Source organism: Juglans regia, chromosome 12 (assembly GCF_001411555.2).
Source record: "Juglans regia cultivar Chandler chromosome 12, Walnut 2.0, whole genome shotgun sequence".
Taxonomy (NCBI): Eukaryota; Viridiplantae; Streptophyta; class Magnoliopsida; order Fagales; family Juglandaceae; genus Juglans; species Juglans regia.
The window spans coordinates 26,256,968-26,394,758 of NC_049912.1; the positions used below are offsets into that span (position 1 = coordinate 26,256,968).

At 35.4% G+C, this 137,791-nt stretch overlaps 19 protein-coding genes across 37 annotated transcripts in view; 10 read left to right on the forward strand and 9 right to left on the reverse strand.

Moving 5' to 3' along the window:
* The first annotated feature begins 783 nt into the window (after positions 1-783).
* On the forward strand, positions 784-7,282 carry LOC109011719 (probable phospholipid-transporting ATPase 4). Its single transcript, XM_018993019.2, has 11 exons — positions 784-1,053; positions 1,553-3,466; positions 3,553-3,663; positions 3,872-4,148; positions 4,241-4,329; positions 4,461-4,548; positions 4,629-4,838; positions 4,931-5,056; positions 5,830-5,928; positions 6,058-6,249; positions 6,339-7,282. The coding sequence occupies exons 2-11, from the start codon at positions 1,662-1,664 to the stop codon at positions 6,990-6,992; spliced, it is 3,651 nt and encodes a 1,216-aa protein (XP_018848564.1). The 5' UTR covers positions 784-1,053; positions 1,553-1,661; the 3' UTR covers positions 6,993-7,282.
* Positions 7,283-7,919: 637 nt separating this feature from the next.
* Positions 7,920-19,207, forward strand: LOC109011720 (casein kinase 1-like protein 2). Its single transcript, XM_018993020.2, has 14 exons — positions 7,920-8,296; positions 8,384-8,424; positions 8,755-8,824; positions 8,934-9,082; positions 9,179-9,274; positions 9,367-9,437; positions 9,621-9,682; positions 9,821-9,884; positions 9,967-10,051; positions 10,145-10,271; positions 10,400-10,482; positions 10,573-10,636; positions 11,470-11,573; positions 18,571-19,207. Exons 1-14 carry the CDS (start codon positions 8,221-8,223, stop codon positions 18,862-18,864), a joined length of 1,386 nt encoding a protein of 461 aa, XP_018848565.2. The 5' UTR covers positions 7,920-8,220; the 3' UTR covers positions 18,865-19,207.
* A 1,748-nt stretch (positions 19,208-20,955) lies between these two features.
* LOC109011721 lies at positions 20,956-21,689 on the reverse strand. The gene has a single exon (XM_018993021.2). The coding sequence runs from the start codon at positions 21,552-21,554 to the stop codon at positions 21,201-21,203; it is 354 nt and encodes a 117-aa protein (XP_018848566.1). The 5' UTR covers positions 21,555-21,689; the 3' UTR covers positions 20,956-21,200.
* Positions 21,690-29,633: 7,944 nt separating this feature from the next.
* Positions 29,634-32,425, forward strand: LOC109011722 (glycylpeptide N-tetradecanoyltransferase 1-like). Of its 4 annotated transcripts, XM_035683636.1 has the most exons (4): positions 29,658-29,722; positions 29,891-30,089; positions 30,417-30,550; positions 30,896-32,425. In XM_035683636.1, the coding sequence occupies exon 4, from the start codon at positions 30,904-30,906 to the stop codon at positions 32,206-32,208; it is 1,305 nt and encodes a 434-aa protein (XP_035539529.1). In that variant the 5' UTR covers positions 29,658-29,722; positions 29,891-30,089; positions 30,417-30,550; positions 30,896-30,903; the 3' UTR covers positions 32,209-32,425. The 4 variants fall into 4 exon arrangements, with proteins under 4 accessions (XP_035539527.1, XP_018848568.2, XP_035539529.1 ...); XM_018993023.2 differs by lacking the exon at positions 29,891-30,089 and having other exon boundaries at positions 29,656-29,722; XM_035683634.1 differs by lacking the exons at positions 29,891-30,089; positions 30,417-30,550 and having other exon boundaries at positions 29,634-29,722.
* A 624-nt stretch (positions 32,426-33,049) lies between these two features.
* Positions 33,050-35,143, reverse strand: LOC109011745 (telomere repeat-binding factor 4-like). Of its 2 annotated transcripts, XM_035683854.1 has the most exons (4): positions 34,933-35,143; positions 34,536-34,741; positions 34,287-34,422; positions 33,050-33,320 (listed from the first exon to the last, which is right to left on the reverse strand). In XM_035683854.1, the coding sequence occupies exons 1-4, from the start codon at positions 35,080-35,082 to the stop codon at positions 33,051-33,053; spliced, it is 762 nt and encodes a 253-aa protein (XP_035539747.1). In that variant the 5' UTR covers positions 35,083-35,143; the 3' UTR covers position 33,050. The 2 variants fall into 2 exon arrangements, with proteins under 2 accessions (XP_035539747.1, XP_035539748.1); XM_035683855.1 differs by lacking the exon at positions 34,287-34,422 and having other exon boundaries at positions 33,216-33,320.
* Positions 35,144-38,215: 3,072 nt separating this feature from the next.
* On the forward strand, positions 38,216-47,586 carry LOC109011725 (dihydrolipoyllysine-residue acetyltransferase component 2 of pyruvate dehydrogenase complex, mitochondrial-like). Its single transcript, XM_018993026.2, has 19 exons — positions 38,216-38,406; positions 39,599-39,692; positions 41,674-41,750; positions 41,966-42,063; positions 42,195-42,241; positions 43,711-43,766; positions 43,849-43,923; positions 44,034-44,126; positions 44,640-44,885; positions 44,991-45,063; positions 45,198-45,298; positions 45,762-45,847; positions 45,929-46,004; positions 46,348-46,415; positions 46,506-46,572; positions 46,668-46,763; positions 46,839-46,941; positions 47,043-47,138; positions 47,242-47,586. Exons 1-19 carry the CDS (start codon positions 38,368-38,370, stop codon positions 47,310-47,312), a joined length of 1,662 nt encoding a protein of 553 aa, XP_018848571.1. The 5' UTR covers positions 38,216-38,367; the 3' UTR covers positions 47,313-47,586.
* A 653-nt stretch (positions 47,587-48,239) lies between these two features.
* Positions 48,240-50,366, reverse strand: LOC109011726 (mitochondrial import inner membrane translocase subunit TIM23-1-like). 4 transcript variants are annotated; one of them, XR_004797807.1, is made up of 3 exons: positions 49,657-50,366; positions 49,524-49,591; positions 48,240-48,478 (listed from the first exon to the last, which is right to left on the reverse strand). XR_004797807.1 is itself a non-coding variant. In XM_035683697.1 (2 exons), exon 1 carries the CDS (start codon positions 50,235-50,237, stop codon positions 49,665-49,667), a length of 573 nt encoding a protein of 190 aa, XP_035539590.1. In that variant the 5' UTR covers positions 50,238-50,366; the 3' UTR covers positions 48,241-48,478; positions 49,657-49,664. The 4 variants fall into 4 exon arrangements, 2 of the variants coding, with proteins under 2 accessions (XP_035539590.1, XP_035539589.1); XR_001999371.2 differs by having other exon boundaries at positions 48,241-48,478; positions 49,524-49,574; XM_035683697.1 differs by lacking the exon at positions 49,524-49,591 and having other exon boundaries at positions 48,241-48,478.
* Positions 50,367-51,646: 1,280 nt separating this feature from the next.
* On the reverse strand, positions 51,647-57,616 carry LOC109011724 (U-box domain-containing protein 35-like). The gene is made up of 9 exons (XM_018993025.2): positions 57,395-57,616; positions 56,957-57,054; positions 56,530-56,651; positions 55,900-56,121; positions 55,051-55,378; positions 54,186-54,284; positions 53,660-54,073; positions 52,211-52,981; positions 51,647-52,033 (listed from the first exon to the last, which is right to left on the reverse strand). Exons 1-9 carry the CDS (start codon positions 57,579-57,581, stop codon positions 51,980-51,982), a joined length of 2,295 nt encoding a protein of 764 aa, XP_018848570.1. The 5' UTR covers positions 57,582-57,616; the 3' UTR covers positions 51,647-51,979.
* A 1,257-nt stretch (positions 57,617-58,873) lies between these two features.
* On the forward strand, positions 58,874-62,834 carry LOC109011728 (protein phosphatase 2C 16-like). Of its 2 annotated transcripts, none has more exons than XM_018993029.2 (5): positions 58,874-59,108; positions 59,289-60,690; positions 61,110-61,457; positions 61,558-61,663; positions 62,176-62,767. In XM_018993029.2, the coding sequence occupies exons 2-5, from the start codon at positions 59,842-59,844 to the stop codon at positions 62,508-62,510; spliced, it is 1,638 nt and encodes a 545-aa protein (XP_018848574.2). In that variant the 5' UTR covers positions 58,874-59,108; positions 59,289-59,841; the 3' UTR covers positions 62,511-62,767. The 2 variants fall into 2 exon arrangements, with proteins under 2 accessions (XP_018848574.2, XP_018848575.2); XM_018993030.2 differs by having other exon boundaries at positions 58,922-59,108; positions 59,292-60,690; positions 62,176-62,834.
* Positions 62,835-62,934: 100 nt separating this feature from the next.
* LOC109011729 (EPIDERMAL PATTERNING FACTOR-like protein 6) lies at positions 62,935-64,385 on the reverse strand. Its single transcript, XM_018993032.2, has 3 exons — positions 64,049-64,385; positions 63,656-63,705; positions 62,935-63,580 (listed from the first exon to the last, which is right to left on the reverse strand). The coding sequence occupies exons 1-3, from the start codon at positions 64,155-64,157 to the stop codon at positions 63,353-63,355; spliced, it is 387 nt and encodes a 128-aa protein (XP_018848577.2). The 5' UTR covers positions 64,158-64,385; the 3' UTR covers positions 62,935-63,352.
* Positions 64,386-66,401: 2,016 nt separating this feature from the next.
* LOC109011730 lies at positions 66,402-67,903 on the reverse strand. Of its 2 annotated transcripts, none has more exons than XM_018993033.2 (2): positions 67,764-67,903; positions 66,402-66,971 (listed from the first exon to the last, which is right to left on the reverse strand). In XM_018993033.2, exons 1-2 carry the CDS (start codon positions 67,777-67,779, stop codon positions 66,742-66,744), a joined length of 246 nt encoding a protein of 81 aa, XP_018848578.1. In that variant the 5' UTR covers positions 67,780-67,903; the 3' UTR covers positions 66,402-66,741. The 2 variants fall into 2 exon arrangements, with proteins under 2 accessions (XP_018848578.1, XP_018848579.1); XM_018993034.2 differs by having other exon boundaries at positions 66,402-66,968; positions 67,764-67,899.
* Positions 67,904-72,971: 5,068 nt separating this feature from the next.
* LOC109011750 (transcription factor MYB24-like) lies at positions 72,972-74,798 on the forward strand. The gene is made up of 3 exons (XM_018993061.2): positions 72,972-73,353; positions 73,571-73,700; positions 73,793-74,798. The coding sequence occupies exons 1-3, from the start codon at positions 73,221-73,223 to the stop codon at positions 74,619-74,621; spliced, it is 1,092 nt and encodes a 363-aa protein (XP_018848606.2). The 5' UTR covers positions 72,972-73,220; the 3' UTR covers positions 74,622-74,798.
* Positions 74,799-78,198: 3,400 nt separating this feature from the next.
* LOC109011732 lies at positions 78,199-80,691 on the reverse strand. Of its 2 annotated transcripts, XM_018993036.2 has the most exons (4): positions 80,328-80,683; positions 79,213-79,312; positions 78,594-78,701; positions 78,199-78,411 (listed from the first exon to the last, which is right to left on the reverse strand). In XM_018993036.2, the coding sequence occupies exons 1-3, from the start codon at positions 80,593-80,595 to the stop codon at positions 78,629-78,631; spliced, it is 441 nt and encodes a 146-aa protein (XP_018848581.1). In that variant the 5' UTR covers positions 80,596-80,683; the 3' UTR covers positions 78,199-78,411; positions 78,594-78,628. The 2 variants fall into 2 exon arrangements, with proteins under 2 accessions (XP_018848581.1, XP_018848580.1); XM_018993035.2 differs by lacking the exon at positions 78,199-78,411 and having other exon boundaries at positions 78,440-78,701; positions 80,328-80,691.
* A 1,040-nt stretch (positions 80,692-81,731) lies between these two features.
* On the reverse strand, positions 81,732-86,955 carry LOC109011733 (5'-nucleotidase SurE-like). Its single transcript, XM_018993037.2, has 10 exons — positions 86,365-86,955; positions 85,791-85,885; positions 85,488-85,555; positions 85,363-85,406; positions 85,058-85,135; positions 84,814-84,967; positions 83,831-83,980; positions 83,515-83,622; positions 83,145-83,210; positions 81,732-82,195 (listed from the first exon to the last, which is right to left on the reverse strand). Exons 1-10 carry the CDS (start codon positions 86,658-86,660, stop codon positions 82,106-82,108), a joined length of 1,149 nt encoding a protein of 382 aa, XP_018848582.2. The 5' UTR covers positions 86,661-86,955; the 3' UTR covers positions 81,732-82,105.
* Positions 86,956-89,334: 2,379 nt separating this feature from the next.
* On the forward strand, positions 89,335-96,227 carry LOC109011734 (serine/threonine-protein phosphatase 7-like). 4 transcript variants are annotated; one of them, XM_018993039.2, is made up of 11 exons: positions 89,335-89,504; positions 89,887-90,316; positions 90,398-90,448; positions 90,529-91,356; positions 91,635-92,102; positions 92,860-93,000; positions 93,976-94,080; positions 94,394-94,516; positions 95,531-95,737; positions 95,815-95,886; positions 95,958-96,227. In XM_018993039.2, the coding sequence occupies exons 2-11, from the start codon at positions 90,164-90,166 to the stop codon at positions 95,997-95,999; spliced, it is 2,190 nt and encodes a 729-aa protein (XP_018848584.1). In that variant the 5' UTR covers positions 89,335-89,504; positions 89,887-90,163; the 3' UTR covers positions 96,000-96,227. The 4 variants fall into 4 exon arrangements, with proteins under 4 accessions (XP_018848584.1, XP_035539707.1, XP_018848585.1 ...); XM_035683814.1 differs by having other exon boundaries at positions 95,531-95,886; positions 95,958-96,214; XM_018993040.2 differs by lacking the exon at positions 95,815-95,886 and having other exon boundaries at positions 95,958-96,214.
* A 724-nt stretch (positions 96,228-96,951) lies between these two features.
* LOC109011735 lies at positions 96,952-99,265 on the forward strand. The gene is made up of 2 exons (XM_018993041.2): positions 96,952-97,482; positions 98,571-99,265. Exons 1-2 carry the CDS (start codon positions 97,032-97,034, stop codon positions 99,059-99,061), a joined length of 942 nt encoding a protein of 313 aa, XP_018848586.2. The 5' UTR covers positions 96,952-97,031; the 3' UTR covers positions 99,062-99,265.
* A 1,075-nt stretch (positions 99,266-100,340) lies between these two features.
* Positions 100,341-106,770, forward strand: LOC109011736 (nucleosome assembly protein 1;2). The gene is given in 14 exon segments (XM_035683132.1): positions 100,341-101,342; positions 101,828-101,923; positions 102,381-102,576; positions 103,554-103,638; positions 103,720-103,781; positions 103,849-104,033; positions 104,115-104,292; positions 104,380-104,423; positions 105,128-105,178; positions 105,180-105,256; positions 105,259-105,305; positions 105,420-105,439; positions 105,551-105,581; positions 106,568-106,770. Coding segments are annotated over 12 exon segments (960 nt in total). The 5' UTR covers positions 100,341-101,342; positions 101,828-101,923; positions 102,381-102,459; the 3' UTR covers positions 106,631-106,770.
* Positions 106,771-107,170: 400 nt separating this feature from the next.
* Positions 107,171-110,948, reverse strand: LOC109011737 (beta-fructofuranosidase, insoluble isoenzyme CWINV1-like). Its single transcript, XM_018993044.2, has 7 exons — positions 110,752-110,948; positions 110,590-110,598; positions 109,562-110,424; positions 109,238-109,396; positions 108,880-109,121; positions 108,635-108,728; positions 107,171-107,600 (listed from the first exon to the last, which is right to left on the reverse strand). Exons 1-7 carry the CDS (start codon positions 110,924-110,926, stop codon positions 107,421-107,423), a joined length of 1,722 nt encoding a protein of 573 aa, XP_018848589.1. The 5' UTR covers positions 110,927-110,948; the 3' UTR covers positions 107,171-107,420.
* Positions 110,949-134,028: 23,080 nt separating this feature from the next.
* LOC109011738 (protein indeterminate-domain 7-like) overlaps positions 134,029-137,791 on the forward strand; it is a 6,349-nt gene continuing 2,586 nt past the window's right edge. For 3 of the 6 annotated variants that reach the window (XM_018993045.2, XM_018993048.2, XM_018993047.2), the window contains exons 1-4: positions 134,109-134,242; positions 134,331-134,594; positions 134,680-135,076; positions 135,545-136,581. In XM_018993045.2, coding sequence (XP_018848590.1) covers positions 134,387-134,594; positions 134,680-135,076; positions 135,545-136,581 — 1,642 coding nt within the window. In that variant the 5' untranslated portion in view covers positions 134,109-134,242; positions 134,331-134,386. The other 3 variants (XM_035683355.1, XM_018993049.2, XM_018993046.2) reach the window with 3 other exon arrangements.

Here is a 137,791-nt window from a genome sequence, read left to right on the forward strand (position 1 = left end):
TATAGCATTTTACTAGAATTTAGTTTTTAGTAATGATTAATATTTGAATAAGATGTATGAGTCTTGTGTAATTTTTGTATAAAATAATAGACCTTATTTTTAAAAAAATATAAGAAAAATTATTTTTTTAGTAATTTTAGATACAGTCGTAGAGTGTGTAAATATTACGTAATTTTTTTGAAAAAGGTACGGTCTATTATTAAAAAATTAATTTTTTTTCATATAAATATTTTATTTACTCACTCTTTTTTAAAAAAATTGTACAACATTTGCATATGTTACATTATAAATATTATTTTTTTCGTATGAAATCTATTATTTTACAATGAGTTTTATTATATATAATTATTTCTATATATTATTTATATACTTTACTAATATGATTGATTAAAATAATTATTTTATATTAAAAAAATACACAATCAATCATATTAATAAAATGAATAAAAAATACACAAAAAAGACATCACAAGATTTTTATTTTACAAAAGTCTCCGCAACAAACGTGTTATCAACGTTTTTTTTGTGTGATTTGTGGGGAAAACAAGTGGTGGGATGCCACGTGGAAAGAGATGGGACCCATAATGTGGGTTTCATGGACTGCTTCTCGAATCAGCTGTTTTTTTAGGGTTCTAGGTTGCGAGACAATTTTAGGCGAGCAAGAATTTAATCACATAATAATTATAATAATAATTATTATGTGATTAAATTATTATTATTACATAATAATTATTATTATTAAAAATGAATATTTACAATAATGTAGAGAGTTGTGTGGAAAATAATGTTAAAAATGAATCGGGGAGACTGGAAATATATAAACAGAGGAGAGGAGGGACGAGAGATTCCCGGCATTAGTTCGGACTTGCTTTCTTGGACGAGGAGAGAACCTTCACTTTGGTCTAAAACCCTGTCCCCCTCTCTCTCTCTCTCAAGCTCTATCTTGATTCTTGACTTCTGTTGTCTTCTTCTTTGATCTGCAACTGTGAAGCTCTTTCGCTAGATGTGTTTTTGCTAATTTGTCTTCAACATTATTGAGGCTCATGTTTCCAGGTGCGCTTTCCTGTTTTCTTGTATATAACATCTTGTATGCATATGTATATATATAAAGCTTTTTCTGGTCCTTCCCCCCCCCCCCCAAGAATTCTCGGGATGTTTTTGGGTTCTTTGTGAATTTATAGCATCGGGTACGAGGAATCTGCACTTTTATTAGTGATTGTTTCATGAATTTTTAGCTGGGTACTGTCAGATATGGATTTGTTGCCAAATTCGTTTATAAACCTTTTCTGTTCCTTAAATTTCAAAAGGCGAAAGATTAATTCGATCTGTGCTCACCGCGCGGCTGCTTTATTACTCAAATGTGACGTTTCAGATAATTTGCAAACATGGATGTGCGAAGCATTTGTATGCAAATTTGAATAGGAGCTCCTTATGGAATGTGGTGCTCTTGATCCTTGAAGTTCGTTTCTTTGTGTTGTTCTAAGAATATTGTTTGCTGCCTATGGTCAAATTTATGTGCTTCTCAACTAATTCCCTTCTGCTTTGTAATCAGGCGTTAGAAGAAGAAATTGGACATAAGGGAAAAATCATTTGCAGGAGATTCAGGTTTCCTCTCATTGATATGTGCCAATTGTACTTGTTTTGAGCTGAAATTTGGAGAAATGACAAGGGGAAGGATAAGGGCAAAACTCCGGCAGAGCCATCTTTACACATTCTCATGCCTCCATCCAACTAACACGGAGGCCGAGAGACCCAATTCAGTTCAGGGCTCGCGAATTATACACTGCAACCAACCACATCTCCATCAGAAGAAACCTCTGAAGTACTGCTCAAATTATATATCAACTACCAAGTATAATGTTGTTACGTTCTTGCCCAAGGCAATCTTTGAGCAATTCCGGAGGGTTGCTAATTTGTACTTTCTTTTGGCTGCGGCTCTTTCCCTCACAGCAATTTCGCCATTTAGTGCTGTAAGCATGATTGCTCCTCTTGCATTTGTTGTTGGGCTCAGTATGGCAAAGGAAGCCCTGGAAGATTCGCGTAGGTTCGTTCAGGATATGAAGGTTAATCGCCGGAAAACTAGTGTTCATAAAGGGAATGGTCTTTTTGGTGATAGACCATGGCATAAGATTCGGGTGGGAGATGTGTTGAAAGTGGAAAAGGATCAATTTTTTCCAGCAGACTTGCTTCTCTTGTCATCGAATTATGAGGATGGGATTTGCTATGTGGAAACTATGAATTTAGATGGTGAGACAAACTTGAAAGTAAAGAGATGTCTGGAGGCGACCTTGCCTTTGGACGATGATGAGGCTTTCAAGGATTTTACTGGGATAATCCGATGTGAAGACCCAAACCCCAGTCTTTACACCTTTGTGGGTAATTTGGAGTATGATCGGCAGGTTTTTTCTCTTGATCCTGGCCAGATTCTCCTTAGAGATTCAAAGCTGAGGAATACAAATTATGTATATGGTGTTGTGATCTTCACTGGCCATGATAGCAAAGTCATGCAGAATGCAACGGAGTCCCCTTCAAAAAGGAGCACAATAGAAAAAAAGATGGACTACATCATATATGTCCTTTTCACTCTCCTTGTGGTGATCTCATTGATCAGCTCAATTGGCTTTGCCGTGAAGACCAAGTACCAAGTGCCAGATTGGTGGTACTTAGAACCCCAGAATACTGACAGTTTATTTAATCCTGGCAAGCCAGCCTTGTCGGGATTTTACCATCTGATTACTGCTCTCATCCTTTATGGATATTTAATACCCATCTCGCTCTATGTATCAATTGAGGTTGTAAAGGTTTTGCAAGCAACCTTCATTAACCAAGACATACATATGTATGATGAAGAGACTGGAAATCCTGCTCAAGCACGAACATCAAACTTAAACGAGGAATTGGGCCAGGTTGACACAATCCTCTCTGACAAAACAGGCACTTTGACCTGCAATCAGATGGATTTTCTGAAGTGCTCCATTGCTGGTACCGCATATGGTGTGCGTTCTAGTGAAGTTGAACTTGCTGCTGCAAAACAGATGGCTATTGAGGAGGAAGTAGACATTTCCAGTTTTCCCATGCGTAGAGATAATCAACAAAGTTCCAGGAAGAATGTCGGAAGAGCTTCGGAAATTGAACTGGAAACTGTCATTTCTTATAGCAATGGAACTGGTCAGAAACCTGTAATAAAAGGGTTTAGCTTTGACGATGGCCGCCTCATGAATGGAAATTGGTTGAAAGAACCCAATACTGATGTTCATTTACTTTTTTTCCGGATATTAGCAATATGTCAAACTGCAATTCCTGAGCCGAATCAAGAGACTGGAAGTTTTACTTATGAAGCAGAGTCACCCGATGAAGGGGCTTTTCTTGTTGCAGCGAGGGAATTTGGTTTTGAGTTTTGTAAAAGAACACAATCAAGTGTGTTTATCCACGAACGATATCCTAATTCAAAACAACCAGCTGAAAGGTAAAAATATGACCGAGCTAGATAATAGAGGCTTTTTGTTAAGCTTTTTCAGAGTTTTGTTGTCTTAGGGTGATTTATCTTTACAGAGAGTACAAACTTCTGAACATACTGGAGTTCACCAGCAAAAGAAAGCGAATGTCTGTAATTGTTCAGGACGAGGAGGGGCAGATTCTGCTTCTGTGCAAAGGTGCTGACAGGTAAGGCTCACAAATATACTTCAAATTGTTGAATTTCCTTAAGAAGTATGATAACCATTTAAAGGTGTAAATGACCCGTGTAGAATCTTCAATCTGCCTCTTCTAGTCTTTCATCTAAACTTCTTTGAAATCTTTAATTGATTGGGAGACCAAAGCATATTGCTTTTTGACACACTGACACCCATCCATTGCTTCTTGTTCTATGCAGCATCATTTTTGATCGCCTTTCAAAGAATGGAAGAACGTATGAGGAAGCTACTACTAAGCACTTGACTGAATATGGAGAAGCTGGGTTGCGTACATTGGCACTTGCTTATAGAAAGCTTGAGGAGTCTGAGTATGCCACTTGGAACAATGAGTTTCAGAAAGCCAAAACATGTATTGGGGCTGATAGAGAAGCAATGCTTGAGCGTGTAGCAGAAATGATGGAAAGAGAGTTAATACTTGTCGGTGCTACTGCTGTGGAGGACAAATTGCAAAAAGGGGTAGAAATACCCATTCTTTATATCCACATTAATACTAATGCATTTCTTTTTTGGTTTGCTTTGACTTAGTTTTCCTATTGTCTCCTTTTTAGGTGCCCCAGTGCATTGATAAACTTGCACAAGCTGGTCTCAAGATCTGGGTATTGACGGGGGATAAGATGGAAACGGCAATCAACATAGGGTCTGTCTCTTTTGAATTGATGAAAGCACCATCCATTATACACCCTTATTTTCTTAATGGGTTTACAGAAACAGGACTTCTTACTTAGAGATACCTCGTGAAACTAAGGTAATCTTGTTTGCATGATGCAGATTTGCATGCAGTTTGCTCCGACAGGGGATGAAGCAGATCATTATAACAACAACAAATTCAGACACATTAGCCAAAGATGGCAAAGAGGTATATCTCTTGAGAATGATTACAGGATTCACTTTCAGAAATTTGCCATTATTAGATTTTATAAATCAATCATTGATCAGGCTGTGAAAGAGAACATTTTGAATCAACTCACCAATGCCTCACAAATGATCAAGCTGGAGAAGGATCCCCATGCTGCCTTTGCATTAATTATTGATGGAAAAACTCTAACTCATGCTTTAGAGGATGATATGAAGCATCAGTTTTTAGGGTTAGCAGTTGATTGTGCATCTGTCATATGTTGTCGTGTCTCCCCCAAGCAGAAAGCAATGGTAGGATCGTCTTCTCTTGTTTGTTAATATGCAACTGTCTTCAACTATTTTCCTTATTTCTTTTGTATTCATTTGTTTAATTTTGGCACCAGGTAACAAGGTTAGTAAAAGAAGGAACTGGGAAAACCACCCTAGCGATTGGTGATGGTGCAAATGATGTGGGAATGATTCAAGAAGCTGACATTGGTGTTGGCATCAGTGGGGTCGAAGGTATGCAGGTTGGTAACAAGTCTGAGTGGCTTTTCTGCACAATGTCTCTCAAAATGAGTATGTACATTCGTTTTTTAAGTTCTGGAATTCTTACAGATATCAGATGTTTCAGACCTTTTCGCAAAATTTCTTAAAGCTCTTACTGCCCGTGATTCCCAAATCTGGTCTAGGTTACCAAAAGAGGGGTAGGGGCATTCTTGTTTCCTATATTTGGTCTCATATTTGACTCTAGCAGACAGGAACAGGAACGTTGAGCAGAAAGGAATAATGTGAAGGAAATTGGGGGACTAGTTTCTGTCTAGTCTTACACTTCCTGATTGAAGGGAAAAAATCCACTCCCAGAGAATTTTCCTGGGATTTGCTTATTTGCCATATGACTACTAGAACTTGTACTATCCAATTGCATTTTGATTATTTCTCTTAATCGAAGGTGGGGGAGGGGGCGGTTTCAAGATTATATTCCAGTTGCACATTATCTGCCAGCTGATCATTATTGATGTATACATGATCTTTTTACTTATAAAAAAAATTGCATACAATCTTTTATGTGGAGGCAAAGAGATGTTGTCGGGCAGGTTCTATTCAATCCATCTCCACGGATGTTGATCACCGATCTGAATTGCTTTCGTTGGATATAGGACCATTTATCTAGTTATTTTGTAATTATTAGTGTTCGTTCTTGTATGGATAAGTCAAGAAAATGTGCATGAGGTTTTTCCTTTAGAAGCATGTATTTTCCTGCTTATTTCATGGACGATCATAACGGGCAACTTTTTTACAGGCTGTAATGGCTAGTGACTTCTCCATTGCCCAGTTTCGATTTCTGGAGAGACTTCTGGTAGTCCATGGACACTGGTGTTACAAGAGGATTGCTCAGATGGTAACAGTTAGCTCTCATGTCAATGTTTGCTTATCATTTGTCTTTGATTTATTGACAACTGTGTGTATTTGCATATGCTTGTTTCATCACTAATTCATCCTCGGTTAATCTGGAATCTTTTGCATTCAGGTTTGCTATTTCTTCTACAAAAATATAGCATTTGGTCTTACCCTCTTCTACTTTGAGGCATTTGCGGCCTTTTCTGGGCAGTCAGTTTACGATGATTGGTACATGCTGTTGTTTAATGTTTTGCTTACCTCATTGCCTGTCATTTCACTTGGAGTTTTTGAACAAGATGTCTCTTCAGAAGTCTGCCTACAGGTAAGTTCTGTTGATAATGCCCACAGCATTTTTCATCTATGTTCCTCTCAGCCCGTCGATATACTCACACATCTACCATGCCTTTTCAGTTCCCTGCACTATATCAGCAAGGGCCAAGAAATTTGTTCTTCGACTGGTACAGGATACTGGGTTGGATGGGCAACGGTCTATATTCCTCCCTCATTATTTTCTTCCTCAACATTATCATCTTCTATGATCAGGCATTTCGTGATGGAGGCCAGACAGCTGATATGGCCACTGTAGGTACAACAATGTTCACTTGCATCATCTGGGCTGTCAATTGCCAGATTGCACTTACAATGAGCCACTTCACATGGATCCAACACCTCCTGGTTTGGGGCAGCATTGTCACTTGGTATCTGTTTCTCTTGCTATATGGCATGATATCACCGCTTATTTCTGGGAACGCCTACAAACTTCTAGTTGAAGCTCTTGGTCCTGCTCCTATATATTGGGCAGCCACCCTTCTAGTGACAATCGCCTGTAATCTTCCTTACTTGGCGCACATATCTTTCCAAAGATGTTTTAATCCAATGGATCATCATGTCATCCAAGAAATCAAGTACTACAAAAGAGATGTTGAGGATCAACATATGTGGACTAGGGAGAGTTCCAAAGCAAGACATGATACCAAGATTGGGTTCACAGCAAGGGTGGAGGCAAAGATCAGGCAGTTGAGAGGGAGGCTGCAGAAGAAACACTCGAGCTCGGTTGCATCATGACCATATCCATGACTTTTTCATTTTTGATATATATTTTTTTTCCTTGGGGTTTTTGGCCGATTGTAGTTTTATGTTGTGGCCCCCCCTTTTCTAATTCATTTATTTGCTTTCTTTTTATCTGTTATATTGAAGTTGGTTGGAGTTTGTCCATTCATTACAGAAACGTGTTAGAGCCTGTTGTATGTACAATATTTTATTGAGGTGAAGAATGAATAGCTTGTGAAAATTGTTGATTTTTATATAAAAAAGTTGCTCTGGTTAGCGTTGACTAATGAGAGCTGTCATACAAATCAACTGTGGCTGTTTATAGTTTCTTTCAAGTCTAATTTGTTTTCACAATTATTTTATCTAATAATTATAATTTTTTTAAATTTTCACGTAAAATAAAATAAATAATTAATTTTTTTTTAAATTTTAAATAAAAATAATATTAAAAAATATATTTTAACAATATTTTATTCAATTTTTAATTTTTATTTTAATTCATCTTATTTGTGAAAATAAATTGTCTATGCACATCGTTGCAGTGTTGAGGGACAAATTCTTGGAAAAACCTAACCCCAAAAGCTAGACTTCAAAAATCATATGAATCTCTCTCTCTCTCAACTGATGTTTGATCAAGCATGTTGATCTTATGATTTTTTATATTTTTTTTCTGACTTTTTTTTTTTTGTTAATTTTAATATTATAATAATTGGTATTGTTGTTGTTGGTGTAACTGCTGTTGTTGATGCAATAAGTTTTAGGTTTGCTACCCACTCCCCAAAAGTCTAGTATTTATATATGGTAAAGGATATTACCAAACTACGTCGTTTGGGAATTAACCACCTTAAGGAAGTAAAACAACGTCGTTTTCAGACACGTTACACAACCAAAATAAAAGGAAAGAGAGCATTTTTCATTTCATTTATAAAAGGCCTTTGGAAATTTCGCTTCGATTCAATCAAAGCGTTGTGAGAGAGTGAGCGATATCACACTATCACAATGCCTTCACTTTCTTCTTCTTCTTCACTCTAATCCCAATTTCGATTGATGTTTTTGCCACCCACTTTTTTCCGTTATTTGCTTCCCTGTCCCATGCCATCCTGACAGCTTCTTCGTCGTTGATTTTTATTGTTTGCCGAGACTTGGACTCGGTCAAGGCTCTGGAGGTCCCTATCTCTCCAATTTTCGTGGAAGGGCTTTGAGTTGGAGCTGGGGTTCGGTCTGATCGTGGATTTTGGGAATTATGGAACCTCGCGTTGGGAACAAGTTTCGGCTCGGCCGGAAGATCGGTAGCGGATCGTTCGGAGAGATCTATCTCGGTCTGTAAATTTAATTTCTGTTTTTTTTTTTTTTGAGTACTATTAATTTTTTTGTGGAATTTCTTAGTTTTGTAAAACTGGTTTCAGGTACTAATATTCAGACGAATGAGGAGGTTGCGATTAAGCTTGTGAGTATTTTATTTTCCTTTTACTTTTTAGCCTTGGACTACGTTTGATTCTGTTCGTGGAGTTTTATAATTCTGTACTCCTCTCGATCAATTTGTTTCTAATTCTTAGAATTTAATTTTTTTTTTAGGTTTCTTTGTTTGCTTGTAGATTTCTGAAGGTTAATGCTGATAACTTAACTATTTTTTGAGTCTCGTTTTGTGGGTTTTCATGCTGTTGAAACTTATTGGTTATTTCGAGTCAATGTTTCTGTGGGTTTAGTTAGTTTAACACCTAAACATTTTATATTCCTATATGAGTGGTTACTGAAACTCCTTTTATTTTTAACTCAGGAAAATATCAAGACAAAGCATCCCCAGCTGCTTTATGAATCAAAGTTGTATAAAATACTACAGGGAGGAAGTAATAACCTTTATCGCTGTCCTTTTTTCCCCTTGAAAAATCTGAAATTATGATGGTACTCATCCATCTGAATTGTACATCGGTTGGAAATTCTTTCGTATTTTGGCAGCTGGAATTCCAAATGTGAGATGGTTTGGCGTTGAAGGAGACTATAATGTTCTCGTTTTGGATTTACTGGGACCAAGTCTTGAAGATTTATTCAACTTTTGCAGTAGGAAATTGTCCCTTAAGAGTGTTCTTATGCTAGCAGATCAGATGGTAGAGTTTTTCCTATCGCATGCATGTTCTTCTAGAATTTCACCTGCATTACAGTTTTGGTTATCCATGCCAACCTAATCTTGATATTCCTGTCAGATAAATCGAGTGGAGTTTGTTCATTCCAAATCATTTCTGCATCGGGATATTAAGCCTGACAACTTTCTTATGGGTTTAGGGAGGCGTGCAAATCAGGTTTTACCGCTGAGCCCTCTCCTTTCTTCAATTATCAATTTATGCTTTCATGTTAAATAATGATGCATTACCTGATATCTACTATCATATAGGTCTACATCATTGACTTTGGTCTTGCTAAGAAGTACAGAGACACTTCAACTCATCAACATATCCCTTATAGGTTAGTTGGTTTGCACTAGTTATTGATGACCTTAGTTGCTTCACCTGTAATGTTGTTTATTTTATTTTTCCGGTTGTCCTTTTTCTGCGTCTCTTTTGTTTGATTTCCCCAACTCTCATCCAAAAATGCCTTGTAGTATATTCACCATCTTTATATCAATTGACATGCTCATAAACTCTGCAGAGAAAATAAGAATTTGACAGGAACTGCAAGATATGCAAGCATGAATACTCACCTTGGCATCGGTATACATTTTAATTGCATTTTCTTGCAGTTTTTTTCCTGATAAATATGTGTTGATCTTTATAGCTAGCTTCCACCCCCTGCTTTTTCTGAGCCTTATGGTTCTGACCATTGACTCTGTTTGCTTTTGTGTTACATAGAACAGAGCCGCAGGGATGATTTAGAATCACTTGGATATGTTCTTATATACTTCTTAAGGGGAAGGTGAAGATTTCTGAGTGCCAATGTTATCTTATATTCTTGTTTCATTTTGTTGGCTGTTTTGTTATGACCGTCTTCTTTATAGTCTTCCTTGGCAGGGACTGAAAGCAGGAACTAAGAAGCAAAAGTATGAGAAGATCAGTGAGAAGAAAGTATCTACTTCTACTGAGGTATAGTCACGCCATAGGATATTTTTAGAATTTATGATGTTTTTGTGTATGTAATTTATGTGTAATTGACTGGAAAGGTTGTTTCTTTTTTAGGCCTTGTGTCGCAGTTATCCCACAGAATTTGCTTCATACTTCCATTACTGCCGGTCCCTACGGTTTGATGATAAGCCAGATTATGCTTATCTCAAAAGACTATTCCGTGACCTTTTCATACGTGAAGGTTTGGACTTTCTGTCTTCTATGGTGTCTTAGATATTTCATCTGTTCACATTATATGACAATAATACTCCCAATTTTGCTGTCAACTCTTAACAAATTTTCTCAAATAAAATTTTTCTATGGCTGAAGGCTTCCAGTTTGATTATGTGTTTGATTGGACTATTTTGAAATATCAACAATCGCAAATGGCCACTCCACCTACCCGTGCTCTTGTGAGTGACCCTTCTCAATGGCCTTTGGTTTTTTGCACATACACAAAGAAGTAGTATGTTTTTATCTCTTTTTCATTTGTCATCTCACAGGGTCCTGGTGCTGGACCCAGCTCTGGCATGCCGCCTACTGCCACAATTGCTGATAAACAATCAGGTAATTCTTGTGTTTCTTCCTCCCACCTCCCTTTCTGATGGATTGTGTCATTTAGCAATCCACTGTATTTCTCAATTTTATTGGTTTCGCATATGCTTCCTTTAGTTGCAATATACTGGCTATTCCAGTGGATATTATAGCTACTCACATTGGTTATTCATTGAAACAATTATTTCTTCAATCTCCCTCCCTCCCCTCTCTCTCATGAATCCTCAAGGAATGTGAGGAATAATGGTAAAAAAACTCCTTGAGAAATATCATTCAAGACGGCTGAATGATCTTATGAGTGCATAACATGTTTTTATTTATTTAGTTAAGCACTGAAAACCCCAATAGTAATAAGGTAAGATTACAAAGAACCCTTGAAAGGTAACTAAATGTTCAAAAATAAGCAAAAGAACCTTAGCTTCCATAAATCTACGACTATGTTCGAATTGGCATTCAAACAGTGCTTCCAGTGGCACAATCTGGCTGTCTATTGTCCTAACGGTGTTTCCCTTTGATGCATTCTATTTTAAAACTGATCAGATCAAATACCGCTCAATTGGTCCTCTTACAGGCCCCAATCTGAGCCTTGTTTCTCTTAAACTAGTCCATAAAAGCTTGTGCAGCTTGTTCAACATCACTTCAGTCCTTTGAGTGAGTTCAAACAGATATGCACTTAAATTTTTCTTCAGTGAACCTTTTTTGGTGGCCTATATATACCTTCAAATTTTATTTCTGTATTTTAAGTATCTTTTCATGCTATCTACTTGAGTTGAGATATTTCATATGCTAAATTAACGCTGTTGTAAGTAGGGAAGAAGGTAGGCTGACTGGTTGGTCTTCTGTAGATCCCACTCGTAGGAGACACTCTGGACCAGTTGTAAATGCCGGAAGCCTCTCTAAACAGAAAAGTCCAATTGCAAATGATCCAACTGCAGCTAAAGATGCTCTGGTATGTACTCTCTGACTGAAGCTAGATTTGGAGGAGTTTTTCTGCCTCCGTGCATGTGCTTACAGTTGGCCAGTATGAGGGTTTAGGTTCACTATTGCAGAAACTTACATTTCATCCCATTACTCATTATGGCCTTGTAAACCATTTCAGATGCCTCTAGCCCCGTGAGATGGATGGGTTTTTCTAGAATTTTGACTGGTGTAATTTTGTGACTGATTATCTAGGATAAACGATGATGTTTAAGACAAAGGTTATTTAGGCTGGTTAAGTGGGTAAACTTTCTTTGTGATAAATTGATTCTTTTAATGCGGAGTAGACTTCTTCTAAAAGAAAATTATAGACAGTGGTTGGTGGCTGCTAGCAAGTACATCTGAGGGATGCAAAAGACTTCAATCAACAGTTAAAGAAAATCAAAGAGGACGACATCTTAAAGAAGTATAAGAAAAAGTAGTTTCCACCCTGCCTCTATGGCTCTACCTACCATTTGAACAAAGCTTGCTGAAAAGTTCCTTCAGGCACTTACTTATCAAAACAGTTCCTTCAGGCACCATAATACTTCACCCTCTTCTTTGTTTTGGCTATTGCATTCCAAAAAGTGCACCACTACCAACACAAACAATCTCTGTTTGTTGGCTGCAGAGTTGCCCCTCCTGCCAAACTCCATGAAATTTGAGAAGAGTCTCGAGGACTGATTACGAACAACCCACTAAACCTCAAATAATGAGATTTTTTAACCTTCACATCGATTAAGCTACTGGAAGATGAGATCTGCAACCAATTATTTTTAAAATTTTTGGGAAGCATAAAGGGGAGGTATTCTAATGTAAGCTTCTATATGTTTTATTAAAACATTTTTTTTTTTGATAAGTAAGATATAAACTTTATTGATATGAATGAAATAGGCATATACCTAGTACACCGGAAGTATACAGTTGAACACCTAGATACATTCTACGAGTGTTAAACTAAAGATAGGAATTCATGTATATCATCCCCATTTAATACAATAGCTGAAAACCAAAGCAATAAAGTGTGCATAAAATAATTCTTCAGCTCCAACATTGTTCGTTCCTTGTCTTCGAAGCAGCGCATATTCCGTTCCGTCCAAATACACCACATGATACACAACGGAATCATTCTCCAAATTGCTGCCACATGATGACTGCCCTGCAATTTTCTCCAACAACCCATTAGCTCCACCACTCTCCTAGGCATTACCCAAGCCACCCCGACCCGTCGAAAAATCTCATCCCATAGCCCTCTTGCTACATCACAATGTAGTAAAAGATGATCTACCGATTCTCCATTCTTTCTACACATGTAGCACCAATCCAATACAACACATCCTCTTTTCCTCAAGTTATCCGTGGTTAAGATCTTCCCAAGGGCGGCATTCCAAACAAAGAAAGCAACTCTAGAAGGCACTCGAAACCTCCAAATGTTCCTCCATGGGAATGAGGTGTGATCCTGAGAAATCAGAATTTTATAATACGCTTTTACTGAGAATTTCTTATGATCCTGGAGCCTCCATTTCAAGCTGTCTTGTTGTGCCATAGTAGACCCAAAAGAATGTAACAAGCTGAAAAAATCTGAAACCATAGATAATTCCCAATCATGAATATCTCTATTAAACAGAATATTCCACTGATGCGAGCCATGTGCAAATAATCGCACTTCCGCCACAGACACGTCCTTGTTAACTGCAATACGATATCAAGTTGGAAACACCCTTTCCAATGCGTGATCTCCATACCACACATCTCGCCAAAAACTGATTCGGTTACCCTCGCCTGCGACAAAACGGATATAATTTACGAAAATAATCCACCCCTTCCTTATAAACTTCCATAGCCCCACTCCATGCCCCCCTCTCACTTCTTTAGAACACCAACCACCCCAATCAACTCCATGTTTAGCATCTATTATTTCCCTCCACAAAGAACTCTCTTCCATATGATATCTCCAAAGCCATTTCCCCAACAACACTTTATTAAAAGTTATCAAATTACACACACCCAACCCCCCATACTCAACTGGAGAACATACTGACTTCCAATTAACCAAATGAACTTTCTTCTCCTCCCCTAAGCCTCCCCATAAAAATGCCTTGAAGAGTTTCTCGATTCTATTCACCACCCCTACAGGCATAGGAAAAAGGGATAAAAAATAAGTGGGAAGATTTGTAAGGGTACTCTTGATAAGAGTGAGACGACCCCCTTTCGAAAGATACACCCTTTTCCATCCAGCCAACCTTTTTTCTATCTTTTCTACCACCCCATCCCATATAGCTCTACTCTTGAAAGTAGCACCTAGCGGAAGGCCCAGGTATTTCATTGGGAATGAGGACACCCTGCAACCCAGAAGACTTGCTAAATTGCGTATATTAGGGACCACCCCCACCGATACCATCTCAGACTTGTCAAGATTCACCTTGAGTCCTGATATTGCTTCAAAACAAAGTAATAATGCACGCAAAGTTTGGACCTGACTCCTGTCCGCTTCACAAAACAACAGTGTCGTTTGCAAAAAGAAGATGTGAAATGATACAAGAGCTACCAGAGCCATTTCCCACCTGAAAACCAGATAAGAAACCCCCACTAACAGTAGCCTGCAACATCTTGCTCAGCGCCTCCATAACTATTACAAAAAGAAAGAGAGATAATGGATCACCCTGTCGCAAACCCCTCGAACTATAAAAAAAAACCTGCAGGAGTGCCATTAACTAGCACTGAAAACCGGGCCGTTGAAATGCAAAAACGCATCCAGGAAATCCACCTATCTCCAAAGCCACACCTATTCAATAAATACAAAAGGAAATCCCAGTTCACATGGTCATAAGCCTTCTCCATGTCTAGCTTGCAAAGAATACCTGGACTTCCCTCCCTCAACCTAGCATCCAAACACTCATTTGCAATGAGCACCGAATCAAGTATATATCTCCCATGAATAAAAGCATTCTGGGGCTTGGAGATAATATTTTCCAGCACTAGACTGAGCCGATTAGCAAGGACCTTTGAAATAATCTTATAGACACTGCCAATCAAACTTATTGGACGAAAATCCTCAATATTCGACGCCCCATATTTCTTTGGAATGAGTGCGATAAAAGTCGCATTTAGTGATTTTTCAAACTTTTGATAAGCATGAAATTCACTGAACACCCGCAAGACATCACCTTTCACCACATCCCAACAAGTTTGAAAGAAACCCATTGAAAAACCATCCGGGCCTGGCGCTTTGTCCTTAACCATACCAGATATGACCTTGAAGATCTCATCTTCCACAAAAGGTCTCTCCAATACACTCACCAGCTGTGAATCAATTGTCTCAAACGGTAAGTCATCAAGCTTCGGCCTCCAAGTTGCTGATTCGGTAAGCAGAGTCTCATAATAATGTGCAATGTGACTTTCTAGATCAGCCGAAGAAGATAGCACCTGTGTACCTGAATGTAACAACTCAATCGCATTATTGCGTCGATGAGAATTAGCCATTTTGTGAAAAAACTTCGTACACCTATCACCCTCTTTCAACCAGAGGGCTCTGGATTTTTGACGCCATGAAGTCTCTTCTAACAGCAAAACCCTTTCCAATTCTGCCACAACCGTCACTTTTCTCAATAACTCCTCCTCCGAGGCCCTTCCCAATAATTCCTTACCCTCCAACTCCTGCAACTCCTCCAACAAAATAGACTTCTGATTGTCAATATGACCAAAAACTTCCAAGTTCCATTTCTTCAGGTCTTGCTTTAGAGCCTTCATCTTACCTGCAAGAATAAAACTCGGAGTGCCGCTAAACTGGTATGAAGTCCACCAATTTCTCACCATCTCTACAAACCCGTTCACCTTAAGCCACATATTCTCAAACTTGAAGTACCGGCGACCCCCTTGAATGCCACCACAATCTAAAAGGATGGGAAAATGGTCTGAGCTGACTCTAGCTAACCTTTTCTGGCTAACTTCTGGGTAGTGTGCTTCCCATAACGGCGAGACAAGAAATCTATCCAATTTCGACCAAACACGTCCATTAGACCAAGTATACTCACCACCCACCAAGGGGAGGTCCATAAGATCCATATCAAAGATGAACTCAGAGAATTCCGCCATGGCCAAAGTGTGTCGATGATGCCCCGATCGTTCACTAGGAAAGCGAATAATGTTAAAATCACCCCCCATACACCACGGCACATCCCATAAAGAGTGTATTCCCGCCAACTCCTCCCACAACCGTCGTCTATCACTATCTATGTTAGGACCATAAGACCCTGCAAAAGCCCAAATCCACCCATCGCTCACATTTTTGAACAACATCTAAACCGAAAACTCTCAAACACATTCCTCAATCACCTCAACCACTCTTTTATCCCACATTAATAATACTCCACCTGATGCTCCCTGAGAGGCTAAATAAGACCAACCCAAATAAGAGCATCCCCAAATACTACGCACAATACTTCTATCTATAAGACCCAACTTTGTTTCTTGCAAGCATATCACATCTCCCTTCCATAGTCTCAATAGAGCTTTGATCCGAAGGCGTTTTTCCCTATTATTGAGACCCCTTACATTCCAAGAAACGAGCTTAGGCTTCATTAAAACTTAACTTACCCCTCCCTTTTGATCTAACCCTTCCACTACTCCCCTCCTTCATGATGGAGCATGTTAGGCGTTTAAGTTCCCTGTCTTGCTTTGAAGCTGGTTTCGAACGGCTAGCTTCAATAGCCACTAGAAGGGCCATAAATTGTTCCTCATAACCTCCAAAAGAGACCCCGAATATTTTCTGTAACTCCTCTACCTTTTTAAAAATCCAATTCGTCGAATAACTCCCATAATCACTGGGAGGGAGTGTACATAAAGGAGTAAGAGTCCCCTCTTCCCCAATACTGTTCTTGGGAATCACCGAAACCATCAGTTTATTTGTTTCACCATTTACAACCATATTATTAATAGGAGAATCATCCCCAGCAACTAACTCATCAGATCTGCTCCTCACCAAAAGTGGAAGACCACTCTGAATCACATTATTGTCCCGCGAAAGCATCTCACCGCAACGAGGCAGCTCTCTATCCCTCAAACCAGACTGCTCATGCCCTTCTTCTGGAACTTTGTCCACCACACAAAATTCCGAGAATTCATTTCCCATCAATATCTCTGAAGACAAGGACGCAGACGCACTCTCTAACGCCAGAAACTCCCCCTCCTCTGTCTCTTCCCGTCGGACCTCCTTCGCCGCCTCACCTGAATGGTCGTCCGAGTGTGTCGACAGCTTCTGTGCCGGCAGGGTTGCCGATAATCCATTTATCGGCGCCACAGAAGCACCCTGGCTCTGGTCCGAAATCTAGGATCCGAGGCGGACCTCGTTTCCCATCTCACCAGAGGGGTCGACCGAGGTTGTCGGCCACTTCTGTGCCGGCAGGGTTGCCGGTAATGAGGTTGTCGGCGGCACTCTCTTTCCCTGGTCCGATATCACGGATCCGAGACCCTTCCCCAACCCGGCTATCTCCACTGCCCTCCAGACCTTCACAGGGCCTGATGCCTGACCCTTGCCCAAGCCCATTGTTCTGCTCAGCCCCATACCAGGCCCACCAATTCGGCCCATCACCTCCTTGCCTTTAACGCAGCGTTTTAGATGATTTATTTCATCTAGCACAATGCCGATCTTCTCCTCCAATCCCGTTAACATCTTCAAAATGCTTTCCTCATTTAGCCCCGCCAAACTGCTTTCTGCTACACCATGCCGCTGCACGTCCTTAGGTATGGTTACACCTGACACCACTAACGCATCCTGATACGGTAACTTCTTCAACACTTCACTGTACGTCCTTGCCCCACCTGCCAACGATGATGGAACACCTCCCTCACCATTGTTCTTCTTTGCAGCAACTATCTGAAAATCAGCCATCTCCATTAAAATGTCAGCAAGCTTTTTCCATCCCTCCCCCTTCCTTCCTTCCGGAATCACTAGCAAACCTCTTCTCTTATCACGACCAAATTCTGAGATGGAAATGAAACTACCATTAAAGTTACGTCCCTTCCTCACTATTATCACAGTGTCTCCTTTTCTACGAGTTTGCAGAAACTCCTGAGTACCCACTGTTACTGCACAATCCTTCACCATAGAACCCAGCCAACCCAGAGTTTCCCAGTCCACTGAAATGTACTTCACACCACGATGACTACTTTTTATAATCCTCCACCACTTTGCATTCTCCTTTTTGAGCTTGAACAACTTCTGATCAATGAAAACCTCCTTGCACAACCCCATCTAAAACCAACCCACAGCCAATGCAAACCTAATGATTCAGAGGAATACACTAATCCCCTCAAGAGGGAAAGCCATTGATGAATCACTACCAACTGAAGTAAAAAGACTAAAACTGTACGGAGAGAAAATGTAGAAGGAAAAGGATGTATCTTGAGTAATCATGAGAGCAGTCATTTCTTGAGAGCAGTCATTTCCTGCAAAAATGCTCAAGGTTGGCACCACAACAAGATTTGCTTTTCTGGTTCCTACTTTGGTGGGACCAACATTTGGTGAGAGTTTGTGTTTTTGTATTTCACTCAGTTGCGATCTAAACCAGTAAAAAAAAAAATCTTTTAAAATTGGTGTCTAATGGAATAGTTTATGAAGTTTTCACCCTTCACGCTTGTAAATGTGTATCCTCTCTCGTTCATCAAGAATTTGTTTTTGATAATTTGGACCCTCACAAAGACAAGGCCCTTCAGAACTGCCAGAACCGTGTATTAGGATGTTTGAAGTGTCCTATTGTAGAATTGAACCTAGGACGTTTCAGTCTGCAGCTCATCAAGAATAATTGAATTTTTTGAACCCTTTAGTATGCTTAATATGTTTACTGTGTCATGGCATACCATTAGTACAAATGACTGCAAGCCTCTTTGGATCATCATAATGAATTGTGTTTTCTTTTGCATTAATTAAGTTGCAGTTTGGTTCTACTTTTTTACTTTTGTCCTTGCACTTGGTACTTGGGTTCATGCAGTTACCAAGTTCTAATTTTTTACGGTCAAGTGGATCGTCACGGCGAGCTGCTGCCTCTAGCAATCGCGATGCAGCAATTATTAGCAGTGAAGCTGATCTTTCTCACCTTAACACCAAAAATGTAAGCCCAGGAGCTCTTCGTAAAATTTCCAGTGGGCAAAGAAGTTCACCTGTTGTATCATCAGAGCACCGTACACCTTCTGTTAGAAATGCCTCAACCATAAAGAACCTCGAGACCACTCTCAGGGGTATCGAGAGCCTGCATTTTAACAATGACGAGAGGGCCCAGTTTTAGCAGTGCCAGTTCTCAATTCCTTTCCCATAGAATGAACCAGGTTGAGTGGACGGTCTCGGACGATCACCCTCCCTTGCATGAGAGGGAGGGAAAAAAAAGGGAGACAAAAGAGAACTTTCTGCATTATTCTTTCTTAACTTTCTGTTGTTGTCTCTCTTCTTTTTTTTTTTTTTTTGGTTTTCCATCGTTTTTTCTTTTATTTGGTTATTTGGTTGCAGTTCTCCTCAAGCCAAATACGAACCCTCTAAATACAAAAAAGCTGATGTCTTTTTGTGTGTAAATAATTGTAGACAGTAACGTTTAAGATTATGAATCACAGGCAACGCTTTGGTGTTGTTCCACACTTGGGGTTCTTTTGTAGCATCTTCCAGATTTAGTGCCCATTTCACCTGAAAAATGGACGTATTAAACTGGAAACAGAAACACATTTGCCATCATGACAAGAAGTTCCGAATATTGCCTCTGCTGCTCCGAGATATAATGCCACTTCAAATCAATTTTCACTTTTCAGGAACAGTAAGTATGCAGCAGCATCCAACTCTATGCTGCATTGCATACCAATAAAACCAAGCTATTTTGAGTTTCTTGAGCATCATATGCATGCACAAAACTATACAGAGTCACACACGCATCTGAATCTGAGAACACCCGACCTCGAATTTTAAAGTAGTTGGTAGTCCCGACCTGATGCCTTGAGGACACATGATATGTTTTTTGTTTTTCAATCACGTTGAAGTAGGGAATATGTTAATACTTTATAAGGGATGATACCCTTTTTCGTCGTCTGTCAGTATTTATAATGTTGTTGATGTTACAACAATCAAGATAATTTTTTTATAAAAAATTTATATGCAGTCATTTTTACGTACTCTTTATGCATTCTATTAATGTGATTAGCTGCGTCATTTTTTTTTAAAAATAAAATAACTACTTTCGTCAATCACATCAGTAAAATGTATAAAAAGTATACAAAAGTGACTAATAAAATTCATTTTTTTATGGTTAATATGATAGATATATCAATATTTATCGTATCGATAACGTTATGCGAGTGTCGTGATTGTGATGCTATCAAAGGAAGTAGGAGAGGTTTCTTCCCATGATTTTTTTTGAAAATTGTTGTTGTTTATTTAGGCTCCATTAACGTTAATGATCATTTCACGTTGAACTTTGACAGAACCTTATGTCTTATGTTGGAATAGTACGCGATAAACAGCTTTTAACACCCGATTTCTTTTTCCACAGTGGGAAAACATTCCCATGATGTCAAATTCGATCTTGACAAATGAAAACGTTTAGTCAAAAGAAGCAGTGGAACCTCCAAGAAAAATTCCTTTGTTCCGCCGTCTCCTGTCTTTTTTATCCTTCATCTTTCAAAGATATCTAAATCACTTTCCTTTCTTCCCTCTGTATCCTTCCTCGAATCTAGAAATCATGAGCTTTTTTATAAGAGATGTTGGTCGTTGTGCTTCTGAATGAAGTTGCAGAGTTCGTACGGACCTTTATCTGAACCTTTTGTTATTGCTATATATCATAGATGATGATTTAGGCTTCGTTTGGTTACAGTTCAGATGAGATGAGAGAGGAAAATTATAATGAATTACCTTCTGATTTTACTTCATTCATAATGAAAGATAATCAAATTTTGAAGTACTTGGCTTCAATACCAATCCAATTTTGTGAATGAGAATCAGTCTGGGGAAGTTGTTGACATTTGTAGCAGTTCAATAAACAGGGAGAGAGAACATCCTAAAAGGATCCAGAAAGAAAATCTTCTCAATTCTTCTGATCTTTGATGAAGAACAACAAAAGGGTTGATTATCTTATATGTAGAGCAAAATTCAATCCAATTCAGTGCCCAGTGCTCAAGTTACGAAAACATGCAGCCCAGAACCGATTGAAGAATAATTTACAGGTTTCCCAAGATAAATTATGCAGAAAGCCATGGCCAAACAGAGTTCAGTGCGAAACTAACACTCGACGATTGCCCACATCCAGATTGAAGTCAGATCATAGTATGGAAACTGTGATGCCTAAAAATCAAAGCTTTTTGTTCATCTTTATGATATTAACTTGAGAATTTCAAGAATAGCAAAGAATTTTTAGAGTTAGCTTCTTAGAACCCAAAGAAAAACAAGACAAGACTCTCACAAACATGTAGTTTTATGGTACTGCTATAAATAGTTATAGAGGACTATAGTCCTATGAGATCTAAGATTTTTCAGACACATAATCCAACTTCAAATCCGTAACAGAATTTGTTGACCGCAAACCAAAATAAAACCTTCAAATTTCCCAAAAAAAAAAATTAATGAAGAAACATATACCCCCATCTGTCACCACCATCCATCCACCACTTGGGTGTATGATTTCTTGATCCACCTAAAGCTCTTCCTCAGAGACCCTTTCATCTTGCCCTCCACAGAGTAGACCTTGTATCCAGCAACCCTCTTCTTCCTCTGCAATTCTGGGTCACCGAAGCTCCAGCTTTTAGAAATAGACCCAAGACTGCTTTTCTCTTTCTTGATCTTCCCTTCCTTTGCTATCTCGTTCGGCTGTGCAGATGAACCAGCATAACTAACACTGAAAGACCTTAGATCTTGCATGCTAGTTGGGGCAGCCCGGCCACCGTAGTAGCTCTCTAGCTGCATCCTCCCATCCCTGCATGACTTGGATCTGAAGTCCTCCATAGGGAACAGGCAAACAGATGTTGAAAGGTTCAAGGAGCAATACTGAGACCTGAGAGACAGAGGAGGAGGAGGAGAGGAGAGAATAACAAAGAGAGACTCCTTGGAGGATTTGGTTTTCTCTGCGGTGTTTTAATAATTATTATTTAATTCTTTATTTATTTTCTATTTAGTAACTCGGAATAGTTTTAGATTCGTTTTTAATGATACACTGTTACAATTATAATTACGTCATTTTATTATAAATAATTTTTAATTTTATAAAAGTAATTTAACTTTAGTTAAAAAAAATTATAAAATGATCAACTTGAAATTATCTGACGTAGCTTTCTACTTTTTCTTGAATGGACTTTTTGGTTTCGGCTTCACACGGTGGGGTAATTGCATGGGGCTGCTGCTAGCAAAGTTTGACTGATTGGGCAGGCTTACACGAGTGAAGCGGATAACTTTGACTATTCAAAACGAATGAAACTATCTCGATATTTTATAAAAATTAATATATAAATTAATATAATTTTATAATTTAATATATCGTATCAAATTATATTAATTTATAATTTTAATTTTATAAAATTATTTTATAAACAAAATATTTTTCACAAAAAAAAAAAATAATAATGAGTGAAATGTGACGATGCTAAATCTTTGATCTTGATAAAGAATATGATACGATCTCCTAATTAATGAAAATAAGTGAGTAGAGGGAGTCGTTGGGGTCTGGTTTTTTTTTTTCAGAACAAATAATTAAAAAAATGTTCAAATTAAATTATAATGGAGGTGTTAATAGAAAGAAAAAGCGTAAGTAATCGTTAGTTAAAGGTAGATTAACGATAGGTTGGCACATTGTCGACATCAAAGGAATCCCAAAATCAGATGGGACTTGAAAATGAAATCACGTATTATTTAGTTCCCCATTACCACTCGCATTGTTCTCTTTAAAATTGATAAATCTTCAAAATTTGAATGGTTTGTGATTAAAAACGTTGCATTGAATTCGGTAAACAATCAAAAATTTAATTTTGAGCTATAGTATATTTATTTTCATCTTCATATTTCAAGATATACTGTTCATGGTCTATTTCTATTATTTTATTACAAAATCACTTTCTCTAACTTTCTGATTAATGACACCACGATTTAAGTATTAATCATAATTAATTAAGTTCAGAAAAAAAAATTAGTTGAGAAATAATAATTCAAGTATCAAATTAAATTATTAATTAATATATGGTTAGTGTAATTGTAAAATATGAGAAAAATAAATTAAAATTATTATTATTAAAAAAATAATGTTATATTATTATTATTTTAACTAATCTAATGACTAATCTAATATAAAGTTATGGTTAGGAAAGTTTTGGATTTATAGAAAATATATATTTTTTATCAAATTTTAGAAATGGCTTTGATGAAATCAATGTCAATACTCTTAAAAAGTGAAATGCAAGTACTCTCCATCATTATCTCATCAATAGATCATTGTATAGATTGTATCTTCAAGTTTTGGATCTAATAAAATCAATCATTTATAATTTAACGTATCGTATTAATTTACGTCAGTTTATAAACTTATTTTTTTACAAATTTAATAATAGATAAAATATTTGTTTTTCTCAATTATTGGGATGTTTATTATAAGAAATATTGTTTACTAAGCTGATTCCTTCATATAGATAATGGTGTGAAATAGCATTTTTGGTGATTTAATAAGTGGTAGTTGAAGCTCCCAAAGATACAATGGTAGTTGAGAGTTTAGGGGCTATATATATTTATTAAGGTGTAATCATAAATGAAGTAGCGTGTTTTAAGCATGAGTTAGAAGATAAAGTATAGCAGAGATGAAGGGCCACACTCCTAGCCTCCACCCCTCCCTAGCCATCCATTTAGACAGGATTTAAGTTCCTTGCATGAAGTTTATTATCTTTTTTCAATCAGCATTTCATCCCTTTTTTTTTTTTTGTATATAATTCAAACTAAGACCGGAGCTATTTGGACGATGAGATGATTTTAGATAAAAGTTGAACAAAATATTGTTAGAATATTATTTTTTAATATTATAATTATTTTGAGATTTGAAAATTTTGAATTATTTATTATATTTTGTGTAAAAATTTGAAAAAATTATAATGATGAAATGATTGGATGGCTTCTTTCGCTATAAAGATTGAGGAAAGATCAGTATCATTTGTTTCATTTATCAGTTAGTTATATTAGACAGAATCCCACAGTATCTCAAGTGAAATAGAGAAGATCTTATTCCCTCAAATAAAAATATAACAACCCGGTAACAAGCCATGCATCCAATCAATTGTTGTATTGAGGAAAATAAGAAAAGAATTGAGTCTAAAAGCTTAGATGTAAAATCAACAAGTAGAAAACTACGAGTACTTCATGTTGATGAAGGATCGCATATTGAGAGTGAGTTTGGAGTGGAAATCATTTGGCATTGAAAATAGGGAAGAACCACATGTGTTGCTACCCCTTTGCTCTACACTCCATGTTCTTGCTGCCTGCCCTCACAGTCCCAGAGATCATTCTATTCAGCCATTTCTACAATCACACACACACACACACATCTTCTATATATAAAAGCGTCTATCTAAAAAGCAATAGTATTTTTTGGTCTAACATTTTGCTTTCTAATCTTATCCCTTTATGTTTCTCATTTTACGGTTTTGTCCCTCAGTACAGCTTTCTTTCCCCGCCATAGTATTTGTCTGCAGATTTGAGATTGGACATCCATTCAAACAGCAAATCTTTATTTTTTGTTTAGCGTGTTCTGGATTTGGAGATTCTCGACATTTTCGAGGGATAGTAGAGCCAATCATCCGTTTCAAGAGCAATTTATGGGTTGAGGATATAATCCAAAAAAAAAAAAAAAAACTTGGTCTCAGATCCCTTACTACACCCAGTTTGTGGTCTTCGATGGTTTGCACTTGCCCCGACAAGTGTTTTGTTGGTAATTATTTCTCTCTCGTCAACAGCCCTTCTTAGGAGGAGGATTGGGCTAGACTGCAACAAAATGGAAAATGTAAGGTAACAGTTATGGGTAGTGAAGCCAATAAGGAGAAGTTCAGGTCTTGGAGTTTAGTATTTTCAACAAGTGTTAAAAATATGTAAACTTAGGTTAATTTGAGACTGGTTAGGCAGAACATCGAATTTCACATGGCTCGCATGTTTGCATCGCTCTCTCTTACATTGTAACGGCTTCTTCTATGTTCCATTGGATAATCACTTAATTATTTTCCTTTGCAGTAGTTAATCTTAATTTTGAAGAAATTCTACTTCTTTTATCTATCTGTTGGTTCGAGGTTCAAGTTTTGTTGTGCGTTTGTGTGTTGAATAGTAAAATGGAAAGTAACAATTTGTTTGGTCCAAGCGAAATTGTATGCTCAGGAGGTTAAATATTTGAAATTTTAGCTTTTGCTCGATGTGGTACAAAAAAAGAGGGATTGTCACATGGTACATTTTCTCATTGACCTAGTGGAGCAAAATGGAATTGGAAACTGCCTATAACCATTTAAATTTGATTCTTCCAGCTGTAGAAACTTTGTAGGTTCTTTTTTCACAGATATAAAGATTGCATATTTATGCCCAATACGTATTTGAGTTATGTAGTAAAATGTTACACAATTGTGGATAAGCTCTTGATATTAGGTTCTATTAATTTGGTAAATTTATACTTTTTACTTTTATAAATTTGGTAAATTTTGATAAACGATCTACCCATCAAGGTATATCGATTTTTTACTTTTAACTTTTGGATCATTTGGTAGGAAAGAGATATATATGGCTGACATCTAGCCTGCTGGGAGAATTCTACTTTACTTGAGCACTGTGGGTTTTGTTACCTTACATAGTGTCTCTCAGAATTTGAAAGCTCCCTAAAATATAGGACTGCTTCCCGTAGTGCCCATCAATTGCATAATTCAAGGGTCCTTCTTCAGATGTCTCCATCAAACAAAGTAGAGTTGCCAAGAAGAGTCCCTCAAAAGATGATACATTGCCTCGTTTGTATTCACAGTCCATCTCAACTCATCTCACTACTATTTAGCAACTTTAACTCACAAATCTCATTACTATTCACAACTCATCTCACTACTATTCACAATTCATCTCTGAATCCAAACGACACCTGAATGGACCATGCAATCCAATTGATCAAAGAACACTTAAAGTTCGAATAAAAGTGGATTCTAATAACTTTGGACAGAATAATGTAGCAATTTATAGTGGTCTTGGACTTAATTACTCTCCATCTTCATCAATGGGGAATAACCTGCATGTTCTGATTCCTTGTACCAACTCTTTTTGGGAATAATAATTTTACGTGATTGATTTATGAGATATGCTTTGTGATAATTTCCTCCCTCGACTTGGATTGGGATATACCTGAACTGGTTTGTCTATATTCTCTATTTATCCTCGTGGAATCAATTTTGAATTTATAATTTTGATAATAGCTCGGCCAGCTCTTTGGTGAAGAACCAGACGTTTAAGTTCATCAATGGAGAATTTGTTGATTCCATTTTAGGTAAAACTTCAACTCTCTATAATATGTCTCGTCAGATTAGTACTACATGTTTTATTATGTTTCCAGATATCATTTCTCCATCCCCTTTCATTTTTTGGGGTAATTTATCTAATCTTAATTACTTCATAAGAATAAACAGAACATCCAAGAAAGCATATATATTTTTGTGCTCGGCATAACAGAGCAATTCAAGAGTTTTAGTAAAATACATTGTACTATAGTGGAGATACATAGATTAGGAAAAAGCCAAGTCATATATATTCTTTTCATGTGCAGTAATTTTTGTTTCTTTTTACAATTAATACATGATAATTTACCATTTTCTCGTCTTACAGTGGCGGAGGCAATGTTAGATAGTCACTTTTTTAACTTTGTTACCATTGAAACAGAAAAAAACGTTTGAGACAATTAATCCAAGAATAGGAGAGGTGATTGTGAATATTGCAGAACGAGACAAAGAAGATGTTGATTTAGCAGTGAAGGTTGTATGTCAGGCTTTCAACCACGATCCATGTTTTTGGGTGCCACAATTTATTTAAAAATTTTATTTATCATTCCCATATATCACACACATAACTCTATTTTTTTATCTTGTCAAATGTGTGGTAGAAAAATTTAATTAGTTTAAGAATAATAAAACTAAAAAAAATAAAATAAAATAAAATAATATGCAGTATGTGGTGTGTGGAGATAATGAGTGACAAAATTCCTGTCTATTATTGTTGTAGGAGACAACTTGTTATATTCCCAATTTTCCAGATATGCAGTTCTAATTGCTTTGTTTTACGTTTACGTTAAAGAAATTATTATTAGTGAAGTTGTATATTTTTAATTTTTTTTAATAATTAAGATGTTAAACAAATATTTAAAATAAAAAAATAAAAATTTCAAATATAGAGAAAATAGTAAGTTTATCATTATCTTATATATATACAAAAATTTTATGTATAATTACTTTTACATATATTTTATATACTCTATTAATATGATTAACTGTATAATTTTTTTTAATATAAAATAATTATTTTAACAGTATTCAAAAGTAAATGTATATAGCAGCACATATATATTCATATTCAGATTCGTCCGTATGCCAGATCATGGTGGGCACGTCATCATCGTACTGAACAATTCCCAATGGAACTCAAAAGTCATAACAACAACCCAATAAAATTCAATCAAAAATTAAAAGATTGTTTATGGAAAGTATTTTGGACTCGGCGCAGATATTTTGATAAGAATAACCAGCCTTATTTTGCTTCCGCATTTTGTTCATAAATTTAATTTTTTTAAAATTGTTTTCCTTCACTTACTAATTAAAGAAGTAATTATTAGTATACTTATATATTTTTAAAAAATATTTAAATATATTATAAAAATGTAAACTAAAAAAAAAATTAAAAAAATATATATACTAATAATCAAAACTGGACGACACACTAACACTACCCTTTTTGATAAATGGACTTCAAAGCCTTTGTGTTTCATCAAGAGAAAATATAAATGCGCTTCAAAGCCTTGTGCTTCAGCAAGAGAAAATATCCAAGAAACTAATAACCAACAAGAGTAAAGATATACAACTTCTTACTATTCACACAACTTCCACACATAGCCTACGTGGCCTTTTTATTTTAAACCTAAAAAACATGTGTTTTGATATAGGGATCCATTTGATTTTATTTTTCCTCCCCGTGTCATTCCATCCCCCCCTTCCCACGTACGTTGTCCTGCCTCCCCCTCCCAGGCGTATGTTGCTGCATTTCCCCCTCCCCCCCCGCCCCCAAATTGAACGTTAGGCATGAATAACCCCAGTATCTCTTGGCCAAGGTTGTGGGCCAATAAGCTATACGAGAGAAATCAATGACAAAGAAGAATAATCTTGCCTGTCGAAAAAGGCAGCATGAATTCGATCTCCAAATGGAGAAAAAAGATAAGGAAACGATGACAAAGAAGCTTAAAGCAAAGAAGAATAAGATGAAAGTCGATAGTGGCGACAGGAAAAAAAAGTGGAAGTGGGTTTCAAGTGGGAAAGAGAAAAGTGAAGACTAAATTGACAGCCTCGTCAAAGTTAAAGCTGCCCAAGCCATGGAGGTTGGCAAGTGAGATCCGATTTGAACAATTTCATACACACACACATATATATATATATCTAACCCCATTATTTATTCTCGTAGAAATTGAAGATAAAAAAACTTGAAAATATAATCTCTAAACAAATAATAGATTGTGATCGATATAAAATTAAAAATAATCTATAAAACTGAAAATACAATCTGTAAAATTGAAAAGATAAGAAATTGAAAAAAAAATAAATCCAAACACAATCAGTAACTAAACACTCAACATATCTCACAAATGCTTACATTCTGTAAAGAAACACTCAGCAGATCCCAAAAATGGTTAGAACCAACTACGACGGTAGCTGTTTTTAATGTGTCTTGAGTTTTCTGGACGATTGCAGTTGGCTGTTGTCGAAACTTGATGGAACAGAGGTTTAGATCGGCAGAGGAAGAGCGTAGTGGTTGTTCTTCATGGAAGCTTGGCAAGATGGCGATGCGAAAAGAGAGGAGGTAGCCTCGTTCAGTAATAGAGAGAAAAATAGAGAGAAAACGATAGAGATCTGGAATATGGGGCCTTAGAAGAGAGTTTTGTGAGAAATGGGTCTGGACTCCAGCAGCTGAGAAGGGGAATGTGGGTGAGGATTGAGGAACGAAGAAGGCTGAGTCTAAGGGAGAAGAGGATGGTTGAGGGACGCTAGGGAGAGTGTTGGGTGAGAGGGAAGAACCGTGACTTGAGGCTATAGACCGGTTCACCACGCAGATGTGTGTGGTATGATAATAGACCGGTAGTTGAATAGATTGTTTCTAACCAAAACAATGCTTTCTTTTTCAACGAATCAACCTTGGGTGCTCACGTGTCATTTTAACAGATTATTATAAAATATTAACAAAAGGGAGCTATTATAACTTATACTCATCGATTTTCACCGAACGTTGTAATTTTTTTTTATAATTTTTTTTCAAAAATTTTCTTAAATATTTTAAACATTTAAAAAATTTTCCTAAATTTATTAAAAAATACTTATTTAACAGCTCCGTTTGGAAGTTAAACTGAATTCAGTTTAGTTTAATTTTAAGCTGAGTCTAACATTCAAATACTCAACTCTCAAATTACTCATATCAACTCAAAATTTCTTTACACGTAGGACTCACAACATTTTTCAACTCAACAGTTCTTTACATGTGGAAACCATAATTTTTTTTAATTTCTCATAAATACATTTAAACTCATCTTAGCATTCAAACACATCTAAACTCATATTAGGTGAGTCTCACAAAATTCATTCTACCATATTAACTAAATATTATTTATAAAAAACTCAATTCAACTTAACATCCAAACGGAATAAAAAAAAAAAAAATAGTAACCAGTCTAGTGGCATTTCCCTTGAAAAATAATAACATAAAGCAATCGATGGGCTATTTACATACAAGACTTGGCCTCAGCCCGGCCCAAGTAAGGAAAATCGCCCACATAACGCCCCGGTCGTTTAGAGGACCTCGCTTTCATTTCCATTTTATCTAGGGTTTTTTCCCCGTTTCCTCCTCTCTGACCAGTGCCGTGTGTCGCCGAGCTGGTAATCTTTCTTCCTCTATCTGTCTCGCACAGATCTATTTCTCTGCCCCGTTAGTTTTGCTTGTTTAATATCGGCTAGGTATTTTTAGCAGTTTTTTTCTTCCTTGTTTTAGATCGTCTCCCAGCGAAATTCTTGTTTGTCTCAGATCCCCCAAATTTCTGTTTTTAGCTAGTATCAGATCGCCCACCGGTGCCGACCGAGATCGCCCGAGTTTTTTCTGAGTAGGTGCCGTCCGGCTTTCAGTTCACAAACAACGCCCCCCCCCCCCGGGTGCGGTCACGGTCGGCACGGCATCTAGTAGACCGAACTCGGTTCCTTCTGCGATTTGACCCTCCCACCGAACCAATTGGGTCGTTATACAGTAAATGTGAATATTTTTTTAGTTCTTTTTAATACTGTATTGTTTTAAAAAATGTGATTATATGATGGCTCAATAACTTGACTTGAGATTGGATGATTAACTTGTTCAGCTATTGAGTGAAGCTTTTCATAAAAATTGTGTCCTTTTCAGTGAGCTTGACTCAAATGGCCTCCCCCATCCAAACAGAACGGGAGAAATTACTTAGAATTAAAATATACTAGGGGCTTGTGTAGCTCACAACATAAATATGAAAAACTGCTCTTATTTTTTTGTAGACGTAAATATTGCTGTTAATTACTTTTTGTTTAATTTATACTGTGGCTATGGAAAAAGCCGAGGGAGAGATTGGATGCTACCTTGAGCCAAAATAAAAGGGGAGCCTCAACTCCGCTGTGCCAAAATGGTTCTATAAAGCACGTTTTGGATGTAATTGAAGGTCAAAAAGAAAGATTTCGCGACTCTCCTTGGTAAACAAGTCTATTGTTCGGGCTGTTTTGTTATTGTTGTTGGGTCCTCACATTCATCACATTGACGTGGATTTCCTTGCAAAATAGCGATAGAACTTCGCCAGCCAATTGTTTTTCAGTGCCTAAATAGAAAACATCTTGCTTTGAACATGGAGCTCATTTTATAACTAAGAATATAGGGCGTACTATAATTATCTCTTGTTTTGCTTTGTTGCTGCAACCATACATATTGTTGTGTTTTTACTTATATAAAATTAATGTTTTGTTTCCACTTATGCTTAGTGACGATTTTCTTAATAATAATGGTTTATCTTGTTCTGTCTTTCCATCTGCCTTATAAAAAAGAAATCAGAATGGTCGATAGCAATGCATCATCTGGATCGCCTGAAGAAACTCAAAACCCTATTCCTGATGGGAATGAACCTTCCGAGAATGACCTCACACTTGATGCTCTAACTCGAAAAGTTCAAGAATCTCTATCGCTTGGAAAGAGACATAAGTTTTGGGAAACCCAACCTGTTGGGCAATTCAAGGATCGGGGGGACAGCAGTTTGCCTGAGGGTCCAATTGAACCCCCAACCCCCTTATCTGAAGTCAAACAAGAACCCTACAACCTACCCAACGCATATGAGTGGATTACTTGTGATCTTGATTCTGATGAGATGTGCAGTGAGGTGTATAACCTTCTCACTAATAACTATGTCGAGGATGATGAGAACATGTTCAGATTTAACTATTCAAAGGAATTTCTTCGTTGGGCTTTACGCCCTCCAGGCTATTTCAGGAGTTGGCACATTGGTGTCCGTGCCAAAATTTCGAAGAAGTTGGTTGCTTTCATTACTGGCATTCCTGCCAGAATTCGGGCCCGTGATGATGTTGTCAACATGGCAGAGATTAATTTCCTTTGTGTGCATAAAAAGCTCAGATCAAAGAGACTTGCTCCTGTCATGATCAAAGAGGTGACCAGGAGGGTTCACTTGGAGAATATATGGCAGGCAGCTTATACTGCTGGAGTGGTTCTTCCAACTCCAGTTTCAACCTGTCAATATTGGCATAGATCTTTGAATCCAAAAAAGCTGATTGACGTTGGGTTTTCCAGACTTGGTGCGAGGATGACAATGAGTCGAACTATTAAGCTTTACAAGCTGCCAGATTCCACAGTCACTGAAGGTTTCAGGAAAATGGAGCTCCATGATGTTCCTTCAGTGACACGGTTACTAAGGACTTATTTGAACCAATTTATTGTTGCACCGGATTTTGATGAAAATGATGTGGAGCATTGGCTTCTTCCAAAGGAGGATGTCGTCGATAGTTACCTGGTTGAGAGTCCTAAAACCCATGAGATAACTGATTTCTGCAGTTTCTACACGCTGCCTTCATCTATCCTTGGCAACCAGAATTATACGACTTTGAAGGCTGCTTATTCCTATTATAATGTTGCCACGAAAACTCCTTTGCTTCAATTAATGAATGACGCTCTTATTGTGGCAAAACGGAAGGATTATGATGTTTTCAATGCATTGGATGTCATGCAGAATGAATCTTTCTTGAAGGAACTTAAATTTGGGCCAGGTGATGGGAAACTGCACTACTATCTTTATAACTATCGTATAAGACAGGCACTGAGGCCACCCGAGCTTGGGCTGGTGCTCTTATAGTTTGATTTCGCAAATTTTGATTGAGGATTAGAACTACTCTGCTAAAGTTTTCTGATAAGTTTGGTTGTAAGTTTGCATCGTTTTTGGGGAATCCGCTTAATTTTATTGTGTCAATGAAAAAAAAAAAAAAAATTGTGGAAATTTGTAGGAATTTGTGGAATGCAATGCCTTCCACATATTGTTCAGAAATTGAAATTTCTCAAAAATATTCTCATTATTGCTGTCTCTTCGTTGTATCCCTACTGAGTCATGTTTCTGCAGGTGGAAATTATCGCTCATAAGCTGCTCTACTCTCAGGCGTTTTACAAAAGAGAAAAAATATCTGCAATCATGAAAAAAGTGAATAAAATATAAGATTTACATAAAAAAATTAATTTTTTTAATAGTAAATTTTATTATTTTTAAAAATGATTATACGGTGTTTATGTATTTTACGGTTATATGTAGAATTATGTTTTACAAAATAATGGTTATTGGGGAAATGTTGAAAATGTTTGTAAATAGTAATAAAAAAATATTCAATAGTAGTAAAAAGTAAATAAATAGTAATGAATATTAAAAAAAAAAGGTAAAAAATAATAATAAAATAAAGAATAATAGTGAGAGTATTTGAGCTTGAGGAAATCTTTGGCTGTCTGTTTTTGGACGAGCCGTGAAAATTTAATCGAAAGAAAGGCTAGAGACGGATGCCAGTTACTTGTGTTAAACGGGGATGTCGTTTTGCTAAGTGGCTTGTTGCCCGATGTGCGAGGCATAGATACAGTTGAGACTACAGAATTCATAAATCATACAATCTCTATGTTTTTTTATCCTAAGAAGAGGATAAATTTACAACCGTTAACCTAAGCCAAGAGGACAATTTCCCCACGCGAACCTGGAATGATAAACCCAAGGAGACGGGTGAATTTTAATGCATCATCATCATCAAGATAACTGGTACATTGAGAATGATTGAGTAGGTATATAGAATCCACAGTCTCACTGGTGATCATTAACCTAGAGCTTATCGACTGCCACGGCTTGACATCCTTTTCTTGTGGGCTTGGAGTTTTCGTTCCTAATACGGTCTGTTTTCTGATCTTAAAGGAATTTTGGACTTCCATTTTTGCAAGCTGAAGAAAGTTGGGGAGCTCACATAAGATAACAAATAAGAAAACAAACTTCGATTCCAGACACTCCATGATAGCGATACTGACAGTAAACTATATGCAATCAGAATATGCTTGAGGTACTCTAATTTTACCTCCTTAGAAGATCAGGAATGGCAGGGTCATTTCACAGTATAAATAAATAAATAAATAAGAGGATAGAATTAAGAATGGAGTAGTCATTGCCATCATGGAACAACAGCAGTGAGGTTGCATAATAACATTCAAATTAGCAACCAAAATGATTTGACTTCAATTTCATGTCAAGCTGATTAGCATTGAATGAGTGCATTCCATTTCTTAGTAAGACAACTTCCGGCAAAGGCAGAAATTGATTCATTCTAATCCTACTTGTAAACGGGGTGATTTTGGAACCACGCCAGATCCATTTTCATCTTTTACCGTTGAAAGCGCTTCCAAAACAATTGCATTATACGTGTGAAGAGACCTCGATAAATAAGAAAGTGACTAAATAAATTTTTCTCATACACAATCTACATAAAGAGAAGACAATAACTGTACAAGAGGAAATATTCTAGCCACCAAAAATTACATAAAAATAATTTTACAAACTGAAGTAACTTGATGTGATTCGTCAGATTGTAAAGTCACTTTTATTATAAAGTAAATCTAATGAAAAATTCTAAACATAAACCCCACACCCTGCACACCCACTTAAAAACATGTGATTTTATTTTTTTATCCTCATATTTCATATTGAATTTATGAAATATGAGGATAAAAAAGTAAAATCACATGTTTTTAAGTAGGTGTGCAGGGTGTGGGGCTTCTGTGTAGCACAACTCAAATCTAATAGATCAAATAAAATCATTTTTATTATAAAGTAAATCTAATAAAAACAATCTAAAGATTTTGAAGGACTGTATATTTTAAAATTTACAATATTTATACAATGTATGAGAGTTATACTGTTTGTTTGTTTGTTTCTTTTTCCAAATCTCTGCTTGTGGTACTCTTGCCGCCCAAAGTAGAGATTGCTAGTTTAAAGAAGACTCCTGGTTTCATTCTCTGACCGGGACCTATCAGGCTGCACCATCCGCCCCTTCTATGTGGGAAACGGAGATAAAATGAATGAACAATTAATCCATGACCAAACATTCACGTACCATAGGTGTCATAAAAAGGATTTTTGAGGAAAGGGGGAAGATAAACGCCTACCGTCGGGCATTCTTTCCCTCCTGCATGCTACTGGAAGGATCATCCACAACAGTGCCAATGGATGCTTTACGACGAAGCGGAGCCGCATGAGAATAATTTTGAACATTGGGGAGTGGAGCAGCTGTCACAGTTTTTACTTTTGAGGTCCTCAATTTCTCTTTAGAGCCTTGCCCAGAAGTACTAACGCTCAGGTTTCGCCATTTGTCCTGGTAGATAGATAAACAGCATGCAGGTTTAAATTGATATGTCCAGAAGGAAATCGTGATATGTACTAATAGAATGGTTGATAGTTTCATTCAGAGTGTCTTGCTTGCCATGTAAAATGTTACAGTCAAGCAAGGTGAGCGGATGAGGGAGTGAATAGTGGCAAAAGGTAAAAAAGAAGAAGAAGGAGAACCTTGAGGCCGATGTTGGAGCGGTGAGTGAGGAAAGGGGCAAAATGGGGATCCTTGAGAATGTTCTTCCATTTACCAGGGCCGTGCTTTGCCACTCCAGCCAGCAGCGCTTCTTCCTCCTCCGCCGTCCATTTCTGCTTCTGATTTCCCATTCAACACTCTATTGGCGAAACCAAACTGACACTCTGACAGTCGAGAGCTTTTTACTTTCGTTTTCCGCATTTGGGTTTGCAAGGTATGACGAAGAAGACACGACACCTTTGCTTCTTTTCAGCTCCCGCTCCTCGCGTACTACATCCGCCTTTTCCCCCCTTTTCCTACGAGGAAAATCTACTTAATTCTTGAGTTATCTTTTTTTTTTTTTTTTACGGTTAAGAAAGTAAATATTAATAATTAATAATTAAAAAATATATATTTAAAAGAAAAAATATATATAGTTTTTATTAATTGTAATTTTGAGGGGACAAATATACGGAGTAGTAACACCATTATTCTAATTTTCACTTGAATTATTTTAGTAATTATTTTAAAACCTTATGAAAAAGAGTAATAATATATTCCATATTCTCATATTATTTTCATTCAATTATATAAAATGTGGCACATTTATTATTTCAATAAAGAATCATCTAACGGTGATAAATATGTCACATTTTACATTTTACATAATATGATGAAAGTGAGATAATAATGTGGTGTATGAAATTTTCCTATAAAAAATATGTATTAGAAAATTAAAACCCAATAAATACTCAAAATAAAAATATACATAATGAGAGAGGAAAACAAACAAACAGGAGATGATTATGACTCAACGAGTGCTACCCGCCCTATACGGGGGTAGCACCCTCCTCCATTCCTGCACTCGAACGGGTGAGGTGGACATTTTCTACCCGCCATGTGCCACTATCCATCCACTCCCGTCTAACAGATAGGTGGATGTTTCAACTCTTTGTTAGTATTTTGCCCTCTAGAGTCAAGATATACAAAGATCAAACTCCAAATTCTTCATACCCATATCCAAATGTGCAAACCCAACCACGAATTAAAAGAGAGAGAGAGAGAGATATATATATATATATATATGTGCGATGAAAATTAAAGAACATCTTACCCATGGCCACATCTTGGGCATGGGTCTTGGGCAGGTCACTGAAATCCTCAATCACAACTTTGTTGTAGGTCTTTATGCAGACGTGGGTTTCTGCTAGGCAATAGGCACGACCATGGCTCTAAAGAGTGAATATCCATAATGCCACTCATGGCCAAGTTGTAATCATGGGTTGTAGTTTGTAGAAACCAATGATTATGGTCGTGGATCTCTTGGTCACGACCATGTACTAGTGAAAAGAAATTAAGTTGAAAAAAGTGAGGAGGAGAAGGATGATAATGAGATGAATAATACGAAGAGACAAAAAGAATGAGAGGAGACAAATATGAAAGGAAAGTGATCGGTGAGAGATAAGGAGGAGAGAAAAAAATGAGGGTACTTAGGATTATATATATATATTTAGTTTATATAGATGCAGACATGTAACCATGCCGACCCCTTGGCCTTGCTGATCCCATGTTAAATGCAGTTGAGTTGAGAAAGTGTCACCACTAAGATGATTTTTAGCACAATTCAAATTGATTGTTGTGACACATTTTTGGTAAAATATTTTCACTAGAGTACCTAATGTTAAAAAATTATGGCTTTGCCATACATTATCTTACACTGTACATTATATATATTTTAATTTTTGTTATTCTTATTAAATTAATTGAGTTATACTCATCATCCATACACTATATATATACTAAAGGAAAACAAAATAAAAAAATAAAAAATTATGTGTGGTTTGTAATATAGAAATGATGAGTATAATTATTAAAAAAAAGATCCAAATAATTGGACGTTAGAGCATAAAACTTCTAGACACGCTGGTCGCAAAAAGACAACAGAGCTGCGTTGGATAGAAAAATAAAAATTAGAAAAAAAAAATTATAAAAATAGAAAGAAGAAATAAAGAGTCTTCCGATCAAGACCACCAAGGGTAACCAACGAGGGTTGGGTGGTCTAACCTCTTTATTTTGTTATTTCTTATTTTTTGGTCATTTTATATTTTTCTTTTTTTACAATTTTTAACAATGGTTTGTTATTTCTCTTTTGTAATATTTTTTTTTTAAAAAAAGGTCTCATTTTGACACCAGCCAATGAGGAAGTGTCACGTAAGAGTTGGGTCGAGAGTCACCCTTTTTATCTTACTAGATGAATTTTTGACACGATTGAGATAATCCAATGGCCGAAGCTCATACGGATACACTACTTCTTGAAAAATCATTTCCTTGCAACTTTTTATAAGAACTTTCTTATATCTATCTTACAATTCTACGTGAAATTGAGGATTATTTTATAAATTTAATTTTTTTTAATAAAATAGTATGATCATATTGGTTGATTATAAAATGAATTGTAAAGTAGTTATAAAAAATAATAATTTTTTTATCAATTACTATTCTCTTTTACACCCAACACTTTATGAAGAAAAAAAAATTATAAAATGTATCACAAATTCATAAATGTATGGATAAATAGTGACTGATGTATCACAAATTCGTATAAAAAAAAATATATTATAGTCATAAAGTGATTATATAAAAATAATCTTACAAATTAATGTAGCTTGATGTAATTTATCAGATTGTAAAATTACTTTTATTATAAAATAGATCTAACGAATCATATGAAACAACGTCAATTTATAAGATTATTTTTATATAATTCTTTTATAGATATAACAGTCTTAAAAAAAAAATTATAAATCTATCATTTCTCATACTTTTTTGTTCTACTAGGCAAGCACATACATGAATACATCCGAGTATGTGCTTAGTTAGTGCAAAGATCGGGTTTTTTTTTTTTTAATAAAAGTAATGACCATAAATAATATTTTTTTATCAAATTTATATAATTTTGTGTAAAATAAGAGATAATTAAGTAAAATTTAATACTCAAATTAGATAAAAAAAAATGCTATTGTTGCGTTGACCTGTAATAGAATTAATGCAAATAAAGAATGCATATTCAAAACAAATTCTGATTGGTCCATAAAAGCGGCCGCCTACCCGCTCGGATAATTACACACTGGGGGAAGGATGGTACGGCCAATTTTTCTTTTTTTCTTTCGTTTTTTTTTTTTTTATAAAAGGGGCCGAAATTAGTTTATTAACCATCTTTGTTCAATCACTTTGAATAAAAAATAAAAAATAAAAAATAAATATAAATTCAGTTCGATTGACGGCAATTGTTCCACCTAACCAAATAGACGGGCAAGTACACCCGTCCCTGTGTGTGTATCTCACTTCGCTCTTCTCCTAGTTGCGAATCCTTTTTTGTTAAACTTTTCTGTTGATTTCTTTTATCTACTGAACAATTTCTCTCCGAGACTAGGAAAATGGCTTACGCATCCCATATTATCAATCATTCCAAAAAGGTATGCCATTTCTTCCTCTTCACCCCTCTATTCTCAATCTTCGTTTTTTTATATAATAGGTATATATTTACGTATATATACACATATTCAGATTTTATTTGTTGGTTGTGATTGCATATGCGTTTGATTTTCATTTTCCCTCGTTTTATAATTTTAATTCGACTTCAATCCGAATCATATACCTGATTACATTCTTTCGGTAATTTGATATTGTTTTGAGAGTTTAGTGATCTAGTTCTATAGATAGCGATGATCTTACTTGAAAGGCTTATTTTGTAAAGGAGGCATTTATGCTGTGTTCAGTTTTAAGTGCTTCGACTTTAAATCGTGGACTCGGTTTTGTTTTCTGGGTAATCCAATTTCGATAGTAGTCGTATTGGCATCTGTTATCTTTCGCAGATTGCGTTTCTTATAGGCTCAATTCGTTTGTGGGTATTAAGGTAATACTACGATTGTAGTGTGCTTGGTGTGGATTTGCCAGGTTTGGAATTGTAGCTACAGCTTTAAAACCAGACATTTAACTGCTTAATTGGCCTGAACCAGTGATTTATCTTGGTATAATTAATAATCAATATGTGGGTTGCTGCTGGGACATCTTATAGTTGAGTTGTTGATGCGAGCTTCAATTTTCAGTGGCTGGTATGAAAATTTACCATGCACAATATCTCGAGAAGTTATACGGATCTGAATGGGTTGATGCACTCTTTAATCAAGACCCATCCACGAATACAGAGGGGTATTATTTAATTTTAAAAATTTCATACAGGTTTCTTTACATGTAAATTGTAAACTCCGACTAAGTTTAATAAGCATGTTGTATCGTGTGAGGAGTCAGGAGTCATTATTTTGGTTATGAAGGTGAGGGAAAGCTTGTAGTCCAGAGTTTTCACAGGTTTAGTGAAAGTATCACTCATCATATGTGGAAATAGTCGTCATTTTTCAAACCAGCTGGATCCTGCGTTATTTTCTTTTACTTGCTTGCATCAATTCTGTCTGTTTTCAACAACACCAAGTGGTACCCTACCCTAAGATCACAATGTGATCGTCATCATTAGTTATGCTGCTTCATGCTCTTGACTTGACCTTGTTTTAGCACAGCAAATGTATAATTCTATGCTTGTTGGTTCTATGCTGTTTTATTTCGCTTGATTTGACGTTACCTGTTCTTGTATTTTTTAATAACCTATTGCAGTTAAGAAATGCTCCAAAATTTCTGCGGCATGAGCATGCAATTTTGGTTCGGTGGTTTTCAAAGGATGCTCGGCCCTCTATTGGTAAAAGAGATGGTAAGTTTCTGTTTCTTTGGATTTTACTCTCTTGTTCGTTGCCTATCAAGTATCAACTATCATTTTATATCGTTTCTTGTTCTTTGCTCATCTTCAAACAGACCATGTCCATGAGTTTTAGATAATGTCTCTTCCTCTGTCTTGCATGCATTTGAGAATTTGCTTGTTCTCAGCTGAAGTTTATAAGCTATGTCCGAAATGGTGGTGGTGTTGTGGTGGGCTTCATGAGGCTGATCCTTATCTTTCTTGTGTTTTTTTTTTTTTTTAAATTATGATGTGTGCCAGACCTATGCAGTTCCGATGCATTGATTGTGTGTATAAAATGTAGGAATGCATTCTTACATTTATCAATGCCAATGGTCCATTGCGTACATGGATGTGTTTGTACATCCAGGAAGTATTACAATGAACGGAGTTCATGACAAATATTTCTTCTCTACCACAAATCTGTTTGCATGAAATGAGGGAGGATTAGATGACTATAGAGGTCCAATGAGCGTCAGGTTTTTGGATGCTTAACGTGAACAAGAGGTTGCTCTAGTTGAATTTGAGCATTTCTATACATGCTCTGTTTTTTTGTAAAACTCCCTTAAAGATTTTAATCTCTCGGAGAGATATCTTTCCTCTGTTGTCTTGTTATCAATCTATTGCTCACAATTTTCTGTGTATTTTGTTGACGAATGGTTGGGTTCTTTAGGTGATAGATAATCATCATTCAAATAATCTACCTAACTTAGGTGCTGTTTGGATGGTGAGTTAAGATGAAAGTTGAATAAAATATTGTTAGAATATTATTTTTTAATATTATTATTGTTTTAGAATTTAAAAAAGTTGAATTGTTTATTATATTTTATGTGAAAATTTGCGTAATGATGAAATGAGATTAGGACTGTTCATCCGACCCGACCCGAAAATGTGATGTTCCGGCCCAGCCCAAAAATGGTTGATTTCGAAAAGGGAACTTCCGAACCGTCTGAATTGACCGATCAACCAAAACGAAATACATTCCGAAAAATCTAATTTTCCGACCTGATTTTTCTCAGCAACCAAACAGAATCTCAAACCAAGCAAAATCTGGTAAAAACTAATTTCAGCTCACCTAGATCGCTCCACGTATTGACGAAGAGATCACGTGGACAAAATCGAACCATATAGCAAGCACAAACCTCCCTATCATCCCAGTTAATCTCCTTGAATCCCTTTCTCTCTTCCTCCGTCAAATTACGAGCTAAAATATTCACCAAAGGCAAAATAAAAAGCATAAAAAATGCAACCAAAGAGCCATTATTTGATTTCCATATTTAAGAAAATCATAATTGAAAAAGAACAAAAGTCAAAACTGTAAATGTACCCAAGATTTTCATACAAGCATAAAGAAAGAGCAAATAGTAAGAAATACTCAAAAAAGCTAGAGGAAACGGGAGTTAGGATTTAATGGAAATACTTGTACCCATAAGTTCATCTAGCAGAGCTTTCTGAGCGTCCATGGCTAAAGGGAGTGTTTTGATGCGAGATTGATGGAATTGCAAATCAAAGAGGGTTTTAGGGCTTTCTTGAGAATTGAGGGCTCTCCTCCTTTGTGTGGTGTTTGGGGATCGGTGTGCGTGAGACTAGAATTGATAGAGAGAGAGAGAGAAGTGTCGTCAAGAGGGAGAGGGAGAGACTGATGGATTAATATATATGTGGGTAAAAAGCAAAACTATTAGACGGCCAGTTAACGGGCAATTACCCAATTACAACCGATTAAAATTGGAAATTGAATAAAAATTCCGAAACCGAAAATCATTGAATCAGGTCGGTTATTTTGGCTTGGGTTGGGTCAACTGCTTTTTTGTACGACTCTAGATGAGATGAGATAAGATGAAATGCTTTCACTATCCAAACAGATCTTTAGTGATTAGGCAGTATCGACTGGAAGATCCATATCTTGGTTTTATGTACAAAGTATAAGGCATAACCTTTTGTAGTTTTTTTTTTTCAGATATTTGGAAGATCCGTCGTCATTGTTATTTGTCTTCAGAAAGAGAAATAGTTTCCAGGTCTACCACCAATGGCACGGTAAGTACAGCCAAATTCTGTTGCATTAAGCTTTTATACATCATGACATCATAGCAGGGCCTACAATCATTGTGTTTTACATTCTATACTTCTTCCTTCAAATTGCTTCTGATATTGCTTCATGATTTCCTGTCAAAATTTATTTATTTATTAAAAGAAAAAAACTTAAAAGAGTCTAATTTCAAATGCTTACGGTTGCTCATAATGTTATGTAGATAGCAATGTTTGGCATACAGAAGAGAAATATCTCAATGATGCCAATGGAAGTTAGAAATCCAACTGTTGGACTGGCTTTCAACCAACGGTTTTCATGGTATGCTAGCCACCCTGTAGTTCCTTTTTTTTTTTTTTTTTTTTTCTTTTTTTCTGAAGAGGGATTCAGGTGATCAGATGTTTTCTTGATGATTAGAGTTTCCTGAATTCCTTTTTTGTTTGATTTTCTAGTATCAGTTCACAGATATACTTGAGAAGAGGTTTTTCATCTGATTCAGGTAAAGTTCAAGATATTATCCTCCTAATTTTCAGTGTACTTTTTTATCTTATTATTTATTGTTAATAATAAGTATTTTTCCCACAGTTTTCCTGCTTTTTTACTGTCTATATATATATATATATATATGTTTGTACACATTGTGCCATTGGAAATCTATTATAAAGATGTCGAGGGAAACCTCCCAAGTACAGAATTTTTTTTTGGGGGGGGGGGGTACCATCTTCTAGTAAAGAAAAAAACTACTGCTATAATCTGGATTCTTAACTAAAGTTCGTGTTGCATGCTATGTCTCTTCACATTTTGTTGAGGGCTTCTTGAACAACGTCATTGCTGTTCTTTGGAGAAACATTGTGCCACTTCATTGTACATCTGGTAGTGCTTTTAAGTTACGCATGTCATGGCTGTGAGTTTGGAACGAGTCTGATATAATTTTTGTTTAATTAGTTTTTCAGATACAAATGTTTTTAGAAAAAATTAACGTAGAAATCTATAGTATTCTTTTGTGTAATGTGTATTTACTCAAATTTAAGTTAAATTTTGTTCACTTAGTTAATGATATATAAATTTCATGAATTCTTTAATACTTGTGGATCTTGGAAATCTCTCTTTTCTTTGGGCTTGAATTTAGATTTTATTTTTAATTCTTGGAAATGTGTTAACGGTGCTTTTCAGAAAAGTTCAAATCCAATAGCTTATTTTACCCACCAAAATCCAGACCCCCAAGATTACAATCCTTGCTTCGGTCACCTAGTTTTCTTAAAAATGCCTATTTCCTTCAAGCTTGAATTTATTTTTATTTTGGGGAAAACACACTTTCCATCAACTAACACATGTTTTACACTTTGCACCTTAAACTATCAAAATTGACACGTTTCACCCTCCCAATACTACCAAATGTAAACTAACACTCTCAGTTAACGTTCAACAATCAACATTGTCTCACTCACTTATTTTTATTCATCTTAATGATGAGACTTGGACTAAAAATGGTAGTTGAACGGTGCGATATGTTAGTTTTAGTGGTTTGGAGTACAAGGTATAAAGCACCTATTAGTTAGGGAGTGAAAAATATATTTCTTTTCCTTTTAATTTTCAATTTTAAGAAAATTCAAATTCAGTACCTTCTCAGAAAATTTGGCATTATGACATATGAAATTATAAATACCCCCATCCTTTGTAATAGAGCTTCATTTTCATATGTCTGACCTTGCTAATAAATTGATGGCATGTTACTTTTTGATGTGGAAAGGAACAACATGTTTAATGAACCGACAATTTATTGTTTTCTTCTGTACATTATAGTTTCTTGACTTCCTTCAAGAAGGATGGTTATTGTGCTTTGCTTCTGTTGAAGTGTGAAGATTAACCTATCATCTACGCACTTTTCTCTACTTTGCTAGTCTTTGTAAACATTATCTAGTTTGTGTGCTCTTCTTACTTAAGGTGGATTTGTGCAACATTTTTCAGGCCTTCCTCCTCACCAAGAGATCGGAATGCCCTCTCTATCACCTACAATGACAGAGGTTTGCACCTTTCTGACATGGAAACAGCTCAACAATCTAGTTCAACGGTTTACTGCTAATTGATTCTTTTAACGGCATGTAGGGTAATATTGCAAGGTGGTTGAAGAAAGAGGGTGATAAAATCTCTACTGGTGAAGTGCTTTGTGAAGTTGAAACAGTAGGGTTCTTGTACTGTTTTTTGGTTGAATTCCCTCAATTGACTAAATGTTGGGTTATATTCTACTTACAATGGTCAATTTTCTTTTTACATACATTTGATATTGAAAGGATAAAGCAACGGTTGAAATGGAATGCATGGAAGAAGGCTATCTTGCTAAGATTATACATGGAGATGGATCAAAAGAAATTAAAGTTGGTGAGGTATCAAGTTTATAACTCAAATGCATCTCTCTCTCTCTCTCTCTCTCTCTCTCTCTCTCTCTCTCTCTCTCTCTCTCTCTGTGCATGACCCAAGGAGAGCCCAAACTACATATGGGCTTATACTCCAAAAAGACTAATCAGTGGTACGGTTAGCGTTAATTGGAATCACTGTAAATTGTAAGAACTTCTCCTTCCCATGCAATGTGGGATCTCATTCACTATCCACCCATAGATATTATGGCGTGTTTCAATGCGTGTGTCTTGCAGTTCTTAGAGTGAAAGTGTAGTAGGATGGGGAAGGGAAATACATCTTGGTCATTTCACCCGACTAGATTTTCTCACGCATTAGTGCAGAACTTATGTGCCAGTGACCTTTGGCCTAGTGACACCGACCTTGTATCTCGGTGGCAAGATCGAGGGGTTGAATCCCCTCTCCCATCGCCTAAAAAAAAGAAGGGAGCTTATGTGGAGTTTTGTATTGAATGTTAGTTGTGTATATTTGCTCTTGTATAGGTGATTGCTATAACTGTTGAAGATGAGGAGGATATTGCAAAATTAAAAGATTACAAGCCTTCAGCATCAGATGCTGGTGATGCTGCTGTTAAAGGGTCGTCTGCCTCAACTCCCCCAAAAGAAGAGGTAGCAGAACAACCTGTCAGTTCATCAGAGCCAAAGACATCCAAGCCTACTGCAGCACCTCCTGTGGAAGATCGCATTTTTTCTAGCCCTCTTGCCAGAAAATTGGCTGAAGAACACAATGTTAGATATGATGAACTCTGTAACCAGAATTTTTGTTCAGTGCTAGGACTCTTTCAATCCTTTTCTAATTGACGTGTTGTTTGAATTCCTTTTTTGCTATTCTAGGTGCCTCTATCAAGCATTAAAGGAACAGGTCCAGATGGACATGTTTTGAAGGCAGATATTGAAGATTATTTGGGTATTATGCTTATAATGTCTATTATGGGGGTCTAGTGCTGCTGTTATGTTGTTTTATATGGTCAGAAAGTTTATGTTGCTTTAGATAGTCCATTGATCTGATGATTAGATTCTCTTTCTCTTCATATGATGCAGCCTCTCATGGGAAGGAAGCTTTGGCGACAGCCCCTAAGGCTAGGACTGCCACACCTGCAGCATTAGATTATACTGACATCCCTCATTCTCAGATCAGGAAGGTAACATGATAACCTTCAGGGCTTTTGATTCGCAAAGTTGATTCTATAGACACTTTGTTTAAGCTCATAATGTAGTTTTCATGTTTTCAAAATATATGTTTGTAATGTTCTCAGCTCATTCCAGCCCAACAAAACGTGGAGTCACCAGTATTGAGATCTATTGCAAGAATTAAATTTGGTCATTCTTTGTAAACATCCTGTGTACTTGGGCTATGCCTATCTTTCTATCAATAATTTGCAATTCATGCGGCCACTTCATCTTGCATTATATATTGTTCAAAATCTTTTTCTTTTGATTTGCCTTGTGGCATCCTTCCCTCACAGTATCAGTTTAAAACGATAGTTTGGTCATTTTGTCTGTCATTGGCATCACTCACTTCCATATCTCTGTTGATATAAATTCTGTTAATTTCAGCATTGAATTTTGGCTTCCCCAAGCTTATACCTGGTGTTATTTTGGCAGATCACAGCTTCACGCTTATTATTCTCTAAGCAAACTATTCCCCATTATTATCTAACGGTAGATGCATGTGTCGACAAACTCGTGGAGTGAGTATTAGTTCCTTCTTCCCTTAAAAAGTGAGCTCTCAGTTTATATTTTTTGATGGTGTAACTGTTACTTTTCTGCAGTTTGCGAGGCCAACTAAATTCATTACAAGAAGCATCTGGTGGAAAGCGGATCTCAATTAATGATCTTGTTATTAAGGTATTGCATCTTGCTTCCAGAATCCACATACTTGATGCAGCATTGGGATCTGCATTGTTATTATTATTTTTCTTCTTTAGGGACCACTAAATTACTTACTATGGAACTTTTGGGCCATTCAAAAAGAATTTCACACATATGCCAACCATCTAGCTTGAAGTACACTTTTTCTGTTCCCTTCACAAGATTAGGGTGGATGTTGGGGGTGTAGATGCAATTGGTTGCAGTAAACATGAGCTCCATTCATGTGCCTCTAGCGTTTCATCGATGGGGCTTTTACCACCTATTCTAGGTGGCAGCTTCCTTTTGCCATTGATTAAATAAATCTTACCTTTTACTGCAGGCTGCTGCTTTGGCTCTTCGTAAGGTTCCTCAGTGCAATAGTTCATGGACAGATGAGTACATCCGCCAGTAAGTACAAAATAATTGACATTGTGACGAGTTCTTGTAAGCAATTTTATTTTTGACTCTATGGCAATGCTTCTTTGGCTTCTCATCCAGGTATCAGAGTGTAAACATAAATGTTGCTGTTCAGACAGATAATGGACTCTTTGTTCCAGTCGTCAGGGTGAGTGGTTTGACTGGTTGCCATAGTCTAGTCTTGTTGATAAGTTTTGCCGCTGGAGTTTCATTTATAGCTATCCATCTATTTAAAATTTTCAGGATGCTGACAAGAAAGGCCTATCCAGGATAGCTGATGAGGTCAAACAATTAGCCCAGAAAGCCAAAGAGAACAGCTTAAAACCCGACGATTATGAGGTCAGAATATTTGTTGTTCTTTAATGGATGACCATCTCATCAGATTGTTGCTGAGTATGTTTACTGTCTTTGCAGGGAGGTACATTTACAGTGTCAAATTTGGGAGGTCCCTTTGGTATCAAGCAATTTTGTGCCATCATTAACCCTCCTCAGTCAGGCATTCTTGCTGTTGGATCTGGTAAGTCAGACACTTACCTTACGTTTTTTTTTTTTTGTTGGGAGTGGTCATCCTTTTCATCTTCGTTATCACCATTGGAACTATTTTCTGTCCTTGAGCAGCTGAGAAAAGGGTTGTACCTAGTTCAGGCCCCGAACAATTCGAGTTTGCTTCCTTCATGTCTGTAACGTTAAGCTGTGATCATCGTGTTATTGATGGTTAGTAGTTTATACAAGCCTTCAGAATATAAGATCAATTTAAACTAGCATTATTTTATCTGACATGTGAAACCCTGATGGCATGACTTGCTCATGTGTTTAGGTGCAATTGGTGCGCAATGGCTGAAAGCATTCAAAGCCTACGTCGAGAATCCCGAGTCCATGTTGCTTTAGAATGACGGCTTGCATTGTCTTTCATATAATTCTCTCCCTCGCCCAAATCAGCCAAGAAGAGGGATTTGACTTCTATTCGGCAATTCCATGTGGACTTGTGATATTGTAACAGTGAGCAGGTTTCTTCCTTTGTACTGTAGTGTTTTAGTCTCTCAAAACAAAATTTGCATACATTTTTTTGGAAATAAGAGTGGTGGATCAGGCATGAGTGATGCACTGAATTTTGTTCAGGTTGTATAATGATTAATGCCCCTTCTGTGCGCAGTTTGTTTGTCATGCGAGATTTGTGCGCATCTTTTGAGAAATTTGTTAGTCTGTCATCCATTTAGATTATATGTCATGGCTTATCAAATGCATTTCTTGTTCTGCCTTTATGCTACTTGAAAGCCGTCGAAGTTACCTCGCAAGCAGAGACATTTTGTTCAAAACTTGATTCTGTTTTTGCATTCCATCATTCTCCATCTCCAATCTCCTTTTGAAGGTTCAAGCTTTTTAGCAGTTGTGAAAGGAGTACGTAAAAGTAACTGTATGTAACAAAACTCTATCTCTAATACCCCGCTCCATCTGAAAGCCTCACTCAATCACATTGCTTCATAAATCAAATAACCATTACTCAATGGGTTCATGCCGACCAAACTTCACAAGAAAAATAAGCATTCTTCTATTCTCCTATCCAGTTATCTTGTAGGCATCCCCCCTACTTTCTTTTCCCTTTTCACCCTAGTTGATGTGGGGATTAGCCCATATACAACAGTGTCTTGCAGCCCCTATCACATAGAATATCTCCCCTCACAGTTGGAGGAGAATCACTCGTGAATTATGTGATGCCAAAATAATTTTTTTTAAGTATCCTTATCGGCATATAGCATAAAAAGAGACTCATATCATTCTCTATCCTATATGCATTATTGCTAACATAAACATGATATTTTTCATCTGCAGAAGTTACTTTGAATGCATGCATGGCTTGTCCCCACGTACAACATATGTTAGCAAGCAATCACGATTCCTCATATACAGAATCAGCCCAACAGGGCATGAAACTCCATCCAAAGTAATACTACAGGTAATGCTTGCAGTAGACCTTAAATAAATTTTGCTAGCCAGCTAAAAATCTGTAATAATGAAATTATTACAAAGGCCTCTAGGATTTAGCACCAAACCACCTGTTAGTGAATGAAGTGAAAAAATCAGACATAATACGCGAATCCACTTTGACAATAAATTTTAAAAAAATATAAACACAATAAGAGCCTAACCCAATCGATGCTGCTTCCACTAATAACTATTTCATCAATCAGAAGTAAAAAGTTACACAATATTATGTTAGATCCAAGTCTATATCAATCCCAATCACTCATGATCCAACAAATCAAGCGTAAGAAAATGAAGACATTGCCATAACCTTTTTCTCCTTGCACTGAATTACTTGTTATTTCAGTTGCTCCAACCAAAGCATAAACTCTTTCACAAAGGCTTTGTCTCAATTCCCAGAATACCATTAGTTTTTCTTTTCAAGGCAAACAAGAGAGAATCACAAAACACGAGCCACAACACCCTACTCATCATGCTTACCCTTCTGCAATAACCACAGTCCACACAGCTTGCTTCAAAGACAGATTCCTCAATAAAGCCCAACTCATGGTTGATTAGTGATTTACTCATAAAAAAAAAATGGTTGATTAGTGATTTAATACCAACATAAATAAGCCTATTCACTGGGACACTAAGAAATTCTACAATAGCAGAAAACCCAATTCATGCATGATGCAACTCCGTTTCAGGAAAAACTAGACAATAATATGGCAAATATTCTTAACATTAAAGCCCTTCCATATAAACAAGAAAAGAAGCAATCTGAATGACCAAATAACAAATGACCTGCGCACATATAACAAAAACCTATCATTATGTACCTGAGTCACTAAAGTATATCAGTATTAAGATTCTGTCTCAGACAACCAGAGCTATCCAATCTATATTCGAAACAGATAAGATACACCACAAGCAACCAAGTCCTACAACTCACTATAAATAAACCTCTCATTAACCAAACCACAAACCTAAAACCAATCATTTCACATAAAACACGAAATTATTGACTTCCACGTTAAGCCAGAGTTTGTATTCATTCCAAATTTTTTCTTTACCCGAAAATTCGACGAATTACAATAGCCAAGGAAATGAAAAATAGCAAGAGAAAAATACTACCAAATCACGTCGTTCCCACGACTCCACTATCGATTACTCCAATCATTCCACCTATTGCCGCATATGAACTGTCAAAATTCCCAATCTTTATATATATATAAGATTCGCTCAAAGCCAAAACAGAGAATCGAACCAGAATTCTCATATGGGCGCGTAACGCTTCATCGCCTGCTTTGCCGTTACGGCGAGACCAACCAATACGCCGCCGAAGGCGCCCGCCACCGCTGCGGACCTCACGCCACGCGCCGCGCGATAAACGGCTCCAGTTCCAAGCCCAGCCGCCACGCTATTCCAGACGTCGTCAGTGTCCCTGAGGGCGACAATCCCGCTCTCCATGCCAGCGAAGATGAGGCCGATGACGCCTATTCGGTTGCCCCAAGCCCGGCCAGCGTGGCCCGAGGAGTTAAGGACCCGGCTGAGGCGGAGCTTCGTGGTGTCCGCAGGTTCAAAGGACCTGACGCCCGACACCAACCCGGAGGCGCCACCCCCGATAGCGCCGGTTAGGTAGCCGCATCCAGTGAGGAAAGTGATGTTGTCGCTCCAGCCGCGGCGGTTGCGGCTAGCCTCCTCATCGAAGAGATATTGGGGTCCGGTTGGGAGCTGATAGACATTGCGGGCCGGGATGGGGACCTGGAGGCCGTGGTAGGGGTCGTAGAACCGAGCCTGTGATGATGGATCGGATCCTTGTTCGCGATCCGGGAGTCTGTGAGCCATCCTATCTCCCTTTTTCCTTCCTTTTTGGGCTCTTTCCGGTTATTAGGGTTTGGTCGTCTCACGGGCAGAGAGAGAGAGAGAGAGGAGGGTTTTGGTTTTAGTTCTGTTGATGGGGTTTGGGGAGATTTTGTTCGGGGTTGGACCGGTTTTTATTTTGAGTAGATACGTAGAATTTTTTTATAATTTTATTTTATAATTATTAATTATATTTTAAAATAAAAATATTTTTATAAAATGATATTATTTTTCTAAATTATTTTATAAAAATATTTTTTATTTAAAATTTAATTATATAAAAATTATAAAAATAATTATATTTCTATCGTTTTTCTTTGAAATAATGATGGACGTCGTAACGGCAGATAGCAATCTGGGCAAAGCCCTTCCAAAAAATCAAGTTTATATATAATTTAAAATTTGTAATTGACACAACTTAATTAATCACAATAAATCACGTACAGATGCTGTTTGGTATTTGCTTTGCCCAGCATGTGTGAGTTCTCATTTCTTCATTATTTCTATCCATCTTTTTTTGTATTTTCTTTTTATTGTCCATCTCTTTCTCTCCTTCTTTCGGCTGATCTCTGCATTTTTCATTGCAATCCTTTCCATCTTCCTCTCAAGTAATGGCTAAAATCCTTTCCATCTTCACCTTAGAAAGAAACTATTTTTCAAAATTGAAAAATCAATTCGAATTTAAAGAGGAAAAAAGGAAAAGAACCTACTTACGCCATTCCCAAGTTTTGTTTTTGTTTTTTTATTTATTTTTTATTTTTTTAAGTTTTAAGTATTCCCAATGAAAGTTTTCACATGGTTTTGTGATTGATTCAGGTTCTTCAGACGGTAGGAAATTTTAAATTAGAAATTTCATCGAACTTGTGGTGTGATAGACTTCTCTTGAAATCCAAACAATTTTACCAGACATGTCGGCTCGACAACCACATGGACGTATAGCAGAGAGAAGCTAAGTTGGACAAACGGTTGTAATAGTCCTGAATCTATCGTAGAGTTAAGGTTTTCAAGAAACCAACGATAAACGTGTCTCTCTCTCACAGTCGAAGTAGTTACTTTAGTGGAGGATATGATGGACAGGGGGGGCTTGGAGAGAGAGAGAGTGGGAAAAGAGATGGAAAAATAACATGAAATCATGTACATGTGGGGTGTAAATTTTAGGCTGTACACATCCTATGTGGTGGATTTTTATTGGTTGGTGTCAAAATTAAATTTACAACAAACCGGTCTGGAGCTTTTTGCAAAGGGTCTATGTTAAAGAGAAATGATATTTGTAGTTATAGAATGTATAAATATAGCATATTTATTTTGAAAAAAAATGAATAAATATGATATCTACATAAAATAATTAATTTTTTAATAATAAATTTCATTCTTTTTTAAAATAAGTGCAAAAGTATCTAACATTATTCAATTTAAAAAGTTTAGAGAACGAAAGCTCTTTACTTTTGCAAAGGTATCCACATTCTACAGCGGATTCAGCTCCACCATAGCAAGAACATGATGTTCTTAGTTCATGAAAACAACACCACTTTGTTTAGTTGAGTGCTAGTTGCAGATCAAACAACTTACAAATGTCCAACAACCCTCACTGTATGCTCCTTGTTTAGTTTTCCAACTTGTTTCCGGCCAAGTGTAAATAGAATCTGACTCTTTCAAAGCTACTCCATATTTTTGGTGCTTTCAGCTCTACATTTTGGTCAAGGACTTCAAACGCAACCACCCTTTTCTTATATGGATCTCCACTGCAAATCCACTTCTAGATAAGGGTCGATCTCTCCGCCCTGCTTTTGCATAGTCGAAGAATGTTATTGGAAAGGCATTTCATGGTGATTTTACACATTTTATAGACAATGCCAAGGCATATTTCGATTGTATGACTTTAAGATTCCGCATTCATGATTCTTGAATTGAGAGCAAAGTTGACTGCAAGCTTAAATGTATATGTTAATGTAACTAACCTGATTCACGGTTGGTCGAACCTCTGGAACTGAGTCATAAGGGCGTCTTCCATCATCAATAGCCATATTTTTAAGGGACGAGTACATAATCCCAAGATCCCTTAACCGTTCAAGCTCTGGCAACAAATCAGAATCAAGGTCAGGTCTATCCCTCTTCCTCATCTCGCAACATTTGAGAGCAAGTTTAGCAAGTGATAGAGCATCTTCAATAGGCCAATCTGTCACTGATGGATCGAGCATCTCTGGAAATTTGTCTTTCTCAATGGCCTTCTCGATCTGGTGAGCTAATCCAATTGGAGGCTTTGCTGTAAGGAGTTGTAACAGCATTACACCCAGTGAATATACATCTGATTTCACACCCAACAATCCTGTTTGTTGATACTCGGGGTCAATGTAACAAAATGTACCAGCTGCTGAAGTCACATGATATTGAGTGATACTATCAGCAACAGATGGTGGAATTAGTCGGGCTAAACCCACATCACCGATCTTGCTGCGGTAATTTAGGTCTAGGAGAATGTTCCCAGGCTTGAGGTCTCGATGAACTGTGGGTTCTGGTTTTGTTTGGTGAAGAAAAAGAAGACCCGAGGCAATTTCAGCAGCTATTCTGAAACGGGTTGGCCATGATATTGGGGGAGTGCTGTCCTTCTGGAAGAGGCGATCTTCTAAGCTGCCATTGTCCATGTACTCATACACAAGGCAACCATACTCTGGACAGGCACCTAGAAGCAGAACCATATGGGGATGTCTGATACAACTTAGAACTTCAACCTATACATGGAGAAGATTGGCAGCAGAAATTGTTCATATTAAGTTCGTTCCATATCAGTCTTAACCTACTTCAAAAGAAATTTTTTTGATCATGCCATTCTTCTCGTTAAGTTCTTTTACTTCTTTTTTTATCCTTATTTTGGCAGAGAAAGGTGATGGTAAATCATGTGAAAGGGGCTGCTAACTTCAGAGGTAACTTTCACTTCACTTTTGGCATAGAAACAATCAAACGAATTTAGATCCAGCTATTTCAGCATATTTATAAAGCCCAAAAAAGGATGAAATCATTTGAATTTTGCACTTTTTCAGTAGTAGTAGTACAATTTACAAGTTACAATGGGAAGTATGGACATGAAGACAGCATTTCTGTATGACTGTCAAGATGACAACTGCCAAGAACTGTGAGAAACAAGATTGTTTCATCGCTAGCAGTCTTTTCACTTGCGTCTATTCATTTGAGGTTCATTGGCGATCATGCGTTTGTGTGAGACTGGAAAATGTTATGTCTATTCTTCCAACAAAGGTTTGTATTAAAGAGGTTCAAGCATATCCAAGTACTAATTCTTATGACCAAGAATTCTATTCAGCAAGAAACAAACCCACACAAAGTGAACAACATAAAATCTAATTGATTGCTACACCAAATTTTCTCCCAAAACAACAAAAGAATGTAATTACCTCTTGTTGGAACTGCTTCTGCCCCTGTGATAAGTCTGGCCTCAAGATCTTGATGGCAACAGCAGTGTGATCAAGCAAGCCTTTATAAACAGGTCCATATCCGCCTTCACCGATCTTTAGTGAACTGTTAAAATAGTCAGTTGCCTTTTCAATCTCATCGATAGAATATCTTCTATATATGACATTGTTTTGGGGCAATGCATCCACTGCTCTCTTCTGCTTGGCCTGCATTTCTATATTCTTTCTATTCTGTGTTTGCATTTCTGCTAGCCTTTGTTGCATCTTGGCTGCTTCCAAGGCAGCCATTGTCTTTTGCCTCTCGACTTTTGCCAAAGCTAATGCGGCCTCTTCAGCAAACTGGGCCTCCTCTAATTTACGTTCTTCTACTAATTGCCATTGCTGAAAATCTCTTGCCTGGATAGAGAAATAGCGGCTTTCCAGGTTTGCATTACAGTGGACTACTAATAGGATCAACGATAGATCAAAGATATCAGATCTAGGTGATCAAGCTATAACATTATCTTACCTTCTGTCTGGCTACAAGAATTTCTTTGCAAGCCAAGTTATACATTTCCATGGCTTTTGTCAGTTCAAGCCTAATTCTCCTCTTCTCGGCCTCCAGGCCCTGTTAAGTAACTCATAAATCAGAACATACGTTTCAATTATCAATTGTTTAACCGTTAAAACAGAGATTTCTAAGATATCTCTAAGCCAAAGGCATACATGCACAACCTAATGCTGAAGTTAAAGTTCTGTATGGATGTACGAGTACAAACTACAATGATAGCATTAGTCATGATTATTATTGGAACACTTGCTTTCATGCTTGAATGTTAAATGTATGCAATATATCTAGCAGTTCTGAATTCTCGAGCGAAAAACAAGCAGAAAATTGAATTTTCAAATACCTTTAGATGTATTAGTAGTAGTAAGTTGTAAGAATTTTGAGAACATAGTTAACAACTAGAAGTCAGAACAAGATACAAACAAACCCTTCGTCACAAAAACAAGATGGGTCCAGTCATTGGTCAAGGGGTACACATAATTCCATTGCTTGGGCACACTTGCACGAAACCATTGCTTAAGAGCAACTTAATCTCAGTAGATAGTACCCTAATATTAACTTCTAAATTTTGTTTCTTTTGGTCATTGTATTGTTTCTATACTATATATCTGGCCTGCCGACCACGGTGTTCATTTGCAATATACACAACAATGCTTACACTATCAGAATCAAGATTTCTTGTCTTTGGATTCTTAAAGGAGAGAAAAAAAAGAGAGACGAAAATAAAGGAACGCGATTGTAAATAATCATGATTGTTCAATTAGTCTAGTAGTCATCAATATCTCTGTCGACGATAAAAGTGTGATCCAGCAATTTTTTCACTTACTGGGGTTTGTGACAATGAAGGGCTCCTGGGACTCTCCGAGGCCACTGAAGATTCTAAGTTGTCAGAGGACGCGTTGTTTGAGGAAAAGAAGTTAAATGGGGTGTCAATTGATGATAGGAAGCTAAACGCATCTGAAGAATCACTATTTCCATGGGACGAATTTCCTGATGTGAAACTGTCTGCTGCTGCTTTCGTTGGCGAATCAGTCCTGATGCTATAGTACCCTAAGTTGCCTTGTGGTGTCATCTGCAAGGACTCACTGCTTCTTTCGAAAGATAATTTGTCAGAGGCTGTAATTTTCCGTACTCTCCCAGTACCATAAGACGTTCTGCACTAGCAAGCAATTGACAAATTCCAAGCAACACTTAACTTGTAAGTTCATGGGAGTGGTAATATTATCAGGCAATTAATGGACAAACATTTTCTTTGATTGACATCAATGCATGCACGTAGGAACTAGGAAACTAAGTATGCCTCATGCATTTTCTAAAATTTCATACTAATGCCATGATCCTCTATTAACCTTAAAGGGAGAGAAATATGAAAAAAAAAAATCTCTGGCAAGATTTTGAATGTCTCAAGTGGAAGAGAGAGAGACGTGTCAAGAAGAATGTTCTTGGTGAGCTAAGAGCAGTCATGAAAGTACTCTCTTATTGGTTTATAACGTAAAGCCACAATGAAACTCTCCCCTCCCCTTCTTTTGCCTTGGGCTATTATTTCATTAGTTGAATTGGGTAAAAACTTGTGATTAAACCATCCCTGGGAGTTTTAATCACAGAAGAAATGGTAACCTTTACGACCCACCGAGAAATTATGTATAGCTATGTCGTTTCCAGTTTCTAGGAGTACCTGTAAGTATCATCGGGGTCTTCGGTATCAGGAGGAAGATTATCATGTATAACTTCCTTTAGAGAACGACTCCCTAGATTAGATGATGTACGAGCAAGTGTTCGAGGTTGATGAACTGCTAGACGAACTGCCTGAACTTTTCCTTTTGATATGACGTATACCGCACAGGATACTGGTGCAGCTTTGAGTAAGGTAGATGGTACATCTGCATCTTTAAATTTCCTGCATAGAGACAATCACCAAGAACTTGATCTGTTCAGAAGGGCGGGGGGGAAAAATACAAACTTTACAATCGTACCTACAAATTAACCACTGGGAACCAAGCCACTGAATTACTTTGTCATTTATAGTTATTTCATAGAAACTAACGAAACAAATGCTTGCAACTACCGAACTGCGATGTCATCAGTTTTCTCTGATGGCATCCAAAAGATCCCGCTCTATATATGCCAGTTGTTTTCTCTGATGCTCCCAGTCTAATGCAAAACTTTATCCCAACCAAGAGCCACCGGACCACATGAAGGTTGTGGCTTTGCTTATCTGTTTCTCTGGCTAATTAAAAGCTTTTTGTGGGAATTAAAGTCCGACATAGTGGGATTTTTGGAGAGAGAGAGAGAGAGAGAGAGAGACCTCGTGAGAACATTCCGATTGGAAGCACCAACGACAACATTGCTGATGGAGTTGCGAACAATATAATCGATAAGTGCGCTTGGAACGTCGATGTCATGGAGGATCACCTCCTTTGCTTCTATCTGAGATACTCGATTCATGAAAATATATCAGACCCACTTGAAGATGCATGTGAAGGTTTGAAAAGGTTAATTATCATGATCTATCTATAGCCTTCTGGCTTCTCGAGAATTATATTTATATTCATGCATGTAGTTTCATGGTTCTAGAGTGAAATGATCATTGCCTCTTATTGAGGATCTTTTCTGCTGCACGTACGTGTTGCTGCCTCTCCATCTAAATAACCAATGTGAGAGATCATCGATTTTCAATTTAACCTCGGAGATTCATTTACATCTATTCAGATTCATGGTTGGCTATAACTCACCCCTTTTCGAGCGCAATATCCACGATAAGGAAGGAATAATTGTCGCAACTCCAGTTCAGTTGGCGGACGACCTTCTCTGTGGTCGGTTTCATGATTGTCTACAAAAAATAAAATAGAAAACCTTAAACACAACGAAAAAGTCATGAAGCTAAATGCCCATGCACGATATTGCATGCCAATCATGATGATCATGCATTTGAATTCTTGATCATGACTAGGCCAGGGCAATCAATGCATCTTGCAGGAGGCAAAACGATGACCGGTGAATAATATGGCCGTTAAAGAATGTCAACGAACAACACGTACGTACATCGATCGAACATGAAATTCTAAGCGATTAATTAGTTTCCCATATTGGAATCAAATCCTTAGTGAATTTATAAGATGATGCAGATCATCGATGATGATCATGTATATATGAAAGAGAAGGGTACCTACGAGGATCCAAAAAACTCTGATTGCAAACGTGGACGAGAATGCAATGATGAGAAGAACAGCTCAAAATGGTGTCGACTGCCCATTTAACGGCAAAATGGCTATTCTTAGTTTTGTCAATGGCAATGACCGTGGAAGAACCCTCCTCTGCTGGATCCATTGAAGATAATGTTCTTGACAAAGCTGCCATATATATATATAATAATAATATTGCCGGAACCACCCCCCGGCGGCCAACCCAAGGCCAGTGGTCAGGGGCGGCCAACCAATATTGAGATGAGGAGACGGGAAAAGAGAAGGACAAGCCTGATGCTAATTGCAACGGTTACTCTTTTCACCAATTTTGGAGAATCAGAATGCATGGTATTAATGTTCAATTTTCTCATGATGACCTGGATCGAAGACTGACAATAGAAGACTTTGACTAACTAAAACATATCTCCTCCTCTCTTTAATTTTTTAATTTGACTTTTCTCCCATATGAATGAATGAATAAAAAAAAAAAAAACCAATTATGAAAATTGACTTTTTCATTATCTTTCACGGCGTGAGTCGTGAGTCATGGACTCATTTTCCTGATAAAAGTGAGTTTTTTTTTTTTTTGTAAATTTTTTATGATAAGATTTATTTTTTGAAAAAGATTGTGCATAATTTGTAGTTGTTATTGTTTAAAATAAATAACTATATTTGAAAATATTTACACCATATATTATTATAATTTAATTTAAAACTTTTAAAATTATATTCTATCATAGATGGTCGTCCAAAAACGGAATATGAAAATGAGCTCACCGTGAAGATGCCACGTCATGCTTGTATCGTAGAACATCCAAAGTCCAAGCCATTGTACCACGTGGGTACACAGATATTATTGGTGGTCTGCTGTCACTCATACGTCCACTAACACGTGTCCTTCCCCAGAGTTTGCATAGTGAGAAATCCATGAGAAGAGAGTAGTTGTGCTTAGGTAAGCGAGGTCCTAACCGTTGTCTTAAAACTTAACGCTCGGTTTGGAAGCCACGATTTCAGGAAAACCATTTTTAAAAATAGATAATACAAAATTAATTTAAAAATTTATCAGATATTTAATATTATTTAAATATTTTATATAAATAATTATTATTATAAAATTCATCTTAAGAGTTTTTTTTTTTTTGCCTCTAAAAATAAAAACCCTTAAATCTTGGATTGAAAAGTTTGATATTATGAAGAATTTTGGTTTCTAAAAGAAAATATTATTTTCAGAATTAAGTTAATTTATTTTCTCAATGGAAATAAAAACTTTTCTATTTTTTGTATATTTTTTATAATTTTTAATTGAAACTTTATGATGTATTTTGCACCCAAATTTTTACCTATAATATTCAGTATGTATAGAAAATAAAAACTATAATTTGATGTAACTTACCATAATTATTTTATAATTAAAAAGTTTTAAAATCAAACAATCTTATAAATAAATTATTATAATTCTTTTTATAAACCTCAATTTCTCATTTCCGCTTCCCAAGCAAACGCAGCCCAAAACCATTGACTGATGGAAGCTAATCGCATGTGTACGTGTCCCCCAAAGGAGTGCATGGTAAAGAAGGATAGAATCTCTCTCTCTCTCTCTCTCTCTCTAAGCGTCATCCAAGCCCAGAAACAAGGGCAACAATTCTAGGAAACACTCTGAAGCCAGATTTTTCGGACAACAAATTCTTTTTAGTTTCAACTGGTAAGTACCCTAAAATATGTTTTCTAGATAGTAGCTTTTTTCTTTCTGGATATGTGTTTTTGTCCTTTGTTTTGAGGGAATAAAAATCATGTATTAGCGTACTCAGATAATGGTTTAGTTCTATATGTATATGACTTTGATCGTTATTGATGATTTGGGTTTGGTTGTCTTCATTGGAAGAAGAAGAAGAAGAAGTAGAAAGGTAAAAAATACCCATATTTCAAGAGAGGCGGAGATGAGTTGCCTCAGATCCAGGAAACCCCAGTTTGACAATTAAGGGTTCAACTTTTTAAGGATCTTGTGATTATATGGGCTGTTCCCTTTTCCCCAGGCTGTTTCCCATGACCCCTTTGAAGTTCTCTTCTCGGATTTGTCGTTAAAGATAAGATTTTGGTCATTTTCATACGGGTGTTGTTTAAGGGTTGGTGGTCTTGATAGGATTTATGAATTCTGTGGCCAGTTCTGTGCCAGAAGGAGAAGAATTTGGTAAGCTTTGGAGTCTTTGAGAAATTGAAAGAACTTGTGAAGGGTTGGAGTATTTATACTTGGAGATCGGATCCATTCATCCTGACTAGATCTGATAATCCCGATTTATTCTGCAAATGTTGGCTCATACCCATGATTAAGTTTATCTTGGTGGTGTGATTTGTGATCCAGACAATTAAAGTGGTTATCGAATTTCAACGTAAGAGTTGCTTGTTGATACATTCAGAGAGAGAAAGAGAGAGAGTTGATGGAAGAGATGTCTCCAGCGGTTGCAGTGACTTTTAGTTTAGGTAATTCTATTTGTGATAACTCTGGAATCACAACCCACGTGGAAATAACACGGCTCAAGCTGGTAACAGATGCGGCAAATTTGTTGTTGGATCCTGCTCTGTTGGTGTCTGCAGAGTCTGTTTCTAGTGGCAATGGAAGTTGCAATGATGCTAAGAGCATAATTAACTTGGTAACCATGTCAACACCAGAAGGCAGTGGCAGAGAAGGGGTGGATTTGTTGGGGATGTTGCCAGAGAATGGAGACAATTTAATTGCTAATGATATTATGATCCAGGACAGCGGGGAGGATGAAATCTTGTCTATTGCAGATGACAGTAATGGGTTTATTAGTGAGGAGTTGTTAATTGCTGATGTAGGCTCTCAAATAAGCTTGCCAGATATTCGGGAAGTTGAAAATGTTGACCATGCTCAGATTGTTGCTAAAGCTATTATCTTGGTGGAAGCAAGTATAGGGCAGGTACCTTCCAGTGAACTTATTGTGGCAGCAGTGAGCCCAGATTTGGAGATATCTCATAAATCTGATTTAAAGGCATCTACTGTAGTTTTACAGTCACACGTGCAGAAAAGTGTCAGCAAGGGAAGCAGTCGAAGTGTTTTTGAGCTGGATTGCATTCCCCTTTGGGGTTCTGTATCTGTTTGTGGGAAAAGACCAGAAATGGAAGATGCCATTGCAGCTGTACCTCGATTTATGAAAATTCCAATTAAAATGCTTATTGGTGATCATGTGCTTGATGGAATGAACCAGAGTTTGACCCATATAAGTAGTCATTTTTTTGCCGTTTATGATGGCCACGGGGGCTCTCAGGTAAAATATTATTCCCTACTGCTATTTGTTTTGTTTTGAGTCTAATTGTAGTTTTTTTTTTTTTTTCAACAATTGGATGTGTTTTACAGTTACTTATAAAAAAAAAAAAAACAATTGGATGTGTTTTATTGAGATCATGCTTCCTCAACTATCTGAAATCTTATTATTTAAAGATAATGTATAACCTGGCTTATTCAGCCTGACTTTATGCTTTATAGGCAAGACTTAGAAGTCGTTAACCTGATCGATTTTTCAGGATCTGCATTGCCTTTTCTGTTGACTCACATGTTCCCAATCATTATGACGTTTAGATATTCCAATATTCTGATCAGTTTAAGATATAGATATTCCTTATGGTGAACCATTTTGGACTTTAGAACATATTAGCTAGCTTGATTGGAAGGAGTCACCTCTTGCAGGTTGCAAACTATTGTTGTGAGCGCATCCATTTGGCTTTGGCTGAGGAGATTGGAGCCATTACAGACGATTTAAGTAATGGAAAGATTGGGGAAAATCAGCAACTGCAGTGGGAGAAAGCCTTTACGAGTTGTTTCCAAAAAGTCGATGATGAAGTTGGAGGAAAAGTTGGTAGAGGCATTGATGAAAGCATCGGAGATGCTTCTGACCCTGTTGCACCAGAAACTGTTGGATCTACAGCTGTGGTTGCAGTAATCTGTTCATCCCATATCATAGTTGCTAACTGTGGTGATTCAAGAGCAGTCCTGTGTCGCGGGAAAGAACCCATTGCATTATCAACTGATCATAAAGTAGGGCACATGCTTTTATTCTGCTATACCATGATTATGAACCATAGTTCTCTTCCATGGAAACTAATCTTCTTTCGCACTTTAATTTTATTTTCCCCAGCCAAACAGAGAAGATGAATGTTCAAGGATTGAGGCAGCTGGAGGCAAGGTAATCCAGTGGAACGGCCACCGTGTCTTTGGGGTTCTTGCAATGTCAAGGTCCATTGGTAGGTCTTCTTTGCACCCTGATCTTGTAATCACTTTGTGTATCATTTGTTTTCTAAATTTGTGCAGAAAAGGGTAAAGGTAGATTGTTATGGAAACTGCTTATTTGGTGACACTTTAGTGTCGAAATTAACACGAATGTCAGTCTCAAATTTAAGCATAATTCTGAGAAGGTTTTGTGAAAACTTGTGAAAAAATAATATTTCGAAGTGATCATTTATCAAAAATATCTCAAAGCCTTCATTGTTATTAGAAAGGAATGGATATATGAAATTCTAACTACTTGTTGAACTCAATCTATGAACTTAATTTCTTTATAATGACCTGGCTGTTGTAATAGTGGTTGTTTTGAATTTATACCCATCTTGATTTCTTTGTCTGAACAAATGCATTTCATTCCGTTGGTCAGCTTCACCTGTATATTGTACTATAGTTTTATAAGTATCACATTTGAAGAAAACGAAACGAATAAAAAGGTGAGATCTTTACGTTCTTTTTCCTCTCTAACTTACAGGTGATAGATATTTGAAACCATGGATTATTCCAGAACCGGAAGTCGTGTTTCTTCCTCGAGCTAGGGATGATGAATGCCTTATTTTAGCCAGTGATGGATTATGGGATGTGATGTCAAAAGAAGAAGCCTGTGAAGTAGCTCGAAGGCGGATTCTGCTCTGGCACAAAAAGAATGGGACTGCATCTCTTGTGGAGAGGGGCACTGGAATCGATCCTGCAGCACAAGCAGCAGCAGATTACCTTTCGATGCTTGCCCTTCAGAAGGGAAGCAAGGATAACATCTCTGTGATTGTCGTGGACTTGAAAGCTCAAAGGAAGTTCAAGAGCAAGTCTTAGTGGAGAAACTTCACCATGACTCGGTGAAGTTCATTATATTAGAGAAACTACATCTACTGAATACATAGCACGGTCCATTCGTTTTTCCTTATGGGCTATATGTGTACAATTATAGAAATGTGTACGTATTATAGACTACGATGGAATGCCATATCTCTGTCTTGGTATGCATTATGCTTAGTTTTAGCTGTGTAAATTGGAGTTCGCTGCAAGTAGGGAGAGAAAATTTATGTTTTGGAGGGCTTTTGGGTTTTCAAGTGGTGGTCCAAGGAAATTTGAGTTTGACTAATCAGGGTAATTGTTAAGGCTCCCAGCCTACTAAAACTCCGTGTTAGCATCTTGAATCTGACAGATACGAAAGGGCTTTTTTCCTGCTCATACTGTCTTGAGCTGAAGACGGTGGGTGAAATCCTAGCTTAGTTGGTTGAGGACACAGCATGTTGTATTTTGGATGAAAAATACAGTTGTGTCATCAGCTTTAATGGTGGATTTTGAACCTCCATTAGTTTGTGGCAACAGTCATAAACTCGAATTTTTACACATTCTCCAAAGTATCAGTGTGCCCGATGGTTATTGAAAATTGAAATTCGAAAACATATGGCATTTCAAGAAAGCCGCAAGTACATTCCTCCAGCAAAGCATTACCATCCACTCAACTGTAATGCTAAAAAATTCACATTCTCCGATACTTGAGCGAAACACATTCTCTTTATCAAAACTTTTTCTTGCTCTTCTACTTTAATCGTTGTTTTGGCGAAGATTCTCCTGAGCTAATCTAGAAATAACTTTTGTACAATGACAGTAGATGTTATTGTTAATGGAATTCTTCCTCATGGCGGACTTCATGGGCTGTAAAAGAAAGGACCACATTTGCATTTCCAACCCTCAGGCTCATAGTTTGCATACTGGATGCCCACATTGCTGTGTCTGCTTGTGGTGGGTACTTGAATGGCGTCACAAGGAATACATCCACGACACTTGTGCTCGCAGCTCGGTGGAATTGACCCTATTTTGCTAGCCCCTTTGTAAATTACTTCTTCATTTATCTTTGCTTTCTCGCTTTTGAAACCCTTTAAGAAACAGTAATTGACTGATAAATATCCATGGAGAGAGAGAGAGAGAGAGAGAGAGAGAGAGAGACTAACCTCTGCTGCGCTTAAGGTAACGGTTGAAGACTCTGAGTTCTGGACTGGCCCTGATCAAGTGATGGAAATAGCAGAGTTAGTTTGAGAAGCTATAATTGGTAAGCTATAGCAGGAAGTAAAAGGTTTCCATTCAGATATCTAAAAGCAGCTTCTCAGGTAGATGGCATTCAATAGCCGAAGCAAAATGTTGCCGTAATCATTCCAAAACAAAACTTTTAGCTGTTCTTTTCATAGTGGTAATCGCAGTGAAGCTATGAAGTTCGAACCCGATGAGTTTTAGGGATAAGCTATGAAGCTAGCGAAACCAAATAGATATGATTATTGCAGCAAAAAGTGAACTTTTATGTTGTTGACCGAAAAGGGAGTCCTTGAGGAAGGGCAAGTGGCTCTCACCTGGTTGATGAGCACCAACGTTATAATTTGATGGAAAAGTCCTGCTTGTTGCAGATGCCCAACTCACCATCTGCAGAGCTATCATAAAACAACAAATTCTTCCCTTCATCTTCAAAGCTCAAAGTGATGATGTCGATTGGCAATTAGAGAGAGAGAGAGAGAGAGATAGTTGGTGATCAATCCACTCAAGGAAGAATGCATGATTGCTGGGATATAAGAAGGCGAGAAAAGCAAGCCAAACTAATTTCCATTTCCCTAAAAGCAAGCCAGATGCTGATGATCTCTTTTCTTGGATTTCTCCTACTATCTTTGTGTTGGTGGAGAGATTTTGCTTCACAAGCAAGTGATCCTGGTTTCTTGTCAATTAGTTAAAAGACGCTGCTGCTACGTCTCTGTGTCTCACTTGACACTTCCTTGTGCTCTTTGATTTCTTATCTATCAACACAAGCCAACCTCTATCAATCTCTTTCCCTCTCACTCGTACAAATCAATCTCTCAGTAATATGAGGCAGTCTAGTACCCCAGAATAACGGCTCCTTTCTTGGGGTCTGTGCTAAAAGTCCTGCAAGCCTGCATACTCACTGCAATCAGAAGAATAGCTGCATAGACTGCAGAAGGCCCCCATCTCTTTTTTTGTTTTTTGTGGTTTCTTTCTATGTCTGACAGTTTCATTGCTATAAAAGGGAGAAAAAATCCATTGCAGATAACTATTTATACACAGTACATACTTGGAAAGAGCATCACTGTCTGAGACATTCAGCACTAGCAAAATTTAATTTAAAAAGAGTAATGATATATATTCAACGTATTATATAATATATTGTATAATAATATTATAAAATAAAAATATTTTTATAAAATGATATTATTTTTATAAAATTTTTATAAAAATATTTTTCATTTAAAATATAATTATGTAAAATATTATAAAAAATATTACGTGTAAATCATATTTTTCAAATGATGTACCCGAGTGACCTTTATGCAGGTTGGTAGGTGGGAAACACAGGATTTGTACCATCATCCAATCTGAGCCGTCTATTTGGGCCATCAGTAGGATGTTCAATTAGGAATTTTGGTGACCCTGATAACCTTTTTGGGGAAGTCCAGATGATCACTTTTACTGAAGAATGGAATAGATTCCACCGTACATTATCAAAACATGTATTTTTTGGTCTGCGTATTTGTTTTCTTAAAAACTTTCAGCAATATTAACCAATTTCTTTTTAAATTAATCATAATCATCTCTTTTATCGTCATTATCTCGTCATTTTATAATATATTATTAAATTATTAAAATTATTTATTATATTTCATTTATAAATTTATTATTTAAAAATAAATATTAAAAAATAATAATAAATATGATGATAAATATTTTTCCTTTATTTTTTAAGACTTCTAAGAGTGGATTAATGCATATGAATCATATGATCTTATTTATTCAAAACATTTTAATATATTTACACAATCTTATTGCGTGTAAAGCCGACACTCCCATTAAAAAGAAGTAGAATTTATTATTAAAAAAATAATTTTTTTAATATAAATTTTATTTTTTCAAAATGAAGACTTAATAGTTTAAAATTGTACAAATTATTTTTCTTTTCATATTCCCGATAAGCTTGTCAATCTCTCTATATCATCCGATATCTTCATGGATGATACATTCATCCTAAACCATATATTGCTCCTTTTTTTTTTTTATTGTCTGAGAGTATCAGTGAGGCAGAAAGAAGAAAGGAGGAAGAAAGAAAAAAAATGCTATATGAATATAAAAAAAGAAACTTCAAAATCTTTGAAGAGCGAAGAAGCACTTCATGCGTGAGCTGAGCTGCGTGAAACTGACCTTGGGAAACAAGCTTAACGTAAGCAAAGCTTGATTATGCCATCCATTGCTCTCTCTCTCTCTCTCTCTCTCTCTCTAGCTAGAGATGTAGGATGTAGCTAGGCATCGCTGTTCTGAACTACTGGAACCTCTGGGCTAATTTGGCCTTAACAGCAATATTCAATGCTTTATTTATTGAGATATGGTTGGGAAAAGTCGAAAGCTATGGTTGATGGATAATATCAAATCTAACAAAAGCGAAATAGGAGTCGAATAGGGGATATCATATGTCATTTTCCATGTTTCATATCTACATATGCCTTATCTTAAGCAAGTACAGCAAACAATTGAATTTTTAGTTCCCCTTGGGTTAAGGCTTATGGTATGAGATTGAAGGCATCAATCAGATGAAGGAATTTACTGAGATTGCAAAGACATCACTAGTTCTCAGAAAAAAAATGAGAACTTTGGCAAGGTTTGGCAACGTTTTGATATCTGTAACTTGCATCTAAATGTTTATAAATCTCATCCAAATATCCATAGGACCATATACTATAGAATTTCATACCAACATCATGATCATTTGAGAAACCTTGCTGCATTTTTCTCACATGGCTTCTTTCCGAATGAGAACTAGAAACATGTAAGAAAAGCAAGCAAATAATTCCAGTAGTCGAATTGAACAATGAAATAACCAGGAAAAGTACTTGAGCACAATAGTTCAATTTAGATGGTTAAATCACATACATACATACGTAGAAATCAAGAGAAATTAATCATCATTCGGTATTTGCTTCTCCAGCTTTCTAATCACATTGACTGTGAATTTCTCAAACCTTCTAATGACTGAGGCTCGACCAACCTCTCACTTCAAAGATGGATCATGATTTTTGGATTCTTTCTTAGGATGAATTGTTTCAACAAGGGCCTCAACCTCTTCCTTTACCCGTTCAAACACATTAGGCCCTTTGACTTCATCAACCTGGGTGTTCTTGTCAATGTCATCACTCCTTCCATGTGTTTCCTTGAGATGGTCGGGTGATTTTCCAGTGTGGGTTATTGCTTCAGTCTCTTGCTCATTTACATCCTTTCCTTCTCCAAAAAAAGGGAAAGGAACGAAGAAAAAAATATGAAAAAAGGATCACACTTAATTATTTTACTCCCATATGTTAAATGCATGCAAATAAATATATATATATATATATACACGATTTTTACACAAAAAAAAATAAATAAATAAAACAATGAAATCTAAATCCCCTGTACCCCCACGAAGAGTTGGGCAAAAATACATTTCCTATTTTTAGTTTATTTCAGCAAAATATCTGTTCATGGAACTCTTTCTCGGCCCTCCTTTTGCTTTTTGTTTTTCCCCATAGGAGTTAAAAAAGTATCCAATTGAAACAAATGGAGCGCATGATGCCAACTTGAGCATTTGCCCAACAGATACTTTCGACATAAATTCAACTAAAAATGGATACAGACCCATGAACGCGTAAAGTAGATGTTTTCATTAGAATCTCATAAACACCAACATCAGGAGACCAATGCAAATCCAATCAAAATGGAAACGACAAGGATTTTGAAGTTTATTAAACAAGGATCATACATGCAAGTTAACAGTTTTACACAAACCCTATTTCCAGAGCTAAGATTGATGCAAATTAAACATCTTCAAAATAACCCAAAGTGCTCTAAACGAATTAGATCTGAAATTAAACTCGTTTACACCAAAGCCCATCACTAAGATCATATTTTTATACAGATTTAAGGGTACTCATAACATATATAGCAATAAAAACACAGGCAATGAAAATTTCTAATAACTACAAAAGAGGAATATGCAGAAGTGGGGGTACATATTAAGATCGAAGTGAGACTAAATACCTTTTAGCTCAGCCATTGGAGTTTCTGAGATAAATTTGCGGTTCGGAACCTCTGGTTCGAACAGAGCTCTCTCTTCTCTCTCTATAGTTTACACTACTGGACCGTTCGGTCACATCTGGGCCGTTGATGTGTGGGACTAGAGACTATCTGAGACGGTTCAGATGGAAGCTCAACATTATTTTCCTTCTTTTTCATTTACTTTTTGTAGAATAAACAAAGAAAAATAAATTCATGGGCTAAAGTAAATTTCATGGCCTGTGAATTACGGGTGGGCTTGTCTCTATTCCCTTGCTAACTACAAAGTGTAAGTACTAGTAGGCCTAGCATTTTCTTTATGTTTTATCTGGGTATTGGCCCATCATTACAGCCCAAACTTATCTCTGGGCCTAGAAAGAGATATATACCAAGAAAATGTTTATTCAAGAGGGGGGATATATCTTCAAGAGTAATACTACATGTAATCGTGGAGTGTACAAGTGTAATCATTTTGAAAAAAAGTGAGATCTATTATTAAAAGAGAAATGATAGTTGTAGTCGTGAGTGCACAAGCACCGTGCAATCATTTTGAAAAAAATAAATAAATACGAGACCCACATAAAAAAAAAATAAAATTTTAATAATGGATCACACTTTTTTTCAAAGTAACTACAAAATACTTGTATACTTTATGACTACATGTAGCATTATTTTTATTAAAAAATTAACTTTTTTTTCTATATTATAATCTCATATTTATTTATTTATTTTAAATAATTACACATTGCTTACGCACTCATTATTACAACTCTTTCGGCTCTTCTCGAGCATTGTCTTCTACAAAAGAACCGCATATATCAACATCATTTGTCTCTTTGATGTACAGTGAATCACTTAATAATTCCATCTCCAAGCAATCAGAAGAGAAAATCGACCACAAAATTATACAGCACGTGGAAATTAAAGCATCTCTCCAAATATGGACAACACAAGGAACTGTTCATGTGTCAATTCCGAACCAGAACCGAGAGCCATGCTTTGAGAGAAGTTTGAGACAGCGCGGACCCGTTGAAGTTTGACTTCTTTTTTCTTATATAGTACTGCATCATCATGTACTCTACGTTGCTCGTGATAGGAAATGAAGATGCTCAATGATCATCATCTATTCGCAGGACGGCTTTACAAATTACACGTGAGGGATCGGTTGCACCAACAAAGGCGACAAATCGATCAGGATGCATTGCTGGCGGCATCCAAAAGCTGTAAAATTTGTTGGATGTCAATCTTGATGGGATATTCATGAAGTGAAGGAAAGAAAAGGAACGGGATGGATGCTTTTCTTCAGTTTGGAGTAAACATGGGAACTTTCTTTTTCTTTCTTTCATTCATGGGGAGGGTTGCCATGAATAGAAGGAAGGCCAAGTGGGGTCTCCTCGGATGACTATTTTCTTGTACATTCATCCTTCTTTATATTTCTGATGATCTGTGGGGTACGATGTAGTTTTGTTTGCATCAATTTATATGGATAATATGTACGTTCTATGTTTTTCGACTTTTGCTTTCGGTTTCCCATTATTTGCATTAGATCAATATATATATATATATATATATAGACATACAGAAATCAATTACCAGTTAAAAAAGAAAACTATGGATCAATTGTTTTTATCTAAGTTGTGAATTCTAATGTTTTCTCTCTATCTCTCTGCGTTTTTTTTTTTGTACATTTTGATTATGCATCTCTAAATTCATTTTCCCAAGGAAGAAAAAAGTCTCTAATTTCTTCAAACATGGACTGAAAGCTGTGACCATATATATATATATATATATACCGAATGCAATAGTCTTCAAGAAAAGACAAACAAATTAAATAACATGGCCATTTCCTCCAGTACCATCATATACTTATTTTGATTCCTGATCAATCAGTACTTGGGAAAAAACAAAAATCATTTGCATCTTTTGTCCTTTGATGGCTCAACAAATAAAGCAAACAGCAAAGCTTGTATTTCTATTTCTTCAATCATAAGCCATTCCAAACTCCTGCTTTTTCTTTCAGAAGCAGCAAATAGTGTGAAACCATAGATGCTTCCATCAGCCCTGTTTCAGCAAGAAAAAGCCTTGCTTGCAGTGACAGACTGAAAAACGCAAGATCATGAATCCCTGAAGGAGTGCTCTCTCTCTCTCTCTCTCTCTATATATATATATATATGTGTGTGTGTGTGTATTTTGGCTGAGGATATTACGATAAAGTGGGAAATTAGTACATGCATGTTTCAGATTTCCTGGCCTGAAGATTGACAATCTTGAGATGGCTCAGATGCATATATCATGTTTCTGGGAAAATTGAGATAAAAAATGATATGTATTTTTGGGATACCTTAATTTCATGGTTTCAAATTTATGTGCAGCTATACACAGAAGGTTGTTTTACATGATCTTCTCCTCCATGTCCCCTTTCAATGATACCTTTAATTTGGTAAAGTGCTTAATTTGTCTGTAACATGACATTGCGAAACCTGTTCACATTATTAATGCATCATGCCCTAGCTAGCTAGTTTTAGTAATTGCATGCTATATATAAAGAGGGGATTCATGTCTTGCATTATTCTTTTAATTAATTTATGCTTTGACACCAAATTAAAACCTGCTTTTATAACCCATACTTTCAAATCAATCAAACGAAAAAAGAAAAAAGTTGTATGCATGTATGGCTGAAATATATATAAAAATTATATATCATGCAAAGTACTTAAGTATTAATATAAAAGAAAAAAGTTATTGGCTAAAATTTCACGCATTGCATTAAGTTACATCAGTTTATGAATTTAATTTTATATAATCTCTTTATAGTTAAAGTATATCTTAAAAAAAAAGGCTAAAAATCTCTAGCCAGGTAATTCCTAGAAAACATTTTCTCGAGACCGCGATCAAGATCAACTCAATGATTCAATTCATGTACTCATGCATGGGGGAATCGTCATCTAGCTAGCTAGCTGCATACATCTCAAATTAAAGCTTCATTTTTATAAAACCACACCATCAATACCTCTTGAAGACTTTCACGCTTGGGAAACTAATTAATTAGAATGAGAGTGCATTATATATACATCAATGATTACGGATTTATTAATTTTACGATAAAAAAATCTATTTATAAGTTTTATTTTTTATATACTGTTGATGTGAAAGTTTTTCACATCAGTATGATTGTTGTTTTGATTTTTTTTTTTAAATTATAATAGATCTCACTATAAGTGATATGTCAATACATCGACTTATGTATATATAACAAAACTCTTTCACTATATACATACTCTTTAATTTACTATATGCATGCATGCATGCACACACGAACCTTGGTTTTCCATCTATCTTTGCAAAGATGAGCGGATTTAATAATTTGGTATATGTACATAGTTCAAAATTCTTAGCTTCTCTGCTAGCTGCCTGATTCTTTTACTAGTATCTCTACATCTAATATTTGATGAGATGATCACCCGAATTTCTAAACCCTAAACAAATTAATATATAGCACGTATAGCTTAAATTTAATATACATTATATATATAAAAAAAAATTATATAAAAAAAAAAATTACTTGAAAATGGTCATGTTGAACGTCAAATCAATGTATCAATAAAACTCATCATGCAAACATCGCGTAATTTGAGCAACTTGAGATGAACGTGCGTACAGCTAGCGATTGACATGCACTCGTTTTTCACAAAACGACAAGGTTTTTGGCAAGTCAGTGACGTCAGTCTACCGGATCAGCATCCAACCAAAGATGGAATATAAGAGTACTCTCAATCATTTATATTATTATTTTTTTTTTATTTTATATATTAATTTTTATAATATATCATATATTAATTTATCTTCTTTTTTTTACATCATTTAAATATTATATTATTTAATAATTTTTTTTTAAATTTTACCTAAAAATGAGTTTTATAAAACCCATTAAGAGTGCTCTAAACCTCGACTTAGATGCAATCACAAACCTTGCTAGGATATGATCATTGGCTGCCTAGCAGCTTGCATTGAAAGTCAAGTATTGCTGCTGATCCTCACGTCCAAGGCAGAGAGGTTGAACCTTAGCCTCCCCCCGATCACGTCGATGATCTTCGTTCATCGTCTACAACTATATACTACTACTGTTTAATTGGTTGATTAAAAATTAATCATATATAATATATATACAAATCCTTGAAAACCACTAGTGGGATTTGATTTTATAGTCATTTCCTTCCTAAAATTAGTCTTCAACGCGGGTTTCACACATTCCATTTCTATTATAACTAAACAAACAGAGAGAGATAAAACGTTAATCAAGGAGATGGGTTCTAAAAATCGAATTTTCAAAAAACGTTAAAGTGTATTAAAATTAACCATAACTGAGTATTAAATCACTTACAGAGCTTAATTAAGGAGATGGGTTCCAGAAAACAAATCGAGTTTTCAGAAAACATTTAAGTGTATTAAAATTAATCATAATTGAGTATTAACCCACTTACAGAGATTAATTAAGGATATAGGTTCCAAATTGAGAAGAGAGAAATCGATGAGTTCACAACCTGTTGAGAAAAAGGTTGAGAATCATCAACCCTGATTTGACGATTTCTATTTCAAAGAGGGAAATCGACGGTTCATCTTGAAAAGTCTCTCTTATTTCATTTGCAGGTGGTAGAGTCTTGACTTGCGACCTGTTGAAAAGAGATCTTGGCTGCTTCTTCTGTTGGAGAGAGAGGGGGGGGGGGGACAGGATTCGTGGTGATGAGAGAGACCAAGAGTGAAATGGAAGCCTTCTGAAGAATGAGAAAGAAACAAGGAGAAATGCTCTCAGCGTGCACTCACAGTAAATTATCTGAGTCTCTTACCTGTCCGCATCTTATTGGCTGGTGTAAATTAAAAGTTTAAACCGATTCCGGCTTGAAGCTTTTCTAAAAGAGTAATGTTACATATAGTCGTGAAATGTGTAAATGCGGTGCAATCACTTTGAAAAAGAATGGAGTCTATTATTAAAAAATTAATTTCTTTTCATGTGGGTTATATATTTATTCACTTTTTTTAAAATGACTACACGAAATTTGTACATTCACAACTGTAAGTATCATTTCTCTTTCTAAAAATTAAGGATCCTTTATAAGCAATACAGCTCTAGAAGGGTGCTGCAAGTTTAGCACTTTGCGACTAACCCTATATAAATACACACATCTGGTCCACCATTGTACAGCTCCATCATTAAATTCATGCATGGCCTCAGTCATGTACCATGATCACCTCACTCCCGTATCAAATTAACATCATGTCTCCTGTTCTCCTGATTTTTTATCACTTCTTTCAAAACCTCGTCTAGGGCTAGAGCTAGAGCTATGCCCTTTCTCTGTCCTTTTCTCCCTCTATTTCATGTTTTAAATTTATTGATCTTGATCTGCCATTGGCTGCACCACTGCTTTTAGAGAGAGGGAGATCGGGATGGGATATCACTCATGCTGCAACAAGCAGAAGGTGAAGAGAGGGCTATGGTCACCGGAAGAAGATGAGAAACTCGTCAATTACATTTCAACCAATGGCCATGGTTGCTGGAGCTCTGTCCCAAAACATGCAGGTAACCTTTTAACTGCACTCTCTCTCTCTCTCTCTCTCACGGCCATTTCAGCTGCACTAGTTTTCATATATATATATATATATATACATATAAATATATATATATATATATATATATATATGTTGCTTCGCCTCTACATTGTAGGTTAATTTTCGTTATGCTATTTCTACTCTTCCCCCTCCCCTTCTCTTTTTTTCATTTGGTTTTTGTGACTCAGGCCTGCAGAGATGTGGAAAGAGCTGCAGATTAAGATGGATAAACTATCTCAGACCTGATTTAAAACGCGGGAGCTTCTCTCCTGAAGAAGCGGCCCTCATCATTGAACTCCATAACATTCTAGGAAACAGGTAGCTTTCTTCATGATCTTTTTCTTACTTCATTATTGTGGATTGTTATAAGGTTTTTCAAGCAAGAGTATTGTACAATATTTTGTGGACAGGTGGGCTCAGATAGCCAAGAACCTACCAGGAAGAACAGATAACGAGGTTAAGAACTTCTGGAATTCCAGCATAAAGAAGAAGCTCATCAAACAAGAGGTTTCTCCTGCAGCTATAACCAGTAACTTTCCCGATACGTACTGTTATCATGGTAATTCTGATCAAGAAAGTTTCCTCTCTCTAAATGCAAACCCTAGTTGGATCCTTAGATCTCAACATGAACATAACCAGCTATACCCTCCCATTCCAACCCCATTGTTACAGTTAGTAACCTTTGATCATGGAGATCTAAAGTTAGATCAGAACACCAATTTTGGTACCAACTTGATTCATGATTTTCCTCCCCAAATGGCACCACCATCAAAATCTTCCTCTAATGACCCCCGATGGTCCCATCAACTTGATCCAAGTCAAGAACAATATAAGAATTTCAGCATAGGGGCAACAAGGCATTATCTCGAAGATAACCTTATATTGGATCCAACAATAACAGCACCGCATTATGATGATCATGATGAGGATTCGTTAACAGTGCCTGCTATGCCAAAGCTTTGTGCGATCACTAATGGTGATGTTTTTAGCATGCCATTTTCATCTTCTTCGCAAGATTGTGAATTACTTGACCCGCTTGCTAGATCAGAACTTCCATGTTTTCCAACTGCTGGTTCCAATTATCCACCTGATCCAGTACACATGATGTCCAACCTTCAAATGGAGTATGTCAACGCCATCACGACACCATCATCTTCTCCATCGGCATGTTCCTTCTCACCATTTTCAAGCGGCCAATTTGTCACAAACGCTCATTTTCCTCCAAGTTGGGACTCTTAAAGATATGGTACTTAATTGGAGCTATATATATATATAGGTACCATGTATGCATGCATGTATTTATAATTGGTACAATGCATTTACACTAGAAGTAATCGGGATATTGTCTATGATCAGTTCGAGTTGATCAGTTATAATTACATTCATAGGTGCATATATGCTAATGCTAGTTGTTTTACGCGAAGTCTGCGCTATTGATCTTGGATACTAGCCGTTGACCCGAAATTTCACGGAAATATTAAATGTTTTATTGGAAATATAATTTTTTAATAAAAAATGATATTTATTTGCATAAGTGACACGAATGTACTCATTTTTAAAAAATAATAATAAATATTAGATACACAAGAAAAAATAATTTTTTAATAATAAATCATATTTTTTTTTTAAAATGAGTGCGCGACGCTTATACAATCCATAAATATTGTATTTAGTATTACTCTTGTTTAATTTCTTTTATTTTTTTAACTTTATTCTATCTAGGGAATTCAAATTTGCCTCTATATATATATGGGAAAATATGGATTGTTACATGTAGGAAAAAAACTATACAAATCATAGGAATAATATTGGTTTAAATGATTTTGTAATTATGTGTTGTATATAAGTAATTCTCATAGCCTGTATAAAATAAAATTTAAATTTTGTTATAATTTTAATTAAGTGGAGGAATAATTAATTACTTGATAGAGCAAATGGCTTCCAAGCTTCTAAAATTTATTAATTGGAGTTCAAATTTGAGCACAGTCATAATTAAGTTTAATTAATCTTTAAGAAAAAATTTATTTAGTCTGGTCATGTGGATAACACGTATATTAAATTCGTTACGTGCATAATTAAATTTAAAAAAATTAAAATTTGAATTTTACAAATTAAATATTATTATCATTTAAATTATATGGATAATGTGTTCTACACACTGAATTGAAAATATAATAACTCAATCTTCAAAATTTTCAGAATTTATGATTAATTGGGAAATAATGATCAGGTAATTTTACGAGAGCATTAACGTTTAATTCATGGGTCTAAAATTATATAGAGTTATGCGTAGATTGAGTCTCAAGATTGCGTGATCATGATTAAGTTTAAACCCTTAATTAACGTCCACGATCTACATATGAATATGATTTAGAAAATGACGACGTAGTTTTACATGAAAACAAATTTCTTTACTTCCAGAATTACAATAATATTGATCGATTATTTCTAGTTTTATATCACACACACACACTCTCTCTCTCTCTCTCATTATTAGGAGAGATTTGTGAGTGAGAACATCATTATGAGTACCTATAGTCAACACGTAGGAATTTTAGGCCATAAAGCTTTTAGCAGAGAGTGATGGCCACTTGTGAGTACTACGTACGTGTGATGGGTAACATGGTACGAATCATTACAATTAAAGCATACAGAAAAACAATCATACAATGAATTTGATATGGTTTCCTATGATTTCCTTGGAAAGAGGAAATATTAATTAATTAAACCATATACGCTATCAAGCTATATGATAACCCTGCGTCGTCCTCACCTATGTAAGAGTAGAACAATACACAAATAGTTGGTCATGTCATGTCTAGAGTTAACTGTAGAGAAAATATATTGTTATTCTCTACTTTCATTTGTAATAAACTTTATTCTCTTTTTTATTCTTTCCTTGGTGTATATATAGGCACTATAATACAGTAAAATACAATAAGATGAGATGAATTATCTTATTTCTACACTATCTAACATGGCATCAGAACCAAGTGACTAATCGTCACTCTGGCTGCATCTTCGTCCCCTCCTTCCTCTGTTACCTCATCCTTCTCCCATATTGTTACCACCAAGTTCTCTACCGACAATTACCTTCTTTGAAAGGTGCAAACTACAGCTTACCTGCGAGGTCAGGATTTATTTTCTTTTGTTGATGGCTCATATCCCTGTCCGTTAGAATTTCTCCCTGATACCTCTGATGATGTACCAAAACCCAATCCAGCTTTCCAATCATGATGTCATACAGACCAACTCGTGCTAAGCATACTCTTCTCATCTCTCTCAGAATTCATTCTAGGCCATATTTTATCATCTACCACAACCCATCAACTATGGACTTCCCTCCCCTCTATGTTTTCTTCCCATTCCCAGGTCAAAGAATTTCAAGTCCGTTTTCAACTCACCAACCTCACACGATGTTAGCAAACAATCTCAGATTACTTTGGCAAAGTGTATCTCCTTGCCGATTCTCTTGCTGCTACTGGTAGTCCCCCTCTCAGACAAAGAGCTTGTCACCTATCTACTAAATGGATTAGGATCCTTATACAAGTCATTTGTCACCTCTATTACTACCCGAGTTGAACTCATCTCCTCTCATGAACTTTACCAACTCCTCATCCATGAAAACAGATGATCTCACACTAACCGATTTGTTCTTTCTTCTTTTGAGCTATTTGCAAATTTCAGTTCCTTCACACGAGACCAATGTGGTCGAGGATTCTCTCAGGGTGGACGACAAGGTCGTAGCCGAGGACACTCCCCTTACAATGGTCATGGTGGTAGACCACCCTTTGCAACCAACTCTTCCCAGCACTACAATGCTCAACACCCCACCTGTCAAATGTGCAATAAGGCCGGACATGTTGCACTTCAATCCATCGATTCAACCATTCTTACCAATTTGAAGCACCAATAACTTTTTCTGCAAATTACTCTGCCCAAACTCCACCTTCAGATTTGGTTTGGTACCCCAATTATGCAGCAACTCATCATCTCACTAATGATCTCTCTAACTTGAATCTGTCAACTGAAGCATATGCAGGTGATGAGACAATTCGAGTGGGTGACGGCACAAGTCTTCCCATCCAAACCTTCGATAACTCCTCTCTCTCCCTCAACTCTTCTTCTTTTCTTTTTCACAATTTATTGCACATTCCATCCATCACTAAAAACCTTGTTTCAGTTCTTCAATTTTGCATTGACAACTCTTGTTATTTTGAGTTTCATTCCATTCATTTTTTTGTGAAGGACAAGCATACGGGGAAACTCCTCCTCACCTATCCAACGCGTGATGGACTTTACATCTTTCCCTCAGCCGTGCCTTCTCCGTCGTCCCTATTTGTCCATGTTGGTGAAAAAACCTCCATTAATCAATGGCATCGACGGCTTGGGAATCCCTTCTTAGCATTAGTGTCTCGTGTACTGCACGCCAAGTACTTGCCCTTTTCCCCCACAAAATCTAGTTTTCAATGTCCTGAGTGTCCCCTTGCTAAATGTCATCAGTTTTCGTTTTCTTCAAATCAAGCTCATTATACTAGGCCTTTGGAATTAATATGTGCCGATCTATGGGGCCCAACCCACTATGTCTCATGAAATGGTTATAGTTACTATCTTTCTTTTGTTGACTCTTACACCCGTTTCACTTGGATTTTTCCAATTAAATTAAAATCCGATGTCACTCAAATTTTCTCTTCATTTTTACCATTTATTGAACGTCTCTTTCATACCAAGTTAGTTACACTACAAATGGATGTAACCATGTGTCATCCTCAGCCATATAAGAGTAGAACAATACACAAACAGTTGGTGTGCAGTCTAGAGTAGAACCATAGAGGAAATATATTGTTATTCTCTACTATCATTTGTAACAAACTTTATTCTCTTTTTTATTTTTTCCTTCATGTATATATAGGCACTACAATACAATGAGATGAGATGAGATGAGATGAATTCCCTTATTTATACACTGTCTAATATACGTTTTCGGTTTTTTCTCCAACTCATCTCTTTTTTCTTTCCTTCTCTCTACCTATACAAATAAGAAAAAGTCATCAAAATAATGTCAAATATTGCAAAGTTCTTGTATCCTTAGTAAAAGCTAATCTGTATTCCAAGACTTTCCGGACCATCTTAAAATTAAATTCATTTCCATGGGGTACGAAAACAAAAAGATCAAACACATAAAGCTACAAGTTCATCAATATATAGGACCTGATTTCACTCAAAACAAGAGGCAAAGATGCTAGCTAGGCCGTAATTCTTGCCCGGCCTTTCGCTATTCTTCGAGCAATGACTCGCCTCCCACCCTTGGTTGCCTTGCTGTTCGCGTGAAAAAGTACATCAGCCAACATGCAAACAAAAAGTGGAACATCTTCCTTTCACCATTCACAATTTTTCATACACAAGTAAAACATAAAGCCACTAAACACAAGCAAGAAGCCAGATACTTGACCATCAATATGTGGAAAAAATTTCAAACAATATCCGATTTAGTTTGCAGATTGATCATATGAGCACTTGAATAAGCTCTATCTAGCAATAAAACAAACTGTACATGCAAGTACACTAGCTATATGATTTCCCAAGAAGTTCAAATATGGCCAACATGAAGCAAACTAGTCCCACAGACCCTTGTAGTTAAAAGCTGATAGCCTAATGCACTACATATCTCATGTAATTAGCAAAACCATCGAATGTTTTTGATAAATATTTTATGCAGCGTCTTTTCTTTTGTGGTTTTCTTGGTTTTTCTTTGTTGGGGGGGGGGGGGGGGGACTGGAAGAGAGAGAGAGAGAGACAAAGAGAGAGAGACAAAGATTAAGAGATGTACCGAGCAAAGAAGCCATGATTCCTCTTACGCCGGATGAGGCTAGGTTGGAAAGTCCTTTTGGGAAATAAAAGCATTGGCTCATTTGAAGAAGAAACATCTCCTGCAGAACAGAACACCTACCAGTTATGCAGAAACCAAAAGGGAACAGATAAAGTGATGTAGATTACTAAACTTTGGATCCAACGCTCGATAAGTCTAGCCAAAGTCTTATTGGGATATGACTTCAAAAAAACAGTTCCCATATCGAAACACTTGCCAACATCATGATCTAGTAATTCAGACCCTCACAACACGGACATAGAAACACAAACACAAGACGAAAAAAAGTTCAAAAAATATATTACAAAACCCTGCTTCTGCATTAAACTAGTAATGGAAGCAATTGCTTATGGCAGAATTTTGAGATGACTTTGTACATTATTAATACTTAGGCAAATGTGTCCCCGCAATAGCCAACATCTTCCTCCCATAATATCAGTTCCCAGATACTGCACCATGACATTTGAAAATATCATCGCCGCAACATGTGTAAACCTGCATGGCAATACCACTTAAATTCTGAACCTTGCTTCCTAATTTATTTCTCGTTAAAAAAATGCCTTATTAGCTATCTGGATACACCATCAGCAGATCCATCCTTCCCAAAACCAAAGGAAAAGAAATTAAGGAAGAAGCACAATTGCAAATCATCAAAGTTGCCAAAGCGAATTCCAAGGTAAGATTATTTCTGCAGAGTCCAAGAACTTTCCCCTCAACGAAAAAATAACGGCAGCAGAGGCTAAAGCAACTAAAGTATCTTTCGTTTGTCATTTTTGAAGAACACTAAAGTTTGATGGAAATTGGATCGTCTTGTTCAGTTATTAAAAACAAAATAAATATTAATGGAAGAAACCTATTTGTTGACGATTATATATCCAAATGCACTACTATTCTCTTTCCCTATCAAGGAAATGGAGAATAGCAGAAAAAACTAAATATACTTTTCACTGGAGCACGATCCTGTTTTCTAACCAACCAACTGAGCATTAACAAAATATACTCGATCCTTATACTCCGAAACTGAACACGCGCACGCGCACAGAGAGAGAGAGAGAGAGAGAGAGAGGAGAGAGTACCGTCTGGTAAGAAGAACCTGAGAGAAGGGAGGCCACAGGGGTAAAGGAACCCCTCAGAGGTAGCTTTTCTCAGAGATTCGGCGTCGTTTTTCTGCGGCAATTGGAGGGAGATCTGGGACTTGGAGAGCGATGGGAGGAGCTTCGGACAGATATCGAGGACGTGAGGTGCGATTTGGTTATTGGGATTCTGGTTTGGGTGAAGAAACGAGTTGACAAAGAACCGGTTCAGAACAGAAGCTCCGGTTCGGAATAGGGTCTTGGAAGCCATTTTTCTTTCGCAAAGAAATGGTAATGGTTCTGCTAAAACCCTAGAGAGAGAGAGAGAGAGAGAGAGAGCGCATGAGAAAGGGGTGGGGGTATATGTGGGATTTTAGCTGGGGACGATATTGGGCCGTTAATGATAGTGGGCTTGATGACAAAATGTAAGGCCGTGTTTGGTTGCAATGGCTTTCAGAATAGTTTTAGTTAAGTTATATACTCGCTTGGGAATGAGATTGAACCGATTCACGTCCCGTTTGGATTCGTTTGGTGTGACAAATTATCTCAATTCATCTTATTTTATTTCATTTTATTATTACAATTTTTTTGAATTCTTACATAAAATATAATAAACAGTTCAAATTTTTTAAATCTTAAAATAATAATATTATTAAAATATAATATTCTAATAATATTTTATTCAATTCATTTAAAATAATCTCGTCACATCTCAACTCACTATCCAAACTCAATTACCTTGGTCAATTACAGTTGGGATTGGTGCCAATTGTTTGTTGTATGTGCTTCGTGGGAATATTGCATCCTAAAATTAGAGAAATTTTTATTTTATAAACTTATTTATTAACACGCCAAATACAATATTGATATAAAAATCTCACATATAAGTTACGAGAAAAATATATTTGAATTTTAAAATCTTTATTATTATCTTCGTTCCATAATAATAATGTAAACTTGTAAGTAGTAAAACTCAACATTCGTTGCTTGTGGCCAATTTGTCACAACAAAATTATAAAATGTCACCAAACTAGGTTCAAAGTTGCTCAAAAAATAAAGACAAAAAACCCAGTTAGACCAAATCTTAAGAGTAATGATAGGTACAATTTTTAAATGTGCAAGCCTTTTGTAAAAATCTGAGCCCACAAAAAAAAGTGAGTTTTTTTACACTTTTTCACAATAATATCCACTTTTTTATATAAAATTTAAGTAAAATTTATATATTTATGACTTGTATATATCGTTTCTCATATGTTCAATTTGCAGCAAATTTCAAATTCAATCATACTTTACTCCTGTACAAACCAGATCCTTCCATTCATTTCAAATCACTGCCAGTACTCAACAGGAAGTTGAATTGAAGCTAGAAAACACAAGATTCTTTTGTTTGATAATTCAGTTTCTGGGAAAAACACAAAAGTCAACCTGTGTACTATATAACAGAAACTAGCAGACAGAAGAAACCGTCCATTTACAAGCTGATCCACAATTTTGGTACGGAAAAGACAACTGTGTTACAAAGAAAAAACCAAAAAAAAAAAAACAAAAAACACAGAGATAAAAAAGCAAGACACTCTAAAACATGCCAAAAAGATGACAGGAAGCGTTTGCTTCTCACAACAGAAATAAGAGATTAAAGAACTTAGAACAATGGAGAAGACCAGCAAGTTAATTGTTCACTAATGACTAGACTATCAGAACAGCAGATCCATAAGAGTTTTTATACATCAGAATTCCAAATGCACACTAATCACACTGGACTGAGGAAGCTTTTATTGCTCTCAATGAAGTGCAGCAGAGATCCAGTCTGAGGCAGCTGTTAGAATGTCCCTCTCAGTATATGGAGAAACAGTAAGAGGAGTTACTGCAACCTGCCCCACCAAGGAGACACCAGAATCAGCAACCAAGGAAGATAATGGTAACAACGAAAAAGACAGAAAAGCATCCAAATCATATGAGAGACGAGAATGCAGATGCTAAAAATACTAAAACCACCCCCAGAAAAGCATCCAAATCATATGAGAGACGAGAATGCAGATGCTAAAAATACTAAAACCACCCCCAAACAGCAAGTAACAGTTCAAACTTCAAATATTACTTCAATTTACATGGAAGACATGAAGCATATTCATGCTTCAGGCATCCCTCGTGTCCCAAAGGAAAAATCAGACTAAAATTTATCATTTGTGTTTTATTCAAAACTTATAGAAATTCCTCACCGACATTAAGGAGCTGTTTAGATAGTGAGATGAGATGAGATAGTTTTATATTAAAGTTAAATAAAATATTGTTAAAATATTTTTATTATTTTGGGATTTGAAAAAATTGAATTGTTTATTATATTTTGTGCGGGAATTTGAAAAAGTTGTAATGATGAAATTAGATGGATTGAGAGTGTTTCTATATCCAAACGACTCCTAAGTTTGAGCCAAGAAATTAAATATGAATAGAGCAACGTTCATTCAGTGATTATGGCAAGAAGTCCAGCTGTGACCATATGCATCACAACTTTTACCTGCACATGCTAAGTATTACTAAAGTTTTCTAGGATTGCTTTCCAGGTACTTTTTCTTTTATCCCTTTCCAGTACAATCACCAATCGTACAGGCAAGTGGAATCCACTCTTTCATTGCGACCATTAGCCATTTATTAAAATTGTTTGAACTGGAAGAGTTACGGGAGAAAAAAACAGTGGGGAAAGGAGCTGACCCCATCCAGACGGTACTTGTGAAAATCTAAATCTAGTCATTTCATTTCTAAATGATCAAATGATAAGATAACATGAAAAAGAAAATCCGAAAATACATATTCTCTACTTACAAATCCACTTTCAAGTGCTCTGAAATCCAGATCGTCCTCAGTCTCTTCCTGATCTTTATCCAGGAACTGCAAATACAAGTATGCCCATGCCTTAGTTCATCACTTCATGAAACACTTTCAAATACTTTCATTGGGATGGGCTTATTTATATATTTATTTTGGGTGGTGGTTTGATGCCCCTACAGCAATATGGAAAACTCCTTTCTTGAAAAATTTTAGAGACCTTTTTTATTTTTCAACCACAATAATTATCAAAAAGCAATTTTTTTTTATAAGTAATTATCAAAAAGCATTTTCGCAGCAGTCAAAACCACTTATTAAGTTGCTTCTAAAAGTAACCTAAAATTGATAGATTTTTTTTTTTGTATACCTCAAGCCGGAAGTGCTTCTTCACTCGGTTGGAATCGGATTTTCCTGCAACTCCAATTGATTCAATCTCCACATTCTTCTTTTGTGTGGTCATACGGCGAGCAGCACCCTGAATTACAAAAAACAATAGAGTCCAAAAATGAAAACTGAAAAAATGCAGTATAACCCTTCCATTATTATTAATATTTTACTAATCCATTATCATTATAATTATTTTCCTTTTTTAATAAGTAATTTTCCTTATGGAGTTTCCAATTATAATAAAAATATTTTAAAAAAATAAAAGAATTCCAAGATTCTCAGTAAGAGCTACTGACTGCAGCAGAGGCATCTCGGCCAAGCTGTGCAAGCTGAATGCCAAGGCTCTGTTGATTGGACATGAAATGTCCAGCAGGATACCGGTTAGCTGAAACAGCCTGCCAGTTAAGCGTGGATCTCCACATACTTTGCTTGGTCAATTTGAAACCCTGTCAAAAAAGAAAAGATTTCAAGTAAAGTAGTTAACCAACCACAATAAGTAGTTCGTCGGTCCTCCCTCCAACACCTCCTGTTCATCAAATATATCAAAAGGCAAAATAAAATAATTAGTCCCAAAAGAATTTAATATCCTCAGGACCTCAAAGCAAGGATTTATCCAAAAATGACCAGAGGTGGGGGGAGCTATACTAAAACAAGTGATGAGAAACTCAATAGGTCACGGCAGATTAAGTCAGAGTGGCTTCCCAACAGAGGATCTAGAGGAATTAGAAGTGTGCAAAACACAAGCAATCTAGTTTAGTTGATTAAGCTATTCCAAGGTTTAAACGTGGGACAAGGGTTATTGTCTCGAGCATGGAGACATTTTTCTTTCTAAATTTCAAACATAAAAATAAGGCTACTTCTCCAAGAATCAAGATAGGGCATTTGAACATCTGCTTTCACCAACTCATATAATACAACCAAGAGCACTTCACTGGCAACAAGAAGCAAGCATTTTGAATGTATTTTGAACTCTTCTCAAGAGTTCGTTATACAGATTCATTGACCAATCAATAAAGGTTGCATCTATCATTAATAACTAAACTTTTTTTTCATACCCTTTCACCATATGGTACATGGTTTCTCACTCCTAATAACCTCTCAAAAGAGTCTACCTTCACCTTCACCTTAACTACAAAGACAATTGCCTGATGAAAGGTTATTTTCCTGAAAAGGGTTTCAAAATACACCTTAAATACATCTATGAAATGAAAATAACATACCAAATAAAACTTTTAATTAGCAACCTATATCCTTAATATGGTACTTCAAGGGTCCACACCTTTTTTGACGAAGGAGAAGTAGGAACCTCTATATTCAGAGAGCAGCTTTTGGGGAAAAGCCCTTTTTCAATATCCCTGGTAGCAGCATTTATTAAAGGTAAGCAAATAGCAACTGCATCCTTAAAATCAGTCTCTTGACTTTCATCCTTCTTCCTGCAATAGATTATACCACCAGAGAATTACTCTATCAACTAAATAAGAGATAAGAGCTCGAATTCCTAAGAGAAAGATTAATCAGGTCACCAATTCAGTGATATTGACAATGATGGCACACCACATATCAATGCCTCCCTAGCTCCAGCAATAACACCTGAGTAAAACCTGGTTGAAATTTCAGTTATTAAAAATCCTGGATCTTCAGATAAGGGCTAGAAGCTACCAAGGAAAAGAATTAACAACAGAAATATATAACTAGGGCAAATGTGATTAAACATGAATCCCAAACTTCACCCCAATTTAGAGAAAACAGGATAATACAAATAACAAAGAGGTACTCCTTCCCAATCCTCTCATACAAGGAAAAGGTTAGCTCACTGCTCTAAACTTACATGTGATGGCCACAGCTTGGTCCCCGATTAATTCCACTAATCACCTGAAAATCAGATCATTTATGAATCTTCTAGGCACCAGAATCTATATATGGTCACATTGACAACATCATATAAATGCTAACCAGAAGAGGCTTTGACCAAGAAAATAATGCCCCTGATAATGCTAATGAGACACAATCCACGGGAGTTCCTGAGTGAAAGAATGATGATCAGGCCTATTACCATCAGCAACCACGATGAAACCACAAGCCCACATTATGGTTGCCCCATTTTATAAGCATAAATGAAAATAAACAAGCAAGAAATCAAAAGTTCAAAAAATAGAAAACAATTTCAATGGTAGCACATCTGAAAAGATTGATTAAAAAAACTTGGGACAAAAAGAACAAGGTACGAGAACATAAGGAATGAATCATGCTGCATACCTGAAACTTCAAAAGCTGGGGCACCATCGAACTCGGCAGAACTCACAGAAACCATTTCTCCAAGAGTCACAGAATGACCCGACAGTGATTTGTCCCTAAAGCAACCGAATCATAAACTGACAAATCATAATAGAATCCCAGCTTCAATACCAATACTCTAAACGAAAGAAAACCATATACCTCTATAAAATTATACGAATACGAGACCAAAAATAACTTAAAAACCAACGTAATTAAGAGAAACAAGCACAGAAAGTAAAGTAAACCAATCAGTTAATTACCACAGAGAAACCGCATGTCAAGTGATTAAACTGACATAAAGTAGCAACAGAACATAGGAAAAAAAAGCTCAAATGCCAATGCCGGAAAGGAAAGACGCCCACGTGAAAAAAGCGCAAAAAATATACTAATAAGCAATCAAACAATCAAAAGGAAAAATCACATGCCATTGCCCAGATAATAAAATAAAGGGAAACACAAGTAAAATGAAAAAAACAAAAAATGAAGAAGCACAGGAGGAAATAAGCGAAAAAGAAAAACAGGAAAGAGCGGAAAATCGAAAGGGATAACCCACGATTGCGGAGCGCAGACATGGACATTGTATAACCCTTCACGAACCAGAGCTTCAACGAGGTACACAAGGCCGGGGGAGTCAATCCCGTCAGCATTGGTGACCAGCACAATGGGCTTGGAAGTCTCTATAGCCTCCTCCGAGGTGGAAGCAGATGGGTCAGTGGATTCGACGTTGTCTTTGGCTTGGTCGCTTTCTCTGTTGGCTTCGCCTTCATTGTTCTTCTTGCTGAGAACTTGTTGGAGATTGGAGACGAGACCAGGAGGGAATAAGTTGTTCTTCGCGGAAGTCGAAGTCATAGGATAGACACAAGAGATTCTCTAGAAAAGGGGCGAGGGAGAGAAGGATCTTTTGGGTCTAGACGAATGGAATCAAAAGCCTAGAGAGAGATGCAGGGGAATTAGAAGGAGGAAGAGGAGGAAGGATAGAAAGCGCTGAAAGTGCAAAGGATAGAATAGATGGACCGCTTCAAACGGAGTTATTTTCGAAAGAGAGAGAATGATTACTTGCAGTTGCAGTTAGTGTAACTTTTGCCATGAGTCAATGTCGGATTCAGATACCTACAACCTTTATCACTCTGCACCCGCGAGAGAAGCATCTGCAACAAGTTTCCAACTGTTGAAACTGTTGAGCATACGAATATCGTTGTTATAAATAAAATTTATTTTTAAAGAAAAACAGCAAATAAAACGCAATGTATTCACATGAACTTGTAACAAGAAATCAAGAATGCTATGAGCATATCATGACATATGTGGGATGATTTAATTTTTATGTTTATTTTTTTTAGGCATACAACAGTCACAAATAGATCACGTAAAAATAAATTCATAAACTGGCATGAATTTTAATGATACGTTAAATATACTTTATAATAAAAATAATTTTACAATCTAAAATATCATATCAAGTCATGTCAGTTTGATTTTTAAATTATAAGAGTTGATAGTATCACTTTTTTAAAAATATATACACAAGGGAAAGTATAATTGGGTTTGTGAAATTAGTTTACCAACTTTGAGAAGAGATGCCAATGTTTATCAAAGGTGACATGTATAGATAATAACAAAGCTATTGCTGAATTGTGGCAAAACTTTCAAAGGAGATAATACATTATAAGAGGTAGGAGAAGCATAGATTATAGATTCATGAGTGGAATTGCAGGCAAAGATTGTTGAGAATTATACATTGGTGTGTATTCTTTCTTAACAAATGTAAGGATGTGGACACAACTCATAAGAAATAATTAAAAAATAATAATAATAAATATTGTTGGAATTGGTAAAAACAAGTTACTCTTGATTATTGAAGTGGGCAACATTAAATAAATTATATGAAGAACATCACACACAAATAATTGATCGGTTGGGACTTGGAAGTTGACATTATTGCAAGTTGCCAAATTTGGTTTTCATATATTATTTGTGATAAATTGACATTTATTATGTTAGAAAATAAGAAATACATTTATTGACCAAGCCACGTTTTAAGATGTACATGTGATTTTTTTCCTCTCTTTTTAATACAAAAGAAGTGGGTGTATTTTCAATTTTGTATAATGACTAGACAAGGGGGTCACCCAAAGTTGTAAGAAAAAAAAAAAAAAAGTTAAGAGATTTTAAAAAAATAGTTATGATACGGTTATTTTTACGTATTTTTTGTGCATTCTACTGACGTGATTAGTTAAAACATTTATTTTATATTAAAAAAATTGACGCAATCGATCACATTAGTGCCTAGTGGAGTACGCAAATAATATATAAAAATAACTGTACATAAAATTTTTGTTAAAAAATATATATAAATTATCAAAATAAAAAAATCCAAGAGTATTTGTTATTGTTCAGCTGTAGATTTTTTTCAAACCAGTCTTAGCATTGATTTTATATATTAGTATTCATTTCTCCTCTAGGTTGAGTCTGGATGTTGAAATGAGTTGAGTTGAGTTGAGATAATAAAATATTATTAGAATATTATTTTTTAATATTATTATTATTTTAGAATTTGAAAAAGTTGAATAGTTTATTATATTTTGTGTTGGAATTTGAAAAAATTGTAATGATGAGTTGAGATGAGTTGAGATGGGTTGATGATTCAAACGAAGCCTAAATAATTGATAAAATACAACTTTAAAAAAAATGTAAACTATTATTCTATAGTAGCAATGCATATTATTCTTAAATTAAATAGAGTTATACTACTAACAAGCTATTTATAAGATAAATGCTTTAGTAAAAAAGAGATCACGTAGAAGCTAATTCACAAATTAACGTGATATGTTATTGTAAAGTAAATATAACGTATTCTATAAAAACACATCAATTTATGCAATATTTTTGTGGTTGGAGTACATCTCTTCTCTCTTGTAAACATAATATTTATTATGGGTGACATCAATCATAATACAACTAAAATATAAAATCCTTTTTATACTCCTTAATGTAACTGTGGCAAGTGTGACACCAAAGTAATATTGTTAAAGAAACTGTTATATACACAAAAATATTATATAAAAGTAAACTTATAAATTTATGTGGTATTATGAAATCTATTAGATCTATTTTATAATAAAAATAATTTTATAATATGATGTACCACATCAAGCCATATCAGTTTGTGAATTTATTTTTATGTAATTATTTTATGTCTAAAGTATTTTCCATAATTAAAATGCTTAATATTATTGGTTGAATAATAATTGCTCTTAAGTTTTGATACAGTGTCCTTGTCCCTTAGCCATGATGCATTTGGTTCCAAATGTACCATAGATGTAAGAAATAAATCAGGAACATTGTTAATTCTTTGTTCAATCATTTTTACAATTATTTCTTAAATGAAATTAATTTTTTAAAATTTAAAATTTAAATAAAAAAACTTTAATGACATTACAACATAATTAATTGTAAAATAATCATAGGAATATCAGATAAATTGCTCCTCGGTTCAGCAAAGTTTGTAAAGCTACAAGTCGGCGAAGTTGCTACCTCTCAAGTGTTGTAAGAATTACAATCACAAAACATCAATGGTTCGCTTGTCGTATTATCGTTTCTAAGTCGTAAGGACCTTCAATTTTTGAAATCCTAGGGTTCCAACGACCTCAAATTCAATTCCAGAAGCGAATTGAAGAACTAAAACCAGATCAGGTACATTTTCACTATCTTCTTCTTCTTCTTCCATGTTTGAGAAAAGAATTCATGGCCTTATTACTTCCACAATATCTAAACAACGGCTTTCAAAGGAAAGAAAGGGAGACTTGGATTCTGCAACATTGGGATCCGACGCCCTGTGCGATGTTTATGAAGCATCGTGTATATCCATTCAGATACTCCAGGAAATGGAGGGACACTTCTTTAATTTTTTTAATAAGTACCGCTACTACATCCGTATCCTAGATTTTCAAGTACGATGCATCACTGTCGTTATCATTATTGTATTCGTATTTCGTATCCGTATCCGTATCGGTGCTTCCTAGTTATAAATGTAGCTTCCGCAACCTGACGATGAACTGTGCATGTCTAATGGCAGATTTGGATATGGCGGATCATAAGAAGCCTTACAGTAGAAGACGTGCTTGGGAAATCGATGTTTTAGTGGAAATTAAATTGGAGTCCTGATTTGGGCAATAAATGGGGTTTTAGCTGACATGAGATTTATTCCTTGACTAAACTAGCTCATGACCTTCATAGAAGATTTTGTTCTATTCGTGAGCCATTAAACTAGCTTATCAGCAAGCCATATGGACACCTGCATTGAAGTGTAAATACTTGTTGTCCTTATTTGGGTTGGATTACTGCCTGTAGTCATGGACCGTGAAGGGAGAATTAAAAATGCATGCAAGAAGATTGTGGAGTGCATAAATGCCATGTCTTTTGTAAACTTAGATGACCAACGGGTGCATTCTCTAGTGTTAATGAGAGAAATAGCACGTGGGGTTGTTGAAAATCGAGATAGAAAGGTAAGGGAGAGAAGTGAGTATGTGGAATTTATTTGGTTTATCACACGAATCACTCTCATTAATTGTATTGTTGTTTTATAGGTAACAAAGAGTGATGTGACCAGGGCTTTGCACACTAGTATTGAGAATATTGTAAGCACTACTTGTACCATGGCAAGTTGTTTTACCTTTTTTCATCGTTACTTGATGATTGATTCAATAATGCCACGCAGGCCAGTGCATGCAGGGATATCGTGTATAAGTTAAGTAAGATGTCATATAACGGCTTAGATGACCAACAGATTCATTCATTATTAAAGGTGAAGGAGATTGCGGGTAAACATGCTAAAGTTGCAAGTGTTGGGAGTGATTCGTGGATTAGAGAAAGCTTGGAAAGTGAGGAAATGCGACCAAGCAACATAGATGTTCTGGTTGGAGGTGCAGAAATTCTGATGATTGAAGGGTCTCAGGAGGTGGAAGTTGAGGTGAGAAATGAAGATGGTCATAATGTGGTGCAGAAAAGGCCTGTGACTAGGGCAAAACGTGCCAGCGATAATGATGTGCAAGATAGAGAGGCACAAATGAAAATGTCTGAACATGAGTCATTAGAGGGGGAAGCTCAGTTAAGAAATGATGATGCTAAAAATCAGGTGCAGGGGATTTCATCACGACCACTGCTTCTGCAGTCTCTTATCTGGCCTCCAGATGACTGCATTACCTTAGGTTGGATTCAAAATATGACATCCACCCTTAAGCAGTTATCACAGGATTACACCCCCTCCGAGTTTCATGCTATAATGCCAATCACTGTGGTGGATAAACTAATTGATAATGCTTCAAGTATCTTTTCCAAAGAATCAAACTGTGTGAAGATTGATTGTCAAAGAGAGGATTCGAAAGTTGTTGTAGTGGGTGACCTTCATGGACAGTTCCATGATTTGCTCTATCTCCTTGAAAATGCGGGTTTGCCTTCCGAGAATCAGTTTTATGTACTCAATGGTAACTACGTAGATATAGGAGCATGGGGTTTGGAGGTATTTTTGCTCTTATTGGCTTGGAAGGTATGATGAAGTTAATGACTATTTAAAATGGTAGTGGTTGTCTATTTCTTTGATTTCCGTTTCTGTTCTAAAAAAAAATTATATTTTACTATTGGCTGTTAGCCGTTAAATGAGTTGGAAAAATAACTTCGCGTTGCTTATTCTGTCTTGCTTATCATCTCATCTCAATAATTGATTGAAAATGGTTTAGCTGTTTTTTCGTCAAAGAAATAAGCACTAGTACTGATTCTATTGCTTATTTTTCTTTCAGTTTTCATTTTTAACTCGTTGATGTTTAGGTCTTGATGCCTCATAGAGTATATTTGCTCCGTGGGAATCATGAGTCAAAAGAATGCACATTGGCATATGGTTTTGAGAAGGAGGTGAAGACCAAATTTGGTGATCAAGGTGAATATGTCTACAATAAATGTCTGGATTGCTTTAAAGAACTCCCTTTGGCTTCAGTTATAGCTGGGTCTGTTTATACCACACACGGAGGGCTTTTCCGTAGTACACACTTTGCCTATTCACGAAGGTCTAGAAGAAAAAGGACACAGAGGCTAGAGCTTGGCTCTTTGGAAGAGTTATCCGAGGTTAAAAGATCTCTAATAGATGCTCCAATTGAGGGCTCGAATATAATATTAGCTGATGTGCTATGGTCGGATCCATCACACAGACAGGGTCTGAGTAAAAATAAAGCTCGAGGACGGGGTTTATGGTGGGGTTGTGATTACACTGAGGCTTTCTTGAAAATGTCCAAGTTAAAGGTAGGACTTGTCTATATCTTATTTTGTTACAACGGAACTCATTTTAGATGTTCTATTTGTATGAAACAAATATCACATATTTTCTGATTTATCTTATTATTGCATCTCTCTCTCTCTCTCTCTAGTATTGGATTATGCCTTTTCTTTCCAAGCTTAGTGTTACTAGTGATGACACACTTAAATGGTCCCAGCTCAACAAATTGTTGACATTTTTTCTCAGATCTAAGTAAGGTTAAAGTTAAGACTGTTCTTCTGGAAGGAATTTTAGACCAAGATTCTGATAAATTGGCAAGAAATAAATCCACTTGGTTTAGGACTTGGTGCAACCCAAGGTCATCATTCTCTTTGCTTTGTAGGGAGTGAAGTAAAGATAACTCTAGCAATATAGACCTGGCCTGTTTACCATTTGTTCTTTTATAAGGATGCTGGGCATTTCAAGGTTATGTCGGATCAAATAAAAGTATCAGGGTATGAAATGCTTTGAGTGTTCTTTTGGTTGGGACATTTATTGCTGCTAAAATTGCACCACTTACAATGATGAGCTGCTCAGAATTTTCAACACTAATAACACATACAATCATGAGTACCTATTAGGCACTAAGCAAATATTTTATAAATTGCCAGCCACTCACTAAACTTAGGTCTTGGTTCAATTTTCTTGCTTTAGCTCTCGTGTCTCCTTGTTTCGCACATGGAAAGAGACTAACGTATAGACTTTGTGATGCTTGTATAACGCTATCTTTTGTCTCTACTGTAGTTGATCATTAGATCACATGAAGGCCCTGATGTGAGGTCTGGTCAGTGTCATCTTGGTGATATGCTAAGTGGGTACAGCATGGATCATGATGTAGGTTCAGGGAAGCTATATACCCTGTTTAGTGCTCCAGATTACCCGCAGGTTGAGGTTCCTATCTCTAGCTTCTATTTTTCTTGTATTATTGATCCTGTGAGTAACATTCCATTGTCATATAGGGAGAACCTTTGCAACTAGCTACATATTGTATTTTGTTTTTGCTAAATTACAAGCATGGTGTGTGTGGACGGTTTACATTTAAATTGTTTTATTCTAACATTATGCCCATATAGCCAAGTGTAAACTTTTAACTGTGAACTTCAATGATAAGATATATAGGGTGCTTGAATTTTTATAATTAATCAATATTTGTCTGTCATCTAACTTTTCAATTGAGAAAGTAACTGTAGTAGTCTATAACCAGGACTAGAATTAGTGACTTTGATGTGGAAAGTAGGATGAAAATTTTTATGTTTGTCCAACTGGTTCCCGTGTTTAAGTTTAGTTTACATGTAAAGTACATCTCGTAGTCATGTTAAAACAAAGTTTGTCTCATATATTCATTTGGTGTCATTAATACCCAATTGCAGCAGTGGGTGAAAATCCAACACCTGGATGGTGTGTGTGGGGGCCTATTCTCTAAATATAATGCATTATGAATGCCTTGACATGTTGGATCTTGTCTGATACCCTTAAACAAACAATGTGAATGGACTTCCTTGACTAATATTTAACTTACAATTGCAATTGTGCTAAAACCATAGGGATATTGCAACAGTTAGTAGGCTGTTTGATTAAATCATTCTGTCAAGATTGAGAGGCCTCAAACTCATATCAACAGAAAATGATGAATCCAATGCACTCTTGGTCTGCTCTTTTGGTGTTCTTACATAACAATTTTTAAACTACATTCAACTATTCATTCCCATAATCTCTCATATGTTGCTTATTGCTAGTTTGCTAGTTTTTGTGTATTCTACAGCATCATTGCGAATGACAGCTACTACATAAGCTGTAATATTTTTTGGTTTAGCACAGGAGTCGTATCCTATCTCATCCAACTACTTGTGTATCTTGCAGTTCGGTAGAAAGATGTATTCCAATGAAGGAGCGTATGCGATACTTAGGTCACCTAATTTTGAGATTCCTTCCTTCCACTCATTCAAAGCTGTAGAAAGACCAAAGGCATGGAATCCAACCACTTAAGAACATGTGTACTTACAAGACACCATTTCTTTCTCAAGTGAGGAGGCAAGAAGAAAACAATGAGGGACAAGGGATTACAAATGGGAAAAAATATATTTATATTACAGAAAATAATGCAATAATTATAGACGGAAACTTTGCCACTTGGGAGGCTTGATTTGGGCCTCTTGCTCGCGAATATGTTGTCATGCTCAATGTGCATCTTTTAGTACGAGGAAATGACCAATTAAAACTTTTTATAGGTTCTTCCTACTTGAGCATATACAATTAACCGATGCAACTTGCTTTGCAGGCAGATCCTTTTGTCACTGTTGACGACGAAGATAAGAAGGTATCATCTAATCATGAAGATGAGATAGCATCATCGGATGATGAAGATGAAAGATATTTAGTTGAACAAGATCTCAGACCAATGGTAAGTTGTTATAGCTTCTTGAGGAAAATTAGCACGCATTTTTATTTTGTTTGGTTGTAAGTGAATATATGGTTCTGCGATTAACATGTATTGAGGCTTTTATACTCTTAGTAGTTCATTATCACTTTTTTGAAATAATCTTTCCCTTCTTCCCTTGTTTAACAGAGATATTTGATAAACAGACATATTGGATTACCTAAAGCTTGATTGTGTTATGTTAGAAGCACGTAGGGTAGGCTTTTATTTGAAAGTAGAAGTAATTAGGTTCCAGTGCTGTTTTAATTAATTGTACAATTAAGAACCGATCCCTGAAGACCTAACTACACCTTTTTGTACTCCAAAAAAAAAAAAAAAACTACACCTTTTTGCTCGGGAGGAAAGTATCCAAAGTAGTTTATCACCAAAGAGTTGGGTTTTTTAAAAATCCATATTGTTGAGAAGTCCCACACGGCTTAAGAACAAACTCATCTTGGGTTTTATAAGGAGTTACCTCACTCTTTCTATGAGACCTTTTATAGGGAGAAATAGGTGTTTCTACATGGTATCAGAGCAGGTTAACCTATGACTGATGATGAGCTCCTACGACCTACCCACGATGGCGGATGGTGATACCGGAAATACCGGCCCACACGGCTTAGAAACAAACTCATTTTGGGTTTTATAAGGAGTTATCTCACTCCTCCTATGAAGTCTTTTATGGGGAGAAATAAGTGTTTCTACACATATCACAAATAGGTTTATTTTCTGTGTCCAATTCTAGTGCGATCTGTTAGGAAAACTAACCAATCTCAAGGTTGGTAACTCTTGCTTTCACAGATACAGTTTGAATTTGAGAGGTTTTTCCTTGTTTATTTTGAGGGTCCATGGCCTTCAGGCATGATTATGGTGCCCCTAGCAGCTGTCTCTCCTTTTCACCTATGATATTATTTTTTGATCTGAAATAAAAATATATGTTAAACACCAATGTTATATTAATTAAATCATATGACGAAATGGACTTTCTTTGTTAATCAGCATGGAGAAACCTCAACTGCTGCCATCTCTCCATCTCAAGATTCTTCTCCAGTTGAGATGACTTCTGGGGTTGACTTCAAGGAGCTTGGCATTTCTAATCCCCCTTCTTGGAGTGTTCTGTTCCCAGATGACGAGGGTGGCACCAAGCTCGTTCAAGTTCCCCAGGTTCCTGAGGTGGAAGGACTGCCGCTGCCTCCCGGCATAGAGGTAATTGCGTGCGTCTGTTTTTATTACCCATACTATACACTCCATAAAAGGTCTAGACATAAGGTGTTTCACCGCAGGAGCCTCACAAATCTGCTCACGAGTACTCTTTCAAGCTTATTGCTGGCCTAAAGCATATGCTTCAAACAAGGGTGAGCTTTGTTCACTTTTTATCTTCTCTGTTCGTCTCACTTGAGAAACTAAATCTGATTTTCATGAGTAGGAAGCCGAGATTAACGGCCAAAAGAGGCGGCGACATGGCTAGGTCAGCTCCGGGGCAAAGGCAGTTGTGTCAAACAGTGGCATGAAATGTCAGGCTTCACCAGAATAAAGAATTTCTGGAAATGTAATTACATCACATGCCGATGAGTCTAAAGTACTAACTTGGCTTACTGATTCCCCAAAAGTCTTTATTTATGTAATTAAACTTATTCAAACTAATTGATTTTGTATTTCATATTCATTCAAATGGGTTACTAAGATCTTGTTTGTGTACTTCAAAAAATTCTCTCAATTTTTTTTTTCAAAAATTTTCTGTCCAAGTATGGATTACTCTATTTATTAATCTCAATATTCGGGAAAAAAAAAGAAGAAAAATTACTTTCACAAAAAACCTAAAGAAATACATCTCGTAATATTTTGGTTCTAAGTGTTTTTTAATATTTCCAAGATTTTCTCAAACAAACAAACATTTAAAATGTGGTGTCACTTTTACAAATATAAAAAAAAAAAAAAAAATTTATCAATCATTATATATTATTTTACATCTTATCTCTTAAGAAAAATATTCTTATGTTTTATTAAAAATATTTTTACACTTTATAAAAAAGTTATAAATGTGGAGTGTGAGAGTGAATAGTAGTTTATGTATAGTAAATTGTTTTAATTTTTTATAATAAATATGTGATGTATAGATGATAAATAAAATAATTTAATTAATTTAATAAGAATAAAATAAAATAAAAATAATTTTAAAATATATAAATTATGTATGAGCAATGTTAGATACAGTCTCTATTTGGGGACTGCAATGCAAGTCTAAATTATTTTAATTTTAAAATTTTTTAAAATTACAAAATTATTCTTCTTAAAATGATATTTTCTCTTATTTAACAATATGTTTGCACATACAATCCCTACTTGAGGACTGCAAATAAAATTTCTCATTATGTATTGTGGATGATATCCCTCCTTAAAACATGTGTTGGTGACACGACATCAAACTCGACCGACAGCGGCAAAGGGGAAGTAAAATCAAAAGGAAAAGAAATTACAAAGTGGAAGCCGTTGGAAAGCTATGGAGGTCGAAGGCGAAGACGGTTCAAGGATTGCACTACAGAATGGCCCTAACCACAAGACCTTTTTTGGACGAGGCTTAGGTTTCCACACCGACGACAGAACGGTGTCTCGTCGTCACGTTCTGTTTGAAGTTAAAACCTCGGACGACAAAAGCCGGAGCCTAACGGGGGCTACGGTTTCGTTTGAGGTTGTTGGGAAGAACCCCATTTGGGTGAAGAACAGTGGGTGTGGAGAGATCAGGGTTTATAGGAGCGGTGAGAAGGGTGAGGTGGCTGCCGGTGATTGTTTCTGCTTGTCTGGTAAGAGGCCTGTTCGGTTCAGTGTCCAGGGAAGGGGATTTGGAGCGGCAGAGAAGAGGGTTTTGGGTAGTGAGGATGAGTTGGATGCAAGTTTGACGAGTGGGTTTGAATTTGGTGGGATTGATGTTTCAGAGATTGACCCTGTTAAAGGTATGCCTTTTCGGTTTCTGACATGCTTCGCTATAATTTGGTGTGTTTGGTTGCTGAGAAAAATGTAGGAAAACAAGTCTATGTGAAGGTTAGGGTATCTGACTCGGGATTTTTTTCGTTATGTCCAAATTATTGGGGACAAACTTGGTTTTTATCAAAGTAGAGAGGATCAGTATGCTATGGAAAATCAATATGTAGTTTAGGAAATTCCGAGTACTTCTTCATGCTGACGTGTGTCGTATCAACTGTCTCCCCATTTTGTATTACCGATATTTTCAGCAATTAGCTCAGCATATACATCTGAATGATCTTCTCACTCACTAGCCGATATATCTTTCACGAAGTTAAGTGGTTTATGGCTACCCAATATGGGGTCGATTTTTGTTTGTCATCAGAGAATTTACATCTCTACTTTTATTCTTTTATGCTAAATCCATGGCTTAACATTCTCTCCTACTTCTTCCGCTTAGGAATTGTATAATGATTAGAGTGAGGAAACGATTTTGTTGTTAGTAAAGATGTATCATATATGTTAATTTTGCTTTACATTTTCATGGTGGCATGGATTCTAGCTTGGCAGTAGCACCTCACATATGTCACTTAGTGTTACCGTGTAATTCTACATACAACCGTAACGTGCGTAAACGTTACGTAATTACTTTGAAAAAGAGTGGGGTTCACTATTCAAAAATAAATTTTTTTTATGTGGGTCTCATGTTTTATTCATTTTTTTCAAAGCGATTATGCGGCAGTTTCACAATTCACGGTTGCAAATATCTTTGTTTTTTTTCCAAAATTTTGACCTTAACGTTACCATTGGAGAAATATTTTTTGTAGTAGCTATTTCTGGCATCGTCTTTTGCAAGTGTGTATGTATGTGAGCATACGAATATGGAGACCTTGTGATTCCTACAACCTTCCACGCTGAATTGTGGTTTGTTCTATTGCCTTCTTACTAAACATAATTGTACTTCTGCAAATTTATTCTATTCAAGTGTCTGTAATGCAGGTTTACCGGTTGAATTTATTTAAATTTCAAATTTTATGCCACGATGCTTTGATTAATTATTTTTGTCCGGGGACTGCAGAGTTTGGTTTTCTTGTGATGGGGCATGAGTTTGATCACTATCCCAAGCAAATGATTCGGGATATAAAAAATTGGGACTGGTTTCTTGAGGAACCTGGAAGAGATAGCGATGATGATGCATATCTTGAGAAGAAGGTAAAGAGGGGTGTGATGAGAAAGAGAAGGAAAGCAGAAGGCAATAATGATGATAACTGGACTGGTGAGAGTGATGATGACGGTGAGCTTGTTGCAAAACTGAGAAAGGTTGAGAGACCTAAGTATCCCACAAGATCAAAAGAGTGTGAAAAATCTCGCAAGGATGCAAAAGCTAGCAGAGATTCTGCTCAAAAGAAAGCTATAGGTGATGCAAATGATGATGATGAAACACTTGGACGCTTTATTGTTGATGATGATGATGTGGAACAAGAAGAAGAAACTGATGAAGATGAAGAAGAGGGAGGAGAAGAATTAATTGAAGATGACAATGACAGTGACCAAGAAGTAGATGATTAATGTCAATAGAAGGACCAGGTACATAAGTTTGGAAATGATACTCGGGATGAATAGTTGCTGTCAATTTCAAGGGATGAATAGTTTTGTATATGTGGTTTGTTTTGCATCATGATTATCTTGTCTGGGAAAGAATTTCATTTTATGTTGTAAAAGATGGAATCTTTCAAGTTAAGATGTTGAAAGAGAGTTTTGATGTTTTGGTTAGGTGCAGTGGCTCCATCTCATTCTCTTTATGTGATATAAATTTATGAGTTTTGCTACACAACCTCCACCACACTCCACACTCCACATTCCACACTCCACACTTTTTTAAATTTTTTAAATTTTTAATATTTTTTTAAAATTTTTTTTTGAGTTTATTCTTTTTAAATTATTTCAAATTTTTTATTCATTATTCATATAATAAATATTTAATAAAAGAAAAAAATAATAAAAATTAAAAATAATGTGGAGTGTGGAGGTTGTGTGAATAGTAGGAAGTTGAGTAGATTTTTTGTAAACTTATTATTCCTGGAATGCTTGATTGAGACATATTTTAGGTATGGCTCTGGAAAAGGTTAACCATGGGATCTTCCAATATTTTAAAGGCTAATGATGGATTAAGTCATGAATGGTACAAGTACTGTATATTTTTTTAAAAAAGAATGTGGTTCATTGTTAAAAAAATTAATTTTTTATTTAAGTTTCATATCTATTCATTTTTTTTAAAAATGAGAGTGTGGTGTTTGTTCTTCTGAAAAAAAATGAAAATGTTAATTATTTATTTAAGAGCAAGGCTACACAACCTCTACAAATCATATTTTTTTAAAATTTTTAATATTTTTTTAATATTTTTTTTGAGTTTATTTTTTTTTAAACTAATTCAATTTTTCTATTCAATATTTGATAAAAAAAATTAAAATTAAAAAAAATATAATGTGTAGAAGTTGTGTGAATAATAAGAAGTTGCGAAAATTTTTTCTTTATTTAAACCATGCAAGACTGACTTGCTATCACAAATGAAAATGATCTATATATTGTATGTTACGATTTCACAAATTTTGACAAATTAATTTGATTTTATGTAGTTTTCACACGTATTTATATGGAGACTAAACATTATAAAATCTTAATTATTGAAAAATATTTTCATTGTACGATTGAAAATAATAGTGTAAAGAAATAAAAACAGTTGGCGGGGTCCAACTGATACCCACACGTAGTTACAACTTGATTGGCTACATAGTCACGTGACCCACAGTGCCCTCATCATCGTCGTCATCATTTTCTCCGTCTTATGAAACCCAGAACTCCTCGCTCAAGTCGCTCGCTCCCCCTCTTTTTCTTTTAATAATCAACCCTCCCTCCTCCATATTCCCTCGGTTTCCGTCCCTTAGGGTTTTTTTTTTTTTTTCTCGCCCCATAAATCCCCACAGAACAAGAAAGGAAAAAAGAAAAAATAATAAGAAATGAGTAACGACAACTTCGACATGTCAGATTTGGGCTCCGCCCTCCCCGCCGCCGATGCCGGTATCACCAATCCCTGAGTCCTAGTATCTGTCTCTCTAAGATGATTCATATAGTTATCCTGTATCTTTGAGTTGTATATTGGTTCAAAAATGAAAAGTTTATGCTAGCTTTCTGCTATTCAAACTGAAATAAGTTCTAAGCCACGTGTTTGTTGTTTTTTATAGCTCTTAGTGAGGAGGATCGAGCTATTCTGATTAACAATTCTGCTACAGGTGCCCGCCGTTGGGTAGTTTTGGGGAATCGGCTGACGTTGCCGATATTATTTTAAAAAAAAAAAAAATCGATTTCAGACATTGTTTGCATCTCAGCATATGCGCCACTGCGCAAAAGAAACTGCGAGAACTTGTCGTCTTCGTGCTGTCGACTGAGCATTGCCCATCAACTTGATCCTCTTTGTGTCGTCGAACCCATCTGAGCATTGGCCATCAACTCGTCGTCTTCGTGCCGTCGAAACTGCGCCAGAAGAAACTACGAAAACTTGTCGACTGAGCATTGGCCATCAACTTAATCCTCTTCATGCCGTTGAACCCATCTGAGCATTGGCCGTTGACTGAGAGGAAATTGCACCGAGTAGCATGTTTCTGGAAAAAAGAAGAAAGAAGATAAAATATAAAAAATATAAAAAAGTGCATCAGCCACTTCTGCCGAGAGCTCCAGCCACGGCCCATGGTGTTTCCACTTTCTTCTTCTCCGTTCAATCAGCAAAAGCGGTCCATCCCCCCCGAGCTCAGCCTTCGCTACACCTCCCTCTCCGAAATCCCCATATCCATAGGTAATCCGAAACCCCAACAGGCTCATGGTCCCAACTATCTCTCATTTCTCTCTCCCTTTATTTATTTAATTCATTTTATACTTGTCCATTCCCTAAATCATGAGTCAATTCAATCTATCTACGAACCGAAAAAATCTGAAACCCTGTCAATTAGTCTCGCAATCGAAACATAAATTTCAGTATCTTTGAGATTTTCTTTCTAAATTTTTCTCTTGAAAAGCAGGCTTGGTTTTCTGTTTTTGGCAAGAGGGTAATGAAAATGATGGCAAAAATATGTTTTTGTGGCTATTTCCATGAACTAGTTTGTTTTAGCATAGAGAAAGTGGTCGTCTTGTTCATTTTAATGAAAGCGAATCAGACCCTGGGGATTCCTTTTCGTTTTCAATGATCCAGTTTTAAATTGCAGTGCAATTGGGTGTTTTGATTTTGGTGGCATACTTTCTGATGGTGCATTGTTGGATATATATGTTCTGATTGTTTTGCAGGATAAACTCCAGAGTTTGGCTGCTGGGCAATCAGATATTCTAGAAACTCTATCACCCAAAGTCAGGAAGCGTGTTGAGTTTCTGAGAGGGATTCAGGTTAGCCTGCCCCCTAAATTCAATCCGTTAATGCTAAGATTAAGATTAATCTATATTCTTTATTGGAATTTGCATGATATGATGTATGTATGATAGCCATATTTGGCCCTTTACACGGTTCTACGATTATTGTAATTGGTGTAATAATGGGTTTGCTTAGCATGGTTTCTTTGACATACTGTATTGCTCCCTACCCACCCTGGCAAATGGGTCAATGTTTGTTAAATTATCATTTTATTTTTCATCTAGACTACAGAAGTATTGAACAAACTGTAAGAATGTAAACCGCACACTCAAGTATATCACTCAAATAATGTAACATGTACTTCGGTATAAATCTGGAACACTAAAGTAAAAGTGATTGGACTTGTTAGATTTATGCTTATACCAGTAGTATCTGTTCCGAGGCACTACTTGGTGCCTCTCTAAAGTTACCTCATCTCAAGGGTTTTCACAGGCACCCAGCTTTCCTTTGAACTCAGTGGTCTTTGTGGGTGGAGTGCTGGCTCAGATCTTCTAATATAGAGTTGAAGATAATGTTTCACATTCTAACTTTGAAGAGCCAACATGATGAGCTGGAGGCAAAATTTTTTGAGGAGAGAGTGGCATTGGAAGCTAAATACCAGAAGCTTTATGAACCACTTTACACAAAGGTATCTGTGATACTGACATGCAGTAAAATTGGCATCATATTTATTCAACTCATATTTAGTGTTTGGAATATATTATATATATATATATATATATATTTGGAATACTTTCTCAAAAAAGAAAAAAAAAGTATATGAACCACAACTCAGTCAGGGGTGGAACTAGGATTTGGTGCGTGGGGGGGCGATTAGCAAAGTGTGTCGTATGTAGGGGTGAACAGTAACCGACATTTAAGATAGCAAAGTGTGTCACCGACATTTAACATTAACCATATAAGGTTGTTATCTAGGAAAAAACTAAATTATTAAAACCACCCATCTAAACCTCTCACTTGAGCTCCATCAGACTCAAGTGAAAGATAAAAATTAAGATAGAAATAGCCATGTAAGATTTTTTGAAGCAAATGATAAAAATTAAGTAAACAAAGATAAATTTTTTTGTTGAATCTAAGATTGAATATTGTAAAGTCTCTATAATATAGATAGAAATAGCTATGCGAGATTTGTTGCATTTATTCCTAATTGTTAACTTGATGGTAGTATATATGTATTTACTAACAAAACTAATCCAAACAAGCTAGCTAGTGGAAGACTTAAAAGGAAAAGTGTAAATAAATAGGAAAAATGAAGTTGTAAATTTACCAAATAGCTTATAAAAAAATACCAAGATATTTTATTGCCTCTTATGAGATGTAAAAAAAAAAATGAGAATGTGAGATTTTATTAATGTCAAAAAATAGGTGTAATTATGAAAAAATTATTAAAAAACTAAAAGAAACCTAGACAACTAAATACTAAATGAGATTTTTGAAAATGTTTTGGAGGGACAAATAATCTTTATATTAGGATATATTTGATAAAACCATGTACTAAAACATATTTTTGAAAAATCAACTACCAACGTAGGTCTGCCCCTGAACTCAGTGTTTTTGGTTTACAAGGTTTGCATGCATGTTCATTTGTTGATTTGATCCTTGCAGAGATATGAGATTGTGAATGGTGTAGTTGAAGTTGGAGTTGCGAAAGAGACTGCTGTGGATCAAGAAGGAGATAAAGATGCTAAAGGTGCTGCTCAAAACTTAAATTAATTTTCCATTTACAATGCAGAAAAAGGAGTTACCCATTTGATTTCATCTGGAAATGCAGAGAAAGGATTGCCTGACTTCTGGCTTACAGCAATGAAGACTAATGGAGCACTAGCTGGGGAGGTGAGAAGGTTTGTTATCCATCTATTGAATCAATTGTTGAATTATTATTTACTGTTTCCTCGGGTAGATCAAGGAGCGTGATGAAGGGGCTCTCAAGTACCTCAAAGATATCAAGTGGTGTAGAATTGACAACCCAAAAGATTTTAAACTGGAGTTCTTTTTTGATACTAATCCGTATTTCAAGAATTCTTTCCTTACGAAAACGTATCATATGATTGATGACGATGAGCCTATATTGGAGAAAGCAATTGGGTAATTCAATCTCTGTTTTCTTTCTTAAATATTTTGTTCTCTATTTTTCTGAGTCTCTATTTATGCCGGGGTATTTTGTAGGACTGAGATTGAGTGGTATCCAGGTAAAAGCTTGACGGTGAAGATCCTAAAGAAGAAGCCAAGAAAGGGATCGAAGAATGCCAAACCCACCACAAAAACTGAGAATTGTGAAAGCTTCTCTAACTTTTTTAATTCACCACAAATTCCCGAGGATGATGATGATCTTGATGAAAATACTGTAAGTTCGGTTTCCTTGTCTAGCAAGATGACTATGTAATTGTAAGTACTAAAACTTGTGTTCCTTAATTTTGTGATATATTGACAGGCTGAAGAGCTTCGAAATCAAATGGAGCAGGATTACAACATTGGGTAAGTCATCTTTTATTTTTTTGCTTGGGCAATAAAACTTAATTTTGTAATGTCTGAGAAATTGTCTCCCGGCTTATCTATTGATGAGAAATCCTTTAACTTCAGTGAAAATATACATTTCAACATTTTAAGGCATTTTCTGTACATGTGACAACCTGCTTGATTGGTTACTTTGGGAGTCTGATAGGCATCTGTATGAATCGATGTAATCTATAATGCTCTTTAAATTGATTCATTGCGAAGGAAGAGGATTGTACAAACATTGTGTTAAAACAGATTCCTGTAGTTTCCTGATTGGTGACATAGTATGGTTTGTGCGCTTCACATATTCTGAAAAACAAAGTAAATTAGGTAAGATCCATTCGGGCTGTGATATTTTATGCACTTTTTTGTCTTAATTTTGTTCTGCAGTCGTCCAAGTGCTTAAAACAGTATATATCATGAAGGGAGGTTTGTGTTTTTCCCATTGGTCTCAATGTATTATTGTTTTGAGAAATGCTTGGTCTACAAAGTGATCTTAAAAAAATTTTACTAATTGTTGTGGCTTGATATGATATGTAGAGTGTAAAGCACCTTTGTTATAAAGTAGATTTGACATATCACATTGAGTCACATCAGTTTGTAAACTTTCTTTTGTAAGATCTCTTACCCAGTACTTCTCTTATTTTTCTCCGAAATAACCTTTTGTTTGTGTTGCTGTGTAGATCAACAATCTGGGACAAAATTATCCCTCATGAAGTGTCATGGTTTACGGGGGGGGTTTGAGGATATCGGAGATGATGACAATGGCAATGATGATGAGGGGGATGATGAGTATGAAGACGATGACAATGACATGAGGAGGAGGATGATGAAGAAGAGGAAGGCAAGGGCAGGAAGCAGGTATAGACATCATCAGTATTTTCACTTATCCAATACTGTTACAGGTCCGGAATGGTGGATAAATGTTTGAAATGCTAATGCATTCTTTTCCCTTCATTTTCTTGATTATTGTAGTCATCTGCGCTGGACCCAAGGTGAGTTAAGCTATCCGTATTTTCTGGTAATTTGATGTATAAGTCTGAGCAATTCTTATTTTGGGTTAGTGAGGGAGATAGTAACTTGTATATTGAGTTAACGAAATGCAGAAAAGCAGAAAGCCTCAAGCTAGGGAGCAAGGTGAGCGCCCTCCTGAATGCAAGCAGCAGTAGTGTTATGCCTTTTTATTTTCTGTATTTTTCTTTGTTCTTTTTACTTTGAGCTTTTATTGGGTCAATTGGGTTTAGTACCGATAGTATATGTAACGTACACTAGACTATCATCAATTCATGCCGCGCCTCTTTTGATTACACATGACTATCATGTATATGATATCATGCCTGTTAATTTCCCATACAATTTAGCTTCTGCATTGGTTAGTACGTACCGGCATGAACGATGATCTAACAAATTTATCAATACTTGGCTTAAAATTTATTGAAGACCAGTGCCAAGCAGAATGTCATTGGTAGCAATTGGACATCAATAAAGCTGTGCCAACCATAACGATTGCAAGTTTAGGGTGCAAGTTTACTAGGAGTTTGAGATCTGCATGGCAATATCAAAAGCATGCTTGAATGCTCCTAGAGCCAGTCTACTTGTTTGTGAATGTCGTGCATGTCATGAATCTTGGCTCATGAAATATCAAATGAGAAATGATATTTATAGTCGTAGAGAGTGCAGATTTCATGCACTCTATTTGAAAAGAGTGAGTAAATATGAGACTTACATAAAAAAAAAATTATTTTTTTAATTTTGGATCCAATCATTTTTCAAAGGGAGTACGCAAGGCTTGTATACTAATTTAAGATTATACCTGATATTACTCAATCGCCCACGGCCATAGAGTCATTGTCCAATAGTTAGACGTCACGTGAGTGACTGAATAGTAGACATTTTGTTATGAGAAGTAATATTGGGTTTACGTGACTGAATAGTAGACATTTTGTTATGAGAAGTAATATTGGGTTTACAAAAAATTTTACATTCGTTAGATGTATATACTGATCTACAACAAAAGAGTTTTATAATTTGATGCACCACATTAAGCTACATGAGTTTGTTTGTGAACTTAAATTTTATGAAATATTTTTGTGAACCTCACGTGTTCTCTTTTCTCTTATTAGAGATTGGAACTGACAAATTCGTCTGGGTACGTAGTTGGTGGGAGATCGAGGAGTATGCCTTAAAACGATTGCCGTTTACGTACACGACAGTGAATTTTGCAGTTTAGCTAGCTAGCTGCATGGATTTGTATTTTATAAAGTTTGGTCCACATCCTGATCAAGTTGCAGAAATGGTATTAATGGCGAAATGCTAGCTAACAGTCATGTCCTATATATATATATATATATATATATATATAATATATATATCGTGTGTGTGTGTACTGTGTGTGTGTGTATATGCATGGTTTGTCAAGCCATTTGGACTAATTTAAATGATTCAGCAGAATCCTTCAGGAGTTTGATCTCTCTCTCTCTCTACGTACCACATATAATCATCATCATGTATAGGGGCACAAGAATTTTTAATCAATTGATTTTATGAAGAATTTTGCAGCACATGATGCATGTATGCATGCTGGCTTAAAAGTCGAATGCCACACATATAATCATCATCATGTATATATAGGGGCACAAGAATTTTTAATCAATTGATTTTATGAAGAATTTTGCAGCACATGATGCATCTACGCATGCTGGCTTAAAAGTCGAATGCCACACATATTGCAGAAAGAGCATACACAACTAGCTAGCAGTACATGATGATCTGCTCGCTTATTTATTTATTTTTCTCACTTTTTTTTTCCACATCAACTAAATATTTGCCACCAACGTAGGTCTTGGAAAAAGAACTCGTGGGAAATTGGCAAATTTATTGTAGTGTACGTAAAGTCTTAATAGGTTTATGCTAGCAGTACATGATGATCTCACTACTTTCTCATGATAGGTTTCTCAGCTTCAACAAATCAAAGTCTTAATAGATTCGAGCTTTCTTCATGCTCCAAGCACTGAGTCCTGTGATCTGGACATTCTGAGTTCCATAGTTGAAAACATGCAAGTGGGCCTTGTCATCAATTGCCAATGTGGGGTAAACTCTAGCCGTGATGCAAACTTTTCCTTCTCCACCAAAGCTCTCCACTATCGAATGATCAATCTGTGCATGGGAACAAGATCAAGGCCGGCTAAATAAAACTGTATGTCCTACTCATCAAATGCATTCAATATTGGGACAAAAAGACACTCAGGAAATAGCCAAAAAAGGAAGATTCAGTCTAAAATTGGTATGCCCGCACAACGTTTAACAACTCGTGCATTTGCTGTGCATGCATGGCCCCCCATATATTTTGGGTGTACGTAATTTTTTGCAAAAGATTAGTACGTGCATGGAACATGTTTGAAAAGTAGCCGATGTACAAAGAGATCGATATTATAAAATTCGATACAGTACGAGAGATTGTAATTTTTTCTAATTATTATTAAGTAAATATAACATATTATATTGAGTCATATAGATGTGTTATTTTTTTATAAGATCTATTTATAGGCCTAACACTTCTCAACTCATTTATTCAAATTGAGTACTGGTCAGGAACTAGAACCAGCTTTTCACTTAAATGAAAAAAGGGGGTGGTCGAGAGTTATCAAAATGAGATATGAAGGGAAGTCACCATGTGGATCCTCTTCTTTATATTAGTATCCACCATTCGGTAATGAGAAGTGCTACAGCTACAAAGAAATTTTATAAAAGTAATCTTACAAACTGACATAGTTGGTTCATATGATACATTAAATCTAGTTTACAATAAAAATAGTTTTACAATTTAACGTAACCACATAAAGTCAAGTCAGTTTGTAGTTATTTTTGTGAAATCTTTTTGTGGTTAAAATATTTTTTGATGCAGATTATTATTATAATGTGGGATCTTTTTTTATCTTCTTAGATTAGAAAATATGTCCATCTTAATCATATATAAGACATATAGTTACTGAAAATGAGTGTTATAGACATAAATATTAAATTATATAAATAAATAAATTTATAAATTAATATAATTTTATATAATCCGTTAATTAAATCTATTTTATTATAAAAATAATTTTACAATCTTGCCTGAGCATTTTTAAATTACGCGTACGTGAATTTGTGAAGTATTTCTGGTATATAAACGGAATAATCACACAACTTACCAAACTTCGAAGTGACAGTACTTTCTTACGAACAGGGTCCACATTCAGAAAAGCCCCATAAGTTGTTTTGTCATTATTGTTATTCAGGGAAGACCTGTTCAACATATAAAATGATCATCATGATCAAACAGATCGATCAAGTTCAAAAGCTTTGGAAGTTTTTGATCAAAAGGCATTGTAAATGGCGAAACTAGCTACAGATGATCTGGGAGAGAGAGAGAGAGACTGCATGCGAGAAACTAAACCTGCTTTGGTCACTGCACATCAGCACCACATATTTGTCTGCATGCCCTTTAAATATTCTAAAGAACACTGCCGTGTACTCTTGCATACCCTTTGAAGCTAAAGCCAAGACTCCAAATGGTCCTAAACTCCCATCAACTAATGCGCCCTTTTTACTGCAAAGCACTTGCGGATTTTTCCAACTCGGATCCAGCACTTCTGCCTTTTCCAGCTCACTTATTCCGAATGAAACCTCAACATCAGCCTGGACAAGACATTTAAAACAAAAACCAGTAAAAAACACATATATAGTACTAGGTCTATATAGATATGTATTGTGATTACATGCATGCTGCAAAATCTATGAAAAAGAAAAATCACCTGTGATGCTGTGACACCAGAAACTTCAAGAGCTAATCCTCCCTTAAGCACTTGCTTAGGCAAGTGGACTTCATTTCCACGCAGCTTTTCAATTTCTCTAATGGGCCATTGCACCAATTGTTTTTGGGATACATCAAGCCAAAGAGCCCTTGGAATTGCCTGCAAAATGTGCCCAAAAAGAACAAAAAACAAAACAGCTTTGACATATAATACAACTCCAAACAGATCTTAAGTTGTACGTACGTGCTGTAGTCTAACTTTTGAGATAAGTTGCTAGCTAGCTAGGCCTAGACCTTTTTACAGCAATAATTCTAAATGAATTACCTGAACTCCAGCCCATCCCTTCTTAATATCATCGTTGACACTCGAAGACTCATTAATCCAGCCCCACAAAATTCTTCTGTTCTTTGCACTATCAAAGAAAGTTTTTGAAGCATAGAACTTTCCATAATCGTATCTCAAGCCCGAGTCGCCGTCCACCTGCCCCTTGTCCGGAATATAGATATCCTTGTTGATGTTATAAGTTCCAACAGTATAGTAATCGTGTTTAGTGTCATCCAAGCTCAACTTAAGCACATATTTAACATCTGTGCCCATAGTTGATGTGTCAACACCAAGTTTGGAATTAATCAAAACCGGGAAAAAGTCGGGGCATTCCCACATTCCGGTGCCTTTTGCAGAGTGAAGTGGGTGCTGGGATTTTACCCAATGAAAGAAATCTTTAGACCTGTACAGAATAGCTACTCCACGGGAGTACCTTTTGCTTCCAACGAGCAGTCTCCATGACCCATCAGGACCTAACCAAGCAGTGGTTGGGTCCCTAAAGGAGCTTGCATTAATTTGGTTAGCTGCAGTTGGTGCCATTAGTGGGTTTTTGGGAGACTTGACCCATTCCCTAAGGTATGGGTCAGAGAGGTTTTTGGGCACGGCCATGTTCTGGACTTGCCTATTCTGGGGATCAATTCCTGTGTAGAGGATGACTGGGGTGCCCCAGGGAAGGATTGTGGTGGAGCCCGACCAGCAACCGTTGATATCCGATGTCTGTGATGGGTAGATGGCCGGCTCGTGTGGGGTCCAGTTCACCAAGTCCGTTGATGTGGAGTGGGCCCAGACAATATTGCCCCAAATTGCACCTTTGGTATTATATTGGTAGAGCAGATGGTAAAGCCCCCTGTAAATCATTGGTCCTGCATGCAGACATGAATCAAAATCAAGTCATTTACTTTAGAACAACATAGGAAAACGAAAGAAGACCCCAAATCTTTACTAAATATATATCACATTTGTGGAGATTAAGATCCAAGGGGCGGCTAAAAACCGTTGGGAAAAAAAAAAACTAGAAATGAACTGACCATTAGGATCTGCATATCCAAAGCCATGCACCCATTTATCATCAGTTTCATAATCAGGCCACGTTAAGATGATAAAAACAAAAAGAAAAAAAAAAAACAGAGTTAGAGATATAAAGTACGAGTGTGAGACAGCCAAGAAAGAAAGTACGGTGAAAGGAATACCATTGATCCAGTTCTTGGGGGGTTGGAAGTGAAAAGAAGTTCGATAAGGCTGATGTTCAGGAGGAGATGAAGAAAGCTTAAGGTCTCTGTAAACCTGGTGGGAAGCTTCAAGCTCAACAACACCATGGTTGAGAAAAAGAAAACAAAAGACTAGCCAAGCAGGAGAGATGGCCATGGTTGGCTTTTCGGGAATGAGAGGGAAGGCAATACTTCTATGGCTATTTATAAGGAGAGTTTTGAAGGCACCACCCTTTCACTCTCTTTACAAGGTTAAAATAATGGAAAAGCCTAAGGCCACGACTAATTCTCCCTAGACTCCATCCCGACTGACGTGGCAAAAGCCACGTGGCTTTTTTAATATTAAAAAAATGCGGCCCATTGAAATTAAAAAAAAAAGATTTATGTTAAATAAAAAAGAAATGAAGAAGAATGTATATCTCAGATCCAAAGAAACCCTAAGCATCTCGGCCTCCATCTTTCCCGTTCCCTCCATCCTTCCCTCCCGTCCACCCTCTTTCAAATCAGAAACCCTAAGACCATCGTCGACTCCCCAAGGCCAGGAGCGTCACCACTCAGCCATGGTTGCCACCGTCGCCAGTCCAAGAAACCCTAAGCGTCTCCTCCATCCCTCCCTCCTGTCCACCCTCTCCTAAATTAGAAACCCTAAGACCAATATCGTTGACTCCCCAAGGCCTAGAGTGTCACCATTGAGCCACTGTCGGCTCCATCCCTAGGATTCGTGGTTGTAAACTCACCATTGAGCCATCGAAGCTCCATCCCAAGGCCTGAAACCCAAGCCCCTCACCATTGAGCCATTGTCGCCTCCATCCCAAGGCCTGAAGATTTTTCCATTTAATTAGTATATTGCTGCTAGGGCTGTTCATCGACCCAACCTGACTCGAAAAATGCTAGTTCTGACCAGACCCAAAATGGGACCATTCTGTTCAGCCGCTTAACTGTTAGCCGATTACCCGACCTGACAGCAGATTCGGCAGAAAACGGGTTTTTAGGGCTATGGAGTATGGAAAGTGATGATTTCTTTTATTCCTTTTTTTTTTTTTAATTTATCTGGCATAATTAATTCTCAAAGACTTGATTTGAGTCAAACCGGGACGTTGAATTCTCACAAGAAAATAAAAAGTAAAAATCCTAGGAGGTATGGATGCTTTGGTGTAAAAACGCCGACATTATTATTGTCTCGATTTTTCGAAACCAGGTCGGAGAGATGCTTAGGCTATCATATGGGAAAGGAGGGGGGGATTGCAAGGGAAATTGGGAACTCTCTCTCCATTGGAAAGGACGACAGAATTTTGAAGAAGAAATATGTGAAGCGCTTTGAATCGAATCCAATCGACTGCAAAGTTGTCGGTGCTGAGCTAATGACCGAGTGATTTTAAACGGGTATTGGCTAATAACCGAATTTTTTAAAACGAGTCAGGTAATTTCTGTTTCTGATTCAGAAGCTGTTCGGGTCGGGTCGATAAAACGGAAGCAAAAAATGGCCGGCTTTTGTTCAGTCCTAATTGTTGCCTTCCCATTTATTTACTAGTATCATGTTGAAGGATGAAGCGTGATTCATTCTTTTCTTCTTCGGTAGGCTAGTTCTAGACTAAGATTCAACAATGAGGCGTCACTGTTGGCAGTCACAACTAGTGACAATGGTATCAAGATTTTAGCCAACAACGATGGTGTGCGCTTGATAAGGATGTTGGAGAGCAGGGCCATTGATAAGAATCGAGGCCCTTATGAAGCCATTAACTTCAAGGTAGTCCAGTGCTTTGATTTTTTTTACTTATCTATATAGTATCTTTGGACAATTCCATGTAACCCAGTACAAAGTAATGTTATCAAGAAAACTGTGACCGCTGTATTAACCAGACCCTACTTAAAGATGCAAGTCTAAAACGAGAAGCCTGCACAAACACAAAATATAGTTCTGTATTTTACATGAGCTTAGGTTATAGACTTATGGGTGGAACAAATACCACTTTGATTGTCTTGTATCTAAACTCTAGTGTTTGTTGCACGTATTAGCTCTAGAATACTTCTTTGATAATGACAAATATAGATGGGGTATCTCAACCTCTTGTAGAAGTCTCATAATTAATATATTTCCCAACTTGTGTTGATTTTGATTTGGTGAAAAGTCTCTAGTGGACCACAGGGTATAATTATTGTTGATTACTGCCACTTGCTTTGTAATTTAATACCATCAACCATCAATGTCATTTGTATTTTGTATTCCAGTTTAAAAACCAATCTCAATCCTAGCTGTTGAAGTAGCATATAGATAATTTTACGGGGTATTTTTTTTTTTATAACTAAAGATACTTAGAAGTATATATGTGATTGATTATTGAATGAATACTTTATTAATCTTGAAAAACCCACATTAAATTTTTAGCTTATATATATATATATATGTATATGGTTTGGGGCCACCCCATTTAGTTACAGCTAGCTCGATCACAAAGTCTATTTCTAAGCTCAATTTACAGTGTAACATGGTTATTAAATTACCTTCACGCTTTTTGTTTATGCGAGATAATATTTAAAATTTTCTTTTGCTTAGAGCTTAGTGCCTGTTTATTATTTTTTGTAATATCCTCGTTGATTTGATGCTTCCTATGATATGTTTTTGGGTTTGGGGGTTTTTTGGTATCGTGTGACGGTAGGAGATAAGTTTTATTTTTGGAAGCTTACGATTATATTGGTTTCATCATATTATTGTGTTGGTGTAATTGTTGGGGTTGAAAGTTCTGAAAATATTGTTGGGGTTGAAAGTTCTCAAAATATTAATGAGGTATAATTCTTGGGGTTGAAAGTTCTGAAAATATTTTTGGGGCTGAAAGTTCTTGAAATATTACTGGGGTGTAATTGCTGGGTTGATAGTTTTGAAAATATCACTGGGGTGAAAGATTTTTGCAACTCATATTGACACAATGTCTGAGGTGCATAGTAGCACTAGCCATATCTCAAGCTCAAGAAACTCTCGTCAAAATGAATACCCAATATGTTATTGTGCTATTAAAACATGTTGACGAATTGCTCATATGGAGGATAATGAGGGACGCTGATTTTTCTATTGCCAAAACTTTGACATATGTTATTTATTGGTACTCTTGTTTGCTAAGAAGTGATTGGTAATCTTGTGTTGCTAATATGTGTTGTTTGATTTTGTAGACTGGGCATTCTTGCTGATTTTGTTATTGTTATGATCCAGAAATACCACCATATGGCAAAAAGAGATATCGAAACAACTCGACATCGACTAGAAATATAGGTTGAGAGGCACAAGAGATAACTTGAAAGTGTCAGTTTAGATATAGTAATTTCAATGTCTTGAGTACTTTATTTAGGATTTTATTTTGAGAAATTCTGAGAAAATAATGCGAGCAAGATGTAATTTTCATGTCGTGTATGTACTTTATTTATAATCCTATATGAAGTTGTTTTTATTTTATATAGATCTTGAAGCTTTTTAATTTTACTCGTTGAGCATTCACTCTTTGTATCAAACAACTACCATGCCCTCTGTTCCAAGTGCCACATAAACAAGTTTTTATTTTTTCAGCTAAGGAAACAAATGCTAAATAAACAAAATAATATTTTGCAATCAGTGCTTTTTGGTTCCGGTTTGATATACTGTTGTCATCCAAAGGAGTACAATCCTCATTTGCCAAACTAAAAAAATGATCTTTTAAAGCATGACTCAAACATTATGCACAACTAAGGAGAATGGGGGATGATCCTTCAGTTCTTGCAAGTCTTGAACGTGCACACAACTGACATGGCAGGCATGTCAACATTCAAGAAAAAAATAACAAAGAATGAAGAACAGGAAATAAATGGAAAAAAAAAAAATCTATTCGGAAACCAACCATCCCTGCCGAAAATTAAAGCTGCTAAATGAGGCATGACTGGAGCTCAATGACTATAATGTTCATTGGTTCATATGTTCATTTTTGAGTCAGTATAACCTCCTAAGAGAGGAACATATTTTGAGAGGAACATATAAATTAATGGGTCCTTTAAAAGATAGAGTCATGCATGGAAGATGCATCCATTTTTAATAGCATAAAGATGATAGATTTTATACATTTAAATTGGTAGAAGGTGTAGTAAAGCATGAGAGTGTTGTGTCTCAAATATCTAATTTAATAAGGACAAGAAATACATCACACTGTATTAAAATCCATCCTCTATGTACATAAACTGAAACAAAATATGCTAATTATCATACTCATCTTATGTGCAAATATTAAACATAAGATATCATTACAAAAAAAAAAAAAAAAGAGAGAGAGCGAAATCAAACTTGATCACTAAAGCATTGAAATACTAAAGAACAACGACGTATGGAATTTACAATAGCCACATGTTTATGGAGACAAGACACCGTAAAAATAGTCATCTCCACCATAAGTATGTCATCTCCACAAATGACACTTCACCCAAAAAGTCGTCTCCACCAATGAAATAGTCATCTCCACCAAAAAGTATTCATCTCCACCAAAAGTTAATCATATCACCAAAACTACATCATTTAAAAATAATGTCTCGGATAATCATCCTAATCCGAGAGATACAATCCTCTTCTTTGTGCCTAATTGTACAAAAAGTCACTTCTATCATCTCAAAAAAATAGCATATTGTTGCCTATATTTCATGTCAACACTACCTGCATTGGAAGAGCATATAGAAATTTGAACACTGCTCTGTTGTTTCAATGAAATTTTTCCACACATTCCATTGATGATCATTACAGAATATATACAGTAATTACAAATCTATTTAAAGTAATTACACTAGTATTGTGGCTATAATCTTCCTATATTTATACTCTGCAGATATTGCGGATTGTGGCAGCCATGATTGTAGCCTAAAATTAATCTTATTTGACTTATGTTTGATTTGTGCAATCTTCCTTAATACAGCAGTTGAACCAATATGAAGAGCCTCCGTAGTGTATATTTCAAGTGTGTACTGTGGGGCGAGGGGGGGGCGGCATAAAAAAATGTTATAAGTGGCGACGCACTAAAAATATGTTTGGTCATTAATACATTTCAACCATGACTCAAACAACCATTTAAATGTATATGCGTCGTTATTGGATATCAATCCGCACCCGAATAAGATTGACTGATCATGGTGGTTCACGCCCATAAATGGTGCAAAAGACATTTTATACGCATTAGTCAGATATGTTGAATCAAATGTAATCACATTCCCGAGTGATTCATATGAAACTCTATTTTGGACATCTGCCCAAAACACATTCTGCAACTCACGATCCACATCTATCTGATAGTAGAAATCTAGATTTTTTTTTTTCATATCTTAAAAATAGTTACATAATGCTTCAACACCTCAAACCCCAAGGTAAAGTTGTCGTGCTTTATCAATATAGTTTCGACACTCTTTTCCGAATGACACATTCTCGTAACCTTCCGCCTCAACAACCACAGTCTTGAAATTTTTTGACATTCGTATTTCTGTCTTGTCATTTATTTCGACCCTCTCAACCACATGAGCATCAACCTTCTTAATATTTTGGCTCAATTTATTTAGTTGCATCAAATTTCATTTTTGTTGATATTTTAGCACAAGACATAATATTTTCTCTCCTCATTCTTTTCTCGGTAGCCATACAGAAAGAATTTGGTGCTTGTGAAAGACAACAAAGTACTTGTGGAGACATAAAATTTATATTTATATATATATATATATATATATATATACAAAAGAAATTAACAATTTAATATTCTTCTTCTTTCTTTCCTTTATTTTTAATATTTTTTTTAACATGCGGTCGATTGTGTTGGAGATCTTAAGAAATTTGATTTAGAAAGTACAAAATCGGAATATTAATTACATGGCCACTAGTTTCTGTTCTCGTCTCGTGTCACGTACGTACTTATTAGTCAGATTAGTCAGATATATATAGATATATATATATATATATATATGTTCTTAGCAGTAAAAACTTTAAGCGCATGGGTCGGTTTCACTTTAATTCCTGATCTGCTTCGACCTACCAGTACCTACCCAAAGCGAATTAAGCTGCAAACTGCCTCTGGCTTGTCGTCTGAAAAGTTTTGTATATAATATATATATATAGAAAAAGAATGTGACATATATAATTATATAATGAAGATCATGTGTGGCCTGAACCTATTAAACTATATAGAAAAAGGGGGTCTCGAGGATCGTGACATAAATTTTATTAAACTATATATACACTCAGGATGTAACATGAATATATTCTAAAGTGGAATTAATCCAAGCTAGTTTGTAATTCCTTCCTTTCATATATATAAATAAATATATAAAAAAAAAAATCGGAAATAATTAGATCATCAAGTGAAAGAGAAGTAGCTGGACATGATGATGTTTGTAATTATGGCTGGCTGCTTGAATCCTAAAATATTTTTAATTTGAAGGTTTTATTACTCATATATATATATAGACCATATTCATGACCACACTTTTCTTCAAGACAATTAGATCAAATAATTTTACGTAAAATGAGATTAATTGCAAATCTTAAAATTCTATTTAACATTATTATTTTTTATGGAATAATCAATTTGTAATAATTAAGGACCGGATCAAAATCTGGAAAGCTCAAAGCAAGGTGGAAATTAGAAAATAAGGCAAGTTTCCTATATGGGTAAGTGGATAAATCATGCTCCAAAGTTCGCACACATAATTAATAGGATGATGCTAACTGTCCCTACCAAAAATCCAACCATAACTGCATTTTAGATTTTTTTTTCTTTTCTCTAATTATTTTTTTTAACGTCTTTAATTTTTTTTTCAATAATATTCACTTATTTAATCACTAAAAAATTTAAAAAACATAAAAACAAAAACAAAAACAAAAACAAAAAGTCATCTATAAGTTTAAACAGCATTACCCTAAGAAAAATTATATTTATAAACTTCTTACACCACACATTATTTTTTTGTAATTTTTTTTTTCTTACCAAATATATGGTATATAGATAATGAATAAAATAATTTAATTGTTTAAAAAAAATAAAAATAAAAATTATTATATATAATATATACACTTATGAATAGCAATACTCTTATCCTAATTAATATCAGAATGTACGAAAGGTGGTCAAACAGTATGGGCATTAATCTTGTTATCGACGTGTAAATGTGTACGTACGATTTTCTCTTCCTTTGTTTTTTTTTTTTTTTATGGGAAGTGTACGTACGATTTGTTCATAACTCTCAAACTTACTGCTAGAATATTTTAATTTTAATTTTAATTTTTTTTTATTTTATCTAATAATTAAGAAAATAATTATTAATAAAATTATATTTTTTTAATAATTGAAAATGTTAAAAAAATATTTACAAAAAAATGATAAAAAATACAAACTACATATTTGTGATAGCGGTATGCCCTACAGAAAGTGTTAGGCTGCCCGCTAGCACCACCCATAATATTACTCTTCCTGCTTGGAGCTACTATTAGATTTTTTTTTACTTAATAATTAAATAAGTATTTTTTTAATAATGTTGTGAATTGTTTTTTTTTAACTTAAAAATGTTAAAAAAATACATGTGAAAAAAAAGGGAAAAAAAAAAAACAAAATGAACCAGTAGAAGCCCCGGCCAGCAGGATCTCCCCAGCGGTGGCTGCATGTAGAGCCACCCTTTTACATAACTTGAGGAATATAAAATTAACAGAAGTGATAGATAAGTCATGTTTTATTTAGTTATATAATTACAATACGGAAAAGTTTGATAAGAAAAATTTAATAAAAGCTTAAATTAATAATGCAAATATTAATACTAAAAATTTATTACGAATTATAAAATGGTGAAACATAATTAACAGAAAGTTAACATGTTCTATCTATCTGTATTCATACTGTGCCTACTTATATCAAAAGTATAAAGAACATATTTAAATAAAAAAATATAAAATATGTTTATTACAATTTGAAAAATTAAAATTAATGTTAATGATAATTTTGTTAGGTTTCTATATAAAAAAAGATGGGTTGAATTCATATGGTTATGGGAGAAAACGTTTTTAAATTACGGATTATACTGACGGATTATTGAAAAAAAAAATTGTTTTATTTTTATCTTCTTTATGAGAAGATAATTTGTTAGTAATTAATTATTAAGCATTTATTCATAAATATGTAAAAGAAAAATTCCAACATTATATAAATTTTCAGAGAAAGAACAAATTTAAAAATGTTCTAATATATATTAACACATTCTAGACCATATTATTCAGCATTACAAATAATGATTTAAGGGTAGTGATAAAGCTACTACTCATTTACTACCTATTTCCTACTTATAGTATATTTATTTTTTTATTATTTTTTTAAGTATTTTTTTAACATCTTTAATCATTAAGAAAAATTTTAAAAAAAATATAATTTTACTGATAGTCACTTTCTTAACCATTAAGTAAAATAAAAAATTTTAAAAAATCAAATAAAAAAAGAGTAGTAGAAATGTAGTAACTCTATCATTTTCCATAATTTAATCATTGTGTTACTCCAAAGGTAGTTTAGCTCTTAGTTTAAGAATACAAACCAGATCATCGGGATCGTTTGGATAGTAATCAGATGAGTTGAGATGAGATGATTTTAGATGAACATTGAATAAAATATTATTAGAATATTATTTTCAATATTATTATTGTTTTGAAATTTGAAAATGTTAAATTGTTTATTATATTTTGTATAAAAATTTGATAAAATTGTAATGATAAGATGAGATGAGATAAGTTGGAAAGTTGTAATTTACTTCAAAAGTTTTCATAACCTTTTTTTAATATTACTAAATCAGAAGCATTATAAGAAATAATAACAATGAAAAATATTAATTCATTTAACATTTTCACACCTGGCTAAATAAAATAGTAATAATGACATATTATATTTTTAAATTATTAAGAAATTATAATTTATTTTCTTATGAAAAGTTATAATTATACGAACCAACCTACAATTATTACTCTTAGTAGTTTAGTTGAATGCATAAGTTGTATATTTGTTATTTCCAGTATAAATATATAATGTGTTAATTTTAAAATTCAAAATTACAGTGATAAGTATTAAATAATTTAATCATATATTTATAATATAAAGTCTCATCCTTTACATTTAAAAAAAAATTAAATAAACTATAGTACATTAGAAACTGTTAATCTACGTCAAATAGTGTAATTAATTTCAGGTTAATTAATAAACTATTCAATTTATCCGGAAATGAAAAAAAAAATATTTAAGTTTATTTCTTAATAAATCATTAAACAAAAATCATTAATAAAAGGGAAAAAATTTAGATTTATATTAAAATGTAACAATTCAATTCAATATTTACATAATTCAAAACTAAAGGAAATAAAATGTTGCACAACATTAAAGTTTAATTTTTAAAGATTTTATTTTTTTATTAAAATTTCTTGTAGAGTTTGTATCAATTTGGAAAAGAAAAAAAAAAAAACTACAGGCCAATTGTAAATTAGCTCAAACTGATTTGTAACATTACCCATTATTCACATCTAAAGCTCACGCTACACCCACAAGACGGGTCTCGATAAGAGTAAAAAAGTTTTTTTTTTTAATTTTTTTATTCATTTTTTATACCCTTAAACATTTTAAAAATACTACAACATCATTAAAAATACTTCATTAATCATTAAGTAAAAAAACAAATTGTCGGGACCCAATCAAGATCCAATTGTCGGTGAGAGTAACATTTTTCCAAGCCCAAAAGTAAAAAAAAAAATAAAAAAATTACATCCGAAGCGCCCCCCCCTAAAAATTTTCATACAACGCCGTTTGGTCCAACCCCACTAAACCTTAAAAACTCTCTCTCTCTCTCTCTCTCTCCCTCCTAACAACGTGTCTTCCATGTCTCTCTGTCTTTCTCGCTCTGTTACTGCAACAGTGCCTCTTCTCTCCTCGCCTCGTCGTCTCACCAATGTTCCCCCATCAACAACCACCACACTCTTCTTCTCTCTGTATATCTCCGTCTCTTAGTAAGTCCTCTATTATGCCTCCATTTCGTTCTTTCTATCTCCATCACTCGGTCCCAATCTTTCCTCATTTCTCTCTGTTCCGTCAATCTTCCACCAAGAACAATCGTAACGCCCCACAAAATACACAAAGTAGTGTTTGGTCTCAACAAAAAAGACGAAAATTGCAACCATGTGGTCTGGGTGTAAGGATCTCTCAGATCTCCCCACCCTTTGTTTCTGGAATCATGTGAGGAATATTTTTTTTGTTTAAATCTAAACATATATTACAGGTTGTTTTTTAGTTTGATTTGTTCAGGGGTGTCAAATCGTGTTAACGTGTCATGTCAAGTCATGTATATTATATTATATGGGTCAACCCAAACACGATCCATTAAACTTATTGTGTCAAAATCTTAAACTCTAACACAACCCATTAACATAACGGATTGACACAATAAAACTTGTTTTGACCCATTAGTAAATACTACGCAATAAGTTAACCCGGCCCGGCCCAACCTGTTTATGTAAATGAGTTGAATAGACCCGAAATTAACTCGTTTGACCTGATTAAGTTTAACATAATTGTATATAAATATTAAAATCATAATATTTATAAAAATATAAAACTAACTACAAGTCCAAAATTACAATCCAAATAAAAAAAAATATTGAAATTAAAATCTCAACAAATTTACTTTTAGGTATAAGACTATAATTTTAATTTTAATTTTTTGAACGGGTCATAACGGGTTGACCCGTTATCAACCGTTAAATAGTCGTGTCAACCTATTAAGACTAAATTCAAATATGTTGTTATCGTATCGTGTTCGTATTGGGTTAACAGGTTGTGCCACATATTACTATCTCTAGGTTTATTTTCATGTCTATGCGTATGATTTTTTTTAGTCAATTTATTGTAGAAATTGAAACATCTTACAACTTGTGTTTGGGTTTGGTTTGATTTCATGCATATACATGATTTATTTAATCAGTTTGTAGAGATTCAAACGTCTTCAAGTGAGAAAAGATCTAAGCAAAAGCATACCCACGTCATGCCGAGACTCACAAGGAAGAAGGAGATCTCCAACACCACCAAGAAGTTTACATGAGAAAGTGAGGAATAAAATAATGAGAAAACGAGAGAGCAAAGAAAATGTTTGTAGGAAGCTGAGATGAAATAAATACAAAACCTGTGAAAGTGATAAGCTCAATGAAAAGTACTGTAAAAAGATATCACCAAAAGTCGGCAGAAGCAAGAAAGAAGACAAAAACATAAGGCAAATTCGTGATAAAATTAGGGGCAAAACAGGGAAAAAATTATTGGACGAAAATGCTGTTTATCTTCTATTGGCACTTATTTAATAGAGATAGATACACTACCAAAATGTAAAAATATAAAAGGATATAGATATAAACCAAATATTAAAAAAGAAAAAAAAAAACATCATGTGTATCTAGATTTTGTTTTTTTCTACGAAACATTGCATTTGTTCTAAATAGATCATCTCGAGCATTAAGAACAAAAGCTGCTAACTCAAGATATTCTACGACCTTTTTATTTTTTGTCTAGTAGGGCTGTATATAAATATCCAAAGCGCACATGATGATAGCTTGAAAAACATGATCCTATATATATATATATATATATATATATACTACCGTTACGTAGGTAAACTCGCTAGCATGATCCTATATGTTACTCTGCTATTCAGAATAATCCGCTTCAAATGACTGTTAGGTCAAATTAATTTATTTTATTTTTTTATTCATATTTTTTATTATTTTAAAATATTTTAACAAAATATAAAAAATTAATATACTAATAATCACGAAAATTAAAAAATATGAAGTTTCAAAATAAGGAATAAATTAAATGAGTAAAGCAGTATTTTTCATATAAATATATATATATAAATATATATAAAGCAGTAAATTTAGGTAAAATTAAGGAGGCCAGACTTCAAGGGTAAAAAGATAAATTGTCGGTAGGTATAAAAAAGTTCTGATTGCAATAGGTCGGCATTATTGTGGGTTAGAGTGATCTGAAGCAGCCTGCACTAACAAAATGTTGTTTCTTACGTTTTCAATGCGTGGAGCTGGAGAGCCATCCATGAAAAAAACTCCACAAGTTTTTAGAATGTGTCAAGAATCAATGTAAATGGCTTTATCAGAGAGAGGGGGTTGATTTTATGTATAAATTTATAATATTACTTATTTAATGGTATTCTCATTTTATTAATATTTTCTTTTTTAATATAAATTTTTAATAGTTGACACATCCGTATGTATAATTATATAAATTAAGAAATGATATTTATATTTTTAAAATGTAGAAATTCCGTACATTCTATTTTAAAAAAATGAATAAATTTAAATTTTATATAAAAAAAATTATTTATTAATAATAAATTCTATTTTTTAAAGATAATGTACAGATTTTGTATATTTAGAATTGTATATAGTATTATTTATATCTGTAAAATTTTAAGTATAGATAATATTTTTTAATTAAATTATAACATACAACTTTGTCCCTGCCGCCACATGTTTTTTTGCTTTTATATATATCTATTCTATGTATAAAAGCGTCAATGTAAAAAGTAACAAAAAATGTTTGCCGACTAATTTCTTGTCTTTTTACATTTCTAAGGTTATCTCTTACACGTTTTGTATTTATTTGATCTCTACTTTCCAGAAACACTTTCATTCCTCTTTCTCGTCTTCTCATCTCTACTGTTCCTCACTTTTCCACACAAATTTCTCTGTGACTTTTGAATTGATTGTCGTTCTTCTGAATTGCAGCATCTCTTGGATATGGTTTTTCTTCTTTCTTCTTTCAGTAGAAGATGTTTAAATTTGTATAGCATGCGTAAGAAAATCATACGAATATACATTAAATTAAACCAAATTAAAAAACACAGTCAAATATATGTCCGGATGTAAAAAAACAACTTTCCGTCCAGAGGATTGTAGATACAGAAAGGGTAGATCTAAAATCATACACATATACATTAAATTAAACCAAACTCAAAAACAATTTTCATAAAACATATTCAGATTTAAAAATAATATTAATTCGTTCGTAGGAGTTGACAAACATAGAGGGCAGATTTGAAATTGTTCAGATCTAAGAGGGAAAAAAAAAATTCGATCGGAGGACTAATTTAGAGATAAAGAAGGTGGATCTGAAATCATACCCATATACATTAAATTAAAGCAAATCGAAAAACAATATACAAACTATGTGTTTAGATGTAAAAAGAAATTCGAGACGAATCGAGAAACAGAAAGAATAGATCTAACAAATCTTTCGATCTAGACCCCAGGGTTGCCATTTTTCTTGTTTGTCTTCAGATTGCACGCTGTTGTATGCTATTTTGTGGAGAGTGATGGTTGTTGGTGGTGGAAGCCGAACGGAACAAAGAGAGTTTCTAGACCTAGAGGTGCGCCGTTGGTGTTTTCATTACTTCTCTTCAAACTAGGCTGTGTTAGGAACCCTAAGATTTTGCCTCTTGTGATTTTGTAGAGTGTTGCGGCGACAACAGGTGGGACCCCGACCAAACAGAGATGAGTAAGAGAGAGAAATGAAAGAGAAGAGTTACCCTAGGTTCCTTGGAAGTTGTTGGCAACGGAAGAGGTAGAGATGAGCTCTCGCGGTAAGTGATGTTGGGAGATAGAGAGACGACGGTGACCGAAATCTTTGTGTGAGAGGCAATTTTAACAAATAGGAAAGGGTTTCGGTTGGGGAGGGGAAAAAGGGAGAAATGAGAAAGGGAAAGAAGAAAAAAAATGGCTTTGAATAAACAGAGTGTTGGGGAAGCACATGGCTTTCAGAAGTGAGGAAAGGTTTCGGTGCAAGAGGTGTCGTTTATGGAGACATGGGGAGAGTGAGAGAGACGTTTGTGAGAGACTATTGAGGGTGTATACGCAAGAGGTGATTAGGAAGGAGATAGAGAGAGAAGAAGAAAAAAAAAGTTTTAGGGTTTTGGTAGATTATAGGGGTGCTACCCGCAACATACGGTGTGGGACACCCTCTCCCCGCACCTAAAAAAATCCCCCTTTGCCCCGCTACTGGAGGGTGGGTTTGAAACCAGAAAATCAGACCGAGCCGGACCAAAACCAGTAAAATCAGAAGTACCAGTTTAGGGGGTAATCGATGCGGAATCGGTTCTTGAAAATGTAAAACTAGTGCATACTGGTTCGATCCTAAATTAAAACCAAACCAAACCAAACCAAACCAAACCGGACCAGTTATACCCCTACTCCCTTGTACTAAGTCGTCAGCCGCTGTGAATGGTCTAGAATATAGTCCAGAATACATAGAAGTACTAAATAATATGGTCCAGAATATGTTAATATATACTAGAACATTTCTAATCTTTTCCTTTTCTGAAAATTTATATAATATTGGATTTTTTTTTACATATTTATGAATAAAATGTTTAATAATTAACATTAAACATGAATTTATCATATTTTTTTACATCTTTTTATATATATATAGAAATATAAAAAAAATTATCATTAATATGAATTTTAATTATCAAAGTTCAATAAACATCTTTTATAATTTTTTTATTTAAATTTTTTTTTCATACTTTAGATATATATATATGGATTTAAACACAATATGAATATATATAGGTTGACAGAGCATGTTAGCTTTCTATTTCGATTATATTTCACTATATTTCTTTTAATAAGATCTAGATATTTAGTTAATAATATGGTATGGTTTGAAGAATCCAAAAATACAATTATTATATGGCCTTTTTTTTAATGCATATTTTCTATCAGGTCGGTTGATTAATGTGCTGGTGGTTTGCTCTTTCTAATTGTGCTTTTTGTTTGTTTCTTTGACTTCCACTGTTGTTTTGCTTGTCATCTACTCTCTGGTATCTTCTTTATTTGTTAATAGTTTTATTTTATGTTGTGATTGGTGATGCTACCTTTACAATATCATTTTGTTCCCAAAAAAAAATATCAATGTTTAGGATATTTTTTGTTTGGATTTTTTTAATTTTTAATTGTTTCAGGTAGGACCTGATATAATCAAAAAATTTCTCCGTAATAATTATTTAAATCCTATTTTTGTTGTATATGCGATGTTATGTTACGATTAGACAATGAGAATTTTATGAAAAGGTTTTTTTTTTTTTTGTATTCTTAGAGCTCGCATTTAGATAGTGAGATGAGATGATTTTAGATGAGTTGAATAAAATATTATCATTATTTTAAGATTTAAAAAAATTGAATTTTTTTATTATATTTTATATAGGAATTTGAAAAAATTGTAATGATAAGATTAGATAAAATGAGGTGTGATGATTTCTGTATTCAAACGGACCCTTACTTAAGGTTAATGAATCTTTCTATCCGATAATTGTATCATGTTATCCATATCTATTGATCTTGATGCTTCTAATAATAACAAATCGATAATACATTTCTTCCACATCGATAAAATTCTACATATGTTTAAGAAAGATGCTTTAAATTTTGGAGTTTTTATACTCACAGCTTTCTCATTTATCATATGCAATCAATTTTACTTTTTTCTATTTTTGCAACTGACCACACGTGCATTGCACGTTGCCCCTTATATATATATATATATATATATATAATATATATAGTTACAAATATAATTAAGAGTGGATGCCCGACAATGATACCACAGATCAGTTACAAGATAAGCAGCAGCACATGTTTGTTCTGACATTTTGAATATTATAATAAGGAACACTTGTCTAGTTGTCTGTATGTATATACTATATTCCCCTCTGACACCCAAGTTGTCTGTATCGGTTGAGCGCATGTATGGGTTGGTCCAACTTGGATCCAACACTTCTACTTCAACTTTTTTGTCCATATTTTATTTGTGGCCCAACCCAAGTTAAGCTTAAGAAGCCCATTTATGAATGGAAAAGTCCTAAATCAGACAAGCCCGGCCCAAAAAAGTCTAATCTCCAGAAGTTCAGTAACTATGCAATTAGATTCAAACAAAAACTTTTAAAACTATACTTAATTCAGGGCATTTTGGAGCATTAGCATTAGATAATGTAAATGCAAATGTAAAGTTTGCAAAATATGACATGATTTTACATTTGATTAACTTATTCCTACATTGAATTATCCATATATTAGTCAAAATAAAAATAAAATATTATAAATTTAATAATTTTTTTTTAATTTTGTTTGTTCTATTAATTTTTTTTTTCTAAATTAAGAGCTACATGGAAATATTAATGTTATACAATATAAGACTTGGAGTGTACAACCATTAATTGGAGAATTAATACAATCATTCAGTATTACAACAATTAATGTTCTTAATGCTACAGGAAAAAAATTGAGTTTAACAATTACTGCTATTAATGCAACAGGAAAAAAAATAGAAAAAACAAGAAGGATAACAAAACACAAGTGCTGCTAGCTAGAGAGGAGAAGAAGTGAGAAGAAATGAAAAAAAAAAAAAAGAAAAAAGAAAAGAGATATAGACATATATCGAGGGAAGACATACAAGAGATATAGAAGCGTTATAAGAGCATTAGCATTGGTCTATGCATATGCATATGTAAAGTTATATTTGCATAATATGGCCCTAAAATTCTCCATATTGACTTATGCATATTCAAATATTTAGCTACTTATGAATAGTATTTATCCAAATTTTGATAACCACTATTCACCCTACAAATCATATTTTAATAATTATTTCTCTCTCCTCCCACTCTCTCTCACACAATCCTTTCATTTTCTCCTTCCTTCAACAACAAAACAAACATTCACTTGCACATTCATTTTATTATTATAATATATTATATATATTTTTTTCATTTTATTATATTTTTAATATATTATTATTAAAAAATTATATTTTTTATTATTACATTTGTATCATTAATGTCAAATGTATGTAGTGGATATTAATTGTAAAATATATAAAAAAAAAAATTGATTTTAGCAAAAAAGTAATAATAATAAAATAATAATATTTTATTATTATTTTGTTTCAAATATGCATAAGCCAATGTGAAAATTTTCCTTAAATGGCAAAGTGGATATGCAAAAGAGATAATTTTGCATATGCATATGCTCTAAGTTGGTTTCATATGGTTAAGGGAGGTTATTAACTGTATATGCTAGACATATATAGTGAGTGACATCATAACCAATGCTCAATTAAGAGACGTTAAAAGACATTGTTGACATCAGTGTTCGTATTGCATGTTTGAGTTCATTCTACATGATTTAGTGTGGATATATATAGATATTGGCTAAATGATCATGAAACATGTATCAATACATAAATTGACATCATAACATGAATTAAAATCGACCATGTTCCAGAATATAAGAATAATCTGATCAATTCTATATATGCCTTTGCATTTGCAAAGTACATTTTGCATGACAGAACTTCTCCACACCAATGGCTGGCAGATGATGTTAGCGAGATACCTTAAGAAACTTACCCACTTTTGAAGGACTGTGAAATCTAGATTCTGTTCTCTCTCTCTCTCTCTCTCACAGAAAATACAAACAAATACATTATTTACTGTCATGAACTAAGGGTGGCAAATTGTGTTTTCGAGTCGTGTTAGTATCATGTCAAGTCATGAGCAGTTGATTATATAGGTCAACCCAAACCTAACTTGTTACGTTAAATGTGTCAAACTTCCAAATCATAATCCAACTCATTTAGATATCGGGGTCATGTTGTGTCACGCGTTTTGATCCGTTTAATAATTAATTAGAAATATGTTAACACGGCAACATGACTCATTTAAACAACCCGTTTGTTTCATATAAATGAGCTGAACTAAAACACATAACTCATTTGACCTGATTAACATAATTTCACATAATAGTTAAAATCTATTTTTTATTAATTGCCACAATATCTTAAAAATATATATCAATATTTTTAATTTTTAACATATAATAAAATTAATATTACAAATCATACAATAATAAATATGAGAAATACCATTACAATAAAAACAATAAAGCATATTGAGAAATACCATTATTACATCTAAATTTTTAGACCTAGGTCTAAAATTACAATAAAAACAATAAAGCATATTGAGAAATACCATTATTACATCTAAACAAAAATAAAATTTTAATTTTGAAATAAATTATAAATAGATCAAAACAAGTTGATTTCATGTTAAGCAGATTAACTCATTATTGACTTGTTTATAAATCACATCTTAACGGGTCAACCCATTTTGACCAGAACTTATTAACAACAAATTCAAATCTGCTAATTTCGTATCTTGTTTGTGTTAGGTTCATAGATTATATCACATACTGCCAACCCTATCATGAACACACATTTATAGAAATCCACAATGAGAATCTTCGTCTGGTTTATATGTTAAATGACTTCTTCAGGATGCTTCAAGGCCAGATTGGTGTTCTTCAACACACTTCAGACTTCCAAAGGTAAACTTCTCTGACCTCTTTCCGTACAGACTAGCTCGCATTAGCAAATCTTAAGCTTTTATTTACCCCTATATCAGGCTTTGGAGAAGGTACGGAAAATCCAACCAAAGAGAACACTTTTCACAGGTATGATATTTAGCCTCCACGCCGAGCATATTGCTTTCCCTTGGCATTCCAATTTGCTCGCTAGTTTGTATTCAGTGTGCTCACATCTTAGGCGCTCCCTCCACCACTGCAGCATAAAAAAACCACGCCGTAGAAGTTATTTTAGAAAAATATTTTAGATATTAAGAGATTATATAAAAATAAATTTATAAATTAATATAGAGTAATATAATACGTTAAATTATAAAATTATTTTTATTATAAAATAGATTAAATAAATCTTATAAAATTATAACAATTTATAAATTTATTTTTAAATAATTTCAGCACTTCTCTTTACTGTATGCAAGAAGAGCAAAAAGTAGGCCATGACAGGTGTCGAAAGGAATTTTGCCGCTCTTCTGACAGCGAACTTTCTTGTCAGACTTGGAGAGAGATGGAGAGTCGAGGTCAAGTCACGCACCTTGTCTGAGTCTGTCCAATAGTGAGTGACCACGTGGAGTTGTCGGGACAAGGACGGGTGGGTCCTCGACTGGTCCTTATCACGGGTGTTGTGGAAAGCAGGCGGTGAAAGGCTGTAACAGTAGCATAATAACGAGATAGGAGGAGATTACTTATGAGCATGCTCCTCGTATTCACATACTCTCCGCAACGTAGCCGTACACGTGGGCATCTTTATTTGACTGTTCCGACCCCACCCACGCGTCATTTCATGAGGCATTGAGGTGGTCCTTTTGTTTTTTAGCATTTTTTTTATGGGCCCCAGAGATGTCAATCATATAGGTATCGTGGGACCCATTGGTTGGGCATATGATTACGATACGTGAAAATCGTTCTTTACTTTTTTTTTTTTTTTTTCGTTTTTGTAACGGACTCGCGATAAAATCATAGTACTGTATAATATCCCACACGTGAACTTGTACCACGTACAGGTCCGGTTCCAAAGTGCTTAATTCATGGTATTTACTAGGGTATTTAACAGAAATGACAATACGTGATACGATTTATTAATTCAATATGAATATGATATAATAAAAATGAGTTAAGATTTAATTTTAATGGATTTAAATAAAAATGAATTAACTCGTTAAGACACGATATATAACTTAACGGGTTGATAACGGATCAACCCGTTATAACCCATTATGACCTGTTCAGAAAGTTATAGTTACAATTATACCTTTATACCTAAAAAATAAATTTGTCGAGATTTTAATTTCAACATTTTTATTATTTAGATTGTAATTTTAGACTTGTAGTTAGTTTTTTTATTTTTTATAGATATTGTGATTTTAACATTTATATAAAATAATGTTAAACTTAACTGGATCAAACAGGTTAATTTTGGATTTGTTTAACTCATTGACATAAACGAGTCAAAACGAGTTGACACGATCCATTATGTTAATAAATAGTATTAGGGTTTGAGATTTTGACACGATAAACTTAACGAGTCGGGTTAGGATTGACCTATATAGTATAATATACATATTTTAACACGACACGACAAGAATACGACCCGTTAACACGATTTGACACTCCTAATATTTAGAAAGAGTAGTGAGTGTTTTTTTTTTTTTTAAAAGAGTAGTGATAGTGTTAGACTCATTTGGATCTTGAGATAAGTTGAATTAAGTTATAAGTAAAATTATTTTGTTGAGAGAGACGTAAAATTCAATACTAAATGATATAAGAAGTGATTAAAATAATAGAGCGTTAGAAGTACACGTTAATTAGGCTTAGTTTGGATTGAGAAACACTTTCAACCCATCTAATCTTATTTCATCTTATTATTACAAATTTTACAAATTTTTATATAAAATATAATAAACAATTCAACTTTTTCAAGTCTCAAAATAATAATAATATTAAAAAATAATATTCTAATAACATTTTATTCAACTTTCATCTCAACTCATAATCCAAATCTAACCTAAATAATTGTTAATTTGACAGCAAGATAGATCATCGACAATGCTAATTATTCGTTCAAGAATTCAACAGGTAGCACCTGTTGTTAGGAGAGAACATTTATTAACCTTACGTTGGGAATCATATATTAATTATTTCAGAAGAATATGAAGGACTTCATGTATAAGCTTTTTTATTTTATTTTATTTTTTTTAAGACGACGGAATCTCAATTTTATTGATATACTCTCACTTATGAAGGAAGAAAATCATGGTTACAACAAGATACCTGAGAGATATATAGAAGTAAAAACCAAACATAGGCATCAAAATTACTAAGACCTCCATTTACAGTACAATATATCAAAGAAAGTACAGGATAAACCAAAACGAGACCTTGTAGAACCAGCCCTAGACAAACAAATAAAACCTGCAAGAAAAATACACAAGCAGCTGAGAATAAGAGAAACAAAATAACCAAAAAATACTTGCCAGTAAATAGCATTACGAGATTACTAGGCAGCAAATGATCACCAGGCCATTCCAAATTTAAACCTCTGGCACCACGCTTAGCAAGGAAAAACGTGTATGATGGTACGTACGTAGAAGTAAGCTAGCTAAGAGCAATGAAAGAAATATTGTGAAAAATGGCTGAAAATGGCGAGCAATATATATCTATCTATCTTGAAATTCTGTAGTTAATCTGAGCATTAATGGCATGGTGCTAAAACTTACGTACGCATGCAGGGGGGACCTTACACCGACAGATTTGATTCGATTCCCACACACAGAAGCCACCAAACTTCTATCCATAACCATATCTTCTAATTCCTAATAATTCCTTGAAGATTTTGTTCATCTTCGCATATATGCAGTATGCAGTATGCAGCATGTACTTAATTTGATATATAGCTAGCACTGAAGTCGACAGACTTGACTCAAAACAGTCATGAAATCTTTCCTAGCTGCTAGCTATCAGTACACGTACATCTTTTGTTTCCCATTAGTTTAAAGTTTATATCTTTAGTTTATAAATATGATCTCGACATTTTTTTTAAGGCAAATATGAGCTGGGATAGCATATCGAGAGACCTCGTGCGTGATCCCATTGATGAATAAAACAAGAAAATGACAAACGGAAAATCATTTCTATATCTATTATTATTTTAAAAAACAAACCCCTCTTTTGTGGGGTACTACGTGATATCATGACGAACGTACACATCGATCAAAAACATGAACCAACAGAATGACATGAGTATAGTTCCATATACTATATGTTCTCGCATTCATATATATATATATATATATATATTCATTATACAAGTGTATTCATACATATATATTAATAAATTACGATCCTTAATTTACTTTTATATATAACTTTGAACCCTTTGAGGTATATGATTATTATATCTTTGTTAACAAATGAGTTTTCCAATTGCTACAGGAAAGAGTAAAGGCCCTATTTAAATAAGAAAAGTGTTATAGCCACAAATAAACCGCACAAAAGTAAACTCGATCACAAAATAACATGATTTCATATGATACGTTAGATCTACGTATTTTACAATAAAGTAACTTTATAAGTTAGCGTACTACATCAATTTACGTCAGTTTGTGAATTTATTTTTATAAATCTTTCTATGGCTAAAACATTTCTCTTTAATTATATATTTCTTCATTGTATATTAATAATATAAAAAAATGAATTAGATTTTATCATATTTTTTTATTAGTCTTATAAAGAAGTAAATATAAATAATAAAATTTACTTTTGTATCAAAGTAAAAGTCCTAGTTCGAATTTTTTTTCTTTACACTTCCCTCGTTTAATTACATATTCCATCTTAATAAATTAAGAAAAATGTTATTTACAAATTTGCCGAGTCGGTCAAATTAGGCAACTATTACTTCACCACAAAACTTGATGGCTCTCTCAAGTTTCGATTTGAATTTGGATGATGGACTTTATTTATATATCAATGATGTTGAAATGACAAGGACGAAAAGTACAATATTAATTTCTAATTTCATACCATGATGATTGAAACGAGAGGGATCAAGAAAGAGGAGGTCAATTGGTAATTTGGGTACTAGCTAGGCAGCCTACGATTAATCCTTGTTTATTCAATTAATTATAATCCACTGCGTTTATTTATATCATAACTTTTTTTTTAATTTGATAAGCCATGCATGCAAAAGGGTCAGAATTTCCAGCTTTGTTACAGTATATATATAGTGATAATGAAATGAAAGCCAAAGAAGTAAAAATGCTAACAAAAAGGTTGAAAAAGCTTTTAGGCATGTGGTTAGGAATTAATCAATTGATCAATCATGTCACTCATGTAATTGAAGAAAGCTGGGAGGGATCTGCTGCAGATTATGTATATACAAATGAATAAGGGATCTCTCTCTGTGCATTTATACTAAAAGCATACTTTATTCTTGCATGGTGGCTTTCTATTTTTCATTTTTCGTGCTTGCTTTATGAGAGATGGGAAAGGTGGGAGTGGTAGTGATCAAACAAAAGATTTTAGCAGAAGATTAAAATATTTTTAAAAGCAAATACAAAACAAATAAAAAGAGATTTTTCTGGGGCTGGGAAAGAGAACAGAGGAAAAGACAGAAAGTGCGACGTCAGAGTTAGCCGTAGCCGTAGGGCTCCATTGGCTTGTGGTTTTGGGGGTGTTGTTTTGGACTGTTTGAGGATTACAGAAGGGAGTCCGTTCACATCCACATCTCTCTCTATATCTTAAGATCGAACTGGGTATTTGTTTTTTGTTCATATTTGTGTGGCTATTGTTGGATTTTCTTAGAATTAGCAAGCAGCTTGGATATTGAACCATGAAGGAGAAAAGTGGCTAGAGGGTCTGGTTCAGCTCTCTCTCTCTCTGCTTGTTTCTTTTTAGCTCTGAAAAAACAAAAGTTGTCTCTTGGGTTGGTGCCAAATCGAGAAGAAACCATCAGGGTATAGAGCGGGGATTATGGGTTTCACACACTACACATAGGTAATCAATTATTGCCTCTATTGGGTCCTCTCTTTAGTCCTCACTTAATTAAATAATTAGCCGCTTCTTCTTTGGTTTTTCCCTATAGATCTACGGCCATGGAGGAACCTTAGGATATTCAAGAATTTCTTACCTGCGAAGAAGATGATGAAAGGTTTGATGTTCCAACAACAGATACAGCAGCCAGTTGTGGAGGAAAACATGTCTAATTTGACTTCTGCGTCAGGTGAGGCAAGTGTTTCACCAGGAAACAGAACCGAGATAGGGACAAACTATTCTCAACAACACTTTGCTCCAACGCCACCCCAAACTCAACCAGTGAAGAAAAAGAGAAACCTTCCAGGCAACCCAGGTCTTCGTCCAATCTAAATTGTGTACTTTATGTGTTGTTAAATCTCCATTTTTCTCGTTTAATTATTTCTATGGTTTTGAATCAGACCCAGATGCTGAAGTGATAGCTTTGTCTCCCAAGACTCTCATGGCAACAAATAGATTTATTTGTGAGATCTGTAACAAAGGGTTTCAGAGGGATCAGAATCTTCAACTTCATCGAAGAGGGCATAATTTGCCATGGAAGCTAAAGCAAAGAACAAGTAAAGAGGTAAAGAAGAAGGTGTACGTGTGCCCAGAACCTAGTTGCGTGCACCATGACCCATCAAGGGCTCTTGGGGACTTGACTGGGATCAAGAAACACTTCTGCAGAAAGCACGGTGAGAAGAAATGGAAATGTGACAAGTGCGCAAAGAAGTATGCAGTTCAATCAGATTGGAAAGCTCACTCCAAGACCTGTGGCACCAGGGAGTACAGATGTGACTGTGGAACCCTTTTCTCAAGGTAACTAATTCCAGATCATTTTAGGGATGCATATGAATTACATGAGTCCTATTTAAAGCACTACAGTCGGATCTTTCCGTTGATAAGAGTATGGGATTTCTCTATCCCAGAGAGTAAACCATAAATATATGTACGCAATCATTTTAGTCTCTGGATAATAAATTTACATTCTTGTTTCTGATACATTGAAGAATCCATGACTATACACCTACCAGACTCCTACTGTTACACCCTAGAGAGAGAGAGAGAGAGAGAGAGAGAGAGGGAGTTTTGGGTGGGGGGGGCCTCGGTATGTAGAATATTTAATGCAACAGCTAATGTGGACTATCTGTCCATGGCTCCTAGAAAGCCAAAAAGAATGGTTGCAGAAAGAAATAGAGAGAAGCAAAGAGAGAAGGTCAATACTTTTGCAATGCTTAGTGACATTTTGCTTTTGTTTTCTTCTGTCCGTTTCTTTTTGGTTTTCAGGAGGGATAGTTTCATCACCCACAGAGCTTTCTGTGATGCATTGGCAGAGGAGAGTGCAAGAGCCATCACAACAAACCAACTTCTGTCCTCTCAAGCTGGCCCCTCAGCGTCTCACATAAACCAGCTCCCACCCCGATACAATCCCCAAGACCTCCACGCATTTTCATTGAAGAAAGAGCAACAAAGCTTCAGTCTAAGGCCAGAGATACCACCATGGCTAGCTTCTCCTGGCCCAGCACCTATGGATATCACCTCCTCATCTTCATTCTTCTCGACGAGATCAGATTATCAAGAATTCACACAGTCCCACCAAGATTTAGCCCTCCATGAAACACCACCAAACCCTAACCCTAGTCTCGGCCCCACTCTCCCTCCCTACCAGCCAGCATCCTCTCCACATATGTCAGCCACTGCATTGTTGCAGAAGGCAGCACAGATGGGCGCAACGGTGAGCAACAATACTGGCTCATCACTAACCATGATGCAGAGGCCCACCCAACAAGTTCACGTGCCTGCAGCTGCTGATTCTCGCAGCAATACAACTGGGAAATTTGGCTCGAATTTGTCCTCACGTGAAGAGATGGCCACTGGGTTTGTTCATGGTCAGGCTTCTTTTGAGTATAAAGCTGCAGGCCCTTCTGCCAGTACTGCAGCGGCCACAGGAGCAAGTACTGGTGCTGCCTCAGGTGTTCCACCTTCCCAGCTTCTTCATGACATGGTGGGCTCTCTCTCTTCTACTGCTGGGTTTGAAGGAACTTCTTTTGAGGATGCCTTTGGTGGGATCTTGAATTCAAAGAAAGACGGTAATTCGCACGACACGCTCTCAAAAACATTCACCACCAGCAGCCATCTTGGTAGGGCTCATGAAAGTGGTGGTAATGGTGGTGGTGGTGGTGGTGGTGGTGGTGAAGGTTTGACTAGAGATTTTTTGGGTCTTAGAGCTCTCTCTCATAGTGACATTCTCAGTATTGCTGGTCTTGGGAATTGCATGAACACTTCTAATGAGCATCATACGCAATCCCAAAAACCTTGGCAAGGTTAGCTCCTACATATGAAACTTCTCTTCTTTCTTTTTCTACAGTTTAAATTTTTTCTGTTCGATCCTTTTCTTATCTTTTCCTTTTTGGTTATCAATCTTCCCAAAGGGAAGGACACATTTGAAATATTAATATTTTAATGTTATATATTAGCTATTTTATGAATTTTGGTCGATCGATCGCCGGTCTTTTACTTTAACGGGTTGTAACTTTCTCATCATGTATGATTCATGTATATTAAAAATAAAATCCTGGAAAAAGAAACCCTAGCTAATTAACCTATTTTTTTCATTAAAAACAATGATACTGAGCAACTTCAAGGAGAAATGCATTGCCTTTCTCATTGAGTACCGAAAACACTTCAAGAAATATGACTAATTGGTTTTCTAATTATATTCAATGTCGTCAATTGATGTGATCTTTTATAATATACTTTACTCGATTAGTTTTGAATGAAATTAAATAATGAACTTGTGATCAACATAATGAAAAGGTACTAATTCCAATTTGAGAAATATTACATGCACCAGTACTACTACTTAAGGAAGTTGTGTTTCAAAAGAAAATAATATATATATATATATATATATATATTATATATAATCCTCCACAAAGCATATACTATAGAAACATCTTCATTTTTTGTGGGATTATTCCAATATTTACTTTTCAGAATAACTTTGGTAGATTCATATATAATTACTAGCCTTGCGATAGAAGTTTCTTAATTCCACATGAGATGCATGCAATTAGTATATTATATAGGATTTGAATGTAAGAGATTATAATAATAAAATCACGAGTTTGAATTACGTGACGTTAAATTATTATGTGCGTGTGTAGGGACTGATCTTATTGGCATATATATCTTAACTCATTATGGATTATGAGTGGATATATACATGAAGAAACTATAATTATCGACCTGACTTTTTGGATATCGCCTAGATGCATGCAGTGGCACCCAATCATGTGTCTTTAGTTTATGACACTATATATATATATATATATATATATATATATATATATATAATATGTGTGTGTGTGCGTGTGGCTCTTAAATATCATAAATATTTTCATCGATAATATGCATGATTGAGTAGCATTAATGGCTTATACCCATTTCTGTCTATGATTTGTGTAAAGTATACTTTTTGCATTATGGGTAAAATTTCTTAATTTAATCCCACTTCATATTATATATATGTGT

Excerpts from the sequence above, each read along its gene's own strand:
- LOC109011732 (XM_018993036.2), bottom strand. The coding sequence starts at position 80,595 with ATGGCTTCCAAGACCCTATTCCGAACCGGAGCTTCTGTTCTGAACCGG. Across the intron at positions 79,313-80,327 it reads CAGGTTCTTCTTACCAGACG|GAGATGTTTCTTCTTCAAAT; the intron begins GTACTCTCTCCT and ends TCTGTTCTGCAG. Across the intron at positions 78,702-79,212 it reads AATCATGGCTTCTTTGCTCG|CAAGGCAACCAAGGGTGGGA; the intron begins GTACATCTCTTA and ends TCACGCGAACAG.
- LOC109011719 (XM_018993019.2), top strand. The coding sequence starts at position 1,662 with ATGACAAGGGGAAGGATAAGGGCAAAACTCCGGCAGAGCCATCTTTAC. Across the intron at positions 3,664-3,871 it reads CTGTGCAAAGGTGCTGACAG|CATCATTTTTGATCGCCTTT; the intron begins GTAAGGCTCACA and ends TGTTCTATGCAG. Across the intron at positions 4,149-4,240 it reads AGGACAAATTGCAAAAAGGG|GTGCCCCAGTGCATTGATAA; the intron begins GTAGAAATACCC and ends TCTCCTTTTTAG.
- LOC109011721 (XM_018993021.2), bottom strand. The coding sequence starts at position 21,554 with ATGGAGGACTTCAGATCCAAGTCATGCAGGGATGGGAGGATGCAGCTA.
- LOC109011733 (XM_018993037.2), bottom strand. The coding sequence starts at position 86,660 with ATGACTTCGACTTCCGCGAAGAACAACTTATTCCCTCCTGGTCTCGTC. Across the intron at positions 83,623-83,830 it reads GCCGAGATGCCTCTGCTGCA|GGTGCTGCTCGCCGTATGAC; the intron begins GTCAGTAGCTCT and ends TTTGTAATTCAG. Across the intron at positions 82,196-83,144 it reads GAGCACTTGAAAGTGGATTT|GTTGCAGTAACTCCTCTTAC; the intron begins GTAAGTAGAGAA and ends TTGGTGGGGCAG.
- LOC109011720 (XM_018993020.2), top strand. The coding sequence starts at position 8,221 with ATGGAACCTCGCGTTGGGAACAAGTTTCGGCTCGGCCGGAAGATCGGT. Across the intron at positions 8,825-8,933 it reads TAAAATACTACAGGGAGGAA|CTGGAATTCCAAATGTGAGA; the intron begins GTAATAACCTTT and ends GTATTTTGGCAG. Across the intron at positions 9,885-9,966 it reads ATATACTTCTTAAGGGGAAG|TCTTCCTTGGCAGGGACTGA; the intron begins GTGAAGATTTCT and ends TCTTCTTTATAG.
- LOC109011737 (XM_018993044.2), bottom strand. The coding sequence starts at position 110,926 with ATGGCCATCTCTCCTGCTTGGCTAGTCTTTTGTTTTCTTTTTCTCAAC. Across the intron at positions 108,729-108,879 it reads ATGTGCAGTGACCAAAGCAG|GTCTTCCCTGAATAACAATA; the intron begins GTTTAGTTTCTC and ends TATGTTGAACAG. Across the intron at positions 107,601-108,634 it reads TACTGTCACTTCGAAGTTTG|ATTGATCATTCGATAGTGGA; the intron begins GTAAGTTGTGTG and ends TCCCATGCACAG.
- LOC109011745 (XM_035683854.1), bottom strand. The coding sequence starts at position 35,082 with ATGGGAAATCAGAAGCAGAAATGGACGGCGGAGGAGGAAGAAGCGCTG. Across the intron at positions 34,742-34,932 it reads GCTCCAACATCGGCCTCAAG|GACAAATGGCGAAACCTGAG; the intron begins GTTCTCCTTCTT and ends TCTATCTACCAG. Across the intron at positions 33,321-34,286 it reads AAGAAACAAACAAACAAACA|CTTGCAAAAATGGAAGTCCA; the intron begins GTATAACTCTCA and ends AACTTTCTTCAG.
- LOC109011725 (XM_018993026.2), top strand. The coding sequence starts at position 38,368 with ATGGCTTACGCATCCCATATTATCAATCATTCCAAAAAG. Across the intron at positions 43,924-44,033 it reads TGCTTTGTGAAGTTGAAACA|GATAAAGCAACGGTTGAAAT; the intron begins GTAGGGTTCTTG and ends TGATATTGAAAG. Across the intron at positions 46,942-47,042 it reads CATTCTTGCTGTTGGATCTG|CTGAGAAAAGGGTTGTACCT; the intron begins GTAAGTCAGACA and ends GTCCTTGAGCAG.
- LOC109011728 (XM_018993029.2), top strand. The coding sequence starts at position 59,842 with ATGGAAGAGATGTCTCCAGCGGTTGCAGTGACTTTTAGTTTAGGTAAT. Across the intron at positions 60,691-61,109 it reads ATGGCCACGGGGGCTCTCAG|GTTGCAAACTATTGTTGTGA; the intron begins GTAAAATATTAT and ends CACCTCTTGCAG. Across the intron at positions 61,664-62,175 it reads TGCAATGTCAAGGTCCATTG|GTGATAGATATTTGAAACCA; the intron begins GTAGGTCTTCTT and ends TCTAACTTACAG.
- LOC109011735 (XM_018993041.2), top strand. The coding sequence starts at position 97,032 with ATGGAGGTCGAAGGCGAAGACGGTTCAAGGATTGCACTACAGAATGGC. Across the intron at positions 97,483-98,570 it reads AGAGATTGACCCTGTTAAAG|AGTTTGGTTTTCTTGTGATG; the intron begins GTATGCCTTTTC and ends CGGGGACTGCAG.
- LOC109011750 (XM_018993061.2), top strand. The coding sequence starts at position 73,221 with ATGGGATATCACTCATGCTGCAACAAGCAGAAGGTGAAGAGAGGGCTA. Across the intron at positions 73,354-73,570 it reads CTCTGTCCCAAAACATGCAG|GCCTGCAGAGATGTGGAAAG; the intron begins GTAACCTTTTAA and ends TTTGTGACTCAG. Across the intron at positions 73,701-73,792 it reads CATAACATTCTAGGAAACAG|GTGGGCTCAGATAGCCAAGA; the intron begins GTAGCTTTCTTC and ends TTTTGTGGACAG.
- LOC109011726 (XM_035683697.1), bottom strand. The coding sequence starts at position 50,237 with ATGGCTCACAGACTCCCGGATCGCGAACAAGGATCCGATCCATCATCA.
- LOC109011729 (XM_018993032.2), bottom strand. The coding sequence starts at position 64,157 with ATGAAGGGAAGAATTTGTTGTTTTATGATAGCTCTGCAGATGGTGAGT. Across the intron at positions 63,706-64,048 it reads CGTTGGTGCTCATCAACCAG|GGCCAGTCCAGAACTCAGAG; the intron begins GTGAGAGCCACT and ends TCACTTGATCAG. Across the intron at positions 63,581-63,655 it reads TTACCTTAAGCGCAGCAGAG|GGTTTCAAAAGCGAGAAAGC; the intron begins GTTAGTCTCTCT and ends TGTTTCTTAAAG.
- LOC109011724 (XM_018993025.2), bottom strand. The coding sequence starts at position 57,581 with ATGGCAGCTTTGTCAAGAACATTATCTTCAATGGATCCAGCAGAGGAG. Across the intron at positions 56,652-56,956 it reads GATATTGCGCTCGAAAAGGG|ATAGAAGCAAAGGAGGTGAT; the intron begins GTGAGTTATAGC and ends CGAGTATCTCAG. Across the intron at positions 56,122-56,529 it reads AATCGGAATGTTCTCACGAG|GAAATTTAAAGATGCAGATG; the intron begins GTCTCTCTCTCT and ends GTCTCTATGCAG.
- LOC109011734 (XM_035683814.1), top strand. The coding sequence starts at position 90,164 with ATGGACCGTGAAGGGAGAATTAAAAATGCATGCAAGAAGATTGTGGAG. Across the intron at positions 92,103-92,859 it reads TGAAAATGTCCAAGTTAAAG|TTGATCATTAGATCACATGA; the intron begins GTAGGACTTGTC and ends TCTCTACTGTAG. Across the intron at positions 93,001-93,975 it reads GTGCTCCAGATTACCCGCAG|TTCGGTAGAAAGATGTATTC; the intron begins GTTGAGGTTCCT and ends TGTATCTTGCAG.
- LOC109011722 (XM_035683634.1), top strand. The coding sequence starts at position 30,904 with ATGGTCGATAGCAATGCATCATCTGGATCGCCTGAAGAAACTCAAAAC.